The sequence below is a fragment of the Cylas formicarius genome, unplaced genomic scaffold (assembly GCF_029955315.1).
Source record: "Cylas formicarius isolate icCylForm1 unplaced genomic scaffold, icCylForm1.1 PGA_scaffold_7__23_contigs__length_41026272, whole genome shotgun sequence".
Lineage (NCBI taxonomy): Eukaryota > Metazoa > Arthropoda > Insecta > Coleoptera > Brentidae > Cylas > Cylas formicarius.
The window spans coordinates 15246487-15374180 of NW_026844352.1; the positions used below are offsets into that span (position 1 = coordinate 15246487).

General features: G+C 32.9%; 2 protein-coding genes across 2 annotated transcripts in view; both read right to left on the reverse strand.

The window, feature by feature from the left end:
* Positions 1-13430, reverse strand: part of LOC132704838 (kielin/chordin-like protein) — a 14387-nt gene extending 957 nt beyond the window's left edge. The window contains exons 1-4 of the mRNA XM_060675114.1: positions 13123-13430; positions 7776-7968; positions 80-267; positions 1-23 (exon numbers count right to left, since the gene is read on the reverse strand). The exon at positions 1-23 is cut by the window's left edge and continues 159 nt beyond it. Coding sequence (XP_060531097.1) covers positions 1-23; positions 80-267; positions 7776-7968; positions 13123-13267 — 549 coding nt within the window. The 5' untranslated portion in view covers positions 13268-13430. The remainder of the gene's footprint in view (positions 24-79; positions 268-7775; positions 7969-13122) is intronic.
* An 8630-nt stretch (positions 13431-22060) lies between these two features.
* On the reverse strand, positions 22061-116326 carry LOC132704523 (transient receptor potential-gamma protein). The gene is made up of 20 exons (XM_060674551.1): positions 116290-116326; positions 90804-90934; positions 70703-70940; positions 65454-65596; positions 59369-59530; positions 53557-53767; positions 43725-43959; positions 43551-43670; positions 43295-43464; positions 41793-41890; positions 41578-41711; positions 41385-41514; positions 35752-35947; positions 34671-34862; positions 27304-27345; positions 26135-26315; positions 24244-24526; positions 24002-24189; positions 22860-23062; positions 22061-22809 (listed from the first exon to the last, which is right to left on the reverse strand). The coding sequence occupies exons 2-20, from the start codon at positions 90914-90916 to the stop codon at positions 22459-22461; spliced, it is 3390 nt and encodes a 1129-aa protein (XP_060530534.1). The 5' UTR covers positions 90917-90934; positions 116290-116326; the 3' UTR covers positions 22061-22458.
* Positions 116327-127694: the final 11368 nt, after the last annotated feature.

Here is a 127694-nt window from a genome sequence, read left to right on the forward strand (position 1 = left end):
GGATACAGAGGTCCATATCCACGCTTAAACCCATTGCCTTTCCAAATAAACACCACCAATTTAAATGGTAATGCGTTACCTGCTAGAGGAGATTTTTTATGGTGCCTGGGCAGACTCCACTCGATTTGCCTCGGCTTGTTAGAATTTTCTAGTCTGTATTTGAGTAACAGTGTTCCTGTTCTGGAGTTGGAAACGAGCTGAAACCACGGCGTGAGTCTTCCAGGAGAGTTGACGGACAACAAAGTTCCGACATTGTTTCTTTGCTGCCTGGAATAAATAACAGTTATTTGTGCTGTAAGTAAATGTTGTTTCAGGCAATTTAATCATGTGGGGCGGAAGGTATAGAATCTCTCTACATATTAAAATTCAATTATGTATTTACAGGGCGAGTCAACGAGTAAGTTCATTATTTCAAAGTTCTAAAGATTGCTAGGATGTATAATTTACAATGATTTAAAAGTATACAGGTTGACTCAAAACCGGAAGAAAAATAAATCATTATTTTTTTAATGGAACGACCTATTTTTAAATCTTGTTTTGAATTTAAAATTATTTAATTCTTTTATTAATAATAATACATACCTAAACCTAATAGTTCTTCCAATATTTAAATTAAAAAAAAAACGAGTTTTCACACTCGAAAAAAAAATCCGATTGCGTCATTATTTTTGTTATTCAAGGATGACGTTCACAATAAACGAATCGATTTGGATCATTTTAAATTGAAAAATCTCGATTTTCTTAAGACCTTACACAAACCTATAACTTGTATTAGGTATTTCAATAGATTTTTTTTGTGGGGATATGTTAAAAGAAAATAGGATTCGGGACGCGTGTAGGAGAATAACATCGTAAATACTAAGGAACGTTCAAGAAAATACACAAAAAATACTGTTGTGTAATAAGTATTTAATATTATTTATTTATTTATTCGTAACGTTTATTAGAACCACCCTGTACACTGAATGTATCTGCTATCACGAGATTTGCATTTTGAGTTTGTGTCGATCAGTACCCGAAAATTACTAGCTTTGACAACAGCTTTTAATTTTTCGTGTTTTAAAACAACCTCCAAATATTTTGGCGTCTTCAAGGCTTAACTGGAACTGAATTTTCCAACTCTTTTGCAATTTTCCCAAAAATTAATAATAGGCTTGACTTGCTAGCATTTATTTTAAGTTGATCTCTGCAAATATAAAAATCTGGTAAGGATGGTGTGTACCAGGTTTCTCACAAAAAGTGATCCATTTTTATAGGAATTCCTAAATTTTAATTTTAACTGAGTCGTGGCATCTATCGATGGTGATGTTGGTTAAATTATGGACTACGCCCACTTACGGCGTAAAAGCAGAAAAGAAGAGAGTTGCTAAGTCCGTGGCGAAATTTGGTGAACTGGCTTTCCAGAGGTTAGTAAAAAGGCTTTTTTCATTATTTTGGAAACACGAACATGCAAATTCGTGATCATATACTTTTCTTAATACCTATGATAATAATAAAGTAATATTAATTTAATTTAAATAAATAGCAAATGTTTAAGGTTGTTATATATAAATGCTATTTGTTATAGAGTCGTCCATTGCATCCTAGTTTTCATAATCTCCTATTTTTCCAATCATCATCGTTCACGTTCCCTTGCGGAATTTCGTACGCCTCGTCTCCAGGTTTTTTGTAGTCTTCGTCGGCGTCTTTTTTTATTAGGGTTTCATTTTTGATAATTTCTTTTTCTTTTTATTTGTTCCTAAATTCATTCTTTTCCTTAAATGAACATTCCTCATCCCGTCCTGTAATGTAAGCCTACAACCTCCGTTGGCTGTCTATTACTTTCTATAGCCTCATATATTCTTATTTTAGTTTTTGGTCTAATTTGATTGCTCCCCAACATGGAATTTAATTGTTTCGCATACTTTACTTGTCTTATTCGGTTCTTATTCACTCTTTCCCGCTTTTGTTATTGTGACACCAAGATACTTAACATGGCCCGATTAAGCTGTAAGGCGCTGCAGGCGTACGTATCCCATGTTTCTGCATCTCCAGTAGTTTAAAGCTGCATTAAGATATGTTTATATATAATATAGGTAAGCCGTTTTGTGACCGCTATCCTATATCCTATTTTAATGCTACCTGTAAAAGCAGCATATATTTATTAAACGGCTTTAACATATATGAGACTGATCCCAGCCTGTAGTAACGCAGGCAAAACTGATCTATCCACTTCTACTACTATAATTTTTCATCCAATTTTTTGTAAAGATTAGAGGTATGTAAGCGGTAAGCCATTCTGCTGAAAGTTCTTTTCCTTTTAAGAAGCAATTATAAACATAAACGAGGAGTTCCAGAAGCAATAGAGATTGCAATTTCGTCTTCTTCACTTAAAAAAGCATCTAAGAGATTAATCTCATTGTCAGGGCGCTTTATTATCTATTTTTTGTAATTTTATGGTGTGTCATGTTTGTCTAGATTTACTTCTTCCAAAATTTTTTTCAACGTCTTTTAATCTTTTAAACATGCCAATAGTCCTGATTGTAATTAGTTAGCACCATGGGTTATGTGGTTTGCAAAATATATTTTAAACTCACTAGCAATATTTGCACAAAAGACTTAAGTTTAATAAAATTTCTTGATCTTTAAGTCTAGAATTGTACCGGGTGTCTTTTGTGCTTTATGAGTTTCCACATTTTTAAATACTCATTTAGAGCTCATTAAATGACACACCCTCTATACCTCCAGTCGAATGCGTATAAAACATCTTCTATATACACGGTGGCAACGAAACTATGGCATTTCAAAATGCCTTGAGATAAAAATATGCAATTTGGTAAGCTAACAGGCTTGAATTTTGTGTACACCGTGTGCCAAATAAAACGATCCACTATACGATCTGGAAACCCAAACTGAAGATTTAAAATATTATAATTTTGTTGATGCAGGGTGTCCCTAACTAAAAAGTTCGCCCTCCTCCCCCATCAACCGTTAACAACTTTGTTATTTCCAATGACACACCCTAATATTTCGACATGTTTGGAATCCTTGATTAAAATAACCTTAACAAATTCCTATTCAAATTTTGCATAGTTTAGACAGAAATTGAGGTAATGTGTTTTCTTTTCATATTCTGATTGCCGCTTTTAAAATTGTGCTGTGATGCTACTGATCCAGGTATTGTAACGAAAATTTAACCACAGGCTAAGGAGATGATGCACTACTCAATCAGTTTGACAGATGCGCCTCAGTTTATACACTATATTTTTATTCAGATACCATTTCTAGGACAAAAAATAAGGAAAGTTTGTAATTTATCTTATATTTAAATTTTACTTACATTTTGAGATATTCCAGGTTTAAGATAACACCCGTATAAATTCTTCTTGAATTTAAAACTGCCTACATTAGGTCACTTGTTGTCAATATTAGGTATTTTTAAATAGAAAAAACATATTACTTTTTTTAAAGATATAATACTCCCCATATACGAATGAAACCAATTGCTAACAATACAGGGTATCCATTAATACTTGGAAATTAACAAAAAATCGACTCTATACCACACACTTTAACATATTTCATAAAACTTCAGAATTCATATTTAAAGAGACATTTAAGAGTTAATTATCTAGCTTGATTGAAAATACCTAATAACAAAAATAAATAATTAAAGTTTTTAGGCCAACTAAATAATTATACCTAATAATAAATAATACAACTAAAATATTTAGTTAGTTATGATATCGCAATCTTTTTTTTTGGCGCATTAAGGTCTAAACAAACTTTAACATTTCTGTTTGTTTTTGTGGTTTTTCTTATTTCTATTTAAAAAGTTCATAGTTGTCAAGTCTTTTGGTAGTATATACGTTATTTATATTTTAAATAACTTATAGTATTTTGGTTACAATGCCGCAATATTCTGCTCAGGAACGGCAAAAATTGTATGAATGCTACCTGACCAATGGTGCAGCCTTAGCATTAAGGGAGTATCAAAGAAAGTTTCCGGGCGCTAGAATACCAACAAAAACAATATTTAATAGAATTAAAGAGCACCCTTGTATCAGTTGTAAATTGAATGTAATATTATACTTAACTAAATTACCCGAAAATTATTGACCTGACAATGTCAGCTGTAAGACGTATTTTAAAAGGCAAGTAAAACCTTATAAATTTCTTCCAATTCAATTTTTGTTTCACCATGATTTTGATATTTTTAACAAAACATTATGGACCGATGAGGCGATTTTTACGACGCATGGCATGCACAATAAAAAAAATCCACTATTATTCAACAAAGAATAAGTTTTTAATGAAAAAAGTTAATAAGCAGGGCCATCGAAGTGTTAAAGAGTGGTGCGGTATTATAAAGGATAGAATTGTTGACCCCATTTTTTTTAACGGAAAGAATTTTTTAATTTTTCTTCAAAATACAATAATACCAGAAGTAAAAACAATTGTGGTCATCAAATGATAATTTTTTTAAGAGTAAATTTCGAAAATATAATTGGTCAAAATGGTAACATTGCGTGGCTACCGCGAAGTCGCGATTTTACACCCATGGACTGTTTTTGCGGGGCACTATAAAGGATCCTGTGTATAAATTGCAAAATAACTATACAGTTCATGACCTTACGGAAAAAATTAGACAACAGGTTCTTGCATTAAATAATAGTGATAAGGTAAGAAATCCGGTCACCAGCATTATGACGCGCTATACAATGTGTATTGGAGAGGATGGACAATATATTGAAAAGTATTCACCATATTTAAGTTTTTTTTTTTAGTTATTTCGTTCTTTTTTTTGTTTTGTAGATTTATTTATTCACATTTGTTACCTTGTTTAGTTAGCCGTTAGCCTATAAACTTAAATTATTTATTTTTGTTATTAGGTATTTTCAATTAAGCAAGATAATTAATTATTAAATGTTTCTTTTAATATGAATTCTGAAGTTGTAAACCATTATAAATATATATATAAATATATATATATATATATATATATATATATATATATATATATATATATATATATATATATATATATATATATATATATATATATATATATATATATATATATATATATTTATAATGGTTTACAACTTCAGAATTCATATTTAAAGAAACATTTAATAATTAATTATCTTGCTTAATTGAAAATACCTAATAACAAAAATAAATAATTTAAGTTTATAGGCTAACGGCTAACTAAACAAGGTAACAAATGTGAATAAATAAATCTACAAAACAAAAAAAAGAACGAAATAACTAAAAAAAAAACTTAAATATGGTGAATACTTTTCAATATATTGTCCATCCTCTCCAATACACATTGTATAGCGCGTCATAATGCTGGTGACCGGATTTCTTACCTTATCACTATTATTTAATGCAAGAACCTGTTGTCTAATTTTTTCCGTAAGGTCATGAACTGTATAGTTATTTTGCAATTTATACACAGGATCCTTTATAGTGCCCCGCAAAAACAGTCCATGGGTGTAAAATCGCGACTTCGCGGTAGCCACGCAATGTTACCATTTTGACCAATTATATTTTCGAAATTTACTCTTAAAAAAATTATCATTTGATGACCACAATTGTTTTTACTTCTGGTATTATTGTATTTTGAAGAAAAATTAAAAAATTCTTTCCGTTAAAAAAAAATGGGGTCAACAATTCTATCCTTTATAATACCGCACCACTCTTTAACACTTCGATGGCTCTGCTATATATATATAATTTTTTTTTCACGTATTGATTCACGGATGGAAAAATGTGATGACACTATATTCCGGGATATCATCCGTTCGCTCGTTGAACTCCGACTGGAATCCCGGAATATAGTGTCATCATATATATATATATATATATATATATATATATATATATATATATATATATATATATATATATATATATATATATATATATATATATATATATATATATATATATATTTATATATATATATATATATATATATATATATATATATATATATATATATATATATATATATATATATATATATATATATATATATATATATATATATATATATATATTCTCACGTATTGATTCACGGATGGAAAAATGTGATGACACTATATTCCGGGATATCATCCGTTCGCTCGTTGAACTCCGACTGGAATCCTGCATCCGACTGGAATCCTGCAAATCTTGCATCCGACTGGAATCCTGCAGACGTTTCGCCAAAATCTCACTTGGCATCTTCAATGCTCGCGCTCCGAAAACACTTCGTTCGAACACTGTGGTGTTCGAAGTGTTTTCGGAGCGCGAGCATTGAAGATGCCAAGTGAGACTTTGGCGAAACGTCTGCAGGATTCCAGTCGGATGCAAGATTTGCAGGATTCCAGTCGGATGCAGGATTCCAGTCGGAGTTCAACGAGCGAACGGATGATATCCCGGAATATAGTGTCATCATATATATATATATATATATATATATATATATATATATATATATATATATATATATATATATATATATATATATATATATATATATATATATATATATATATATATATATATATATATATATATATATATATATATATATATATATATATATATATATATATATATACATAAACTTATGAAACCTAAGTCTTACGTATAGGATGTTTTCTAATTGAATGTCAATAACAAAGAGGGTGATTTTTCTATAAAAGAAAACTTCTTATGAACATAAACCTCATAACTTTTGAAATACAGGGTGGTAATATTTTCAAAAATAAAATATCTTTTTTTAATGTCTGTAATACCACTTTAAATATTTTAATGAAATTTGGCACACATGTACTATGTATCAAAAGGCATTATTTAGGCCACGGTTTTTTGACAATACACCAGTTGCGGGCGTCATTTTATTTTAGTCTGTCGAACGGTTTTCATTTTAAAATAAAAAAAAATCCCTGAAATAACGATATTGTTATTGCAATGCAGCGAAGAGGTTTTTATTTTTTTAAGCGAAAACCGTACATCGGATTGAAATAAATCTACAAATTAAATTTCTTTAGAAATGATCGTAAATTGTAAGAATAAATTTTATTTTATGAGAAATCAGTGGCGTACTATCAATGTTGGAAAAAATGGACAGGTGAAATTCCCTACGCCCGCGACTGGTGTATTTTAAAAAAATTGCCGTACACTAAATAAGATAAGATTTCAAAAATGCATTAAAATGTAAGGCGTTATCCCAAAAGTAGATAATCTAAAAATTCCTTTAAACTTATGTATTTATAATTTATATATGGGTCATTTTATGTGACACACGCTGCACACACAAAACTACAATTGTTGCACCTGAATATGCAGGATATCTTCTTTTAAAAATATTACCTCCAGAGTTGCGAGAGACTACAAATCCTTCCACTTTTAATGCGATTGCGATAACAAAGGCATTTTATGACCTAAATGAATTTGAGTACTTTTCAGCGACGTAAAGAGTGCAAGTGAGTACCTTTTAAATTATATATCTATGTTTATTTTATAATAATGGTTTGTCGAACAAATGTGTTTGTCGTTTATATGGATGAATCAGTATCATTATCATTATCATACGATAAAAGATTGATACTAATATTTAATCCTGAAGGACGACGCACACAACAAATGGAGAAATCAGATGCTTGTTCAAATGCTTTATTATAGGGTCACGCACATCTGCAAAACCTTCGACAGTACCATCGAAACTGTGTCATCTCATTTATGTTACTCAAGAGTATAAATAATGGTACGTTTTTGTATGTTGCAGATGGCAAACTTACCGATATAAAAATACGACCGTAAATCCGTTCGACACGTTGAAGTTTTTCGTGATGACCGAGGAATTCGGCAAAGGAATATTTTCGTAGGGGAGCCGGAATTTGTACGCTGGGAATTGACTGATTGGTCCGTCCACCAGCGACACGCCGGGGTCTTTATGCGAGACGTTTCTAAGTTTCAAAATGTTCAATTCATCTACAAAATTTCAACATCATTTAAAAATATCTTTTTTAAACATATAAGGAAAAAGTAAAGACAATAATAAATGTAAAGCACTTGTTTGCTGGCGAGGAAAATATTTGAGATGTATAAGACAGTACCCAAGACAGCAGAAAGTATTTTGTTTTGAAAAGACGTGGACTAATGAATGTTATATTTTATAAAAAATTGACGGTTCTTTGCTGCATTCAGGAAAAGGGGGGAGGCTAATAATTGTCAACATTAAATGGAAAAGGGATTTTTAATAAATGTTTTCAAACCTTAAACTCGTCTCATACGAGAGATTCCATCAGGACATGAATTCGGATATTTTTTAACACTTTTGGTAAAACAAAAGTACCTTCTTGATAATTCAGTAATAACCATGAAAAATTAACTCTTTTAAGAAAATTTAGGCCCAAGTGAAAGGGATTGGTAACAGACAGTACCTTCAAAGTGACGCTACTGTTTGAACAAGGCATTAGAGAAGTGACATCAGAGAACTGGCGAAAAGCAAAAGTGGAAATAACAGTTTAATAATAAATAATGGTAATAATAATTTAATAATTGGAAGAAAAAGCATATCCAATATTCGGTTTTTCATTTCAAATCTTTTACAAATGAGGTATTACTTTTCTTCCCAGAGATTAAAAATTTTATTTTCTATTGGATATGGAGACAAAAAGAGAATTCATGAAGTTTGAAATTTGTTTACTGTTTAGTGATGAAGTCAATTTTTTTTTGTTAAAATGGCACGATATGAGTGCAAATAATTCCTGACGGGTGAGAGAAAATCACACATAACATCCACAAAAAAATATTTAAAAACAAAAATGTATAAGTAAAAACCACAAAATTTAGATGATCTCAAATTTAGAATTAGATAATAAATAAGGAAAATTAATGAAAATATCCTGAATCATGTTTTGGAACTGTTAAACCGAGTAGCATATTAATAATAATAATAATAATAATAATAATAATAATAATAATAATAATAATAAAGTAAATGGTTTCTATAAATTTTCTCTCAAATTTATTCATTTCGGATATTGTAATAACGGGTTTTATTGGATATTTTGCTTTGAACAAATTACAAACTTCTTGAGTTCTCTCTTTGTCTCCATATCTAATAAAAATAAAATTTCAATTATCTGAGTTTACCTTACTTACCTGTTCATTTCAAAATTAAATTTCGGTTTTTATTTTGCTCACGAAAAGAGGTATAGGCGCGAAATTTGATGCAGATTTCTAAAATGGATTTAAAAAAATGTACAATTTAAAAAAAGAGAACTTGGTATCAAAACTTACTTTTTGAACAACCGTGTACATTTTTTATTTATTCCAAAAAAAAAATATTAAAGACACATGCCCGCGTCTTGAAATCTAAGACCTGATTTATAAATGAATTTGTTCCATATTTAAGTCGTTCACTGTGTACCCTTAAGAACGGTACGTACACCCTTGTAAAATCTTCGTTTATAGTTGGATAGATCTCTCAAAAACGCAGTAAAATCTTATGTTTCTTATTACATCATCCTGAAGTCATGACCAACTGTGACTAATTTTTATGTCAAATATCGAGAAGGGCTATGAGAGATAGAGAGTCAAAGAATTATTATTCAGGACTACGTAAAAAATAACTATACTTTTTACAAATAACGTGTCAATGAATTCTCATTCAGGACTGCATACGAAATAACTATACTAATTTCCATGAAGTTCGAATACAAGGAGTTCAAAACATCGCGGGCGCTTCGCTTAAGCATTGCTGCTGTAGAATTTTTCTTTATGCTTCAATTTTGATAATTCTTTTTTTGTTGGATGGATTTCACTTAAGGACACTAATGATTTTCTTAAAATTAGATATGATTAGAGAACATTAGATAGGATTTTCAATTCTCATCTAATAATGAAGATAACAGAAATGTAAAACCAAGTTTGCCATGGAGAGGCGAATATTCGACTGTCATATTTACTCGCTAATTTATATTTTCATTTTGTTGTGGTAATCGTACGTCTAGTTGGTGATAGTGCGCGATTTTCCGTGAAGCTGCTGCAGAGTTCAATAAAAGATATCCTGGCCGACATTTTCATCAAAATGGGACTGCCAATAAACTCGTCAACCAACATTGCAATAATGTTGTTCCTTTAAGTCAAATAAATCTTAATTATTTTAATGAATATCCCCGATCCGGTATTAGGAACGCAGATGTAAACTTAAATATTTCCAAAAACTGCATCTGGAGACAGTTTAAAAGAAGTTGAAAGAAGTCTTTAAACACTAATTCCAGCTTACTCTAGAATGTGGTGACAGCGAAAGAAGAATGGAGTTTTGTGTATGGTTGCAGGGTATGTACTTAGAATATCTCAGGGTCCAGAAAATATTTTGTACACTGATGAAGCAACATTTACTCAAACGCTACAGTTTCATCTCAGAATATTAGAATGTGGAGTGAAGAAAAATGGGTAGCAAGAGAAGATATTCCATTAAGGTGAACGTGTGGTGTGGAATTTTAAACGCAAAAAATAATTGGACCATACTTTTTTCATGAAAATTTAAAAGGGATCACTTTTCTCCGATCTTTCGAAAGTCGTAAAATTAATGAATTACCTCTAAAGGGTAGGTACAATTTGTATTTGCAGTTTGATGATTCTCCGCTGGTGTAAGGAATTGGTTGAACCAAAATACTTTAATCTGTTAGTCATCGCGATCTCCAGACATCACGTCGCTAAATTTTTTTCTAAGGGGTATATTAAAAAGTAAAATTTATTTATCACGGCCGCAATTGCAGTCGAATTAGAGAAGCTTCTCGTAGCATCACTAGACAAGAGTTAAGAAAAGTAGCTAGCAACAATCAAAGGTGCATTGAAAAGTGAATAGAGAATATGATGGCCTAATTGAAATAACTAATATTTAATTTCCATTTTGTTTTAAACAACTTAGTTTTTTCCAAAATTGCAATTGATATTGGTGAAACTACTTTTTCCTTAATTTGATTGGAGTTAAAACCAATGCTATAAAGTCCTGAGTGTCTAAAATCGACTTTTCGTCTTTTTAATAGACCCATTAACTTCACATTATTTCCATTTTTTTTAATGTAATCCTTATTTTTCAACTAAGGAATGTTATCAGTTTGAATGAATAAAAAATTCCCTCGACGGCAACTTTAGATTTTCGACTGTTTTTTGGACATCGTTATGAAACACGATAAATGTCCGAAATTTGAAGTTAAGAAACACGATAAATGTCCGAAATTTGAAGTTATCGACTTCAAATTTCGCAGGCAAATAACGTTAGGAGGCTGAGGGTTCGGGAATTATTTTTTTTAAATTAAAAATAGCGTTTACAAGAGTTCAAGGAAAAGGTCAATTATCGAAAATCGTTCATGCATTCGAAAAATTTCTTGAATAAGAATAGACAGCTAACACTTTTGTATTTGAGGTTTTCACCTGTTGGACAGAGTATTCAATTTATTCAGTGCTATATTAAAAAATGAAGCAAGTGTCTTAAATTGGATTCTATCGACTTCAAATTTAGCAGAGAGATAGAAGTTTGAAATTACATTTAAACTGTTAAAACTTGGCGCCATCCAATACTGCAAAATATATTTTTTAATTTTTTTATTGGCTTATTTTGTCTCCCCGAAAAAAATATTTTCTTGAAAACGATTAACCCGATCGGCAAAATCTTGAACCAGAAACTGTGGAAGATTTTTAGGTTTTTTTTTATTATATAAAGGATTTTTCAATTATGGACCAACATCTAAAAGACCCTGTTTTTTTCCAAAGTAAATTATTAGCCGTAAATCAAAATTCGTAAAAAGTATGGCTAATTGCTCTAAGAAGGACTATATTCCGCACCATTTGTTGTATTTACGGTTTTTGTCTATCATACGCTGCTTGAGATATTTGAGAAAATACATTTGAAAATAATTATTCCTGGGGCTCAGTCTAGACTATTACAGCGTATTGCATAGTTTCAGAAAAAAAAAATATTTTCTCCAAAACCATTTGCTCTATTGAAAAAATTCTTGGACCAGGAACCGTGGGAGATCCACCTTTATTTAAATTATTAGCCGTAAATGAAAAGCTATATGGGATAATTTGGTTTAAACAGTATCGTAAACTGTATCGAGGGAGCTTAAGGTTTCGTCTATAATGCATGCGAAACTCCTCCGCGTTACCCGCGTCGAACTTGCCCCGAGCACAAAACATTAAAAGCTCTGGTCATTGGTTTAGTTACCTTTAGGTAGTCCTGAATATCCGTTGTCATTTTCAATTTGAAAAAAATCTCTAAAAATTTAGTTCAGTTAGTCACTACTTCAGTCGATGCTATATGAGAAAAACCGTTTCAGTGCAGGAGTAAGCGAGGCGGCTGCGATATTTCGAGCACCCTGTATTCGAACTTCATAGAAATTAGTATAGTTATTTCTTATGCAGTCTTGAATAAGAATTCGTTGATACGTTATTCGTAAAGAAATCCCTAATAGCCCTTCTCGATGTTTGACAAAATTAGTCCCAGTTGGCTTCAGGTTTATGTAATAAGAAACATAGGTTTTAGTGCGTGTGTAGTGAGTGATCTATCCAACAAAAAAGAAAATTATTAAATAAAAATCAAACAAAGGTGTACAGCCTTAAGCGGGGCACAAATGATATTTCAAACATTTGAAATGAAACATTATAGAAATTGGTATAGTTGGGTTACAAGTACTCCTAAATAAGAATTCGTTGCCAAATGATTGTTTTTTAAATCCCAAAGTACTTCTCTCTTGTCTATCTTTTGTTAAATAGTTCCAGTTGGTCAGTACTTTAAGTTGAAGCAATAAGTAGAACAAGGTTTTAACACAGTTTTAAGAGATCTATCCAATAAATTTCTTTATCAAAATCGAATCACAAACAAAGATTTTACAAGGATGACGAGTTCTTAAGTGGGACGCACTGCATATTTTTTCCTACTTTGATCAATCGAGTATATTTAGCAAACAAATAAAATCATCTCTTATTTCCATAATCCCAAAGAGGACCCATAAAAATTGTTCAAAAGTTTGTTGGGAAAAAATTAAAATAATACAATTTTCTAATTAGATTTTCCTATTTTTATACATTCGGTATTGTCGTAGCATTAAATAAAACAGTGTAGGTACTTACGTGGTAATTCGCTTGCTGGAGACTTTAGGTTCGGATGGTTGTGGCCCTCGTGATGATCGATCTCATTTTCGGACAAATCAAACCCGAAAATTACCTCAAAATAAACGCCTAGGCATACCCATAAAGCAAAAATGACAGGTTTCATACTCCCGATTACGTATTGGACGCAACCGCAGCGAAAGAAGGAAACAGCTAGTAGAACGGAATGGAAAACCACCCCCGCGATTGAATAATCGCCTAATTTCGATCTAAGCAACAGGGATTAATCTTTAAACAAAACGTCACGTCACGTCACTTTGCCAAATGCAACAAATCGACCGCGAGTTTTCCAACATTGTCTCCGTTCATTGGCCGGAACGGTGCGCTGATTGCGCATTCTCAATTTCTATCGATCGTATCGTCGAATTAATACGAATTTTACGTATTATCGGTTATTCACGGTTAAGAAAATAAAGTAGGCTGAATGGCGAATCAAAGCGTATAATAGATTAAAGTTAATTTGTCATGCTAATGTTGCCCTCCGAAAATAGAAATAAATATTTAACATAATAATAAAAAGAAAATATAAGTGCAGTTGACGTTATGGCTTTAGAGTCGGCTTTTATATAGTAGAGGAAGTGGTCCGAATATGATCCCTGCATTTGTGCGAATTACATAATGAAACGCTAATATGAACTAAATAGACTAAATATAGACTAAAAAACATTTGCGTTTATGCGCGCAGTCTCAACCAAATTGATGAAGCAACTTCTGTGCCCACAATAACAATCATGCACTACTGTGTCATGGGTAACATCTCAAGCTGTGTCCACTTTTTCTGACCATGTACCTGCTAGTTATCTCAATGAAAACGATAACAGAATTAACACTTCATTTGAAGATATTATTTATTCTAATACCAACTAAATCAACTGTCTTTATTGGAAGAAAAATAGCGAAAAAGAGCCGCAAAAGAAGCACCTTTGCAAAAGCGTTGTCGAAAAAATTGTTAAACTACGAATAACAAAAAGGCAGCAAAAAAAGTTTTTGAAACATCCAGTGACGATGAAATTGATGAAAAATGATGACGAAGATGTAGATGTAGATCCCCGGAATATCTTTAATGAGATTGAAGGGGAACTTTGCTTAGTTTGTCGAGAATATCGCAAGAATGAAATTTGGTATTGGGGGGGTATCCTGTGGAGGCTGGGTCCATAAGTTGTGTAGTAGAAAAAGCAGCAAAAAAAATATTTGCGGGCACTTGGTAAAGAAATATCACTTAAAAAAAATTATACACTGTTTTCTTACGTTCGTTGAATATTTTTTTATGTTCGGAATTATCCAGTACCTTCGTGTACTGCCGATTTTACAGAGTTTTGTTTATGTTTTTCATTTTATAAATGTATTACTGGCAAATTCACTATTTTAATTTGTTTCCAAGGCTTGCCTCTTCAATTTACCGCAACTAATTTGTCGCAATTGCCCCTTTGTTACCCTAAATACTCAGTGGAAGAGAAATAAGATGCTTTTTTATAATCAGGTGAAATGTTGTTAATATGGGCCAATAGCGCGCACCTCGTATCCGAAGTTTATATCAAAGAGCTTAGGATAAACATGGACACGTGAAGATATGATTAAAGCTACGTTGTTAATAATAAACTAATGAGTTTTAAAATTGCCAGCAAACAGTTCAGCGTGCCACGAATTACACTTCAAAGATTGTTGGAAAGACAAATACGAATTAATTTAAATGTAATAGATGAAGAACTTATTCAATATATTTTTTCAATGGAAGCTATTTACTATGGTCTTACGAGAACGGATCTTCGGAAAACGGCATATATTTTAGCAGTTCATAATGGAATTACTCATTCATTTAAAAATAGTGTAGCGGGACGCAGTTGGTTAGACGCCCCCTTGATTCGATTTACGCAGCACATCCAAGTTGGTGGGTGCAACAGAATCTGTTTTCTCAAACCAACAAAAGCCACACGCGAAACTTGAAAATTATTCTTCTATTTCTACTTCTACTTCGTGAAAATCATATTTCAATTATTACTTTTAAAATCACAGTGTGATGAAATAGCTGCTACTGGTTTTAAGGAGGCGGGAATTTACCCCTTCAATTGTCACATTTTCTCAGATGCAGATTTTTATCTTAACAAATTCCGGTTGAAAAAACATATCTCCAGCATGGTATCCCAGAATCATCTGTTCCAAGTGACATTTCACTCTTACCTTCCATCGCAAAAAATACCACTCGGAGAAGAAAATCCAACAAATCCAAAATCCAAAACCCTTTCACTTTATAAAAATGATTTAGAGGTATCCACCATCAGCAGTCCTAAGATAGCATGTACCAAACGACAAGTCTTTTCAAATACAAGGACGACCAAAGGAATCAAGCAAAAGACAATGAGGCCAGAGATTCTGAGAATAGAAGAAGAATATGGACGACATTTTGTTAATGATGATAATGATGCAGCATGCCTATTTTGTGATGGTCAATTTCTGATCACCAGAAAGTAGAGTTATGGATTCAATGCTTTATGTGCAATCAATGAACTCACGGACAATATTTCGGCGCCGAAAAAAAAATTCATATATTTGTGACTTTTGCAAATAATGTTTAGTTCTTGGTTTGATATTTTCAGTTTTTTTGTTAACAAAATCATTATATAAAACTGTTAATTATCTTCACTTGTTTTACTAGGGGCCCGTATTCCATGAAGTCTGATGCAAAACTTAATTTGTCCATATTTTTTTTACATAAATCTCACCTGAATTTAACTTTTTTGATCGGTTTAACATACTATAGCTAAACTTTTCAGATTAGAGTGGGTTGTTTATTGGATATTTATTCGTAAGATATTCCAAATTATATTCAAAATTTCTCCCCACTTTCTCTACATATAAAAGTAAAAAATAAAAATTAAAGTAAAAAGAGAACAAACCTTTAAATTCAACGAAGTGCGCATGCATATTCTTGGGCGATGTAATAACCATCTAGATGTAGAATTCAAACGCATTGAAGCATGTCAAAACGTGATCTTTGAGAGGCCTTGAATGTTGGACCTTAACACAATGTTGTCGGCTCTAGTTGCCGGCAAGTATTTGGTTAGTTTTGGTTAGTTTCTGTTATGCTCTCGTGTCCTACCCACCCTCAACGACAGAATAACAGAAACTAACCAAAACTAACCAAAACTAACAAAATATTTGGCGGCAAATAGACCAAATAGATCAGACAACATTGGATTATGGTTATATTTAACGCCTTCTGCAATATGGTGCCCTTTGAAAGAATTGTAAATGAATATAGCAATAAAGACAATAATAAATAGCTTACAAAGTGAAAATGTTTCCCAAAATTCATATTTTATTAGTGTGCTTTTATTCATATTTTAGATTAGTATAAAAGTATTGAGATGCAGTTTTCACTGGGTTATTGGCTCCTTATTTGACTCTCTGATGGCTTAAGCAAACTCATGTCGTTGCATTTATTTAAATTCTAGAAAATTATTTTTTATACAATTACATCAGGCAGCAATCGCGTCATACACAGCACGATTAATAGTCTAGGTAAATCCTTTTTTAATATCTTCACGATTATTAAAATGCGTTAAGGCTTAGTGAAATGATTGAAATATGAAACAGCATTACTAACAAAAATATACGAATAATCTTATAAAATGCGATGCCTAGATGCCTGTAATTTATATCCGAAATAGTTTTTGATAAAACTTTGCATTTTAGAAAAAAAAAACGAAAATTTTCATTTTGTCATCCAAAATCCAGCGCTGTTGGATATTTTATTATTTGATTACTATTTCTATATCTAATTATACCGGATTATTAGTAGTAATTATTAGAAAGTAATTAGTTCATGTTCACGGTTGATTCTAATATAAAACTTTACTACATTGGTCGAAACTGATTTGTTAAATAACTATCGATACAAACTTAGTATGAAACATTTATAGAATTGCGATTGGAGGGTATATTTCGTATAAAATTTCAATGTTTTTACCTAAAAACAAACAAAAATTAAAGTAACGGCGCTTTTTCTTTAAAATGTATGATTTGAAACTGTTCTCCAATGGAATCGATATTAAATAAAGCACAATGAATTTTGGCGAAATAGTTTATTTGTCCACTGGTATATATGCACACGTAAACTGCCAATGAATGACATACAATAAATATGAGATGTTTTCAGTAATTCATATTACAGTTGAAGGCCTCATGTCAAACATTATGTACAAACCATTAAGGACTACGTAATATGATATAAGAACTACGGATATAAATAATTGATCTAATATATATTTATTTAGGCATTTTTTATATACAGGGTGTTACCGAAGTACGTCACCAAACTTGTTGGATATGATTCCAAGACACCACGTATAGGGTGCTTCAAAGCAAATGCAGAAATATTTTTTTTTAAATAAAGGGTGGCTTGTTATGTAAATGTTGAGTGAAAAGCCAACCATCGGGGAGATATCGCCCAACAAATATAGCGTAAAAATTATGTTATTATTTTTTATCTTAAAAATGGAAATAAATAGAACAATATAAAATAAAATAAAATTCTGTATATTTTATGTTTTAATTAGAAACTTTTTGTTTCCTGCAATTTTTGGAATATAAAATCCGAATTATTTAATAAAAACTGATAATAATGAAATAATGGTGAATTATATTAATACTGACATGGCAGATATTGTGGTTGAATAAAAATTTTAGAAAACAAAATCAAATTTAAGAAACTTAATCGCACTTAAATAGTCAAGGTAGCAAATTTAAATGTTGTTTTCCATTTCTGGTTAATTCGTCCTGCGTCCTGTTATTCAGCAAGGAGAGTGCAGATACATGACATAATTGTACACGAGACGTTTCTAACTAACCTTTTTCGCAGCTTAAGGTTTTATTTATAATGGATTTATATGCAACCTTAGCTTTTATAAAAAAAACATTGGTTTTACAAGTTTTGTAAGAATAATATTCCATGCAAAAAGCTTCCGTTACGTATAAAACCGTTGTCTATAAAACGTTTGATCCCTGTTACCTTAGCTTTGATAAAAAACTTTTATAGCATTCTTGACATTTCTAATAATGGTGTTATAAATTATAGATCCTAAAGCCTTATGCCTTTTTTTAAAGATGAAGCAGTTTTGGGTCTCAAAACAACTTGTTTTCGTTTTTTGGGGGGCCAAAAAAGCACCCCGTTGATTTGCTATGCACTTGTCAACCACAGTGAAGTTGTCCCAACTTCTTTTATTTCCACAATTTTTAAATGCTCATTTGCGGTTTAATTCTAAACTTTATCAAAAAACTAATCACCTTTTTTTTAGAACAAATAGATAAACAACAACCGAAGACAGGTTATAATTGCATACTTTTAGTTTTAAACCGTTTACAAAGGTTTTAGCAAATACCTTTTTTCACATGCTACTGTAGTACTGTTTATAAGTCTTCTGGATTCCTTCATTCCTTCTGCGTCGGTTGTAGATGAATACTTGCTATATCTGGTTATATATTGTTTGAGTGGGGAGGAGCTAAAGATGGACCATGTTTGATGACTCATTCCCATATCAACTAGCAGAAAATTGCCTTAACACTACGACAAATAAACTCGTCAGTCGTGGCCGAACGCACAGTAGAATGAGAGCCAGTTTCAATTAAGCTTTGAAAAAGCCAACAGGATGATTTTCGATACGTTAGAAAGTTTGATTTATAAACAACCGAAGCAGGAACAATCGAGAAGATTTGTAAAAAATAAAATGTTTTAAAAGAAGTTATTCATAGTTTATGCATGAATCAGGCATGAATCAGGCATGAATATATATATATATATATATATACACATATATATATATATATATATATATATATATATATATATATATATATATATATATATATATATATATATATATATATATATATATATATATATATATATATATATATATATATATATATATATATATATATATATATATATATATATATATATATATATATATATATATATATATATATATATATGATGATACTATACTCCGGGATATCATCCGTTCGCTCGTTGAACTCCGACTGGAATCCTGCAAATCCTGCATCCGACTGGAATCCTGCAGACGTTTCGCCAAAATCTCACTTGGCATCTTGAATGCTCGCGCTCCGAAAACACTTCGAACACTTTCGGAGCGCGAGCATTGAAGATGCCAAGTGAGATTTTGGCGAAACGTCTGCAGGATTCCAGTCGGATGCAGGATTTGCAGGATTCCAGTCGGATGCAGGATTCCAGTCGGAGTTCAACGAGCGAACGGATGATATCCCGGAGTATAGTGTCATCACATTTTTCCATCCGTGAATCAATACGTGAGAATATATATATATATATATATATATATATATATATATATATATATATATATATATATATATATATATATATATATATACTAGTTTCAGAAATATATATTAATACGTTATTTTTAAAATGTTTTTTTTCAACACACCTTACATTTGATATTTTAAATTTTTGATGACATTACTGCAGAAAACGAAAATTTTCTAAATAAAGCTTTTAAAAAATAGTTTTTCCTGTAGGGCGATATCTTGCTGAGCGTTGGCTTTTGATATAATAATCTTCCCTTGATTTGGAACAAGAAATCACCCCCAAAAATGTTTCGCTCTTGTTTGTTAAACACCCCGCATAATCATAGGTCCGGAATGTTGTTTATACTTAATACTGTCAAGTTTAAAAAAACTTTTTTTTTGTATATTTAACAATGCAACATGCAAGGAACGCGATGTTTGGCAACAGGCTTTGTTAAGACCCTGCAGTTTAAAACGACTTACGTTTCATGGTCCATTTGTGGAAAAATTTATATCTATTTAAAAACGATACAAAATGTTGCAATCTACCGCCTAAGATTAATTACGTAAAATTAGCGCTTTTAAAAAATTTAGGTCATGCATTCATTTTCTGGTACGAACATACATAAATATGATTTGTAAAATACAATAATGGACACACGCGGTTACAATGGAATTTCAAAGAGGAAAATTGCGGAACATGTACAAGCGGATTAAAATTTAATCTCGAGTTCTTACAAAAATAATTCATGCGCTGCCCTTTAGTATTTACCAGTCAAATGTTCCGTTTTTATTTTTTTTTTTAATTATAAACAATTAAGATTTAATAATAAAAGTAAAAAAAGTTGCTTTATCGTATATAGATGGTTTCGTAGAAATATTCGCAATTTGTGAAAAAACGGATAGAAATTTTAAAAAATGAAATAAAATCTAAAATACTTACTAGCGCTAAAATAGCAAGATACCTATAGATTCTTATAGATCGTGTTGCATGGTGGTATATATTTTTTAAATTTAAAATGTTTCGGAACTGAATTTCTATCCTGTCTGTCGATTTGTTTTAGTTTTTAACATTTAACATTAAACATTTCAGGGCATAAAAAACACTTTTTAAGAAATGTGGTAACAAGCTTCCCGATATAAAATATTAATTGTCTTCCCAACCCATAAAGCTAAACACGTGAATTTTTGGTTGTGGTTTTCTATTAAATTGCTTCATCATAATAAATGCAATTTAAAAGTACCAAATTATGGTATATATATTTTAAAATATTACAATTAAAACGAATTAAGGAAACACGTTTTATCTGGGTAGTAGGCTCTGGTCGGCCATTGGAGGTTTCCTGTGATAAAAAATAATTGATGCAATCGGATTTCTCATTTTATCGCATTTTAATACTTAAAAGTTGCATTTATTTGAGAAAGCAAGATGGCACATAATTATCCAAAAGCAGATATTTTCAATTTGTTTTACATTTATGGTGAGGGTCAAAGAATTGTTTCATAATAAATTCCCACGTAACATGGATTTTTATATCTTACCAACTGGGCCTTGTCTTATGAACGCCCTTCACGCGATAAGCTAATAACCATACTATATTATGATAAAGCAATTTAATAAAAAAAAATTGAAGTGTTGATCTGTACGGGTTGTGAATAAAATTATTATTTTATATCGGGTTGTTTGTTGCCAAATTTTTTAACAAGTATTTTTTATTTCCGAAAATGTTCAAGATAAGTGCATGAAGAAGTGTCAGAATGTTTCCCAGAATCGAAAAATGCAATAATATACAGGGTATGCCATTCAAAAAACGAAAGTTGATATACGTTACGTAGATAGCTCATATTCGCTTAACTAAGTAACCAACGTTTCAGGTTTTTACCGTAAGTCATCCTCCACTCACCGCAAATAATCCTGTATATATAATAATACATGTTAATAATAATGTGAAAAGTAAAAATCCATTGCTGTCAACTTTGAGGCAAAACCAAATAAAATGACAAGGACTCAAAATGAAATGTAGTGTAAATAAATGATATAGAGATATGTCAAGAGAGAAAGGGCTATTTTCATTTGTTTTTTATAAACACCATAGACCGTTTATAATATAAAGATTGTCCAGAATTAGCGTTCGAATAATTTAAGGTGTAGAAAAATATCCCACTTGGGACATATTAAGAGAGAAGAATGAATTCCAATATAAGATCGAAGGAGGAAAAAGGGGAATAGGAAGAAAGAAACTGTAGCGGTTACGGAATATTAGGCAATGGACAGGAATTCACAATTTTCAAAATTTCGACAATGCTGCAATTAAGGGAAACGTATACACTCTAAGAAGAAGAAGAATAGCCGATAGTTTGGTATTTTAGTAATTTAAGTTAGTTTGAAGTTTCCTTAATATATATATTTTCGTCCTTATTTGGCTCCGTAGTTATAAAAATTGGTGGTAAAAAAACATTAGTATCTAAATTTTTGATACATATGTAACATTTACATACAAAAATCAGGTTAGTTTTGACTTTTTTTTAATATAAATTTGGGTTGTATCTTGAAAACTATGGATTTGTGTTCATATAAAAAATATTCTAGTTTTTCATACAGAATCACCTCTAAAAATATTCTAACGTTATTTCCGAGGTGTTGTAAAACTTACTCTCAGTTAAAAATAAATATGGGGCCATTATCTTTATACGTGATATCAGTTTAAAACATATAAATGTTAGTTGGATCAAGTCCCAATTATCAAGCTGAATTTATAACAAACTTAAACTTTCTTCTTCACATTAGAATGTCTAGTTATCAAGCAAATCCATATAAACCCATTTAACCACCACTAAACACGCTCTAAACATTCCCTAGAAGAGCGGACAAGCTTAGCACATCTAAACCCCATCCGGAACTACACGATATGTAATCGATAGAATCCCAAACCGGGTCTGATAATATCGATTAAACGCGCGTTTAGGCCTGTTTTACAACCACCCACCGTTAGTGTTACCTCCAATGGGGATAATACCAGGCAGTTTAGGCAGAGACGGATAATTGTTCTTAAATTCGTCGTCGGGAGTTTGTGTGGACCCGGTAGCTTGGTTGCTCGACGACGAATTGTACAGCAAAAGGTCCCTGGATGAAGTGTTACCGGAATGGATATTCTGACTGGCGGCAGCGACGCTCTCCTCCGTCGTCGAAGGCGTCAGGCCATGGGCCGGAGGAGGCAGCTCGACGGAATCTTGTTGGGACTGAGTTTTGTTATGTCCGCCGGTCTGGGTAACTTCTGGTACACGCGTGGGAACGCTGGAAGCCCTCTTCAGCACTTGCGGTATCTAGCGAATGACTAATAGAGCTATGCGGACTCCATAATCGAGGGGATTACCTTGGTGGACGCAAATTTCTTCGTAAAAGTTTCGTTTATGTTACTAGAAGGGACTACTATAGGACTGGTGTTTCTGGAAGCCGAGAATTTTTTTCGCTTCTTCTTTAGCAACGCGAGTCCGTGAGCCAAGCCGTGGAGCTCCGGCTCCGGGTTATTGACATTCGCTTCGATACTGCGATTCGAGTCCGACGGACTTATGGAAGCTGGAATGTTATTGGCTATTTCAGAAAAATGTAGAATAATACTTTTACCTGATATATTGCCGCTAGTTATTCCATTATAACGGAGGGAAGGGAAATGAGTTAAACTTTAATTGAGAGGAGAAGAAAATCTTTTATCGTGATTTTGATGAGACGTGGACTAATAAAGAATCACTTTTTAGTAACCGGGGAAAATACCAAGTGATAATTATAAATCCTCAACCTCAAAAATTATATTTTTTATTATGCCTGTAGTTTTGTCATGTAACAACTTAAAAAAAAAATCTTTTGTTTGAATTATTTATAATGTGTTACTAAACAAATAAACAAAAGCTCGAAAAAAAAAGGGTTTTATTGCTAACGACAAAATTACTACTGCCTACAACAATAAATTTATGTGTTTTCATTTGTATTTAACTTCTTTAAAAACAGACCTTTTTCAGTAAGTTTTGAGGCATTATTTTAATGCTTGTAAAATTAAAAAAAAAAACATACAAACATCGCATTATTAGTTCATGTTATTGACGTTTTAATGTATTCTCTTATGGGTCATTCCGCTGCTAGAGGAACTTACCACAGCTTGAGAGAGACAATGAGAAATAATCGCGTTCGCGCAGGAAAAAATGACGTCAACGTAATCTTTACTAAATCATCGGACTCTACCGAAGTCGTGGTCGTAACTCAAAATTTATCAAAATTTAGTCTAAGTGTAGGTATGGCACCTTATCTTGGCACACTATTGTTGCTAATATCTTTCTTTTAATAATTTTTACTCGTTTTGTTTTATTTTATTTGCAACTCCGTCTATTATTATCATTATAAAATCTGATTGTAAAATGCGGTGGTTTAAGTTTTCTTTTCAAATTTTCTAACTTAATGAGATTTTATTATGCATACACCTTCCCGAAACAATCTTTACAAATTTGAACTTAAGATACTCACCATTCTCTTCGGATGCTGGACTGTTGCTATGGCTGTGGGAATGGTTATGTCCACTTTCGTGACAATTGTTGCACACCGAGTCTTCCGAACGGGACCTTCCTATGAGACGTGACATCTTCGCGGTTTTTGCTGCCTCTATCAAAGTGCCCCACCGTCTTTTGTGCATGTGGCCTCGTTTGAGGTGAAGCCTAAACAATATAACATCCATTTTCGTGCTTAATCTGTACGTAGGGACACCGAACCTTCCTAGACCTCGGTGATCTCTGTTATGACTCTCGTTAATACTGCCTTGCGATGACGATACCGTACTGCTGTGGTGGTGAAGCTTTCTGGGTACCGAGTTGAAGATACCGGAGAAGGTGGATCCGAAAAATTCGTGGTGGTTGGGATTGTGGTGTCCTTGGAGTGAGGCTATGAATTCGGCTACGGGAGGGAGGGATGTTGAGGTAGCCGAAGGTTGCGGCGCAATGTTGAAGCCCTTCATCAACCGCCGCTCTTTTTGCCGATTCTTCTTGCCTCCTGTGCCTTTAATTTGGATGACGATAAATTTTTGTAAGCACAAGTGAGCAATATATTCAAGCCCAGTCGCATATGAATTGGCCCAAGAGATGTTGAATTTCTGGATTGATTTTTAATTATTCAAAATAACTCAAACAAGAGCAATTAAATTAATTTAAGAATATGTGGTTCTAACAAATAATAAATATTGCAATTGTATTATAAATTATTTTAAGCAGACCGTGGAAAAAGAATCAATAATAATAATTTGTTTGTCTAACAAGAAAACTCTGGAAAGAACTCTTCGAATAATGTACAAAAAAAGGGCCCCTCGAGGACAGAACATTATCACACTGTTTAAACAAAACGGAAATATTCAGCTGCAAAATGGTCACGAATTTCACAAGAACGAAAATATTGGGATTAAGTTGTTTGTCGAGTTCATTACCGGAATATCCCAACTTCTTTCTGTAAAAATGGAGCAAATTATCCAAAAATTGGGATTTAGTTACTTGGAGTGGAGAATCCAAGTTTGAAGTTTGCGCGGGTGATTCACGAATCAGAATTATCCTAAGATCAGGAGACGGATATCACACAGGTTGTCCCAAAAAGAAAGTTAAGTTTTCTATATGTGTAATGGCATGAAGAAAGATGTCCTGACAAGGATTTGGACATCTTCTTCTTATTGATGGCAATGAAACTCGGCAATACTCTAATTTTACAAGAACAATTACTGTCGTATATTCGATTTACTCAACTACCAAAAGAAGTGACCACATGCGATTGATAGACGAGTTTCAAAAGCTACTTGTTTGAGAATATTGTAACAAAGGAGCAAAACGAAGTAGAATTTATTACAAGAATATCCAATTTTTATTTTAGGAGTCAGAAACGCTACTTTTCTTTGTAAACAGAAAACATAATCAACTTTTACGAATAAGTGAACAAAAAATTGGATACCAGTGCAATGAAATTCAGTTATTTGGAGTGGCGAATCTAGGTATTAAGTTTACGTGTGTCATTGAAGAAACAGGATTATGCGATTGCCAAGACAGTAATATCACACAGAGAGTTCAAAAAAAAAGTTTCCTGTATCTTACAAAAACAATTGCTGCCGCCCATTGAAATTATCTAACTACCAGAAAAAGGATTCATTTTTCAACAGGATGATTATTCCGTTTTTTAAATGACTTTCAAATAGCATTGGGGGGTTATGGTGAAAAAAGCATATCTCTCCAGATCGTCTCCGGTCCGCCCCATTCCAGAATGACATCTGAAACTTTGGAATTATTTTCGTTCAGAATATTAGTAAAGAGTTAGAGCACAGTATTTCAAATTGGATAGATGTCGTTTTAAAGTAAAAAGGCGGTTGCAGTTAATGGTAACAGTGAAAAATTTTTCAAAAAATATTGATGCAAAAGATACTACAGACCTTAAAAACATTTTTTAAAGTGTAATTGAAATAAACAACAAATGTTGACAAATAATATATAGCAGCAAACTTTTGTTAGTTGTTATATCAAATAAGTAAAAATTGGTTTGGAAATGCAACATTGTGTTTATGTCTCTTGTTGATATTCAATGAAATCGTCTAGTTAAATTCGCCGAAACGAAAAAAATGGAAATTTCTTTTACCCATGCCGCTGTGAGCTGTCGACGTATTCATTCCGGAATTCTTCAGTATTTCGATGAGTTCGAATCGAAATGCCGATATGTCTTGTTTAATTTCGTTCACATCGTCTTCTGTCACGCCCTGATTCTCCGCTTTTCTCTGTTCCACAGTGACGTATCTCCGCACCAGATTTCTCATTATGCTCTGTACACAAAATATAAGTATATCGACGGAGTTTTACGAAAAATACATATTGCTTTAGGGCCGAAATAATTTTACAATTTCCTTCCGAGACGCTTGTGAAAAGCGTGTTCGTTAAAACAATGGAGACATGGAAAAAAGTCGTGTCTTAATTTTAAGATAAAAATAATCATATAAATATAATATCTGCAACTTTCTTCTCTTCTAGTTCTTTTTTTAAGTATCAATCATTTCCGTTTGTAATTTCATATAATCGACGAGGCCCCAAATATTTTTTTTCTCACAAACTCATGCTGCAAAATACATAAAAAACTTAAAGAATACGTTTTTTCGGCCATTGGAGGACGTGAATTTTAATTCCATATTTGGATTAAGTGAGGATTATCGCAAAAAAAGCCGGACAAAATGACCTAAACGCTAAAACGTACAAAAAATGATTTAATAGAAAAATCAATTATAAATATAAATAAAACAATTTTTGATCCTCACCCTTTCACAATGTGTACGAGTATTTTTCTTTTTCACAGCTACTGTTTACAAATCTTCTCGATTCCTCTTGCGTCGGTTGTCGATGAATACTCGCTGACGTTTCGCCAATGACCCTGACATCTTCAGGACTTAACTGTATCTGCTTATATATTGTTTGAGGGGGGCGGAGCTTAAGATGACTGATTCCCATATTGGTGAAAGGTAAAGATTTGAGTCCATATGTCCATGAAATAATCTTAAGACTACGATAAATAAACTCATCAGTAGAATGCGAGCCACTTTCAATTTAGCTCTGAATAAGTCAACAGGGTCAATGGCGAAACGTCAGCAAGTTCGATTAGCCAACAACCGGAATAGGAGGAATCGAGAAGATTTCTGCATAATATTGTGCTCAAGTTATTAATAAGCGTTGTTTTGAGTTCTTTAACAAAAAAAGGGTGCATAAAGGAGAAGCTCGAAATACTACAGATTTATGATAATCTACGAAGTCTGACTAACTCACCTGATACCTAAAGTCGCGTTCACTTGCTTGCTTCACTTTGCGCTGTAAATAAAACAAAATGTTAATTTTTCGATTCTTCATTTTGATTTGCATATGGCGTGCCTAGCTAATCAATAACCCAGCAAATTTAATAATAACTTTTGAAAACAAAATGACGATATTTTATTCAATTGATTTGATTGTTATTTTAAAGTTAAAACCGATTCTTAAAGTTTGTATATGTCACCGCTAATTTGGTTATTTTACTTCATACAAAACAGCAAAGATACGCTAATGCTTTAGAAACTAGCTGGTTAGTATAAAAACTATCGATTTGCCTTGATTAAGATGAAGATTTTATTTAGGCATAATATAATAGCTGTTGGATTAGATTTTCACTAGTAAGTTCTCAAACTTTATTTCAGTTATGTTAATAAATGAGGGTTAATACGGTTACTCAATTAGTTGTCAATTTTCCCAGTATAAAGTATCAAAACAAACAAAAAAAAAACATTTTCTTTTGCAATTTTATCTTATCATGAAACCATTAAAGCAGACTATAAAAATGTTATGCTTTTAGCTTCCTTCTTTTTGAAGTTCAAACATAAAGAGCTAGAAAGCGCGAAATATATTCACCTGAACCGGGATTTATAAAAGTAGATTCAAAATTTCAAATTCAAATTTATCAGAAGTTGACATTTTTATGCTAGAGGACTATTTTAATCAAAAAATAAGTAAGCGCAAAAATACGATGAATGAAATTGCGGTAAGTAACAGATTATATTAGAAGTATATTATAAATACGGATTGTTACAAAAAAAATTAAATACAAAAGTTGTTTCTATTAAAATGACCTTTTTTATTTATTTTCCAAATCTGTTGGACACAGGGTGGTAAACCAAAGTTATATTTTTTTCACTAGAACATATGAGTGTACTGCGTTTCGAACTTATTAGCGATCATCTTCAGAATTCGGGTTAAGTTTAAAGCATCATTGTTCGGTTGCTTGTTAACTTTTTAAACTTTTTTCCGTCTATGGCGTGAACCCTTTGTCCTCCTCAGCGATCAAATGTATTAAGCGGTCCTGCGATTCTAGAAGTCGTTGTCTTAGGTTCATTTCTTGCGTTCGGCATAGATTGTAGATGTCCACTAGACCTCGGCCTCCGCTTTTTCCGGAAAGATAAAGCCTTTTTACCGATGAATTTGTGTGCAAGAATTGGAATTTTGTCATCAGACGGCGGGTTAGTCTATCTAACTCGTTAAGGTCAGATTCGGACCATTTCAATATCCCAAAAGTGTACGTGAGTACAGGAATAGCCCAGGAATTGATAGCTGTGACTTGATTCTTGGCTGACAGTTTGATGTTTAATACTTTGGTCATCCTGCTCTTGTATTTTTCGGTAAATACTTTTTTCAATTGGGAGTGGTCAATTCGCAGGTTTTGAGTTATCCCTAAATATTTATATGTTTCATGAGGTGGCAGGCCATAAATATCGCGATATGGCTCCTCCGCATCTGCAACACCCCCTCTGTTAATCTTGATAATGGTACATTTGTCCAGCCCTAAAGACATACAGATGTCTTGTGAGAAAGTCCTCACTGTTTCAATCAGCGCTTGGAGTCCCGTTTGGCACTGACTGTAGAGCTTCAGATCGTCCATATATAGCAAATAGAGCAAATAGCAACAATAGAGATAGCTTTTGTCTATCTCTATTGTTGATTTTATATCCAATGCCGGAGTCATTCAGAAGGGTTGACAGTGGGTTCATTGTCAAGCAGAACCACAACGGTGATAAAATGTCACCCTGAAATATACCTCTTGTTATGTTTACTTTTCCATCATGTATTTAAGCACAGTTCTCACTTTGGGGCATATGTTATATATTTCTAGCACTTTTATGAGCCAATCATGAGGGACTGAGTCGAATTCTTTGGTGTAGTCAATGTAACATACATTTAAGTTCCTTTTCCTAGTTTGAACCTGTTTTAGGACTACAGCGTCAATGGTTAATTGATGTTTACATCCAGTTGATCCTCGGATACAGCCTTTTTGCTCCTCCTCTAGGATTCCGTTTGTTGTGCAGCGTTCATATATCTTGTTGTTAGTTATGGAGGTAAACAATTTGTATATCACCGAGAGACAGGTTATCGGGCGGCAGTTATTTGGTTTGGTAGGGTCGCTCTCCTTAAATATCATATAGGTATTCCCCTCAGTGAGGAAAGTAGGAAACTTTAGTGGATCGTCCAGCACGTCCGTAAAACATTGAGCTAGGTGCGGAAAACAGGCTGGAAAATATTTTATCCAGAAGTTATGCAGCCTATCCGATCCCGGTGACTTCCAGTTACTGGTCCGTCGGATAGTCGAAGCAACATCATCGGCTGTTATATGATTTAAAGTCATTAATTGCCAGTGCGCGTTGTTCAATTTCAGCTATCCAATCAGCGTCCTCTCTGAACTGCTTTGGTCCTGACCAGATATCCCTCCAGTAAACGTCAAACGCGTTAAGGTCTGGTTTATGCTTTTGTGTTCCTTTGTTGTCTTCTTCTTTGCTCTCCAGTTTCCTAAAGAATTTTTTCCGATTCGATGTAAATTCGGAGTTCTGTTCTTTCCTTTTAGAGAGCTCATTATATCTTCGAAGTCTGGCACCCATGGCCTTTGCTTGTTGCCTGAACCCGTCTTTCAGTTCTAAGAGTTGATGTTGTGCTGACCGAAGGTTTATCCCAGCGGCATTGGAAATGACTGCAATTTTCTTAGTGACCTTTTTAGATTGATTATTTTGTAAGTATTCATCTGTTATATCAGCTTTTCCTCTGAGTCTGTCTACATCCAATTCTAGTCGCTTTCGCCAAGCTGGTGGTTTATTATTAATTTGGGCTCTAGTCGTTGGTACGTATGTCCCTTGACCGTTCAGCTCGATGACAGTGATAGCTGCACAACATGTAACCAGGTGGGTTTCCTCCAGAGTGCGAGGTGGTATATTTGCTCACTGCTGCGTTGGTTAGCGCTATGTTCTCCTTAGTCGCCTTGTCAATTTTCCTGAGTATAGGTATTACTGCATGAATTAGAGGGTCAGTAGCTTCATAGTAAGACAAAAGGCTATTAAATTTATCCGATATTTGTCGATATTTTAGGTTTGCTTGGGTTTGCTTGGTTTCATCCGACATGTCCATTAGTTCCGTCTGGTGTTCCTGAATGTTGTTCCTGAAGGACCTCTTCCTGATATATGATGTTGCCAATCCCGCGTCTAATAGTCTCTAACTCTACTTTTGTAAGATATGATTTTCTTATGATGACATTTTTCCTGTCGGCTAAGTTTTGTTCTGTTGGTTGTAGTTCCGGGTGTCGTTTAGAGAATTCGACATGGAGTGAGTGTCTCCATTCTGGAAGTGGGTTGTCATCATACCGGTTGACAAAGTAGAATGCGCGCATAACGTTGTAGTTCAGTTCGCTGCTCCATTGTATACATCCAGTGTGGCCTCTCCTACGGATAGTCCTGCTTACGGCGGACAAGCCAGCAAGTAGAGTGGCATTAATTTCTTCTGCCATATCGTCGTGTTCCACTTCTTGTTGTTATTATTATTATTATTATTATTGTTATTATTGTTATTATCATTATTATTTTTATAACATCGTTAAAGTCTATTGGTGAGAGCCGTCGAAAGCCAACACGATGAAGTTTGAAGCGGACTATAAATCCTGGATACGACTCCGTAAAAAACAACTTTGGAATCACCGTGTAAGCACAAAGGAATTCTCCGAATGTTAATCTCGAAGAAACTAATTCCTTAAACCTGGATTTAGCGATAAACAAATCTATTCCTCAAAATGATTTTCCGATTTTCCGTGCGATGTAAAAATTTATCCTCTGCTTGCTTGAACACCCACGCCGTCAATTCCTGATGACAAACGGCGTAAAGAGCTTTCTGTCGCCAACGGCAATAAACAAACCTGGATTCACACTTTAAAGTTAGAAAAACCGTTGAATTCGAAGCTTTTCGAAATTTTAAGCAATGCGTCAAGCACAATTAAATCGTAATCGTAGTTTGAGAATCGCTTTTTTTGATTTTAGGTTATGTTTGTTGTGTTTTTTGTCTTGCCAAGCATTCAACAAGTCTTCATTGATCCATCATCACCTTACCGTAATTTTTTTCTTTTAAAAAAAAATTCTCAAGTTACTTTAATATTGACACATCTTTTGGTTTCCTTCTGCGTCAGCTGTTAAAGAATCGAACTTTCTAACGTTTCACCGATCATCATGTTGGCCTCTTTAGAGCTTAATGGAAAGTGGCTCGCATTCTGTAACTGCATATACATTGTTTGAGGGGCGCGGAGCTAAAGAGAGGCACGAATGTTGTCTAGGATGACTGATTCCCATATTGGTTAAGATTGTTTGGTTACTTATATATTTCTATGGATTCTCGAATTTTTCTTTGATATTGATTTCATGCAAGAATTTGAGTCCAATCTAATAAGATTTGATGTCTGGTTTCATAATTGTGTTCGGCAACTGCTTGTGAGTTTATTATCTTTCGTGTTCTTAAAACTTGGTTGATATTTTTAGTTTTATCTCTCCAATGCCTCATATGGATGGAAACCTGTAAACTCCTGCTATCTCAAACGGAATTTTGTCTTTGATGGGTTGAAGATGTGGAGATATTTTTGGACAAGTGATTAATCTGGTTTTAAAGTTATATTTGTTAGGGACTTTTGATATGTGATTAAGTGATGTAATAGAAATAAGAACAACAGTGGCAAGTGTGGGGTTGCTTTCCGACTCATTGTCATTGGAAGGTTGTGGTGAAGTATTTTGTAGAAATTATTATAGAAAAGAGCAGCAGTCTTTTAATTTTGGTTTTAGTGACTCGGGTTGAGATAGTTTTACGGCTCTGTAAACAAGAAAGGTGATAACCGATGATTTTTTTGCCGGATCGGGTAGGTGTGCCTCTCTTGCTGCTAACAGAATAATTCAATATAAGGTCTCATCTTCAATTGATAAGATTATCTAAGCATCGGAGATTATTATAAGTTTCTAAATCAATGATAAATGTATGTTACCGACCTAATAACAAAAGGTAGCGTGCCCATATTTTGATTTTAGACACCTTCGAGAACTTTCTTCTCAAATGTATTCAAAATGACCGCTGATAATGGAGATCCCGTAGCTATCACCGACATTGTTGAAAACTGAAAATATTCTTACAGAGGGATCCTATCGTCAACTTAAAAACATCCTACGTCATCTTAGATCTGTCATTAAGTATTTTCTCTATCAGAATCCGTGAAAAAGTCTGCCACCTCTCATGACTTTAACATTCCTCGTCTCTATTGACTCCCTAAGAGTCACAATCTCGGATTACCCCTTCGAGCTTTTGTTAGCACCATTGGTTCTCCAAAATGTTCTCTAACAAAATATCTAGCTTCTATATTAAAACACTTTACAGGGAAAACTAATAGTTTCGTGCTTAGTTCCTTTCATTTCATTTAAAAATGAAAAACTATTAAATTAGATATAAACGATATTCTCTTTTTTTTTTTAAGAAACTTCCACAGACTACTGAGAGCTTGACTGAAAACTGTTTTCAGTCAAGCTCTGAAGAAGCCAACAGGATGATTGTCGAAACGTCAGCAATTTCGACTAAGCAAAAACCGACGCAGGAGGAATCCAGAAATTTTGTAAAAAGCAAACGATATTGTCGTTAGCGTCGATGTAGAATCCCTCATTTCTAAAGCTCCTATTCCTGAAACTCTCGACATTATGTAATATAAAACGAGAATCCGGAACTAAATCTTAATTGAAATATTTTTGTCTTGAACATATTTTTATTGTAATGTTGAAATTTATGAACAAACGTGAGGAACAGCTATTGGTTATTTAAACGCTATACACCTCAACACACGTTTTACCATTGAAATGCAAACTAATAATATTCTCCCATTCTTAGGTATTCTGATCAATAGAAGGTCAGACCTTTTGTTTGGTAATTAGGTTTACAAAAACCTACACACACCGACCGATAACTTAATGCATTTTTACATCAACATCCGGTCAAAAATCATCCGTTATCAGCTTTCTTGATTCCAGAGCCGTAAAACAATGTCAACTTGAGTCACTGAATCCAGAATTAAAACGCCTTACATTTGCTCCTCTCTATTAATTTTCACATTAGAGATATTAAGCGTTCCATCGCAAAATACACTTCAAAGTAACCTTCCAAAGGCAATGAATCAGAAAGCAACCCCACACATGCCACTGTTGTCGTTACTTACATTCAAAACCACATATCAAAAATTATTACGAGACATAACGTTAAAACCAGATTTACCAAAAATCTTTCAACATCTTTGAGCCTTGAAAGACAAAATTCCTAGGCAATAGCGGCAAAGAATATATTAGACAGGCTGGACGAAAAATATCAACTATGTTCAATAAATATGAAAAAACCTTAAGAATACGACAAATAAACTCATCAGCAGTTACCGAACTCAATCATAAAACCGGACATCAAATCTTGCATGTGATTAATTCGTCTATCAAAGAAAAATCCGAAAATTCATATAAATCTGCAAGCAACTAAACATAGAAATCAATCATCCGCCCCTCTCAAAGAATATATAAGCTGGTGCAGAGTAGAATACGAGTCAGTTTCAGTTAAACTCTGAAGAAGCCATACAGGATGGTTGGTGAAACGTCAGCAAGTATGATTTATAACAAACCGACGCAAGAAATAAAGCAATATCTTTTTAGAAGTGCCATACATGACCAAAAAGAATATTTGTTGTCAAAAATGTGTACTCCATTTCTTGTTTCTTAATTATTAATTATTAATATTATTAAACAAATGCTGAAAATTCAAGGGAGAGTGTATAAAAGTTGGGTCAAAAGTTAACAGTTGACAGTTAGTGAGCAATTGACTTATCATCCTTTCCTCATTAAATTTAAAAAAACAACTTGAGCAATGGCATGGGAAAAAATTAATTTACTTCTTTCGAGATGCAATATTTAAAAGCTTTATTTTGTTTAGTTTATGAAATAAATACTAGGTACGAAAAACTTTTCAAATAACCCTGACTATCAAAATTTAGTTTTGATATAATTGAGTAATTTGTGCTATAAATTTAGTCTTGGTTGGTGTGATACTAGTGTTCCAATTCAATACCCTCTACTCATTCGAAATAAGAGAAAAAATGTACATAAAGTGTTTTGCTTTTTATAATACTGATACTTTTCTATTTTAAGGTAAAAACCTTATCTTTCGGCCATATTTGTGAGTGTTATCTGTAACTGTTGTTATATGACTCAATGTTTATGTAGTAAACCTTTTTTTTATTAAGTTTGTGGCGTTTTATTTGAATGAACTTGTATAAATTACATTAAAAAACCACTTACTCTGATCGTTCTCATGTGCTCTTTCTTAGCCGACTTCGAGCCACAGAATTTTCTGCGCATCCACTGGATCACATACCAGGCACTTTTAGGGGTCGGGATAATGTTAAACGGAGGGGGAACGGTACCGCCCTCTTCAAAATAGCTTATCCACAATTTGCTTCTGGCGAACTTCCATTCTGTGTCAGCACGTTCCTATTAGCAACAACAATATATTAACCCAAATGCGTATCCCATGTGTGTCAGAATTATAGTCTATTTCAAGCAGGTGTAGAGTAACAAAACCCTATTAGGTATGCAAAAGGACTATAGAGTGACTCAACACGGAAAATGGTATGCCAAAGTTGCGTAAAAAGGAAAGAATTTTATTTTGGCAAAATTAAAAATAAATCATACAAAAAATACATAAGTTAATACACAAGTTAACTGATAAAAAATTATCCCAAAAGCCGAGCTTCGGCGCTTCTTTATTGACTGGCTGTACTATTTCTAGCCAGTTTTCTTATGTCATTTCCTCAGTAGAGCAGTAGAGCGAAATCCCTCTTGAGCCATTTATTCAACACGCTGTCGGCTATTCCAGCGGAAAGCTCCTGTGCGTGAGGTTTTCATGAGGATACAACTTTTTTTTCTTTTATTTTCGGTGTTCAAAAACCAGTTTTTCAGCTCAATATCCATTCACATCCAAAGCTTCTTGCGTGCCCAGCCATCGGTCGTCCAGGTTGCAGCCATCTGGCAGATTTGGGCAGAGCGGTACGCCTAAACAGCGGTTGGGCTGTTTAGCCAATTCGTTCATGCTTTCTTTTATGCGATTTCCATAAATCAGTCTAAGACATAAATTTTTTGATGCGATTAGAATAATAACTGAGGTATGGCCCATAAATAACATCACAATAATTTTTTTGCGTATTGCAATGTGAATAAAGAAATTTTTTAATTAAGTTCAGTCCACTTTTATTGGTGTGCCTGGACTTTTCTACTTTCAATTTTTTTTTTGCACAAAATATACCTACGCCTATGGTCTTTCTTACTCTACACCTTTCTGAAATAGCCTATAATAAGGAACCGTTTACATTTGCTTACTGACCGATATCAATTGGTAGGAGTGGTTCATCATCGCAATCAACAAATTTAATAGGACGACGATGTTTATCACAGAATAAGTGCCGAACATGAGCATGCCCCAGAATCGCGTGAAGATCTTAATTTCATTTAGTTCGAAGCTCTCCAAATCTATTAGGCCGAACACCGCCCAGAAGAGAGTCTGGACCGTCTCGAATAAGCTGGAAAAAGATTTGCGGATCAGCCGAAAGGGATTGCTGAAATAAATTGTTTAGGATTTTGTCGAGAAAGACGGCCGGCCCCACAAATTGGATATTGTCTCTACTTGATTCGTTTTATTTTATCGTTAGCGCCCATTTGAGGATCCATTGTTTCCGAAACTGCGATTCCGCTATTGATAAAACGAAACACACTAAACGATTGATAATATTTAGACACCGAAAGGTCCGACGCCAATGTGAAATGTCACAGGCTTTATTTCACGGCAAAAGTTTCTGCCATAGTATGTTTATTAATTATTGAAATTTAATTTAGAGACGCCTTTCAATTTTTGGAGTTAAGGTAAGTGCCTAGTGTACTCCTTTTTAAAATATTGTCAGTTTCAGTCATTATTTCAATTTCAATTTTGGGATTTTGTGTTAAATTTTAAACATATTTTATGTATAATGTGCTAATATAATTAGGATTTTTGAGAGTAGCATATTTGTTGGGCTAAACATTTTCCCTTCATGTACTTGACTACGGAAAAGCAATTATTGTATTGTGAAATAACAACTAATAATTAGTATAGTAATAATTGAATATAAATGAAACAAAAAAATTAATAAAAGTTTTTTATTCACAGATACACACATTAATTGCAGTGACAAGATATTACTTGCGAATTAAAAGAAAATTACAGTTGACCCGGCCAGTACGTTAAATTTTATATTATTATTATTAAATATGTTTTCAAAAATGATCTAAAATTGGGGTTTTTGCATGTTTTAATTGGTTCGCTGTTTTTTGGTTTTTCTGAAGGCAATGTCATATTGTTTACTAAAGTAAGCTTTCCCTTGTTGCAATTTTTGTCCTTTGTGCTGGTGCTTCACAAATTTTCTGCAAAACCCAAAAAAACAGTAATTAATTTGACTTAACTTTCGTTAAAAAAACTTTAAAAAATTACCTACCAATAATTTGCTTGAATACGTAATTCATAATAGCAATGTCATTATACTAAAAAACATAATATATTTCGCTTTTTACTATAAAATAATTGAGTTGAAAGATAATAAAAATACTTTAAAATTGCTAATATTAACTATCAATAATGTAGTTGAATCAGTAATTTACGAAAGCCAAAATTTCCTAATATACAAAAAAATACATAAATCAAATAAATAAGTAAAATAAATGCGAAAATTTGAATTATACTTACAATTTTCGAACACAGATACAATTCACTTTATAAAACAAGTCATACAAGAAAGTTTCAAGTAGACGGTATAAAAGTGTGCTGATGCTGTATTATGAATACCCAATAGTGGGTAATTTAATAAATCTATTCATAAATAAGAAAGCAGTAAAGTATGTGAATAGGCACCATTGTATTATAATAAAAATAACCAGGGACTGAATTAAATTCAATAAATTCTCTATTATTGGAGAAAAATTAATAAGCATCCAGCAATAATAAGGGAAATAAATAGTGAGGAGGATTTCAATATTTTATTACATTTTGAAGGTGAAAGGTAAAATCTGAGTTCTCTATTTATTCATAACCTCCATGATGTAAGATACACTTTTGACTAATTTTGAATTTTGTATGAATGGCTTGTTTGATATGGTCTATCTTATTTCTTCTTATAAAATGTCGATTGTTCTTGGTCTATTAGGAACAATTTTGTTCTTCAAAATGATCCAAAAATAGAAGCTATCTAGAAGCATAGCTATCGTTAAGGAAATTCTTGACTGCTGGTGGAAAGGGATCTCATTCGTTGATGTTTTACTTCCTGTTCAGCATGCGATTTTTCTAGTGATCAAAAATGTTTGTTTTTTTCTATTTTTGTTGTTGAATGAATTTTATTCTCATCGCTTAACTCTGGAATGAGGTTTTATTAAACATATCATAATTTGATAAAGAACATTTTACTTTTACTGCGAATACCCTAGAGTGGGAGTTAATCCTGGTTAATTCTGTGAATCTATTCATATGTAAGAAAGTAGTAAAATAGCTGAGTCGCTATAAATTGGTATAAAGCTATAAAAATATAAATATATAGATATAAATTCTCTATTATTGAGGAAAACGCATGTTTTGTACAACCCAAGCAATGCAAAAATAGTAATAATAATAGTAATAATTGTTTTTTTTTATACTTGAAGGGAAGATATTCAGTCTAACTAATAGGATACCATAAATGTAATTCCGAGTAGGTATAGGTAACCCTATCTAGGTAACCCATAGATAACATTTAAGGTTTGAGCGACTGTGAATATTAGCGGCCTAATTTTGGACGCGCTGTATGACAGTAGACAACAACAATAACATAATCGTGAACTTTAACATTTTGCTAAATTTTCAAAAACCAAAATTTTTCGCAATGTCAAATATTATATAAATAATAATAATAATATTATATCATCATATCAAAAACGGTTAAACATAGGTATAGGAGATTTGCTTGACGATGATAAACAATGATTCAGTAGAAATAATGGGAATAATGGGAATATGGGATTATCAGGGCCAGTGGTCGCCAACTTCTTAAATGTGTTGAGCCACTTTCTTAATTTTGTTATTGTTGTTGTTCATTATGTTTAATATTAGGACAATTTTTTTGTGGAATTTTGAAGCTTCTCTGGTTTTTGCAGTTTGTATTTTTAAAATTAAAATCATTGAGAGTTATCAGACTTGCCTCCACGAGCTACCGGTAGCTCGCGATCGGCAGGTTGGCGACCGCTGGTCAAGGACAGAGAGACACTTTTCAACTAAATTTAAAAGACAGTCGCAAAGCTTTAAGATGATCGAAAAAGAAATCTAGTTGACTATCGGTTCCATTCCAGATGATGATGCCAGACCAGAAATTTAACAATTGCCGCATCGACAGCGCGAGTTTCAAATCATTCCATGTATACGAGGTGTGTTCAAAAGTATTTATTTATTCACCAAAATTAATGTTGTTCCTTCAAAGTAATCCCCAGATATAATACCCTTGTGACAGCGTTATTTCCAATCCTCGAACCAGTTCTGGTAACTAGTTTCCGATATAGCCTTGAGTTCTTCTATCGATTTTTTCTTTATTTCCTCAATCGTTCCAAACCTCCTTCTTGAGTTTTGGGAACAGGAAAAGAGATAGACACAAGCAACCATGAGTGAGCAGGTGCATTATCGTGATGCGGAGCTTGACGTGCTATTTTCGCTGTTGGCGATTCTGGGTTCTTTCATCGGGATGACTGTGCTTTTTACGACGATCTTTTTGTTCAAAATTATGCATGGCACGAGCCAATAGGGATACCGATGTCTTCAGCCACTTCTCTAATTTTATGCAAATTTTTTGTTCCATTTTTTTTATAGCAGAAAACTGCCGAGCACATAAAACACGTCTAACGCGTCTGTCTCAAAAAAAAAAACGTGCAAATTGGTTGAAACTGTGAACATAAAAAAACATCGAAGATGTAGCCCGCCCAATTACAAAAGTCATCTTACTTTTTGAACACAGGTCATATATTCGTCACCACCCGAGAAAGAGGGCAGACCATTGGTAGGACATTATATGCGTAAAACTTATCTTTGACTTGAAAGTAAGAATTGAACAGACAGCACCTAAGCTGCCATCGCTCTCCGCGGTGGTAGCACACATTGCAAGGGCACGTTGGTGTACAGACTTTTCACTTCAAAACTAACAAGCTTGCCTGGAGGATATAATCTTACGTTTTTTAAAATATCTGTCAAGTGCCCAGAATTCTTTACAAATGAAGGAGTTTTTCCCGCAAGTGGCTAGACAATTTGAAGCGGAGATCTAGTTAAGCAACTTGCTGGGGAACCCCGCAAACTTAATCTGCGCTTGATAGATGTAGTGGTACATCTGCGCGAAACGTTGTGTAAGGAGTATTTATAGGTATAGGATACAAAATAAACAAATAATTTATCGGGTGTTCTACTTCAAATAAGCAAGTTTGCAGCAACTTTTGGTTGAACTGGAAGTGACAAGAAATATATAAAAAACTTATCTTAATCCCAAACATTGAAATGTGTTTCTAAGTAACATCTCAATAAACTTTCAATGAACTAGTTGGGTGGAAAACCCTGTATAAAATACGTTTACTAATAGGACAATTTAAACTAGGTTACATAAAAATATGTTAGTGCATACTTAAGCATCTTTGTCTACTGTAAGATCGCATTTTTTATGAATTAGAGTTTTTAACAACTTAAACAAGGACCACTTAAACATTCATCAAAACTAGCAAAATTAGTCACAATGGGCTTAAATTCAAAAAAGACTACACCAATTACAGGGGCTGCCAGTTACTAGCACTTTCAGTCAGTTGTATGTATGAGTTATAAGAAGCCTAATTGAAGAAGAGTACCGCGACAAAGAAGTAGAAGAACATAGTGGCCTTAGAAACGGAAGATCCTACACAAATAATGCCTTCTGGAAAGGAGGTACATCTGCCATTTTGTATTTGCCTAAGGCCTACGACACAGCGCCAGCCGTAAAATTATGGGAAGGCCTAAAACACACAAAAATTAACTATACAAAAAAACCAAAATACAACAAACAACAGTACAGCAAAAGTTAAACTAAACAAGCAAAACATTATCCAGATTGTTTAAAATATACACAGAGCATGCATGGATCAATAAATGTAGGCCACATCAACGCTTAGAACAATGTAAAGAAAACATGGAGTATATGGCCAGAAAGTTAATAGAAAAATACAATAAATAAAGCACTGAAATGAAAAAAGGACAGCACAGAAATTCAAACCAGAGTTGCTCAGATTTGAAAAATAATAGAAAAGGAAAAAGAAAGAATAGTCAAATTCGTAAAAATAAATAAGAACTAAAAGTTCAGATTTTCACACACGGTGTTGTCGAAACAATTGTCATGTCACAATATATGATTTCGTGAAAATCTGAACTTTTAGTTCTTATTTATTTTGATAAATAGATTTTCATCAAGTAAAAGCCACCTCAGTCGAATTTGTAAAATTCGTATATATAACTGCATCATAAAAAGTGTTGCCTTATGCCTCGGAAATATGAACAATGACCGAAAACGACAAAAGGAAAATCTTCCCAACAGAAATGAATGCTATAAGAAAATCTGCTAAGATTTCAAGAATAGAACATAAAACAAATGACCACGTAAATCAAACGACAATAATGGGATAACAGTCACAGGGGACATAGAGCAAAAAGAACTGAAATTTCTGTTACATGTTCAGAGAAGGCAGGATGGCAGACTGTCAAAACAGATATTACAATAGGCTCCACAGGAAAGAGAAAAGACAGGACGACCAAGAAAGAACTGGTGTGAAGGAATAAAAAAGACCATGAGTGAGTAGTCTAGTTAAAATTTGTTTAATAACGCATTCTTAGTTCAGTTATGGAAACATTTCCATCCAAGAAGCATCAATTAAGAGTAATTTTTTTACGAAATCGTTACATACTTTGAGAACCGCCTCCAAATGGTGCACGCATTGGAGTCGCTGCCCGGGCCGCTGGAATTTGAACTGTCCTCTGGATCTGGACATTTTTCTTTTTCCGCGCCCGCGTAATACCACAACAACTGATTTAGCCCTATCAAAAAAAAAAGAAAATAACTCGAGTAACATTTTGAGGAAAAACACAATTTCTACTTACCGCAGGAAAAAGCAAATAGAACTAGTACGTATAAAAAGAAAAATTTCATGATGTCCATGACCATGCGTGACAGAGACACCTGAAGAGGACCCAGGTGAGGGTTTACGGAAAATATGTAAACCAACTTGAGAGAACTGTAAGGAAAGTTCAGTTAATACTGTCGCAATGAACAAAAGCGTCTTTGTGATATTCATAGAGGAAAACGTAAAGTATACCTGAAAATATTTGCGGCTGAAAACAAGCCTTCGGAAATCAGCATTGGGTCCCAGGCGTCCCAGTCCTTCCTCAAAATAATTTCCGATTTTTGGTGGACCTAAAATATTTACATTGTTCAATTACCTATTCTACCGTGTGATTAGTGAAAAAACATTGTTGGGTTTTCGAAGAAAAATTTTTATGCTTCTAACAACAACATGTGGTGACATTGTTAACTTAAGCTGTGGAGAGCTTGGAGACAAATGATTATAATATATACACTACCATAGGCCTTCTTAAATTATCAACCTATAATATTCCATCTCGCAGTACCGATGTTCTTGTTTCCTACCTCATGCCAAGTGCTCGCTGGATCATCTATTCTCGCCCCCTAATTTTCTCATTTGGTTAGGTTTCAGTATTCGTGAGATGACACATTTTTCATTTTTTAGCCATAGAGCCCAATATTTATTAAAACTAGTCGCTCCATTACCGTCTCTCGACGGGGGCCAAAGTTTGAAAACTTTAAAATAAGAGCTAAAGTATCAATATAATTACACAAAAGGAGCTTTCAGAATTGAATCAAATAGTTTTATTATTTTTGAAGCAAAGAAAATGTCAAATGAAATCCTGGCAAAACAAGAATCCAATTGGAATTCAACAATGCAACAAACACATACCCTTGATGAATTTTTAAACACATTACAAAAACTTACAAGAAATTCTTTTCTTTATTCCTTATTTGTAAAAAATAATACAACAATAACTCACTATTTAAGCGTAATAGCTTTAGCATCTGTTAAACACTTGGAACAATAATTTAACAATTAATATCAACAACCTAACTATTTCATACAAATATTTCAAGACGAGATTTTCACAATTACTTCATCAACCTTACTACTAGATATACCGCTATTCTACATCATTTTAAAGACAATTTGATTAAAAAAATTTATTATTATTATTTTATTTATTAATTAAATTTGAAGAAATGTAGTTTTAACCATTTCTTCTGTCATTGGGGAACTCTGTAAACTATCGAGTACATTTATGTGGAACAACCTAATAGACATAGCGTTAGAGAATGGCAACGAAAGTGACAGTTTTCTGTGAGTTCAGTTCAATATTTTAATTTGCCGCTTCTTCGCAACTGTAGCATCAATATTGAAATTTGAAATAAAAGTCATGTAATCCATTTCATTTTCCGATCCGCTATTACTTTCTGATTTTTTTTTTTTGCGAAATACTTTTCCATAGTTATCTTTAGAGGTTTTATTTATTTTTCAATCAAAACATAGCGTCAATTAAGTTTTTATTACTACGACACTGGAGCTACTAGATATTTGAAATTTTAAACATAGCTTTGGGAGCTACTGTATATTATTTCTTAATTAGTTCCATAACATACAGGGTTGGTCAAAACTAATGATTTGCCTATAATCTCAAGATTTCCCCGGGAAACTGGTTACGTGGAACACGGATATTCTTTCTGCTTGCGTAACATAGTCATAAAAATTACACGAAATCTGTTTCTAGAACAATTTCTTACTTGATAATAAGACACCACCCTCAGCGCCACCGTTGCTACGTACAAGGAATTGGTAATGAAATCGATGACGTTCCACATATCACGCACGTATTCTTCGAGCCCGACGTCCCAGAGTTGTTTGATCTCGCTCCATATAAGACCTTCCATAAGCAAAAATTGATTCAAAGTTCCCCCAATTTTGCATGCATTTTTAAAATAAAACGGAAATGTCTAAGGAAACACTAACCGCTAACGTAGCCGAGGATTATCCACTCTATCAGAGTCGGTTTGGCACCTCTCTGGATAATGATTTCTTCGTTATCTCCGTTGAAAAATAATTGTCGCTGTGAGGCCAGTATTAACATAACTGTAACAGGATCAATTGTAATAAAACTTCTAATTATCTTACTGTCTTTCTTACATAGGAATGTGAAGTAAGATGCAGAATGGCAGATGAACTTTATAAAAGGCTTCCTCATGGTCTGTCCGATGATAGAGTGCGGCGCGACGATGTAGGCAATGGAGAAAAACGGGAAGAGCATTCCTATGCGTACGATCTCCAACGCTTGGAGGACCATGTTTTTTCGACGGAAACCCGGCAAACCTTCGTACCAAATGGAAGCCAGTAATTGTTGAACGTTAGAGTGAGCCACAAACTGGAAATAGCAGCAGCCTTCTTTATTTATATATTTATATATATTATTTATTTTTATATACTATTTATTTATATATATTTTTAATATATATATATATATATATATATATATATATATATATATATATATATATATATATATATATATATATATATATATATATATATATATATATATATATATATATATATATATATATATATATATATATATATATATATATATATATATTTATATATTTTAATCGAAACCCCGCCTTAATTAAAAAAAAACAAATTTTAAGTATGACGTTGTAAATTGTGAATGTTAATTTATTTTAATATTATCACAAACCACTAAAGTTGGTTTTGTTGTATAAGAAAATCAATCTCAAATGTATAACAACGGCATTTAGCTGGAACGTCACTTTTGACATTAGATATTCTTTTGGAATCCAAAGTGATTAATACATCAATTTTTATCCATCAAAATTGACATTTTTTCATGAAAAAAAAAAAAGATTATAACAATTGTTCGCCTTTGAAATTATCGAAAAATATTCTCCGAAAATATTTTTTTTTCACTTTTCTAAATATAGGACAATTTTCAAAGAAATCAATTATGATCAATATGAATTGAAGGTAGCTTAACGTCCGAAAGATATTAAAATTTAATTTCAAGTTTTTACATACAAATAAGCGGGACAACTATGTAAACGTTACCACAATTTTCGTGTCAATGACTTGAGGTTTAGTGGTAGGTTGCAAAAATTTATATGCTTAATCTATCTCTAGTATATAAAAACTTCCAATGCGTATTTTTCATTTACTTTAATTTTGTAAAATGGTTTAATTGTTGAAATAAAATAAATAAGTGAGTAAATAAATGAATCAGTTTCCTTCAATATGTTGGACAATTGCAACATTTCATTTCAAGTTTTGACATATAAATAAGCGAGACAACCGGTATGCCTTGTAAATGTTACCACATTTTTCATGTCAGTGGGTTTAGAGGTGCAAACTATGGCTTGCATAACCCACTTAAGCTGTGGTAGTTTCAAAAATTTCAGTTTTCATTTCTTTGAACGAATAAACAAATAATAACGGACAATAGCCCTTACAAATAAGTAAATTGATTAATTTAAAATTCCAATATTTGATTTCAAGTTTTGATATATAAATAAGCGGGACAACCGGTATATCATGTGACATTTTTCATGTCAGAGGATTTAAAGGTGCAAACTAACGCTTGCATAGCCCATTTGTGCTTAGGGGTTTGAGGTTTAGTGGTAGGTTTCAAAAATTTAAATGCCGTTTAAATTTATGCAATAGTAGCCATTTTACCTTATTCAATTTCTAGTACATAACAACTTTACTTTACTGTACCTTAGTTTTGTAAAATTATGTAACCGCTAAAAATAAATAACTAAATAAGTTTCGTTTAACATGGTGGACAATTTTGAATTTAAGTTTTACAGATAAATAAGCGGACAAACACATTTTACATTTCTTTGAGCGACAGGGCAGAGAACATTTTGGAAAATTTGTTGTCAGTAGCCCTTTGAAGTCAAGTGGTCTTTATTCTAATAGTCTAAGAGCCAGTGGGCGGCTACCTACATGTATTTGACCAGACCTGGGCTTTTGTACATTGAGGTTCTTATACCTACTATACATAATGTGGAGACCTACTAAGCCCAAAGCGGTGGACCCAGGTATTGCGCAGGTGAGACATGTAGTAATTTTTGGCGAATTTTAAATATATTTGACCACGGCAGTCGTTTTGAAATCTTAAAATATGATATTATTATTATCGAAAAATAATAATGGCAGACCATTAGCATGCGGTTAACATTATGGCAGACAGTTTTGAAAATGCTCAAAAAAATAAAATTTTCAAAGTATTTGACAAGATCTGCCATTGAGATATATAATTCGTTATAGTCTTAAAAACTTATATTAATAACGGCAAATGTTTCTGTTGAGTACACTCCTCAGTAGATAACAAAATCTTTACTACTACCCGGACAGACGTATACATACACTGCATATAGCTATCTCTTTTCTTTCTCCTATGTATTACTATTCTACTCATTCCAGCTTATAGTATTCTATTTTATAGCTACTACCACTTAAATAATTTAGGGTTTATACCTGTGATGGCTCTGTTATAGTCCCAACCTAACGGTTTTTGTCAGATGTTTTCAGTATGTTTGTGAATCTCTATACAGATGCCTCGTGTTTAGTGAATTTAATAAAATACACAGTGTTACTTGATGTTATTTTTCTTTTAATTAAACTATTATTCGAATTAATATTCGAATTAAATATCTCTGACATTATGTCGAGTGAAAAAGAACTAGTGATGCGTGTTTTTTGTGGCACAGCAAAGACTGAGAAATTATTGACATTTTTAAAAGAGAGAGAGATGGAAAAATGTCGACAAATTTTGAGGTTAAGGAAACATTATAAATTAAAATACAACGAAATAATTCTACAGGACGAAATTTTTGATTCTGTATATCACAGTAGTTGTTACAAAGCGTTAACGGCTTAAAAAAAATGCAACCGATCTCAACAAAGAAGCGGTATTACAACCCACTACGTCATTGTCTGCAACTGAGCAACCATCAACATTAGCTGATAGGTCAATAACTGTACTTGATAATCTTGTAAAAAGCCTAAACGTTTCTGAGACAGATGAAGTCGTAGAAAAAGATATTGGCGCTGAATTAGAGCAGTTGTTGGAGTAAAGACCCTCTGTAGTACCGGGAGTAGTTACAAAGCTTCGGATGTGAATGAAAATTTTAGTAAAAAAATACAAAATTTTGACGCAACCTCAATACCACCATGTAAGAGTGAACTCTACCAGCAACTTTTGAGAGCCCATTACATTTCAACTATTTGGAAAAACGCTTACACAAAGTAACCTTCAACTTTGGACCCCTTAGAGTATGTTTGGCTTGAGCAGCACAACACATTTTTCTTTAAATGGTTCGATGGATATATCAACTTCCATCTTTTGTTAGCGACTTAATTACTAATGTCCCTGGTAAGTTGATAAAAATTAATTCTTTATCAAATAAATTCGAATCAATTTACTAATTATTTATATTTTACAATTTACGGTTTATTTTTACAGAGTCCGATTCAATGGATGATGAAGAAAAGTTAACCTACGACAAACATGATTCCGACACCTTTCAAATTTTGGTTTTTTGTAACTTGCATTATACCCCAAGATTTCAGATTATTGCGTAATATATATGCTTCATGTATCATCAGTCTTATAAAGTTTAGCATATAAAGTACAAAAAAAGTATTAATTTCTATACATATAGTGATCGTAATACATATACATCTGACTGGGTAATAGTAAAGATTTTGTTATCTACTGAGGAGTGTAGTCAATAAAAACGTCTACCGTTATTAATATAAGCTTTTTAAGACTATAACGAATAATATATCTCAATGGCAGATCTGGTCAAATACTTTCAAAATTTTATTTTTTTGAGCATTTCCAAAACTGTCATAATGTTAACCGCATGCTAATGGTCTGCCATTATTATTTTTTGATAATAATAATAATGTATTTTAAGATTTCAAAACGCCGTGGTCAAATATATTTAAAATTCGCCAAGAATCAATACCTGTCTCACCTGCGCAGTACCTGGGTCCACCGCTTTGGGCTTAGTGGGTCCTCACGTCATCTATAGTAGGTATAGTGGCCTCAATGTACAGAAAAACCCAGGTCACCGCACATTTTCACCTCAGTTTAAGTGCGGACACGTACGACTTCGTTGTTTGACCCTGGAGTAGGATCATTCGCCTGACGTTTCGCCAAAATATCACTTGGCATCTTCAGAGGCTGTGCGTCCATGTCACTCGTACATGTCCGCACTTAAACTGAGGTGAAAATGTGCGGTGCGGCGCTTTTTATAATCGCGGTTCCCTCCACCGTAAATTGTACTGCGGCGGAGTGGGGGACACGGTTGCCGCGACTAGCGGTGCTAACTCGCTATTGGTTCGACTTGATTGCGCCGCGGTGGTTGGCGCTTCCTCGCTATTGGTGGAAACAATAGGCTGTGCAATCACGCTGTTAGTGTGCTTTAGTACCACTTTCCAAACTGCAGGGAGGGTTGAGGCAACACCTCTGTTGTTTATGTTATCATATTTTTGAATTTCAATCGCTTCCCTTATTGTTCTCTGTTTGAATTTTGTGATGTTTGCGATCTCCTTGCTTTCTCCAAAATTAATTCTGTGACCCGTCTGCAGGTGGTGCCGGTAGATTGCCGATGTCATTTGTTTGTTGCTTACAGCCAGTTTGTGTTCTTCGATTCTGGCTGATATTTTTCTGTTAGTTTGTCCTATGTAATATTTTGGACAGTCTCTACACGGGATTAGATAGACTCCTTGATTTTCTAGGTGAGAAGGGTCCTTTGGATTTCCTATTAGTTGACCCACTGTTTTGTGTGGTTTGTATGTTGTTCTGATTTGATGTCGTTTCAGAATCCTTCCTATTTGATCAGTTACTCCTTTTACATATGGCAAGGTAGTTGAAGGTATGTCTTCCCTTTCCTGTTCTTTAGTTGAGTCTCGCCGTGTCCTTGTGTTCGTCCTCTTGGCTTTTGTATAGTAGACTCCCTATAGTTATTGTCTCGGAGTGTTCGTGTGATTTTTTCCATTTCTCGCTTGTTATGGATTTCGTCTGTAAGTCTCACCGATCTGCAGATCAGAGTATTGGCAACGGCCTGGATTTGACTAGGGTGATGGCGCGATTGTGCATTCAGGTACCTATCGGTGTGAGTAGGTTTGCGATATTCTTGATGTTGCAGTTTTCTCTCGTCTGATCGTGTCAAAAGGACGTCCAGAAATGGTAGTTGTTTGTCCTTCTCCTTTTCTATGGTGAACTCGATTCTATCGTGTAAAGAATTCAAGTAAGTTAGAAAATGATCTAGTTTAGCCTCTCCGTGGGACCATATGATAAAGATGTCGTCGACGTATCGGATCCAGAGACTCGGCTTGAGTTGACTTTCTCGGATCGCTTGAGCTTCGAAATAGGCCATGAACAGGTTTCCTATTGCTGGCGAAAGTGATGACCCCATTGGGACGCCATCTGTCTGTCTATAGAGCTGACCATCGTATCTAAAATACGTGTTCTTCCAAAGCCTCGTCAATAGGTGTACTCTAGTACAGAGATTTTACATCGAAGCTAGCCAAGACATCTTGTGGATCGATGTTGATTTCCTTTATCAGTTGTAAAAAATGTTCGGAGTTCTTTACATAAGATGCCTTGGCTTCCACAATATCTAGCTAACATACTGCAACCTATCGTGGAAGCCAAGGCATCTTATGTAAAGAACTCCGAACACTTTTTACAACTGATAAAGGAAATCAACATCAACAGTTCCATCCGTCAAGGACTAAAACAAAACATTATATATATATATATATATATATATATATATATATATATATATATATATATATATATATATATATATATTTTGCTTTAGTCCTTCACGGATGGAACTATGTGTATTGGTGGTAAGCCGGGTGTTTATCCGTTCGTCGTTTGACCCTGGAGTAGGATAATTCGCCAAAATATCATATATCATTATATATATATATATATATATATATATATATATATATATATATATATATATATATATATATATATATATATATATATATATATATATATATATATATATATATATATATATATATATATATATATATATATATATATATATATATATATATATATATATATATATATATATATATATATATATATATATATATATATATATATATATATATATATATATATATATATATAATACTAATTCAGGTTCACAAACGAGAGGAACAGAGATAAAGAACTGAAGAAAATTAGTACCTGTCTTCGACAAAACGGATACCAAAGGCGCACCATCAGCAAGGCAATCAGTAAACAACAACAGCCGCAGCAGAGAGTGCAGGACGAGACCCAACGAAGATCGATCGCTGTCCTGCCATACATCAAGGGGGTTACTGACAAAATCGGCCGAATATTACGGAAACACGACATATCAACGGCATACAAACCTGACCATACCATCGGAGCTATACTAAGGAACCCAAAACAAAAAATTACTCTGGAAAACCAAGGGGTATACAGTGTAGCGTGTATATATATATATATATATATATATATATATATATATATATATATATATATATATATATATATATATATATATATATATATATATATATATATATATATATATATATATATATATATATATATATATATATATATATATATATATATAAACTGCACTGCCGCTTGAATAATCGAACTGTCGCTTTTCTTATTGTCAGATTCGAAATTAGTCAGGTGTAGGAGTTTGACACCCATAAAATGGCGCCCTAATCACTGCACAGGGGTGATCGGTGTAGAAAAGGGTCAGTGCCCATAAAGTGGGTCAACGGGCCACTGAACTACAAGTATTTGACTGACAGGGTTGTATGCCTATGCTCCCGCGCCAAACAAAATGCACCCTCGGTTTATTGCCAAAGTGCACGGCAAAACAATACCCTGCCTATTTACGACCCTTAAATCTATTAACTGCAGCGAACGGCCGATAAATGTTGTCTGCACTAAAATCTGAATATTCGCTTTCATATTTTCGAAGGGGTCATAAAACTGGAACGTAAATTCGCCGATAAAAATTTATTTTCTGTTGCCCGAATGTAAAATAGTCCTCATTAAAGGGTTATTGAGTTTGGTGGTCCATTCGAAATGAATATTACCCGCTGGAAGATGATTCGCTAATCTAAATGGTCAAGGTCAATATTTTCGAGCTATTGCGTTTGTCATTTCTTCATAATTTAAAATCTAGAGTGTAAGACAGCTGGTTTGGGTAGAAGCAAATGACTACTAAACTGAAAAAATTGTATTGCAAAAAAATTAGAGCGAATGTAGCTTCTAATCCAAACATAGAAGAAATTTTCAGAAGATTTTGAATAAGTTTGGGATATTGAACTAGATGTTCAAATAGGTGATCGAGAGTTTTTTTTTTAAAGCGTTGTCAGAAACCCAAAGTAACAAGTTCAAGGAGAAGTTACAAAATTTCGTTTTAGGTTCTTAGACTAGATATGTCAGGTGCTTGTTCACTAAAATGGCGGTAGATGACATAGAGCTGCCATTGCGAATTGGAGTTGAATAGACAATGATTTTTTGAGAATTAGATTATATAGCACATTTACCGAAAATATATGGTTCTTCGTCTTCATTGAAGCATAAAACTATTAGGAGGTTTTAACTAAGTTGTGGAATAAATTATATTGGAAAGATGTCTGGTTGAATAGCAAAACCCTTAGATTACCAAATTTTTGAAGAGCTTCCGTTTTCCTTCTTCCAGATTCGAAATTATCTTGTTTGGGAATGAATGTTGCTTCCTTCTTACTGCCTGTACCATTACAAAATTGTGCGAACCTGTCATACTTTAAATAGTGACAGTTGTGTCAGAAGTGATGATAACTTGTTGCGATCTGTCGCGTTCCTTTACCTTCAGCAACTGCAAAATTGAATTTTTCATCATACCAGTGGTGGCTGAAAGATACATCGAATATTATAAAATTGAAAGATTCTAAAATTTCAGCATCAAGTGCTATCACGTCTATGACTTTTACATTAAAAACCTTTCCAATATAAATAGTTACGTCAGGAGTTCAAGATCCAATTTCTAAATAAGTATAAACTTTTCGTAGTTTTAATAGTTATTGCTTAATGCAGGCTTGAATGTCAAATTAAGGTAAACTTTCCCCATGCAAAATAATTTGTCAGATTAAGATTTAATTTTAAGGTAAGGGGTTTATAATAAGTATTAGTTTTTATAGTTTTATAAGAAAGCCATTGGTGTTACAAATTTTGTAAGATGTCGTTGAAAACATTATTTTGTAGTTTTATAGGTTACTTCGTTTTTACGAAGTAAGCTTATAACTCTTTAAAACACCTAATAAATACTCTCTAGCTACCAGGACACCTAAGAACTTCGCACAATTCTTTCCATAAAAAATACAACAACTGAATATTTGCGCACGGTTCTAAAATAACCTTAGTTTTTACTGGAAGAGTAATATTCCCATAAGTCACCTAAACCAGTGTTGTAAAAGTTTTCAATATTACTGGAACGAACGGAATATGCTTTTAGAAAACTAACCTAATCAATAGGTCAATAAGTGAATTATAGATAAAACCTTCCCCTCGCTGGATATGATCCTTATATCCAGAGAAAAAAACAATTTTCAGTGCGGAACTTTAGACATCTCAGACATATCCGATCATTCTTTAACTTATTGCGTAATAAGGGATATAACTAAATCATGTAAGATAGTAAAGGTAAGAAATTTTAAGAATTTTGACAGGGACTTGTTGGATAATTCCTTATCGGTATCACCTTTTGAGGATATAATTTCAGTAAGGGATGTCAACTAAAAAGTTTTAATTCTAAATGACTTTTTCTTAAAAGGATGTAAAAACCAAAAATAAATCACCCCATTGGTTCAGTTTTTCGGTAGAAAAAACCATTTCATTAAGAAATAATTATAAAACATGTTTTGAAATGCCATTTGAATTTTACACTAGAACTCTCCCCTTTCCGACGAGCATTATCAAAAGTCATTGAAAAAATAATGAATTATCAGATTAGAGGGTATCTTCAAAAATACAGAATACTTCTTTTAAATCCATCGGGTTTTAGGCAAGGGTTTGGTTGTGCGACCACATTACTAAAAGAGATGACATAATTCGCTGATAAAGATCAGGCGACGGTCCTAACATTCCTTGATTATTCTAAAGCCTGCGCCTTGTTACTTGCAATTATACATCATATTGGTTTTTCAGAGGGAGCTATATGTCTCTTATGCAATTATCTCAATGACAGACTTAAATATGTCGAATTTAACGATACTGTGTTGTCTACGGAGCCAGTTACGTGTGGTGTTCCACAAGGTTCGCTCCTTGGGCCTCTTCTATTTACCATCTGTATTTGTCACATAAGATCTTGTTTGCGATTTTGTAACCTACACCAGTACACAGAAAATGCACAACTGTACCTTTCATTTTTTCGGTCAACTTCTAATAAAACACAAATATTAATAAATCGATCGAAATACCGAAAAGATCGATAGTACCTTATCGAGAATGATTGTGTTTACCAGGCGACTCTGCGCAGAGTGAGATTTGTTGTTTGTTGTGTTATTTATTAATTATTTTTTCCTTGAATACCATTTTTATTTTGAACTCTAGATTAATTTTTCATTTATCAGGATCGCACATAATATGCAACCATCTATTTGAATTTTACTTTCAGCGTCAAAGCGTTACAGCGTTACTTTTATAAGATTCTTCAATTAAGTGCAATAAAGGTTATATAAGAATACCGAAAATGTCTCCCGAAAAATTAATAGGTTCTGAGGTTTTATAACATAAGTAATCGAAATGTAACGGGTACCGTGGTAAAACAAAAAATGTTAGTTCGTAATTCGTAAGATAAATATTTTTCTATACGGATAAAAAAGCCAAGAAAACAGTATAGCAAAAGTGTGCCGATCATTCTGTTACCTTTTTCTGTCGAAGCTTGATGGCAAGTTTCAGTCTATTGAGGTGCATCCGATCGCCGTGCTCGAAGGCCGGACCAGTAGGATCGTGATTGAGGAGCACCTCCAGCTCGTAAGAGCTCCTCGTGTGGTCCAGTAAAGCGGTTGCAAAGTCCTGACATTGTTTCCTAAGCTCTTGGTATTCGCCCCGGAACTCGTGCTCCATGAAACTTAGCCTGTAATTCATAATTACCGCTTTATTATCATCATCTCTCCCTTTCTCTCCATCTCCCTCGGCCAGATTGGAACTGGTAGTTTAAGGCGCGGTAATCAATGACGTAATTAGTGCCATGAGAAGATTGAGATACTTAATTTAGATATAAGCAGGGGACTTTGTGAAAACATTCGACGCTAAGGAAACTTTTAACTTCCTAAGAATATATTGACGTACCATTTTTTTGGGGATGGAATTTTAAATTTTCATTTTTTTCATTCTTAAAAATCTTGTAATGATGAAAATTTTTGTATTTGGATGAAGACAGATTTTAATATTGCTATCGAAGTGTATGGGAAATATTAAAAGTAAATAGGAACTTAGCAGTTATTTAGTTATGTAACGTAACCGTTGGCTATCAAGATATCTTGAGTATGGTATTCTAAATAAAACCTCCCCCCTATATTATTAGGAAAATGTACGAATCCTTATTTCCTGAGGTGAAAAGCGTGGTTTTTACACGCTTAGAACGGCAGTTACAAATCTTTTCTGTTTTTTTCAATATGTTCAAAATAGCCTAAATAACAAACTATAAGTCGATGGATCTCGATGAATCTACATAGATTTCTCCAAAAGCCTTTGACCGAATGGGTCACGGGATTTTGTTGACTAAGATGTCTTCAATTGGTCTTGAGGATAATCTGAGTGTGTTTTTCAGGACATGCTTATCAGACCATTCACTATTCGTCTAGCATAATGGTTTCAAGTCTTTTAAATTTACCGCAACCAGTGTAGTTATCTAGTGCCGCTTCTCTTTTCTCTCTTTATTAATTGACTCTAATATTTCAAGTCACATTCCCTGGAGAATGGCCTTCTGCTTGATATTCAAAAATGTCATAATTTTCTGCCCGTATTATATTGATGGTACTTCTCTGGTGGACAGTAGGATGGTCAATGACCTTGGGGTGGATGTTGATAAGGATTTTAATTTTGACATGCACACTGAGAGCATAGCCGAGTAAGCAAACAGGAACCTCCGTTTCATTTTCCGCACTACAAAAGATTGTCTAAAGAGGTTATATGATTGCCTAGTTAAGTCTAAATTTGGTTAGGCTTCTATAATTTGGTCTCTCATTTATGAAGTGCACATTAATAAATTGGAAAGGATTAGAAAATTCCTAAAGTTGGATGGTTGGATTCCACACCTGGATTGCGACCATACAGAACTGCTCAAGCGATTTAACTTTTTGTCCTTGGAGTATGGGAGGGTGGGCGTTCTGGGTAGTATTTATATATAAACTATGCAATGGCCTCATCGATTGTGCAGAGGTACTACAGCAACTCAATTTTCGTGTGCTGTCTTATGCACGACATAATATTCGCTTTCGTCAACCAACTACGTCTGCCAATGCTGGAACGAGGGGCCCACTTTCTCAGGCAAATTTCAATGATCTTGAGAGTGAAACTGACGCATATCCATTCAACGCCAGTCTGGACTTATTTAAGAAGATTGTTAATGAAGAAGCATTTTTAATTTAGTTTTATGCAAATCTGGCAGAGAATCTGTTAGAAAATAAAGAGTTATTATTATTATTATTATTATTATTATTATTATTATTATTTTTATTATTATTATTATTATTACTATTATTATCATTATTATTATTATTATTATTATTATTATTATTACTATTATTAAACAATTCAATAGTTTTAATAAAAACAACAGAATTAAAAATCACGACACTGTTGAGCCCGCTTCAACGGTCAACATGATTGCGAGATATATGGATCTGAACAAAGCAAAGTTCTAACTGCACAGGTTCGTTTTTCTTTGGTAACGGTCTCATACGCGGATAAGTGTCTAGAAGCATTATTTTTCTCGCAACCGATCTCACCGCACCTTTGAGACGTACATAAATTGCGCTTACATATCGGAAAATGTGCAGTTTCTCTAAAGCAATAACGTTTTTGCTGGCCGAATTTACAAAAAAATGAAAACTAGCTAATATTAAAAATATTCACAGAAAATTCATAGTAATAAAATGAACAGATTAATCTGATAATCTAATGATAATGGTAAATGTTTCACAAATGGTAAGGGTAATTTGGTGCCCTTCAAAGGTATTTTAAAAAAAATATTATTATGGAAACATTTTGTTTTGATTCCAAATATCAGATCATCTTAAATAATTAATTAGCGTTTATTCATATTTATTTATAATAAACTGTAAATTGCAATTGTTTCTAAAATTTGACATTTTTTCAGGGTTAAATTATTTTATACTAATTTTGAGGTATGATAAAATTAAATGAATAAAAATTAAATTTTTACTTAAAAAATGATTGCTTAAAAGTGCAATGTGTCCATTTTTCGGCATTATGGAGGGGAATCTCACTTATTATTTGAAATAGAGGGATGCGGTTTTTGGAATACTGTGGTCGATTTCAGTAAAACAGAGACCCATTTTCGAAACAGAAACGTAATCGTAATGAGATGGTAAAAACGGAGTCCCATACATCTTCTTGCGTAGAATACAGTGGCGTACTAAGATGTATTGCAAATGATATAATTTGTAAGATTCGAGCTAAAGCTGAAAATGCATATCTGTCCAGATAAACTTTTGTAAAACGAGATATATCTTTCTAATTTTCTATTCTATTCTAAATTTATTTACCGTTACAAATTTTTACTGTTATAATTATGTAAGGGTAAATTTAAAACAAACTGTCGAACCTGATTTCCATTAGCTTTCATTTTTATTTTCGACTAATACGGGACTTCTTCTATTCAATATAAAATAGAATTTTAAGGAAGCGAATCAACAAATGTAAATATTTATACTTAATTTTAAATATATTCCGTAATTTTTGTACATTTGGAAAGTATAAAAGCTGAATTGAATTTATAAAAAAGTTACATGGTTTTCATATATTTTTAGCTGGTCACTGAATTCTAGTAAATGCTTAAAGAAAACTCCGTAATTTATGGAAACAATGTCAGCTGGTGGAAATCAGTTTCAAGTAATAATGATTGAACTATGTTAAAGGGGATAAAATTAAGATGGAAAGAAGATATATTTTTTAAAATGTCAAAATATGTGTCTATCTGAGATAACATATCTAGTCAATTACATGTTTTTAAAAAGCGCTGGGGAAAAAAACGAATAAAAAAAGTTTCCACGTTTTACTGTATAAGTATTTTGTGAAGCCAAAAAATGGGCAATTACTAGTTCAAAAATTTGTAGCGCGCCTGTAGTGACGGAATATGAAAAGCGTAATTTAAATTTGCCACGAAGTTAATCCCTTTTCAAATTAATTATTTTTCTGTTAACTGTAACCATCCAGTGCGAAATTTTGCACGCACAAAATTTTGGTCGCGTAGTATTGTCATTTGAAACACTGTGCGTCGGTGCAATTTCCTATTAAATCGAGTTCTCTGGTCTAAGCCGATAACAGCCAGAACAGCCACCCTTCTCTGACAATTCGAGGTTATAAATGGTAAACGCGAAGCAGTCAGCATTCGGGTGTAATATATCGGATTTTTCAAGGTCGACCATCCCCATAAGGTGAGAGATACAGGGTGCCTTAAATTGGATCAAAGTTGTACATCGATGAGTTCAATAATGTTTCGATTTGATATAGAGGTTATTTTTGTTACTTACGGAAATATGGCAGAAAACGTGGAACTTCCAGTTTTGGTTTTTATTTTATTTTTTATTTTAAAACATAACAAAAATCTGTAAATACATTTATTTTCATTCGAACTTTTTACGCATCATCTTATGGAAAGGTCAAAAATCCCTTACGACGTTTCGGTTTTCTCAAATAGCCCGAATTATAGAACTATAGAAATGATGTCAAGGCATCGGAAATGTATTTGAACATGTATCCTGTTTATATTTTAAATTATTGCATAGAAATCTGACTGAGTTTGCTTCGTTTGATAAACAAACACAAAAATATGAATGTATAGTTAATGAGAAACTTCAGGATAATTTCAAAAAGCTCAGTATAATAATGGTTATGCTCAAAATACTGTCCGAGATTCTGAAAACACAGTGTTACTCTTCTCTGTAGGCACTGCGCGATGTATTGTATAATTTCTCCGATTATGTTAATTTGGAGCACTTTTATATTTTAGTATTCACCCCGTCCGTAAATTCTTGTTTTAAGTGTACCGTGGTGCATTATTCCCAATCCATCTGCCCCCAAACCTTGTCGAAAGATGATCAGATATCTGATCGCCGATCCCGGCGCCATCCACATGCTGTTGTAGAGGATCAAAGGTAAATCATCCAAATAGTCTTTAGGCGTTGATATCAAAAACTGATAATATGGTTCTCCATTCAGAGTGCTGTTAAGGAAATGATTATCCAAAATTTTGTCTTTATAAATACTTGCCCACACATGAAGACTAAATCGAACTTATTAGTGCTCTAGATATGTTTATTGTTTAGATTAAATATTCCACAATTTGTAAATGTGCTTTCATCTGTCCAAAACACATTTTCTAGAAAAGCTGGAAAATCAGGTCTCCTTTGTAGCCAATTACATAATTGTAATTGTGTCTCTACGCACTCGTATGAGAAGAAGCCCCTACATCAGAATAAACTCGGCGTGTGGATGTTATCGGGCTCAATGCCAATTTTTATTGAAAAGAATGAAATAATTTCTCCTTAATCTTACCTCATTAAGCAAATTTTCTTTAGTTTCTTCGTTAACTCTGTCTCCATACTTTTGTCTTAGTTTATGAAACTAAGCAAATTCATTGAGATTTCTGTCCAATAATTTAAACAAAGTTCGATGAGGTTGTCGTACTTCAGGATACATGTTCAAATACATTTCCGATGTCTTGACACCGTTTCTATTGTTCTTATAATAAAGTTTTACCACATCTCGTATTTCTTCATTGGTAAAGTTCATTTTTAATGACACAGTAACGCACTAGATATCAAAATATCATAGACAGATTTGAAAATTGATAACTAACAATACATACTTACTACAAGTATTTATACAAGTTTTTGTTCAATATTTGGAATTTGACGCAATACAAATACAATTTGTAATACATCCATAAAAAAGTAATAATACGGGCTATTTCTGCACTGCAAAAATCCATTATGGCTACAATAAGAAAAAATAAAGTTGATGGTTAGAGAAAAACGAAACGTCTTAAGGGATTTTTGAGCTCCAATGACAATGTATTTACAGATTTTTGATAAGTTTGAAAATAAAGACAAAAAAAATAAAAACGAAAACAGAAAGGTTCAGTTTTTCCGCAATATTTCCGGAAGTAACAAAAATAATTTAATAATAATAATAATTTAAGTCACGCTGTATCTTTTACCGTCACCGAGATCCTAATGGTGGGAGTCGAATATAATCCACTAGTAATGAAATGAAGGTAAACAAATAAATTAAACAATAATAATCTGTTAACGCAATAGGGCTATTTACACATATTTCATCAAAATCCATTCCTTAAGTAGGTACTACATTTTCTCTCAGCGTGAAGATAATAAAAATTTGAAGAACCAATTATATCCAGTAAACGGCTTCGCATCGGCGCCTAAACTGGAAATATAAAATACGCTCGTTTTCAGAGTGTGGATCGCACCTGCGTAATTCCCATGAAAGTTCGAACGCGGTGAGGATGGGGTCTTTGGAGGAGAGCGCTATTAAGGACGGCGACGCCAGCGCTCGGTATGCATTTATGCGACTCCTCGAGTGTCGAAGAGAATCCTCCATCCGAGACGTGACACATTCGTCGCAACCGCATCTGCAAAACAAATGCGAAAGGAACACATTTATACGGTACGTACGAAACATCACCGCGTAAATCGGATGGTTATTTTGTTAGGAACTGCGACATTTGGAGTAGTCAGGAAACAAGATACACCTAATAAATATTCTACAGCTGCTATGAGACCTAAAGATTATTACTATTAAACCTATAGCCCGTAAGAAACTTTCCTTGTGTAAAAGGACTCCACACAATTCATTCAAGAACAAACTGAAAAGCATTTTCAAATGGTTCTTCGCCTACTTTTAGTTTTAAAATATCTCACGGGACCTATTAAATGCTAAGGATTTATGGGATGGAACAGGACTCGCAATTTTAGTTAGTGATATGTCTCATGATCGTATAATCTCTCATTGGATACTATAGAGATGAAAGTGAGATTTTGTTGAAGACTGTAAAAAAGCATATACCGTAGCAGAGAATTCCACAATTAAGATGTTTGCGACATGCAATATACTCTTAGTAAACCGAATAAGTATGGAATAAAAATATTTTCCCTGGTAGGCCTTGCTATTTTCTATGTAGCTAATCTACAAGTTTATGTCAGCAAACAGCCATCAGGTACTTATGATCTACCCAACGATCCACCTAGTGTATTTATACTGCTGAAATCTAACGTGCGACGAAGTGTGGGTTTAGTGAACAAATGGTCTGGGAGCATACAATTGCGTACGTTGGCTATATAAAGAAAAATAAAAGTGAGCATTTTCCAAGACATGACCTCGCTCTGTGTTCATTCTTTATTATGCGGATTTCAAAAGAATACTATCATTATTTCGTATGGGTCTAAGGTGTATTGGAATGTTATTCATATATCTTGATTGCACTATGATGATCAAACTGATGAATCAACTAATGAAAAAACGCAAACCAAAGTAGACCTCTGAGATAAATTATATGTCACTTATGATGTAGCTAGAAATACAAGAAGAAGGCCGATGGTGGTATTCAAAGCTATGATGAATATGGCTTGTGTAAGACAGGAGGTTGATGGAACATTAAACAGAGATAAACCCCAACAGGGACTAGCAATCATTGTTTTTATCTTTTAATTTTTTTTATTTTAACATGTTCAGAGGAAAAAGAAATTATTGATTTTAGTTTTTTTTTGCAATGGAGTTTTGAAAATCTTTATTTTTGTGCATTGCGCTTTAAAATAGTATGAATTAGAATTACGCTTCATATTTCTTAAGTTAGTTTTACGTGTTGAAAATACTAGTTCTATCGCATCCATTCTTCATATATTCATAAACAATTAATTCATAGTTCCAAAAAGTTTTAAGATATGAACGAAACAAATTAACACTACAAAAATGTTGGATTTTGGGAAATTGGTCAAGCCTACGGGTTGTTATTAATGTCTAATTATCTCGACTTTACTTAATAAAACGCAAAGTTATTGTGACTTTACAATTTAGTATTTTAATATATTCTTTAATTAATTTTTTGTTTTAGTTAACTTAACAAAACTAAGCAACTGTTAACAGCTAACCAATTTTATTAATTATTGAATTATTTAAGTATGTATTGAAATTATTAGTATTTTCATTCGTTATCGTTTATCGTTAACGTATCGTTTAATTTCTAATTAATATTTAACTAATGTAAACTAATGAAAACGGCAGGCAAGCAAGAGAATTTGGTAAGTACCAACTAATGACACGAAAGATGGTCAGATAAAAAAACAGAATGAATTTTCATGTTTTATTTATTTTTTCAACTCTCCTCATTTTACCATTCAAACAAACGTCCATAGTTAATAAAATTTGTTTGTCTCCAACAATTGGTTAGTGATCGAGTTAGTATTCGTCACTTTGGAGATAATTAGATATTAATAATAACTTCCAGCAAAGTCAATTTTTTTCTCAAAATCCTACTTTTTCTGGAGCGTTGTTTTATTCATATTTGAGGGTAAGATAAAGATATTGAGATGGGATTTTGACTGGGTTGTTGGATCAGAAAACACCACCTAGCAGCAATCGCGTCAGTCATAGTCTAGCCTAGGAAAAGTCATTTTTAGCGACTCCGAGAATATCCAAAAGGTTTTAATTGGTCTGAGCTTTGAAACAGTACACATTTTAACTACGGTTAACGTTAGAAATTTTTGCAAAAACCGAGTTTTCAAGTTTTAGATAGCAATTGCAGTTCCTGGTGGCCATTTTGAAACTCAAAATTAATTTACAGTATTTACGTTATTACGTTATTAAAGTAAGTAAAGTAAAGTATAGGATTACCAAAAATTAAAGTTTAAGAATGATTCTAAAATAAACTGCTTCAAATATTTATTAGATTATTTTAGATGTAATTTACACCTACTATTTATAATGCAATAGAATAACTGCTTAATTCTCAAGAAAAAATTAAAAAACCTTCTTCCTCGGAGAAGTTATTAAAATTATATATAAATATCGATCACTAGTGCTCCCTTTATGAGCAGAGAATTGAAATTAATTTAAAATTTTACTTAGAAAATACCGTGCCCCAATAAATCACTATCGACTCGCCATATATATGAAATTTCCTAACACGTTTTGAAAGAAGAAATTAAGCTGCCCGTTGGGAGCCGTGCGTGTTATAATTTTAACGAGTTTTTGAGCTGATTTGGAAGAGCATTTGATTTATGTATACCCTTAACTAAATAATAAATAATAATCAATTTGTATTGCAATAGACGTGTAAACAGTTGCATGTGAAAAGTATCATATAATTTTAAGAACAAAAAGAAAGTAAACTGTAGCTACTGCTTTGCTGTCCGTGTTTTCCAAACAGCTTATTCGTATTCATAAAAATCTTGCGTATATTTCTAAAAATTTCGATAATCAAAATTATCAGGGCAGATTTGGCATTAATATTCTAAAATGTTGTCTTAAATTGAAAATATCTGTTGGCATTAGTCGCCATTTTCATTTATATAATGTGATTCATAGTGGGCCAAACTGTAACAGCAAAACATATTTCTATATATGTCGAAAACGCCCCCTACTGGAGACACATGAAAAATCTGATCAAATTTTCATCAGGGGCGCAACATTTTAGCGGTACAGGCAACAAAAACTGCAATAACGGGAAGAAAGTACCCTTTAAATTATTTAATATTTAAATTATTAAATTTTGAAGCAACCAAACTAGGAATCATCCAAACACTCTTTGAATGAGTAATCACAATATGCAGAGACGAATCACTCGATATAAAATTAAGCACTATCAATAATGGATACACTCAAAAATGTATTGACAAAAAAATATCAAATTGTAAACGGGAAGCAACAGCAGAACGATGTTAGGTGGATCTCCCCCTCTCTCTCACTCTCTCTCTCTCTCTCTCTCTCTCTCTCTCTCTCTCTCTCTCTCTCTCTCTCTCTCTCTCTCTCTCTCTCTCTCTCTCTCTCTCTCTCTCTCTCTGTGTGTCTGAGTGTGACTATGAGGAGTCATATATCGGAGAAATCGGACAAACAAAAAGATGTATAAGACATTAGAATTGAAGAATATAGGAAACACACAATAAACCTAACAACACATATGGTCCTAAGCTCGGGTTGTCCACAAGAAACCTCATTGAGAAGTGCAGAAGTTTAAGGAAGCTATATATGTTGGCGTTCTAGCGGAACACCCTCACGCCTGGCTGTACCCGACGCTATCACGAGCGACGGTTGTAATTGAGTAGATTTAGGTTTAGGGTTAGGTTTAGCTTTGTTTATTTAACCACAGAATATAAACTGTATGTGTAGCAAGTCAAAACAAAATCAACAAATACATATTTGTATAAAACACTCAAAGTCACGAAACACATTTGTAAAAGTAGACAGGTTACACAGGTTTAAAATTTAAACAGATATAGGAGGGGCATGAACGTTGTCTCGGATGACTGGTTAAGATTGTTTCGTTGCTTATTGATTTCTATAGATTCTCGAAGGTGTCGTTAGTAGAAGAATTGATTACATGCAAGAATTTTAGTTTTATCGAATAAAATTTAATGTTCGGTTTTGTTTGTCGTAGTCTTAAGGCTATTTTAATTTTCTTGAAGTCTACTTGATATTTTTGGTTCGGTCTTTTCAATGTATTCTTTGCCGCAGATGCATGAAATGCTGTAAACTCCTGCTATCTCAAAATGAATTTTCTCTTTAACGCATCGAAGATGTTGAGAGATTTTTGGACAAGTGGTAAATTTGGTTTTAAAATTATATTTCTTTATAACTTTTGATAAGTGGTCAGTGATGTGTTGAATGTAAAAGGCAAGACAACGGTGACAAATGTGGGGTTGCTTTCGGAATCTTTGTCTTTGGAAGGTTGTGCTGAAGTGTATTTTTTGATGGAACGATTAACATCTCTAATTTCGAAATTAGAGAGTAGAGCAGATATAAAGTGTGTTACTTTTGGTGTGGTGACTCGGGCTGAGATAGTTTTACGGCTTTGTTAACAAGAGAGTTGTTAACCGACTGGGCCGGTTAGTGATATGACAATGCATTAAGGTATTGGTCTGTGTGCATAAGTTTTCTGTAAACCGAATGACACAATGTTAGTTTGATTTTCTATTGATAAAAATATCTAAGAATGGGAGATTATTATTAGTTTTCAATTCAATAGTAAAACGTACGTTAGGGTGTATAGAATTTCAATAGCTAAGAAAATCTTCTATGGTTTCTGGACTATGAGGCCAAATAACAAACGTATCATTTCAAAGGCTTCCATAAATATATTCGCGAGGACTGGTGATAATGAACAACCGCTAGCTGTTCCTGACGTTTGTTCACTTGAGTTCATGATTACCGGAGCATTTAATTTATCTGCTTTTAAAATCACGATGCCAGAATTAGATTTTTAAATGATTTTTGCGGTTTCAAATCAAATTTCATTAGCTTTTCGAGGTGGCAGTTTATTTAGGATATACTAGACATTTGAAATGATTTCGTCTTTTGGGATAATACGTGGGGAAAGGACGAGGTTGGAACCTTTCGCAAGAACTAATTTTTCTCTCTCAGAAAGTTGGTAAGATAATACAATTGTGTTTGTTATTTGAGAGGAGGTTGATTGTTTCCCTAGTAATGGACTTAGTTTTTTAAATTTTTGGATGTGATTCTGCACAAGCTTAATGTTCATGCCACTTTTTTAATTTCAGTTTAGTTCTGAAGCAGCCAACAGAATAATTCACGTAACTTCAGCAAATTTAGTTCATCAACAACCGACGCAGGAGATATCCAGAAGATTTGGAAATAGTATTAGAGTCCCCTGTGGAATTCATTTGAAAAAGAACACAATTTATCCGATTTTATCAGAAAAAAAAAACTAAAAGCCAATCCACCAATAAGTTCTTGTAGTTTTTGTTACCTATACCTTTTAAAAGTTACGCCCTTGATCAAAATTTGACACCCTGCATAATATTCTTCTGATTTAAATGTAGATGGCACGAATGTTAAGGAGAACCTACTAGTTTACTGCTTCTACTCTATCGTTGAATTAAAAGACACATTTATGTACACATTTCTTTTATGCTGACTGTGAATTCTTCACTTGCTATAATTAGTTATATCATATCATGTCATATTTTGCATATGATATGATTTGATATGAACCGTAGTACTTGTATGTGCGGGTAATTGACGAAGTATTTCAATTGCAGAAGCGACTCCTTAGAACAATGCTTTTTAAACCTCGTTTATTTGTGTGATTGTCAATTGTCACGCATCTAAAGGGAAATAAATTGTTTTGAATTTAAAAAACTCTAAAACAGTAAGCTGAAGTTACGAAGACAAACAAAATGTTACCACCTAATTAAGTAATGTAAAATAAATCCGTAATTAACAACTAGCAGGATTGTAAACTGGAGTAAAATTTTCTTATGATGTTTTCCAACTTGCTTCAACCATGCAAACGCTAGACGCTCTGCAACTCTAAAACTCACCTGACATCGTGCGGCATCGGAAGGGTGGCTCCCCTATCTAACAATATCTTAATAATCTCGTAGTTATCTCTATGGGCGGACAAAATCAGAGGAGTAATATCTGGCGTGAATGTGGCAGTGTCTGGAGGCAGCGCTTCCCAGCTCTACCAACAAGAAATATTACTCGCATTATTGTCTAGAAAAATTTCTGCAATCTTTCGATACCTCGAAATTATCCAAAAGCATGCTTAATTTAAGAATTCGAAGGTGCGCGTTGGTGAATGAGGCTCGACAACGATCGTTCACCGAAACAACTTTCGAAGAGGATATTAAAACTTATTTTGCAGGTTGTCAGTATTGATAATGATGTTTACTGTAGCGAACGTTCAAGTTGCTGGTGACGTAAATAAAGACGTCTGCTACGGTTGTCGTTTCGAATGATACGCAAACAAGTCGCCGCGGAAAAGTAAAATCTTTATGGGTTGTGAGGAGAATTGTTCGATATAATTTTCTTACCCACTAGGGAAGACTAGAATACGTTTTAACAAAAAACTTGACAGCTGAACGAAGTGACTGACAAAAGTAAATTTGAGCGACTATTAACATAAAATTCCACATTTCGTACATTGCGTAATAATTGAGCCAGAGTAACCGTAGACTCTAGACGTCAATATACCCTGTGTCCCATTAAGGAAAACGAGATACAGAATTCGGGAAAAGGATGTTCCTTAAAAATTAAAAAGAAAAATATTTTTGAGTTTCGGAAATGACCTGCAATTAATACCCTGCTACCAACCAGATGGCATTTTCTAAAAAAGCAGTAAAAAACATTATTTTATAAAAAAAGATAAACGATATGAATTTTTTTACGTTATCAGATAGTCAAATAAGAGCCAACAACACAGTGAAAACCGCATTCCAATATCTTTATCCTAATCGAACGCAACGCTTATAAATTAACAAATTAGAACTTTATGTAAACTAAACATTGATAATGATAAAACACAACAAAATCGATTGAAAGAAAAATCAAAGGTTTTTATAAAAGTGCATTCCGCCCTTTAATAGGTCCGTACTAATTTCAGCATTTCGGATACAATCAACCATATTTTCAGGGGTGATAGGGCCAGTTTGATAAATAAAACCTTTGATTCTACCCTAAAGGTAAAACTCCTGGACAGTGAGGTCTGGAAATCTAGCAGGACACGGAAACAAAGTGGTCTTCTACTTACTACTTAAAACGTGAGAAATGAGTTACTAAAGCTAAGTTTTTATAAAAAAAAGTGATTATACCCAATATTTGAAAACAGATAAGGATATCACAACTTCCGTTGAGTTCTAAATTCTTTTGTTCATATTTTAGGTTAGGATAAAGATACTGAGATGCGGTTTTCACTGAGTTGTTGGGTTCTTGTTTGACTATTTGATGACTTAAAAAAATCATATCATTGCTTTTATTTTCTTTTAGAAAATAATTGTTTTTTCCTTTATGTCAAAATACGCCATTTTGTGGCATCTCTCTCATACCAAGTTTGATTGCATCTTTTTAACCATTCCAACTTTACTAAAGTCCATTAAGTCATTTTGGAGTTATTGATATTTATTTCCCGAAATGTTGTAGCACCCCCCCCCCCATTTTCCTGTTTGAAAGAGTAAAAGTCATCTAACAAAATAGATTTGGCCATTTCAGAAACTTAAAAATAATTTCCAGCATTTTCTCTTGGCTGATTTCTTTATTGATTTTATTTTTTAAATTTTTTTCTTTTCTCCATTAAACCAAAAACTTATTAAGACAATAAACACCAAATTTGCCAAAAAGAAGTTTTTGTGGTGTAAATAGGGGAGCTAGTTACACGTCTTTCCATGAAACTTTTTGGGAACTTTGGTTAGAAATCTGATAAATTGATTATTTTTAAGAAAACAAGGTATTCTTGTTTAACATCAATAATCCGCTAAAATATGCTATAAAATTAAATTGCACTAGGACTTCAACAGCCATTAACAGCATGCTTTGACTAAAAAAAAACTGCGCAATTTAGATATGTGAAACCTACTCCTTCCAATAACAACAAATGTTAAATTAAAGTAAATTTTTTTCTGTTGTTTTTATATTAAGAAATTTGAGAAAAGTCGGAGGCATAATGATTCACAAATTTTACAAAGTAATTAAAACGGACGTTCCATATATAGAAAATATTACGAATTATAATCGAACCGCAGGCTGCCGAGCATTATATCTTTACATCAATTAAGTTGAAACGGGAGAATTTCTCAGTATAGGATCAGTCATCCTATGGTGGTAGCTGTCAAAAACTAAAAAATAAATATTAAATTGAAAATCTAACTTTAACAAGTCATTTGTTATCTTTTAAACGAGCAACATTTTGTTAAAGCAATTTTGGCTACAATTTGATGGCTAGAATCTACGGTTACTGTCTGACGCGTATATTACAGACCAACCTGTATAATACGTAGAGGCTTTTCCTATTTTAAAGCCTTTGAGAGACGAAAAAAATGACAAATACCAAAGTTTCGTAGTTTTTATTGAACCTAAGAATTTGTCAAATTTTGACAGTTTTTTTCAGTGGAACCCCCCGCCCCCTATATTCTAATAGGTCTCTTTTTCTGATTTTAAATGCACATATACTCATTTTATCTATAATTATTGGAAATATAACTGTTCAAAATTTAAAATACCCATGATGAAAGCAATCGTAACAAATAAGCAAGCAATGGCAACTCGAATCCAATACAATTATTATTTACGAGACTGTGCGAGATAGGTTATTCCAACGATTTTATTTAAACTGCGAAGTACATCTAGAGCTGGCAACGATTATCATGGATAGGAGATTATCTTATTCGCCAGACAAAAATAAATATCTTTGAATAAAAGGAGGACACTTAAGCGGAATTCGGAACAACGGAAAGAAGCTTTATAAATATTCGCCTTTTTATTTCCTGATGCAAAAACTATTTTCAGCAAATCGTTGCCCAAAATTCAAAAAAAGCTTTCAAAAATTAAGTGATTGTACTTTTGTCAGGAAATCCAAAGAAGTTTAATTGCAGGAATAGGAATCTTCAACAGAAAAGCATTAATGAAGAGAACACAAAAGATTTTAGAACTAACCAAAACTATTTGTCTATTCAAATGTAAATCTAAAATGAAAAAAGGACTGAGAACCTCCTCACAATGTCCTGCCAGTCAACAAATTCTTTTACGACAACCAAAAAGCACAATATATCTCCACTTTTTATTGCGCAATGTACAGACCAACATTTAGTATAATAGACGAAGCACCATCTAAATTTTAGAAGAAAGAATAAGACAGGCAATTGCGGATTTAAATAGACAGGCATTCCAATCTCAATTATTCAAAAGTATAAATCCAGGAGGATATGTAGGAAATGAAAACTTAAGATTTCACGTTTACTTAAGCACCTTGAAAAGGTAATAAAAAATATTATTCATAAATGATATAAAGCAAAGCTTTTCGATATTCAAATATCTTGCTGTATGGGGACATGAACATATACAGAGAACTAGAGACTGAAAATGGTTGTAAATAGATAATTCTTTAACTTTGCCAGCTATTTTGCAAAAAGTTGCACAATCGAAGAGCTATACCACTGTATCTTTTTAACTTCATAAATAGTCTAGACTGTGACAATGATAATTTTAGAGTCATGACAATATACCAAAGGAAAATTGATATAATTAGTGATACAAAAGCGTGGTTTGTAAAACTGTTACAATCCAGTATGTTACCTGCATTTCTTGCTGATGGAATAAACTTTTTAGGCGTATTTCAAGCAGTATAGGTTAATTTCTTAAGGCAATTGCAACTTGTTACTTAGTAATTGGTCTGTAAGTCGATCTAATAAATAAATAAAAAAGGTAATTAAAAAATTTAAATGTTCCTCGGTGTCATTAACTTTTTCGTTGTGATTGATTGCGTTTTTATTACATACATTAAAGAAATTTTAACCCTTATGTTAGTGTTTTAATTTAAAAAATTAAATATATTTTTTTAAATGATTAACTTTTCCGCATTTGTTTTGAAACATCGTGAAAATATAGGGTGATTCGCGTTGAATATCAAAAGTTCTGGAGAACTAAAAAAGTGACCTTGTTCAAGATTAGTGCACGGCCATAAGAAGTGATAAACTATATTTTTAAAACATTTATGACAATGCGCAGTTGCCATATCTACTGGAAACTAATGGCAATATTGGAATTTTAAACGGGACACCCATCATAGTACATATTTAGATATTCTTCAACCTGGTAAATCGTTTGTGGTACTTCCTATACCTACTTCCAACTGTTTTCTAGATATTGGCAGTAGGTAAGTGGGCGTTTTTCATTTTTGACAAGCTATAACATGCAAACCGCTGAAAGTAGAGCAAAACGGTTTGATGATGGAATATTCATATTTCACAGCTCCTGTCAAAATTGACAACTCCTGTCAAATTTTTAATTGGCGTCATTAGCTTATAAAAAAACTAAGATAGGGAATGTGCTAACCGATTTGCTCTACTCAGAGCCGTCTAGACTTTGTAGCCTGTGAAATTTGGAAAACGGACACTTTTTAACCATCAATGACTCGAAAATAGTTCAAATTAGGTATAGGAAGTAATATATAAAAATATAAATTTTATGAATAATCCACAAATGTATAAAAATAATAATATGTATGGTGTTCTCGATGAGATTCCAATGTTGCCATTCGTTTTCGGTCGGTTTGGCAACTCCGGACATGCAAAATAATTTTAAAATATGTTAGTTCTCTAGAACTTCAAACAGGCTACTCAACGTGAATCATCCTGTACCCAGGGCGCTTGGTAAAAAAACATCAAAATTTGACATTTTCCAAGTTTTTTGACGCGTTCGATCAAAAATGCTTAATGGTCAACACAAAATCACGAAACTTTTGCATCGGAAATCATGGGTGAGATTGTGAAGGCCATGTGCAAAATCAGAAATTGTTTAATATCGAATAACGCTATGTAACAAGTATTATTTTAGCTATTAATTTTGTATTCTACGTCGGCTCGCTGAAGACCGTCTCAAGGACAAATAAACCGGAGAAATTCAATTTTGTCGAACGGCTTTATTCGAGACAAGATAAATCTTATTTTACTGAAACGCCAACTTTAATTTAAAACGCGCAAATTCAATTATTTAATTGGTCGGTGTTTTTAAAAAAGGCTTTTGAAAATAATATCAAGGATTCGACTTGACAGACTTCCAAGAAACATGATCTTACGTGCGGTTCTCCCTTTTTATGGATCGTCTCCTCGTGGTCCAACAAAACTTCTACGGCTTCCACAAACTCTTCCGAGATGGCGTGCAGCAGTGCGTCCTTAGTCTCTACTTTGTATTCTATCAGCAGTTCTACCATTTCTAAGTTTTCGTTGTCGATGGCCATCAGCAAGGCACTTCTGCCAAGGGGATCGACGCAGTTGATGTTGATGTAGCTCGTATCTTCCGCTCTCTGCAGCATGCTGCGGTTAAATTTTGATTTTAAAATATCTTTCTTTTAGAAAGAAATATTTGCAGTGATGCAATTTTATAAGTGTTGTGGAACATTGTTTTCTATAAGTCTAATTTCAATGCCGTCAGAAACGCAAAGGACCTCACCCGAACATCGAAAAATTAGAGGCGATTGTGGTCAAGGTGTAAGTTTACCAGAAATTTCCTAGGAAGTGCACCGCGATCAATTCAGTAAAATAACAAAACAGCAAAATATAAATAAATAATAGTATTAGCAGCTCATATCAAGACTCTGTCTGTCTCGCATTTTTCTCATATTTTCATAATTTCGTTCAAACCATCAGATTCTGGGCTTGAAAATGTCAAAAAATAACAGCTAAAACTTTGTAAGATGTTATAGGCAATTATTTATATAAAAAAAAAACATGTATACTTTCATTGCGTTACCAGGAGTGTAAGTGAGTTTATAAAATGGCCGCCTAACTTTGTTTATTTTTTATTTTATTTAGTTTCCACAGCCTCTAAAACCTAAATGCTTCACCATTCCGCCATTTTATTTTGATGGTGCTAAGAGTTTCAGAATTTTCTTTTTGTATTTTAGTCTTTCTTAAAGTGTCTATTTGATTCCGTATAAATTTACCCCGGTTGCAAAATTAAATATAATTTGGATCTCCTAGTTGTTCTTTACCGGCAGTATATATATATATATATATATATATATATATATATATATATATATATATATATATATATATATATATATATATATATATATATATATTTGCCTTTCCCAGACATTTAGATTTACCGTAGATCTAGAATGTCCACGAGTACTGGTCTAAACTAACCAGAACTAACTGTACTTTTAGAAGTTTACGGAACACTGTAAATAATATCTTGTAATAATGTAGGAGAACATTAGAGCGGCTATATCCTCAGCAGTTGCGACAAGTGGCCTGCTTCGGACAATTTCATATTCAAAAAAAGCTAGTTAAAGCATGCCCTGGTATGGTTGTGAGGGTTATACACTCAAGAATGAGCTAAATGCGGACTTAAAAGCTTTATAGCTATAAAGACTGCCTTATTTTCAGATCGACTAAGGCAAACTTATTTTGTATGTGGGTATGTGTAAAAAACTTATCAGCGAAAATCGTAAATTTGATGCATTTTTGTCTATTATTAATTAAAAAACTCTTTTCGTGCTTTATTCAAAGTCATATCAAAATTTGCTCTTCGGTAACTTTTCTGAAACTCTTTGGGAATCATTTTTGATAGGAAACAATCCCCCTCGAATTAGCTGCGAGCCATTTTTGGGCAACGTGACCGCATCCTTGAGGCAGATATATCGCTATACGAAATTGAATCAGAAGATCAAAAAGTAATAAGTCCTTGGACTGATTTTCTTAACAACTTGTTGCCACAAAACGGGCTCCTACAACTTAGCTCCCTGTGTTCTAATATATTATTTTACCTAACCTCGAGCTGATGCGACATTGTTTTTTCGATGGTTCATAAAACTGGAGACAGAAATCACCCTAACAATTACCGACCAAATGTTTTATTGAATACGGTAATGAAGGTATTTACGAACAAACTCCTGGCGAGTCTTCTGACATGGGAGTCTGCTGTCAGCATTATACCAATTATACCAATTGTATTATACAATTGCACCTGTGCCTAAAAGGCAGAAAGGTTTATGCCATCTTTGTTAATTTTCGTAGAGCTTTCGACTGTGTCTGGTGTCAATTCTAACTGTATCAATGTTTCAAGGGGAGTCTCTGAGTCTATATCTTTTTTTTATATTCCTGGCAGAAATTCTTGATTTCTTTAAGCAACACAGTGCGCGTGGTCTGTCCATCAACGCCAACAACGAACTTCTTATTCCGCTCTATGCTGCTAATGATCTCGTTGTACTTGGCGATTCTAACTAATAAAAAATACATTCTCAAAAAACAAAATCCTTTTTACTATTCAAGTATTGAGGGCCTTTCAAAAACGTGTGACGAATTGGCAATGAAATTTGAATTAAGTAATACAGGGTGTTCAAAATAAGGGATATTCGGATCCTTTCTCCTTTTTTAAATGGCATATCATATATACTAATATTTTTTCTCGAAGATCTTACAGTCCTACATCTTCTATTAAGTATTTTTAATATTTTGCTGAAACCACATTTGTTCTGTCTCAATGTTATCAACTTCTCGAAGAAGTTGAGGTAAATCATTCTGAAAAAAGTTTAAATATCTAGCCCCTTTTTGTGGTTTGCGAAAAAAATAACTTTAAAGAGTTTTTTAAACACCACACATTCGCATGCTAAAAACAAATTTTGGAAATTTATTTGCTCATTTGTCAGATAGAAATTTGGCAATGTCATTTTGTCATGGCCAGACAGAAAGAAGGGTAAATTTTGGGAAAGTTAAAATGAATCGGAAAGTATTAAAAACAGATCTATGATATACTTATTAGAAGTTTTTGTAAGATCTGTAAGATAGTATTACAAATAAAATTACAGTATTACATACATTACATTACATACATAACAAAAGTTGTATTTTTTTAGATCTTTTGACGAAAAATAATAATATAACATATGGTGTGTCCTTTAAGAAAATGGAGATTTTTCATTCGCTATCGTAATTTTTTGCAAGTGCGCAAACCAGTATTTTTTTTATAAAAAATAAAATATTTCAAAAACCATTAAGTTTAAATATGTATTATTATTACAAAAAAAATATCATAACTTTTAAAACCAATGAGGTAATGAACTTAACCCTATCGTTGATTTATACAGTACTGTTTGAATGTCTTCTTCACAATGAGATTAGAAATATCCTGTTTAAAGACGTGGATTTTGTTGTGGAACAACTAGAACCGTTATCGGCTTTCAGGAAAGCTATTTACCTTTTTTCTATTATTATTAACATCCTGTTTGATTTTATTTTTTTCAGTAAGAATTTTCCTTCAGATTTTCACATTATCAATTTGCACTAGGGAATTTGCATTCCAAAGTGCCCTTTATACAGGTCGCATATCGGAGCCGTAATGGTGGATGCAATTATGACCGAAATTCGCCGAAAGCGACGCGATCCTTATACTCGGCCCCATTTGCTTGTGAATTATCGTTCGACTGATCCAAATAGATTTCTCGAATCGACGGTCGCTGACGTCCCACTTATATAATAAAAGCGTTGAGATAAACCACAGAAGGGTCGGCGAGCAAATTAATAATCCTTCATTCACAACTAATTAAACGGGTATTTCGTACGAAACGGTAGTTTTCCAGATACGTAACCGTAAATCGTTTAAACGAAATCAGTTAAAAGAGAGCAAACTTCTTGCACTCAATGTTACAAAGACAGTCGTCAACGCGGCACAAAGCAGAGGAGCAGTAAAGGGCTTTCCTGTTTTATTTAACGTTTTATTGTCCCAATGGAAAGTGAACTCAACTGAATCGTCCGAAGCGCAATCTCTTTGTTTTCGGCATAACCGTAAATCTTTGTTATCTTTGCGAAAAAGAATACAAAATACTTTTCGATAATTAATCGGACTCCTAAGATCCTTTGCCAAAAATGATCAGTGAGGTGTTGCTTTATGTTTTATTCTTTTTTATTCTGTTTTTTTTTATCGATAAGTAGGGAGTTCTTTGTCTTTTTTTCTCATTTGTGTCGAGGTTTGTGTGTTAGCTATTTTATTGCTGCATAGAAGGCACACTTGTACCAGTTTTGGTGAAAGTAAAATGACTCCGAAATTGAGGAATATTTATGTGATCTAAATTTCTTTGAAATATATGTGGTGTGTAAGTTAAGTAATGAGACTGATTTTTTTGTTGTTTTGTTCATGATATCTAGCCTCACAGGAACCTCCTTGTTAAATTATTGATTGACTGTTTCGCCTTGAGGTAGAAACTCTTTGTTGATATCGAAAAAAATAAATCATTGCTTTTTCAGTAATTTCCAATCAAATCTAAAAAGTCAAGGCACTTTTCCCTTCCGCTGTCCTTTTGATCTTACGGAAAGTTTTTCTGGAGCCCCAGATGTTTCTTATCTCTCATTCATTGGTGAAAACGCAATGAACGATGAAGCAAGTCTAATCCCATTCTTGCCAGGTAATTCTGACCGACAACTGATGAGCTGAATGCACGAGAGATCCTGGATTTTCTGGAGCTGAATGCACGAGAGTTCCTTATTTTTCTGGACATTTTCATCGGCTTTTGAACACGAAAGCATTTTGCTCTCTTCTTTCCAATTCTGAAGCAAAATCAGATAGTACAATGTTGCTCGAAATTGATATCACTCGTCTTTAAAACACATAATTAAACTTGGGCGAGTTCAAACGTTTATTAAAGGAGGATCGCATGTCCCTCCTTCGCCCTTCCAATCCCAACGCCACCAGTATTGCCGGATAGAACACTACGTTGCCAGTTTCATAACTTGATTTACGGTATGCTTCCAATCCAATTATGCTGTTCATATACAACCACCATGATGTAAAATAGATTTGTAAGTAGTATAAGACTTTTATTTTATTTCATCTATTCTTCTGCTAACAGCATTCTTACTGAGTGGCATCGCGTTTACTAATGAAAAAAATGAACTTTAAATTGCAAATGAATTTCAGCGGGATCCTTGCGCTTTGTGCATACTCCACAGAGATTTTACATTAGCTTCCAATGTAGTTAGATCTTTCTTTGAAATCAGCCGATGGAATATTCAGATGATTGACAATAAGCAAATCCGGTATCAGTTGCTTCACATTTGTGGGGTCAATAAAACTGTTGAAAGCTTTTTTAATTCTGGGTTCAGTGACTTAGTTCAGTGATAGTTGAGATAGTTTTAAGGCTCTGTAAAAAAGCGAGTTGATAAACGACAATTTTTGGGTCGGATGGTGATGTGACAATGTATTCAGGCAAGTTTGAATTATAAACAACCGGCGCAGAAGGAATCCTGAAGATTTGTAAATAGTATAAAACTTTTATTTTATATCATCTATTCTTCTGCTAACAGCATTCTTACTGAGTGGCATAGCGTTTACATCTTTGTAATTTTTTTGAAGAACCGTTATAAAAAATGCTCATATTGACAGTTTTATTACATTATTTCCTATAGCATGATTATTACTTGACGCATGAGCAGTAAATAGAGACTTTAATATTGTTCTTTTCTCATTTTTTTTCTCAAAGTTAAAGAATAATGCATGTACCATTAATCTTACTGTGGACTATAAGAAATAAACATATCAATAAGTACTAGAATTAAACTATGTTACCATTTTAATATATTAAAAAATGATTATTTATTTAAATGTATATGACACACTTTTGCCGCCCTGGCACCTAGAAAATTAATGCTTCTAAAATATACAGGCGTGAACCAGTATATTATATTTTCAATTTTAATAATTTTAAAGACTAAGGGTCTTTCGATTAAAAGTTGTTTGTGGATCAATAGCTACAAAATCTCATACATCACGTGTGATTTTCTTTATGAATATATAACATGCAAAATCCGTTTTATAAAGTGAAATAAATAATAATAAATAAAATAAAATTTTATGCCCGGTTGCATGAGTGTGTTCGGCAACAGCTGATGAGTTTATTTGTCTTAGTCATAATGCTCTTTCGTGTTCTTTGAGCCTAGTAGATATTTTTCGTACGGTCTCTCCAATGTATTCTTTGCCGCATATGCATAGAATGCTGTAAACTCCTGGCGTCGCAAATGGAATTTTGTCTTTGACGGACCGCAGATGTTGAGAGATTTTTGGACAAGTGGTAAATCTGATAAAACTAAAATTCTTGCATGTAATCCGTTCTTCTACCAACGAAAAATCCGAGAGTCTGTAGAAATCTATAAACAACCTAAAAATCTTAATCGCGCCTCAGGTCTCTACCTGTCACCAATTTGGGAATCAGTCAGTCAGGTGCAGAGTAAAATACGAGCCAGTTTCAGTCAAGCTCTGAAGAAGACAACAGGATGATTGGCGAAACGTCAGCAATTTCGACTAAGCAAAAACCGACGCAGGAGGAATCCAGAAGTTTTGTAAAAAGCCTGTGGAAGTTTCTTTGAAAAATTAACAGGCCTTTATGGAGAGGACATCAAACACAAATGCAGTAAGTTAGAAGATCACCGACTAAAAGTGGTAAGATTACTTTGTACACTGACATTTTTGTTAAGTTGTAGAGACCATAACGTTATCCCCAATTTTCTTAAAATATCCCATCACATCACAACCTGATCCGCTTATAAAATTCTTCGAAAATCTAGTTTCGCTTTACTTCGAGAAAGAATTCACCATACCCGTAAGGAAATAGACCAAATCAATAAGGCTCTTTTGTCTCTACACCTTGAAATTTCTCCTATTTTGTCCCCATTCGAGTTCGATACCCTTTCAAAGCTTTAAATCTTCATTTATCTACTATCCAAAATCACATTCAGAAATTTGAAAAACTAAAGTCAACACTAGGAAAACCCACAAACTCTTCTAAACTACCAAACACTGTAATAAATTTATCATCGCACCAACTTTCGGAAACTGAAAAATTAGTTCTTTCAAAAGGTTCCAACTTCGTCCTTGCGCCACGTATTATCCCAAAAGAGGAAATCATTTCAAATGTCGAGTCTATCCTAAACAAACTGCCATCTCAAACAGCTAATGAAATTCGATTTGAAACCGCAAAAATCCTTAAAAAATCAAAACCACTTAAATCCAATATTGGAAAGTCTGAACGCATCGCCTTAAAATCTCTAAAATCTAATCCAGACATCGTGATCCTAAAAGCAGATAAAGGAAATGCTACGGTATGGTATGGTATGGACACAAATGAATATCAGGAAAAGATTCAAGATATTCTTACAGACGGATCATATCGTCAACTTAAAAAAGATCCTACGCCATCTATGGATCGCAACTTTAAATCTATTATTAAGGCTTCTTCTCTATCAGACTCCGTGAAAAAATCTGTTACCCTTCACGACCCTAAAATTCCTCGTCTCTACGGACTTCCAAAGATTCGCAAACCAGGATTACCCCTTCGACCTATTGCCAGCACCATTGGGTTCTCCAACATATTCTCTAGCAAAATATCTAGATTCCTTATTAAAACCCCTTGTAGGGAAAACTTAATCGTAACTCAAGTCTCTACCTGTCACCAATTTGGGAATCAGTCATCCCAGACTGTGTTTATACCACTCATTAGTGACCTCCCCACCCCCGCCGCTTAAGCAATATAAGCAGGTACAGAGTAAAATACGAGCCAGTTTCAGCCAAGCTCTGAAGAAGTCAACAGGATGATTGGCGAAACGTCAGCAATTTCGACTAAGCAAAAACCGACGCAGGAGGAATCCAGAAATTTTGTAAAAAGCAAACGCTATTGTCGTTAGTGTCGACGTAGAATCCCTCATTTCTAAAGCTCCTATTCCTGAAACTCTCGACATTATGTAATATAAAACGATAATCTGGAACTAAATCTTAATTGAAATATTCTTGTCTTGAACATATTTTTATTGTAATGTTGAAATTTATGAACAAACGTGAGGAACAGCTATTGGTTATTTAAACGCTATACACCTCAACACACGTTTTACCATTGAAATGCAAACTAATAATATTCTCCCATTCTTAGGTATTCTGATCAATAGAAGGTCAGCCCTTTTGTTTGGTAATTAGGTAGCGAAACTCAAGTGGTAAAACGACACTTTCCGCACCCTAAATCATTGTTAGTATTTTACAGAAGGGAATAGAAAAAATAGAAATGCAACATCTGAGCTTTATTTCAATCGGTAATAATATGTCTTTTATTAATTTATAGTTTCTTGAAGCCACCATATCATAGATCAGGGGTGGTTGGTGCACATGGGCCACAGCGCTGCAGAGCTCCAAAAAAAAAAAAGAACTTACAGGAAAAAAAATCATAGTCTAAGATATTTTCTTCTATCAATATTTTTTTATTAACTCTTTTATTTTCCATTTTTTTCTTATTTTTATTATTTTACAGATTCCTGGTTGCTGTTTCTGGGTTTTGGTGAGAAGCTAGTATTGCTGTATGATCAGCGAAAGCGGAGACTGTGGTTTGATTTGTGATTGGTAAGCGGAGGTGACTACACTTCCTTGAGGTACTCCGGTGTTAATTTAGTGAATATCAGTATACTCAGCCAAACTGATGATGCGGTATAATATTTTTGAAAGCTAGTATGGCTTCAATTTGCTTTAATATAAATTTTTCGAATAGTTTTGATTATATTGAAATACGGCTTATTGAACCCAGATTTGGTGGATTTTTACCCTTTAGAGCAAATATCTGAATCGTACCAAATGGCATTACATATTTGTTTAATTGCTTTTATTCCTTTTTCAGTTAGCTTTTGGCGAATCCTGCCTGTGATGAGTTTATATTCCGGTATCTTTGGTATCTTTTTAGGATTAATTTCTTTCAGAATTGTTTCCTTGATTTCTTGGCAACTGAAATTATTTTTGCCATAGATATTCTAGAAAAAGTCTGGCAGATAAGCTGACACACGGCAAATTTAATAAATTTTGGTCTTTTCAAAATGCTAAACCCTCAGTGAAAGTTTACATTTGTGGTGTCCCAGTACGACTGCCCTCGTGGAGACAGGACATCATTGGTTCACTGAAAGCTCCAGAACGCATGAATGCATGAGGGTCGGCATTTATAGAGAGTAAGGAATGACGAAATTATCGATCGGTCTTTCTACATACGCCAGCATATCTCAAGCGGATGTGGGGGCGATTGAGATATGGGGAAGGCCACTGGAAAATATCCAAGTTGTGCAGAAAATAATGCGCTACAAAAACCTCATAGCGCATTCAAGACTGTAAAAGAACTCCCAGCAAGGATGAGAGCGGAGACACGGAGATTTGATGGGCCAATCAAATCCTGAATAGAAATAGAAAAGGAAACCTAATCCTACTGGAGTCGATTACCCCACGAAGAAACGCACAACTGACACCCTACTAATAGTAAGTATATTAAATCTAAAAATTCTCTTATTGATATAGATATACAATCTCAAACACGAAGCACAGAGTGCAATTGCCTGGCAGTGATAAGAATCAGATTCTTAAAACTAGGAGCCGAAAACTTGAGATTTAAGGATTTGAACAAAATTCTCCCTCACAGACCTTCTACAAGGGCTGAATCTCACAGCAGACATCGAGCTCACACAATCACCCAGATCCTAAGGGCAACGAGGTACGCCATTAGGCAAACGGACGCTCTTAGAAATTAAAAAAAGAAACTAATGTTAACCATAGCTAAAGTCTCTAATATTTTAAAGCTGAGGTAAATTGAAATGTTTTTTGTTTAATGCTATTTGCTCTATTTCTGCAAGGAAAGTAGTGCAGAGTTCAAAAAATTTCTTATCTAAATGACACAAAAATTTGATGATAATGTGACTATTTTCATGTCATAGTAAAATAAATGTTCTACAACTCAATGAAAACCGCTTCTCAATATCTTTATCCCAAATATAGTACAGCAATTTGCAAGTTGTTATTAATATCTGCTATCTCCAAGCTACCAAATAAAACACTACAATATTATTTAAGATGCCAAATGATATTTAAAATAAATATAACATGTTATTTTCATGTTTATTACTTTTTTTTCAATACCACCGATGCTTAGCTGTTTTCAGATATTTAGTATTATCATATCACTTTTTGCTCCAACGAACTGGTTTCATTAACTATTTAAGTAGTAAAATATGGAAAACCATTTAGAAAAGAATTAAACATCTATCTCCAGAGAAATAATTCGTTTTTTATATAGCCAAATTTTCCTTGTCATTGTCTAATGCTTGTCAAAGTTCCTTTCTTCAATGCTTACAGTTTCAATTTGCTTAAATTTATTATTAATTAAAAAAATATATTAAAAAATTTAAAAAAAAAAACTCTTCGTATTTCATTATAGAAGTTCAGTCGTTAGAGACTAAGAAAAATACTGATTATTTCAATACGCATTTTTTCAATTAAATAATACAATGATTAATAAAATTGACTAGCTTTGGTTAATTATTGATAGAAGAGAAGTGATAATATTAAATAATTGAAAACGGCTAAGTTTGTGAAAATGTGGAACTGTCGAAGAAATCATCGGTTTTCAATTCTCTTGTTGACAGAGCTATAAAGGTATCTCAGCCTAAGTCACTGAACCCAGAATTAATCTGATCTTCTCCCTAATAATTTCCGTATTAAAGATATTGGGCATTCCATTCCATTCTAAAGTCAATGAGTTCGAAAGTTATCTGACACTTGCTACTGCATTCAAAACATCACTTCATATCGAAGGTTCTTAAGAAATATAACGTCAAATCCAGATTTACTATTTTTTCAAAGAATACATTGGAGAGAGAACGAAAAATATCAATTAGGCTTAAAGAATATTAAGGAGCCTTAAGACTAAGAGAAATAAACTTATCAGCACTTGCACAATCACGAAACCGGACATAAAATTTTATTCTATAAAACTAATATTCTTTCATGGAATGAATTCTTCGAAATCAATCAATTCCAAAATCTACAGAAATCTATCAGTAACCAAACAATTTTAACCGCGACACAGGTCTTTATCTTACACCAATATGGCAATTAGTCATCCATTATAATGTTTAACACCACCCTTTAACTCCCCCTCAAACAATATATGAGCAGATACAGAGTAGAATACGAGCCATTTCCAGTTAAGCTTCGAAGACGATAAAAGGGTGATTGGCGAAACGTCAGCAAGTTTTCTATTTAGAAACCGAGTTTTAAACGTCAAGATGGGCAACATTCTGGAAAATGATATTAAAAAGCAACTAACTGATCATTTTCATAGAAATAGTATAATTCCTGCAAGTTAGTCAAGCTTCATGAAACGTCATGGTTGTACAACTGCTGTTATAAACATCACTGATAGTTTATTTCGCACAATACTCAAGGCATTTTATACCTTGGGGGAACTACTTAAAAGGTCGTACACCAGAAGTAGTTTTAAATGGAAAAGAATGAGGCGATATAATATCTGGGGTGCCTCAAGGCTGCATTCTGAGACTAATTTAATAATGTATATATTCTTCCTCGTTTCAAAATTTGATACAGATACAGATGATACACAAGTTTTCTACTCATTTCGGGTAGATAAAAGTCTGTTAAATTATAAATAATGATCCCGAAATCATTAATAGAGTGTCCCTAGAACATTCTTCCATCTAAAGCAAAAAAAAAAACCCATAGCAATATTGGTTGGTAGGTCCGTGAATGTTGTCTCAACTAGTTGAAATGAGAGTATCTAATGCATGCATTTCTCTGAACGCGGCGGCAAAAAAACCTTGGGTTTTGTCTTATGCTCGACAATAAACTAAAATTTATTGGTCACGTCACACAATATATTAAAAAAAGCCTCTGCGATTCGACGGGTTTATCTTCTTTTAACTACTGTCACATCATCTATGGTCTCTGTCTCACAGAGCCTGCTTCAGAATGAATACAAGAAAATGGAGAAATACTATTGAAGATTCATTTTCGGGATTTTCCGCGGCAGACCTGTTAGTCATAAACTAGGGGCTTAATTTAAATTCAAGAGTAGAAGTCTGCTTATGCCTCCACGTTAAAACTCTGGAATTCCTGAAAGATACTTACTATGTGACATGGCTAAAACATACAGTGCCCGCGTAAATGAAGGGACCCCTTTTAATTTTTGTACCCTTGTATGATGTGAAATTTGGAATTCTGACATAAAAAAAAATATCTCAAACTGTCAATGTGACAGCAAGAATTCTTTTTATATAATAATAATTATTATTATTATTGTAAGGTTGCCTGCGAATACAACATTAGCGAGTGCCAGGTAATGTTATATTACTTTCACTAGTCAATGTCAAAAAATTTAATCATTTTGTCAGTGCGTCAAGTCCATTTAAACTGTTTTTTCAAATATTTATTCCAAAGTAATTCGAGTTTTATTAGTTTTTCATATTCGTTTCTATTTAGTATTTAATCGATCTTCTACCGCTAGTTTTAAGTTCGTTATTTTGTAAGTGAGTATCAATTGCATCTTGTGTTTTTTTTTGTTTTGCGTAATGTTAGAAACGAGTTTTTCATTGTCAATATGCACAATAGTTGATAAAATGATGAAACTACTTATTTTTTTAATTTAACCTACGGTTAAGTAATAGAAAAGTAATGAAAAATTTGCAAACATTCATTTGACTGCTTTGCAAAAGCTGAAGAATCAAAAATTTTCAAAATTGGAATGCAAATAGAACCTGAAAAGATCTTTAAAAAGAAGTATTACATGACCCCATTTTACTATTTAAAAAAAATACTTAGAATTGCGCCCTCTGTAATTTTGACATTTTAAGATATTATTTTTATGTTAACAATTAGACATTTTAATTATATACGTACGTGCCAAATTTTACCCTGCCATGTAAAAGGGTACCAAAAATAAAAGGGGGGGTTCCATCATTCACGTGGGCACTGTATAATTCATTGGATCAGTCTCTTAAGTTACTAAACAATACCTATTCTACACACCGGCGTGAAGTGTTATTATTATCAAATATTTAAATAATTTACACTGTAAATTATTCATACTATGTACGTCTTTCTATTTGCTCAATTATTACTATTAGTTTATTTATTTTATGTGTATCTTTCCTGCGAAACGCCGATACCTATTTTTTAGGATGTCTAAAAAGTTCAATTAATATTTTTTTTCTTCACTTCTAGGAACCACTGTTTTCTCAACATTGTACCTCGTTATCCTTCCTGGAACTCGTGGTCTGTTTTCGAAAAGCGGAAAGTTAGCTGAATAAGTATGAGTATTAATATTCAGGTTCATTAGCAATTCCGTGTTTTTTAGTAAACCTTTTTGCTTCTTGCATTCGTTGTGGAAATGCTTATATTGCTTCAATATGAAGCCTGTTTGGGAGACTCAGCAGTTTAATTAAAATTAAATTTGATAACACGATTTCCCACAAAGCACACTGCAATTTGCGTATAAACGCAATGACACGGGTTTCGGGTTAAATTCCGCTGAGGCTATCCGCTGAAAAAATCCAAATGCGGTTTATTCAAATGAGAAAAGATAGTTTAATGGGAAAAAGTGGTAAATTTGTCATCAGGAATATCCACTAATACCGTTACTCTAATTTCTAGTAACAGATTTTAAGAAAACATTTAATTTATATGGTATTATAAACTGCTTTCAATGCATCAATTATCTACACCAAAAGTAGGTTCAAAGCCGTCGCTTGACTGAATTATAGAAGTTGGTTAGAACAAAATTAAGTTAGGCTAATTTGGGTGCCAGATATTTCCAACTGACATAAGAAATTCAAAAAAGTGCCTCAAAATAATTGGTTTACAGTTCACAACAAAAAATCAAATGTCGTCAGTGTAGGAAGGCCTGGCTACTTTAAAAATTATTGATTTTTTTTACAAGGGATGACTAGAATATAAAGTAGCAAATATACAAACAAATTAACCAAACGAAAACCAAAGTTGTGCATTGATGCTAGAACGTCAGCAATGATCTGAATAAAATAAGAGAATTAAATTCATTTTGGATTTTGATAACTCGGATCGCACCATTAATTGATCAGATTTAAGTGCTTATTATAAGTGTGTATTACATGCCTGTTATGCGGCCGGCTTATGTAAGGATTGAGCACTCAAGACCGCGAAGCTGAACGGATTATTTATAACCGTTTATTTGGAAGGTTATGTTTTATATAACACCAAACTCTTAATTTTGCATTTTCCCTTTTTTTTGGAGATTTTGTTTAATAACAATAGAGGCTTGTTGTTAACTTACGGCCTAGACTTTTTTTTGTAGCTAATACTCCGCCTTTTCCGTTTTGTGATAATTATTTTTTCACTATTCGAGGAGCTGCATCCGGTGAAAAACGGGTGGCGACAAAATCTCTTTAACTTTACTTATGTTTTTTTTTTGTTAGCCCGTCGAAATGCTATTATATACTGTTAGGAGTGAAATTAATTCTCGTTTACTATATAAGACCTGAGCCTTAGAAGAAAAGACTAAACATTAAAATATAGGTACTATTTACAACATTTTTGTTAAATACAACTTGCTTCAGAGCTAAACTTCGTAATATACTGCGATGATGCACCCGACACAAGCTTTGTGAAAAACGTTCAAGATTTGAGTGTGAATAGGGTTAGTCTAAAATATTTAGCAAACAATTAGTTTAAAAATTACGCCTTAAACCTGAACCTTGACGATTTCAACTAATAAACCTATTATGAATGGTAGTTTAGCTAAACTAATTGGTGTTCTTTTGGATGACAGACGAAATTAGTCGGCAAATGTTGGTGAATTGAAAGCAAAGCTATTGTCTGAGATGACTAAGAGAATTGATTGATGATAAGTACCTTATTATAGTATATCATGCTCTATTGCATTAACGCTTTTGTGTGTTATTTTTAAATTGCAAAAACAAGTATTAAACACTAGAATTGGCTATCGTGATCATTGTCAGCCATGGTTTACACATTATGCAACATTATGCATATGTTTGGTTGTATCAACAGCTGCTTCATATTCATGAAAATCATGCATGAATACCAAAAAATTCCGTTAATCATAATTGTTATAACCTTGTCATAGATTCAGGGTGTATATCAACAATAGTCTTCATTTTGACATATATAATCTTCTGCGTGTCAACATAAGATCATTAGATTACACATCTTTAAAAAAAAGAGTTAAAGATTACCTAGTACTTCACTGCTTCTATTCTATCCTTGAATATAAATATAAAGGAAAAACTAACACAGATCTCCTCATAGTTTAATAATTAGTTTGATTTAATACTTTAATGTCGACCGCCAGATTTGTTTTTATTGTGATTGTTTATTTTTTGTGATATTTTTCTTGTGAAAACTAAAACTAACCAAATCAAGTTTTGTCTTTAAGTTGTTTTTACAATTTTTACAGGTTCTGTAATAAAGGATCCGCTCAGTATACTACTTCAGGTAAATATTGTCTCTCATGTGCGTATTTTTTAATATAAGTAGGTAGTATATGAGTTTAACTTTTCGCATGAGATTATTACAATTTTTTTTATTCATAGATGCCCTTTAAGAATTCTTGAATCTTAAACGTCGACCTAAACAGGCGCGTTTCGCAGGGCATCGCTGGAATGCATTGTTTCAGTTGCCAAAACGGAATTACAACAGTGCCAAATAATGTGGCAATACTCCAGTAATTCTAACGGAAGATACAGGCGAAATAGAATCGCTGTTTCTTTAAACATAACGACACATAAATCGATTTGTCGATAACGGCTAACTTGGCTACAAGATAAGAGCAACGAAGAGTCAGACGAAATTTTTGTGCGGATAGCCGAAGCAAACTTTTGCGTTTAAAAACTCGAACCTTCCTGCTATGCTCCACATGGAAAAGCTATTAAACATAAACCTTGTTAGTTGTCAGTTTGGCGTTTCTCGATATGCCCCTTCATTGAAAATTTCAAATGTTTTAAGTTTATGTGAAGAAAAATTTGCATTCACTTTGTCGGTGTTGTGTTGAGAGTTATAAATCTTTACTGAACTGTAAGAGCAATTTTGTAGTTACTTCATAGCATGACATCTTTATCTAGTTCATTACTGGATGTAATAAATTGAGACAGGAATGACTGACGAATTGACAAGTATATCTTTCTGTGGGAAAATGTATTTATTTGTTCATTTTTTTTATTATTTAACGACCAACAAATAGCCAAAACAGACATAAATTACATTGTTTGGTGGCGTTATAAAGGTTGGTGTCAGTCATTCTTATGGTATTATCCCTAACAAATCGACAATGACGTGAATACTCTCTTCCTCTATAAGTTTAAGAATTTCGGTTGGTAGATCATCTGGGCCCGACACTTTTTTGATCTTCAGGGTATTCAGTCCATGTAAGTCTTCCTTTGTTATTTCAGGACGCTCATCGATACGTTCAAGGTCAGCTTTTTGTCTATGATCCTTGAAGGGTTCCTCCTCATTATTTTTCCACGCTGTTAGTTTTTCTTCTGTATATATCATTATTTTGTCGTATGTGATGATGTATTGGCTCGATTTAGTTTTTGTAGTGTGTGTAATTTTTCCATTTCTTTACACTTTGTTTTATAAAAAATTTCTTTTGCAACTCTGATTTTATGTCGTATTTGGATTGCCTTGTAACGCTCGCTTTTATTTTTGAAAGTTTTTCTGTTTTTATAAAGTGAAGGATTTTATCGGTTAGCCACTTTTATTTTGCCTTCTGTGTTCTGTGTTCTTGTTTTACATATTGACTTCGTTCTGCTTTTAGTTCAAGTTACCGTAAGTTAGGGTATCTTCGGGTTAGATGGCGCGGCGTTTGAGATGACGCAGTTTGCTATTTTTCTCAGACAGTTTATAACACTTTTTTTATTATCCTTTCTTTTACTTTATTTTAATATCAGTTTCAAACGTTACAAGTACTAAGTAATTAAAAATGGTAAGACATTACGAAAAAGTTCCGCGAACGCGGAGTTACCGCAACTATTCGAGTGAAGATCTGAGAAAAGTACTTGCCGTGGTAAAAAAAATCTTGGATAAACAGCGTGAATTCAAAAATAATTATCCTTTACCCGATTTTGTCAAAAAATTTATTAAGAAACAAAATCTTTCCACGTGCATTGAAACAAATATTAAAAAAGAAACTAAGAAATAAAGAAAACATTAAGTGATGTTGATAATAAAAGCTTATACAATTACGACGAAACTAATATTGTTGATGATCATGGTGTTGATGATCAAGTTATTGTTCCCAGGAACTTCCGTAGGGTAGAATCAGTACAAAAGTATTCTCGGTCCTGTGTCAGCATAATGGTCTGTGGCAATGAACCTGAAGCTCCCCTGTCTCCTATTGTAGTATTTAGAGGCTCCAATTTTTCTGGCAACTGGTGTATTCTGATACCGCTTAGCACTGTTTATAATAGCTACCATGGAACCAGAAACACGAAAAGTTACAGTTGGGGATAACTTGGCTAGCCATTTTTCACCACAAGTCATGAAAGCAGCGCTAGAAAATAATATTTATGTGTGCCTTTTTCCAGTCAACGCCACACTTTTGATGCAGCCCCTAGATGTGGCTGAATTTGAACCCTTTAAGCGGGAGTGGCGCGAAATATTGGAAAAATGGCAAAAGGAGAGCAGATATCCTGGAACTTTACACAAAGAACACTTCCCAACCTTACTTTCACTTCTCTGGAACAAAGTTTCAGAGACTGTAGAGGCAAATTTAAAACCAGGATTTAGAACCACCGAACTTTACGTAATAAATATTGATGAAGTCTTAAGGAAGGAAGATTCATGGAGGATTCAATGAAAACTTGGAAGAAACTGAACGAGTTCTTGATTCATCATTGGTCGAGTTTTTTAAAGTAATGAGGAGAACAAGCCACCAAAAAAAGAAAAAATGGAAAGAAGTTGAAAGTTAGATGACTATGGAAGACCAAGTGATTTTCAGTGAGCAAATCCAAAATGAAGCATGTCTTGCTTTTCTGACAGCCGGCCAGAGTCACTAGAAATACCACCAGAAAAGGTCACAGGCAAAATTAATCAACCTAAGGGTGCGTCCTCCTATTAGTATAACAAACGCAAGTTTGAAAAGTATGAGCGATTTAAATTCAAAATATGGGGTGCGACTAGATTCAATTTGTTCGATGCAAGAAGTGGATCTGCGGACTTCGTAATTCAGAAAGCACTGATCCATTTTATGTGTGGGCAGACTCAGAGCTGGAGAAACTATTCTGACAATTGCGATGAGGATAGAACCTTTAACCCTGAAACCGAAACTTAGTTTGGGGTATGTTTAACCTTTAGTTCCTATACATACCATGGTATTTTTCTGTTACTGTTTTTGACTGTAAAACGTAGATTAGGATGTTTTCTTGTTTTTTAATTTTAAAACTGTAATATAATTAATGTCATTCAGCTTTCTTGATGTTGCGATGCTTTAAAATTCGTTTATTAGAACCGAACTCCGGGTAACTTGTACATACCAATTTCTAAATTTAATTTTTTTTTCTATTATTTTTAGTGCAATTTGGCGTGCAGCATTCAAATCAGCAGACCAGATTGGTTAAGATCTAATTTATTTCATATCGTTAGGTTGATAAATAACGACGTTATATTGAAAAATGTTCTGAAAAGGTGTGAAAGTAGCCCCGTTTGACGGTAGTGTTTCTCGACGATCGTAATCGGAGGAAAAACTCTCATCTGTCATTGAAGTCGTGCGAAGCAGGATAGTCGGTGTTAATTTGCTTTTTTGGACACTTTTGGCACGCGAGAGGAAACCGAAAATTGAGAAATAGCAAAAAAATGGAAGCTGGTCTATATTCGTTGTATTGTTTTCTTTAAGGGCATAACGATGTGGCCGAAGAATTTTCTCTTGCTGGAGCTAGGAGCACATGTTTTTGAATATTTTAATGATGTTGAATAAACGCTTAAAGAAAAGGGTTTAATTAACAAGCTTAGCAATGGATGAAACCGGCCTCCAATTAAAGGGTCCAAAAATGGGACGACGTTGACATCAGGAGAAAAGGAGAAACAATTTCTTTAATGGTATGTTTTAATGCTGACCGGACTGGCATCTCTTCACTATATTTCTTCAAAAGCAAAAACAAAAAAAGTGAATATGAAGGTTCTACAGTTACTATGTCGGAAAAATCAGCATACGTAAACACCTCAATTTTTCATTTATAGCTAGAAACATAATTCATTTGTCGAAAGCTTGAGGGACTGGTTTTTACACCCTTTTTTAAAGCACTGAAGTCATATCACTACTCAGCATGCAACACATTTATTCAAGCCAAACACAACCAGATCTATCAACATGCTACAATTTGGAAAGTTTTTGGGAGAAGCACGGTCAAAGACTACTAATGGACTACTAATGGAATCTATCCTCTAGACCCCAACGTAGTCCCGAAGCATGCATATATTCCTTATGTAAACTAGAGAAGCTACGAACAATTCACCAGGCGATGTCGATTTGCCAACAACTTTAGACATTAAAAAAAAATACTTGAAACTATCTAATCAGCCGTCGCAACTTCAGAAGAGAATATTAAACGCGAAAGAGATCTGGCAGAAAAAGAAAGCAGCAAAGGAACGTAGTAAGAAAGAGAAGAAAGATGCAAAAATGCCAAAGCCATCTATTAAGCACAATCAAATAGTTGATTCTTCATCTTCAGAAGCTGAAACGGAAATTTTACTTGAGTCGGCGATGATGGTGATTATGAAAATTAATGTGTGGGGTACGGAGATAATTATAAACCCACGAAAATCAAGACGATTGGATCAAATGCATCGGACGTATAAGGTAGTTGTACGAGGGCTGCACTTGTGTGCTTGCGATGCGTAAAAAAGGAGCTTAGATCGTTTTTTTTTTATTTTTTTATTATGCCAACGTGAGTTATTATTTTCATGTACTTTTTACATTATTGGAAAGTAGAAACGATTCATATATGATTAGAGGCTATAAATCTAATTTTGTGAAAAAAATATGGCTTTTATGTTTATGAAGTTACCCTATTGTTTCTTTTTCTACACGAATAATTAAGGAGCCAAATTTGGATTATATTGAATATACAAGTGCAGAACATGCATCGATTTTATTCCGAATGAGTATTAACAAGTAATAAGCAGCTTCATAAACTGAAAAAGGATAAGGGGCAACGAAAATTTGTCGCGAAGCATTTGTTTTCTGTTTACGAACACCTCTCGACGGCCTAATTGACGGAGAAACAAACAAGAGACGATCGTCGCCGCGTGAAACACATAAGTCGATTTAGTTTCCGATATGTGACGATACGGCGTACGAACATAAAACAATTGCTTACCGCCTGGTGGAAGCGACGTCTCCCCTTTCGACTGCCAGCAGGAACTTTTTCTCGTCGAGGGAGAGTTGCGCGATCTCCTGGTGGGGCCTGATGACGTTCTCCTCTTCCATCATGCCGTGGATACTGTGTCTCTGTGGAAGAAATCGTGACGATATTATTTTAAGCATTGTCTTGGAGGGAATCCAGGGGTTTCAGTGCCCTGGAATTGGTTTTGAAATTCTCTCTCTATGAATAAGTTCGTTTATCATAAAATTTGCAAAATTACTTAGGGTCAATTAATTTGATTCGCGATGGTAAAAGATCGATGAATTTATGTTTTGAAAAATTCATTATTTAACCTTCACCTAACTGAAATAATAATAAAATTTTCATAAAAAACATGAATTTAAGGAAAAAAAAGAGAAAAAGAAAATTACAATAACATATAAATTAGGCAGTTATATGAATGTTAAGACTTCTGTAATGTTTGCTAGCTATTAATATTAATCTAGGCAAGCGATCATTAAAAATATGTACTGTACTAAATAAGTGAATTGTAATCCGAGCATAATTAATTGATCTACGCAATAAACTGACCCCGAATGTTAGAGTATTTGCTCGCGGAACCCGAAAATTAATCTAGTCAAGTAAGTTCATTGAGTCAATACGCTCATGCATTAAAAATATTAAACCAGCCGTAAACCGCCTATGATCCAAGGCTTGAATAAAAAACCTGTTTCGCACGATTTCAGCAACACCCCTCTCTGGGTAGACTCCATGCACCCTAAAAGCAAGAAACTTTACCAAACGTCTTTCAACATACTCAAGAGATCGAATAGGAGTTAAATAAATTGGTACCCAGATTAATGGAGCATTTTCAAGCTTAGATAAGCGAATAATAATGCTGAGCAGTTACGAGAAATAAATCCAAGTAATTTAAGAAAATAATCCACTATAATATCTATGTGTTGAACAAATGAAGGCTGTGAATCGCAAAAATAAGAAAGTTAGAAGATTTCGGATGCATGGCCAGATTATGCACTTTAAGATGTTATGGAAAAGATTATTTGGCTCACACCACTTGCAAACATGAGGGACCTAGTGTTGAACCTTTAAATTTTATAGTCATCACCAAATAGTAGAAAGTCACATTTAATTTTATCAGTCCTGCTATGAAGCCGTGTTGATTAGGCGAAATATGAAATTTAATATGACGAACCAGACGAGCACAGTTTTTCAAAGGCTTTAGCAAAGGTTGATAGAATCTTCATTGGCCGATAATTTTCAATAAAAACATTAGTGGAGTCGCTCTTTCGAACAGGACACACCCTAGCCAACTTCAGCATTCTGGACACACCAGCTGTAAGTTTAACTCTACCCTCGTAAAGCTATCAATATGAATAGACGGGTTGAACATACAGGTTCGTGGTAAGGTGATATCACTTTTAGAACTATAAACACTGCTAGAATATTTTTTAAAGAAACTTCCACAGACTACTGCAATGCTTTTTACAAAACTTCTGGATTCCTCCTGCGTCGGTGTTTGGTTAGTTGAAATTCCTGACGTTTCGCCAATCATCCTGTTGGCTTCTTCAGAGCTTGACTGAAAACAGTTTTCAAAAATGCCTTGAATTATATATAACTATAATTATTTTAATATTTATGAACCCATCCTCATCTTTTGGGCACTAGTTGCAGGTTGTTCTACTTACTGAGCTGAGCGCAAACAAATTTATTACATTTGTCGAATCCGTGAAAAAATTATCTATTGTTAGTTTGCATCATGTTTATTTATTTAATTTCTTTTACTCTTTGATTAGTAAATTTTACGATAGTATCTTGTACTTCAAAACAATCACTATATGTTCCCTCAATTTTTATTTAATTATATTCTATTTATAAAATTTTTAATTTAATTAATAAGCAGAGGAACAAAATTGAGAATGAGTCTAATATTGTGGCATCTGTATTCAAAAAATTATTTTATAGATGCTCCCAAAAATATGGCTAGTTGAATAACAAAAAGATTTTTCTTAGTGTTATTAGGGATATAAATGATCAGATTTTTTACATGGCGCCTTTTATGGAGGAGGAGCTCTTCAATAAAAATAAATTAAAAAACAAAAAGTCTTTTGCGCTAACATTCTTGGTGAATCAATCTTTTCTAGGTGGTTATGCCAGTTTTCCAAAAGGGCAGTCGCCAGAACTATCGTCCGGTAACAATTTCAAATAGTTTAGACAGATGTCATACTTTTTTAGATAACCAAAAAAAATAAATAATAGCACTTCAACAAAAAGTTTTAAATATTTTTTTTCTACTTTAAAACGTTTTTTTTTCACCCTATACGGGAGTGCAAGAGAATATTTTTACTCGAGAGATCTATTTAATTTAAATCAGTTACTTTTTAAACTGGTTTAGAAATCTCCGCCGCCACTGGTTGTTCGGCTCTTTCTTTTTTTCTTTTAGTTGCTAACTTCACACCGGTACTCCTGTGTCTGTCATATGAAAAGAGAACTTAACACATTTTGGTTTGCATGATTTGCATAATTTTAGAATTAGTTTCACCACAATTTTCCCATATAGCGGCATTGGTAAAAAAATAAATTGTAGTCACTCATTCTAGAGCGTTAGGTACATTAGGTCGACATCTGAACAATACGCTGACAGCATATTTTAATTCCAATTCAAATTCTCATCTTATTGACTCGTTCAAGTTCTGCGTTATTGATTTTTATTAGTTTTGGTACAATTCACTTCTTTTCTTTTTGTTTGAAAAGTATACATTTGATTTTTTCTGTGGTAATCTTTTATTTGTTACACGGAGTACAGCCTCAATGCTAAATGCTGAGTTGTGTAGTACCCCAAACCTATAGCTTTCTAATTCATTTGGTATAACTTTAAATTATTTTCGAAAAATCACCACACACAATACTAATTGGTCCATGATTACCTACTCAATTTTCTAAACCGGACTTATAAATTGGACTTGGACTAGTTTAAAGTTCATTTGATCATGTGCTGATTTTCTTTTCTCAAATTAAAAGTAATATCTCTAACCCCTAGCTCAATTGTTAACTCAATATGTAAACTATTTTCACAAAGAATTTTATCAAATTTAAATTTTTCTTGCTGAATAAGGTGTCAATCTTTCGACTTCAGTATTCACGTATACGGTATTTTTCTACCCACCTCCAAAAAATACCTATTCCGAATGTTAACAATATTGGCTCACTTACTTAACCAATATTGACACATTGACATTAATTTCATTTATGCCTGAAATATAGATTTGTCGAAGTCTTTATTCTATTTGTTACTTTATTTTTAGTATTTCCGAAAACATTTTCTTCTTGTACAACTTATTTCGTTCGGTCATTATATTGAAAAGTTCTTTAATAACATATAAATTTTTTCCATGGCTATATTTCTATTTGTTATCTTTATGTTAAACAAGTTTTTGGTTTATAGATTTTGGAGATTACGTTCAATAACACCTCGAACTGCTCATTATTTGATATAGTTTTGTTACTGACGGTTAGTGTACATTTGCTACTGGACTATCCACTAGCACATGACTGATTAATGTTTTAGGGTTTAGGGTAAAAATTTTAATCTATTATTAGGTTCAAAATGAAATAGTAGTTCAAGGTAACTAAGTAATTGTACCGCCTTGCTGCGAATGAACAGAACAAAACACTGTAACTTCATCTAATTTATCCTGAAGTTTTCGAATATTCATATATTTAGTGTTTTACGTCTTCTTCCTTATACTTTTAGGGTCTACAACGTAGTCCTATTTATACTAACTTTTGCCAATCCTTCAAAAATTATGTCAATTTGAAGTTATAATCATAGTAAACGAATGATGATAAATTTTCATTTTTCATCATGTTTTGAGCTGGAACATGTGCCTATATTCTCCGTAAAACTGGCGAAACCGCTGTAAAGATATGCAAATATTTCGGTTCCGCTATTTGCTAACGGACTATGAAATACAAAGGGCGCAAATTCTCGACAAGCTAACGTATGCACAACGAAAACCATATTATGCATGATAAAAGGAAATTATGCGTTATTCAAAATTTCTGCTGGAGATGAGGACGATGGTACACCAAATTAAACGGCAGTAAGTTTTAGCGAAAAAGTCACCCTGAAAATTCACACCGACTCCAAGCAAGTGACGTTTCAATCAATGAATATGAAATATTTCAGCAAAATAAAAATCAACTTTACCACCTACTTTTGGTGACTTTATTGATTTGCAAGACTTTTAATTATATTTTGCACTTTACTGTCACTGGAAGTCTATCGTTTACATTCAATATTTGCGAAAACCTCACTTAATGATTAGATTTCTTGGAAATGTTTCTGATTTCTTTATTAAAACAAGGTTTCAATAACTGCCTGTAGGTTAAAAAATATTTCGTATTTACACCACTCAAACGATTTGAATTTTTAGTTATACAGCACTAAATACTATATTTTCTTCTTAATTTTTGCTATCGCAGGGATCGCCATATATCGGTAAACTAATTATTGATGGCAAAATTGAGAACATTGATAACATTTTTCTATGCACGTAATTTCTTACTTTTCAAATTTTTCACTACAATAAGCGGAACTTAGTGACTTAGTTGTAACAATGGCAACATCTATCTAACCTAATTGTTAATATTTTTTTTATTATTTATTTTCCCCATTTTTTATAATTTTTATTACTACTTAATATATAATTATTCTGACCCATTTATCTATTTTTATTATTATATTTATTCCCCGTTTTTCATCTCTAAATTACTTTTTAATCTAAGAAAATAAAGCTCATATTTCTCCTCGGTACATTATTGATTTGCCCATTTGAAATTAAAATCTGTTCATAGATATAAGAAAGTGACTAACTGATATGAATTAAGAAGACCCGAGCAAGCTGTAAGAATGAAGTATGGCCGAACAGGTCCGTACTTTGTTTAGAATTTAATTATTTGGGGTTTTGTTAGGAAAGATACTAAACAATATTTATTTATTTATGTATGTGTTTATGTTTAAATCTAAAATAAAATTACAAATTATTTTATTACCTACTTAAATTACTTAAAATTATTTACATAATATATCAGTATCACTATCGCTATCATCGCCTGTTCTAATTATTATTTATTCTATATTATTTGCAATATGGATATACGATTGTTCTGCTTTTTCTATATGTTTAACAGAATTTGCCCAACTTTGTGGAGGGATGTTAAAAACTTCGGTTTCTATAAGTTTGAGGACATTGGAGATAACACGGGGAAAAACATTGTTACGGCGAATGGCAGATTTCACTTGGTGCCAAACATGTTTAATGGGATTTAATATACAGTGGTAAGGAAACTATGTGCCCTAGATATTTTGCATAATTATCACAGACGTATTGCTTTTATAGGTTCAGCTTTGTAGAACCTCAATCAATTGCTTTTTGGTATAATCTTAGTGAAAATAAATGTCGTTATTATACATGTAGTTTTGGATTGTTGCTTTTGTGTCACATGTCTACTGTGATAACTTGCATTGTCCATTATAATTACGCTATTAGGAGGAATGTTTGGAACTAATTTGTTTTTAAACTAACTTTCAAATAAATCAGCGGTGGTATCTTCATGGTAATCCAGAGAAGAATCTTTAATATTTCTCGCAGACAGAGAAAGTTCATTTGGAATCCAACCATTTTTAGAGCCAGCATGCAAAATAGTTATTCTTTTACCTCTTTTTGATGGCGCATTTGTTTTTCACTTATCAGTTGAGTCAACCCAGCCCTTTTCCGGGGTATCATAAGTGTCGAACCAGTGTCATAAGTGTCGAAAAGATTCCATTAAAACTTGCCTTTTGTCAATTTTTTTAAATCTAAAACCCATGTGTTGTTATTCACAATTTTCCATACAGTTGATGTTGGAATTTTCGTCAATGTGCCGTTTCTTCTAAAGATGCTTGCTTGCTGGCACCACATTCAACGAGAGTCAAATAAACATTGTTTATAACTTCCTTAGTTTCAATAGAATAGCGTTTTCTACATTTGGGCGGGAGCATCTCCTGAGATACACTAGACTCGCACATATTTTGCATAATTCGCACACGATTCAACACACGCTGTATTACACACGAAATAAGAATGATTACTAATAAACTTAAATTAAGTAGTATACCAAACCAAAGAATATTAAACACGGGTAGTTATACAATTATTTTCTGTTAAGGACCACAATTTTACCTGAATTTAAATTCCGGAACTTTAGGTAATAATATTGTTGCATTAAATGTTAATGACCACCCTTGGATAATTCCATTCAAAAGCAATTGGTCACTTTCTTATATCTATGAACAGGTAATTTTGAAGTAATTATTTGAGGTGTTGAAGAAGAGTAAAACTAACTATTATTAAGAAACATTATTTGTCACATCCGTTTTAAAAATTGTAATTATCTGAATTTTCTTATAACCAACTTTGAGTTATCCAAATGCAAATTTGCCGTACAATAGCTCAGCTATGCTATTGCAAATGCTAAAGTTTAGTTTTGACTAAAGCCTATTTCAGAGGGATTTAAAGTAATAAAACTTCATTGGGCATTCAAAGAGTCTGCAGAGTGATCAACCAATGCTTGAGCCATTTTTATTATTTTCTATCGGGTCGGTTAGTTTATGGGGTTAGCCTATTATCTATTCACCAATACTGAAAATAACGTTCGGTAGGATGCTCGTTAAAAGGAAAGAATTTTATTTTAATCATGGAAAAACCAGCCACAGGGTGGCCGGTGAGTGTTATAAAAAAAGTTTAAAGACAAAAATGGTTCCTAGTAAAAGAGTATTTAATTTTTTTGTATTATTTCAATTGTCATTCACTTACATACAGGGCCCCGCTGAGGACGAAACACTCCTAGAAATACATGGGGCATCGAATATGGACGGAGTACCCTTTACAAGCATCTTGGGCCCGGAGATCGATTGTAAGGTTTGAAGTTATGCTCGTCGGAGCTCTCTTGGTTTATCTACTCTACTAGACCAAAACAGGTTTAAATTTTGGTTAACTAAACAGATGTTAATCAAGTTGGCCAGGTGTTCCGCAAATTGAAACCTTCTGTTTAGTAAATGGGTTACTCAGAGTAAGAAAAGCTTAAAGTAATTATTTTTTTTTATTTTAATCAGTGTTAATTAACCAATAATAATAAAAGTTCTAAAGAACATAATATCAACAACAAAAAAATAAAACAACGATAATCAAACGGACAATAATGGAAATGTAAATTGAATTAATGGCTCTCTTTTTATGATGAATCGCAACCAAATTAAAGTCTGGATAATCTCTATTGAGCATGAATATTTCTTGTTCAATTCTTTGGCTCAACAGTCGTAGCCGGAAGTTATTAAGACTCTGCCATTTTTTATGGACATTTTCTTTGTGGCTGAAGCAATTCGAAGCGAAAAATATTATTACGAACTTCATTACGAACAAAACCGGCAATTATTGCCCTCGGATTTCCTTGCTGGAATAGCAGAATGGAATAATTAAGTGATGGTTTTGGCAAGTTTTTCATCTGCCGCCTCAGGAAATCCATGACCTATAGTTGTTTTTTAGAAGTATTCCAAATTTCGTTCATCCATTCAGAAGAAGTCTGCCGAACAATATCCGGTAAGGTCATGACAATGAGTCGCCTATTCAACCCCAGGGGCTGCATAACTTTCGCAGATATATTGGTCGGCGAAATTAGACACGCAACTATATCCATCATATCCAATAAGCTTTTAAATTGATTAGGCTTAAAATAAAACGCAGTTGTCTATAAATAAAAAAAAGTTTTTAGCACTGCGAGGCTCGCTGAAGGATTGTTGCATGGTGTTAAGTCGGTAACCCACTTGACGCAAATCCATTACATCGATCGATGGCCTAGGAAAAAAATTGTTTGTTCATCAGCTCGGGTAACACAGCGCTCCGTAATACTTTGCATCCAATAAAACTAATTGGGTGTGCTTGGGAGAATGAAACGTGATCTCTTTGCGTAGGGAATTCCTGCAATTTATCACTGTCGGTGTGGTTGTATATGGGGTTATATCGGTCATATAATAATGGGGCAACTAAGCGCTCCGATGTGACAGATATGATTTTTACCGACTGTGCTTGTGATGGCCGAGAGGCCCAAACTGTTTTTCACCCCGGTGGTTTACTTAATATGATTAATGCTTAATAATTTTAATTAATACTTAATAAATAATTGCTACGGTGCGAAATTTTTTGCTTTTCCAATTTTCTCAGCCAAGTTTCTGATTTTCAGTTTTTTTAAAAACATTTTGACGTTTCCGTTTGTGGTTGTGTGTTGTTTACTTTTTGGAATAAACAAATAGATAAATCTATATAGTCTGAATCATATTGTATCATCAAAATAGTGCGAAGTTAAGGACTTTTGGCTTTGCAAATTTGAGCCTTTGTTTGTGTTGATGTTGATAGTCGACTTTTAAGCAATGTCACTTCAATTGCAGTTTGTTTTTCTTTTGTCTCATTTAATTGTACCCTCCAAAAGATATTAATAAGATACATAAGACATATACTATCTTGACATGAAAAGAAGGATAATTTTAATTTAGTTTTATTTTGCACTGATATTTGGACCCTCACTATAGTACTATAGTTTTTACTATTTTAACCACGTGTCTAATTTTGAGTATGTGTTTCAACATTTTGACATGATGTTGATGTTGTTTGAGTGGATGTATTGTTTACTTTGTTGAACAAACAAGATATAAAATTATAGTTTAAAATATTTTTTTCTACTCCCGTATGTAAAATACCTAATTGCCCACCGATCTAGTGTGCGGGAAGCGGCACTTTACCACGTCAGTTTCGTTTCCCACGAGTCCGAGCCAATTCGGATATTTCCGCGATTTTACCGCACGGATTTGGGACCAATCGGATGTTTTTCAGACATATTTCCCACGCTTTGAATTTTGACGTTTGTCAGTTAATGTATTCTGGTTGTTTTGCGAAAATGTACCTTAAAACTAAGGGTCGCAGAAAAAGTATAGTATGCAACACGTTCGGTAATAGTATATTATGCAACAAGTGCGATAAACGCCATTTGACTCACGAGTTTTTAATAAACGAGTGAGTTAAAAAGTGAGTTAAATTTTACTGTATCCACTTTTAATTAAAGAAAATTTAATGTAAACATCTGATATTTGGAACTTTCATTATGTCATACATTTACTTACGGGCTATTGAATATTATATAAAACACGATACCCAACCCCAAAGCGTCCTTGTTGGGCCCTTTCTAAAATTATTTCTGGATTTCTGTCTCGTGAAATTGCGATTAAAAATTACCGAACTTAAAAAGTAACAACATATTACAAGCCTCCCACAAGAATCGTTGATTCGCATTTGTTGCAAATACCAGTGGCAAAACTGCATACTACGCTTGGCATCGCCAGGACGCAAATAATTAATATTGCTAAAGTTATATGGGCGGTATTTATGCTTTTTCAAAATTCTTGGGGTAATTGATTCGGGTACCCCTACTACTTGTTGTATGTGTTTGAAAGATGATAGCGACGTTGATTCTATGTAACCTAATACATTTGTTTCCCTTTGCTCCCTATTTTCCTTCGAATAAGTTTTAGGACGTGACTGAATAAAGGATCAGTGTCTAACTAGACTTATTCTTAGAGGAGCAAATATGTCTGTAAACGGTTGTTGTCTCTCTGGGTATCTAATATAAAGAAAACATATTTATATGATATAATAATTATGCTGACTATCCCTTTAAAAGCGTTACCTGTGGTAATGTCATTCCAAATCTTTTTGGGCATTTTCGTTGCATTGTAAACAACATATTTTTCAGAAATTTCATACGCTGCCATTATTATAGAAAATTAATTAAAATTAAACAAACACAGAAAGAACAAATGGATAGGTAATAAAAATTTAATTAAAAACTGACAGTGTCGTAAGTTTTTGACACATTTGTTTTTTTGTTTTTCATAGACGAGTCATAGCCAACGATTTACTAATATTATAATAACATAATATTTACCATATTAATAAGATATTGTTATTTTAAAAAACATAAAAAAGTGATAAGTGCTTAAATGTATCTTATTTTTAGTTGATTTAGTTAATTTACTATGGCCTACTGCTACAAATAAATAAAGTAAAAATTAAAAAAAAAATAATTTTGAGCTTAATTTTCAAAACAACTTCATATTTCATAAAAGCCCTAATGATTTCTAATTTTATTTATTTAATTTCCAATTAAAGTAAAAAATATAATATTGGGTGTTTAAAAAAATGTACGTTTGCTTCAAAACTAAAAAACGGTTAGAGCAAGTAAAAAACAAACTACACCACTAGATTCTATGGAAAAAATCGTATTTGAAAGTTTTTTAAACTCTTCAACTCTCCGACAACGGAAACACGGGGGTGTTCCCAAAATCGATAGTTTCGGATTTCACCCTGTATCTCAAAAATTAACCAATAATTCTGTTGGCGGCATCTTTAATTTCACAAAAAAATAGCACAGTGTCGCGTAAACCTCAACTTTCTATACAAAAAATTAACCGAGGTACCCCATAAAAGTGACGATACCCAGTACATATAACTTTCAGAATTTTGTGGTAGATTTTAGATGTGTTATTCTTTTTTGGAATGTAAATAATTACATCCGCTTTTTATACGAAAGGTGGATGTCTTTTATGGATAAGATAAATCACTCTTTCGTACACAAACGACGGGCTCAAAGTGAAAACTTCGAATATGATCGATGGTGTGGTGTTAGTATCGAAAAATTTTAAATTCTAGTCCATTTTCTTTCGCGATAGAATGTTCAGCAAAATGAAGCAATTAACATATTTTCGAAGTATTATCTTTTGGTAAAATTCTATAAAGGGTGGCTTGTTTGTTAGATTAATAGCAAAAGTAGTTTAGATTCATTTGTACTTTTAAAATTAGATGGTATTATAGACAGTAGATATGTTCAAATTCTGAGAAAAATTATTCTTTTTATAAATTTATAATTACTTTAGAATTAAGGTTTGCCTTTTTTTTTGACCTGGTCCAGTTTGTCTAACCATACTTACTAACTTCTGAACTAAACTTCTGCATAGTGAAATATTTGGGTACTCCCTTGACACTTTTCACAAACTTAGCCATAACAATTGCTGCCCTCTCGTTATTTTACATTACTGTTCTCTATTCTATAGTAAACATTTTTATTATTTTGACAAATACGTCACAATTACTAAAGGTGTGATCAAATAAAATAGGTGATAATTAGGCATAGAAATATTTTAGTTTTAGTTAGTTTCGAAAATATCTATATTGTGGTGTATTTTGATATTTAAAATATTTTATGATTAACCTGTAAAAAAGAGCATATTCCTCTTTTGCACAAACGCTCTTATTTTAAATAACGCACCCTGTACATTAAAACATTGTTTAATTGCTCGCAACTTTCCAGACATCTTCATACCGTTTCTGACATATTTTGAATTTTATATATATTAAACATTCATCGATTTTTCCAACTGAAGGTCTTTGTTATCTATTTGGGGTCGATTTCTTTATGGAACGTGATTTTTCCCAAATGAGAAATGTTTTAATTTTTGAAGAAATTATAGATTTCGAAATTGTAATAAAATATTTTAAAAAATTCCGATGGACAAAAACGGACGAAGAAACGAATACTAGAAAATTAAAACACAAATTATATGTTATGTAATATGTAATGTCAAGCAACTGCTAGGAATCTGATTTAATTATATGTACCATTAGTGTTTGTTCCTATATATTTCTTTTTATTAACGTGTATTAAAATTTTTGAATTAGAATAACAATGACAATAATAAAATAAATTCTTATAATAATAAACATTTGAAAGAAATTCTTTTAACAACGTTTACGTTAAATTTTTTTATGTTTGGTTTCCTCATGTTTGCTCTATAAGGAAATGAGTCGCAAATATATAATAGGCTTTCATTGGTAAAAATCAATAGATACGTTCGACATATCATTCAAAACATATCAGAAAGAATTCTTTTAAGAAAATGCCAGGAAATTTGTTTAGAAATGATCTGGAATGTATTACACATATTTGTCAATATGTTCAATTTGTGCAATGAACTAGACATTAGTCGACTGAGTGAAAATGAAGTTTCTGTTTATTTATAGAATTAAAATTTCATTAGTTGCACAAATTATTATTTGTATGTAAGTTTTTATTTGTAAAATAATAAATGTATACCATAAAGCACCTAACTAATTTTTTAAATGAAAATGGATGTGATTCCATATTTGAACGTAGTTTTTAGTTCTGATAAACTTTGTTTAATAACTTTTTTCGATAGTGTTAAATTTAAAGGTACTTCGCTCTTGAGTAAAAGTAAAACATATAATTAGCAATGGAAAAAATTAAAAATAAATCAAATCTAACATTGCAATCATTAAAATATTTGACAAATGAATGAAATGAATGAAAAAATAATATCTGGAAACAAAAATTGAGCTTTTCAAAATGATTAAATTACACACAAACATTTTTAAATAAATATCTAATACTAAGATTTGTGACCTTTAGATTTACTAACTTCATTGCATTTGAGAAAATTGTACTGGTATTCGTTCCCATTATGCTTCAGTTATTTCCCAAAGTTTTTGCTTGTTTTTTGTTTCATGCTTGCAATTTCATTTTTAAGGTGACTCCAAAGATTGCCAATCACATTGAGATCTGGAGATTGGGAAGACGACGAAACTAAATCAACAGCATTCTTATAAAAAAAAAACTGTTTCCCTTCGCGAGAAGCATGTTTTCGATCATTATCCTGTTGATACTTCCATATTAAGGGCACGTGATCCTCTGCAAATGGTAACATGACATCTCGAAGAAAAATTTTTCTGCTGACGTTTCGCCAATCATTAGCTTAACTGAAACTGTTCAATTCAGTTCAGTTCAAAATGTCAGCATGTGTGATTCAACAACAACCGGCGCAGGTGGAATCCATAAATAGTAATAAAGTAGCCTGTGGAAGTTCTTTAAAAAAAATATTAGGATCTTCCTTTAGCCAGTAAATTGGCCCTGCAAACTACCAAGAAAAGGCAGCCTACAACTTCAGACTACCCTCTCCATATTAAAAAGTTTTGATGGAATGTTTTGCTAATAGTTCCTGGAAGACCTATGAAATTATTTTTGTTCCATGACTCTATAGTATATTATGTCATTTCCTAATTTCCGTTTCACCATTGCAATTTAAATTATTCAAGTTAGATTGACAAATTCTCAATAAAATACAAAGGAAAATTATTAAATGATTTTAGCATACACTTAAATGTTCTTGTTTCCAAAGTCAACTCATCATTCATTAGCAATTACTCCGCTGTTCTATTTCATTGACGAAACAAATACTACCTTATTTCTGCTGAATGACTGATCCTTTTTGACATATTTATTTAAATATTTTTTTACTGAAAATTGGTATAATAAATCCAGAAACTCACCAAAATGTTTTCAGAAAAATATAAAGCAAACTTTCAACTTTTAAGTTTAAACTAAATTTAATATAAGAAAGTTGTTACATGTTCTCGAACATTTTGTATATATCACTAAGTGATATTTAGTGTAAATTAACCCAGAAACCTTTAATTCCATAACAAACTCGATACAAGCAATACAATTCACATTCAATTAAATGAAATGTTTTTATTTATTCCGGAAAGCAAATAATTTTTCAACTCAAAGCCGATTGCTCTGATATTATATTTAGTACAGTGATGGCCTTCTGCAAAAAAACATGGCCGAAATCTTGCTTAATTTAAATGGCGCTCGAATGTCATTCAACTTTTGTATTCCAGGTAAAAAACTTGAATAAAAATTTAAAATCTTAATTTGTAAAATAATAGAGGAATAAGAAAAGAAATTTTAAATTCTCAAAGTTGATAATCAAATTTAGCAGATTTCTTACAATCGTACTTCGTGTTCTTTTGTAATTTAAAATATAAGAACGCTGCAGGCCTCAAAATATATCAGAACGCTCTGGACTTTTAATCTTCTACTTTATTAATTTGTTTTTGGTAAAAAAAGCTGCGTTGGAGGTTGACGGTCGACGGAGACGAACCAGTTATGATATGATTGCGTCACGTGGATAAAACCCCATATACGTGCGAGAAATAACGCGGCATTACGTAACGTTAGAACCCCGCGAGGACGGAGCTCTTTGAGGTCACTTTAATTTATTATATTGCGAGGGATCTCCGGCAGCTTTATTAGATTTTTTATTACTTAACGTTTCAGCGAAATTGTCGTCGGTCACGACGGACAAATGAATATTTTTATTACGTTTCATCAAGAAGTTGCGTCGTCGATTAATTAGCTACTGCCCACGCCCGTCGCTTTTTCAATCGTTCGCAATAAGGATCCGCCCGTATTGGTTAATTTATGTTATGTGTGAAATTCGTTTACATCTTATCACATATTCCTTCAAATTCTCTTTGGTCATAAAAACATGCAAAGTATGCAAAATTTGTAGGTTTCAATGCAAAAAATCTCACAGCTTGGCGATACTTCGCGCATTACCAGTTTTCTCGTAAAATGAAACTTAAAAATTGTAAAAATGTCTATTATAGATTATCTAACAATATCTTACAACGCTTAGCTACAAACGCTATATAAAAGAAATTTGCTAACCTAAACAAATTAACAAAAATTATTTAAGAAGAGGTGCTTTAAGTCTAAGTCTGAGGCTCTCAGTTTCATTTAGATAAGACACTCGTAGATAGTGTATAACTTCACGTACTTCGTCTCTAATTTCGTGGGCAGGGTCTGTTTTATTTTTATACACTAGATTCTTAAGAGTACTCCATAAAAAATGTCCAGTGAAGTTAGCTTTGGGCTCCTTAGGCGAATCACTCTGTTGATCCATTTCCTATATTGTGCATTTTGATAGCTTTCTATGGCAGGACTATATCGGACTTGCTGTCAACTTCAATTTGTCTGTTTTTCCGCTGCTATTGAATCACAAACTAAATGTTGAGTATTGCACAGCAATTACAGATATCGCTGAAAATTTAAATTCCCTTTAAAAAAAAACTGGATGTTTTTTGGAAAATTTCTGTTCATAAAAATATTGCATTGACACTTAGAACCTGTAGGGTTACCATTTGTTATTATTATTATTATTATTATTATTATTATTATTATTATTATTATCATTATTATTATTATCATTATTATTATTATCATTATTATTATTATCATTATTATTATTATTTATTATTATTAGAACTAAATATAACATAGTACACGAGGTTTTGCACTTGAAAAAAATGAGAAAACTGATCGTGCGCGAAGTATACAACACTGCAATATTGTTTTCATTGAAAAATGTAAGTTTTGTAAACGAGTCACCCTGTATACATGAAATATAATCAATGAAAAGTCCAAATTAACCCAAGCAACTGTTATATTTAACTCCTTGTATATTCCTTCTGCCAATTCTATTGTGTATTCCCTACTCTCTTTCATTAAAGTTCCTGAACCAGATGTCCGACAAGAATTGTCGTTCAAAAAGTGGTCTTTCGTCCCTGGCGGTGGTTCATATACTTCGAGAAATAATCCAGACAAGACAGAACAGGTAATCGCTTACAACTATGTATGACTGAATTTCATTCGCTTTCGAGATATTGACAAAAATAAATGATTTTTTAACATGATAAGACAAGATAAGAACTTAAGCTTTAATTTGTTGTGATAGCTATTGTAATTCTTTGCCGAAATTCCACGAAATTATTACAATGAGTTTTGAGCACCTGATTTTCTATGTGCCCCAAGAAAAAAAACATTAGTGTCAACTGATACTTGCTCCATGCTAGCCCAATGGATATTTCATATTTTGAAAGAATGTGTTTGACCCACACGACATCTTGGTGCCATATTAATATGTGCTGCGGAACCAAAGTTTGTGTGTATGACATCACACCAAACATTCACCGGCTGATTCATTTGGGGGTTTTATTTGAGCTATTTGTCTAGGAATATTTGTAGATCAGTATCACGTATTTTGTTTATTACAGCCCTTTTTCTTGTGAACAAACTTCCATCGGATCCTACGCCTTCTCGCAATTGCGAATTTTAAATACGGATTTGAAGCTCATCGTATCTTACTTAAAATTTCGAAAACAGTGTGTCTCTTATCAGAGTGTGGTTTCAACCCTCAACAACGTAGAATTTGGGATCCCTCAGGGTTCAGTTGTTACTTGTCCTCCACATTAATGATATTAATTTATTCATCTCCCCATTCAAGTGTGTACGAGCAACTCGAAAAATCGGCAAATAGCCTAAAACTGAACCTTGACAGAACCCAGCACCTAACCAACTTAAGCAACTGATCAGTAAGTGATGATAGGCTTACTTGTTATTATAATCACAGACTAAGTTGAACAAAACACATCAACAAATTAAAATGCAAACTTGGTGCAGATCTTTTTGTCTTGCGACGGCTCATTTCAGCTACGGTGCAATTTGCTGGCACGTTTTTCCCGCAATTTTTACATTACCGGCTACCCAGATCATTGTTAACCATGATTTAAAAAGTTCCGTATCATGCTATTACCCTGTGTGTGGGTGTATCAACAGCTTGTCGATATTCACAACAATCTTAACTAACTGAGACCACAACTAAAATTAAAAATATCGAGAGACAATAAGTCTTCATTACGACTTATATTGCTTTTATACTTTTTTTTACTTCGTTTGTATTTTTATTTGGTTTTTTGTTTTTTATACTTTATCACGGTATTTAAATTTACGGATCTGCTAATCTAATTTATATTGTAGTTTCAGTCATGCTCATCGATTGCTCTGTCTCTCACAATATTTTGAATTTCATCTTCATGAAGCTTTTCATCCTTCGTTCTCAGTAGAAGCCCATGCCATAAGAGATGTCTTTTCAAAGAAAGTAAATTTCTGCTGTATCTATGCTGCTTTTCATGTCGTTCTGCGCCGTATGTCAAGATAGGTTCAACTACAGTTCTATATATTTTTATCTGTGTGTCAACTTGTTAGACCACTTTCGGTGGATAATCGACAATTGAAGATTTGGTTTGCTTCCTTTCCTGGCTGTATTCAATTTTTAATATGCTCTTTTGTTGTGCGTTCTTCAATTAAAGTATTTTATATGTTCCTTTTCGTCTTTTTCTCCCACTTTCAGATCTTCATATTGGGTCTTTAGCTTTTTAACCTTGGTAGTTAGCAAAATACAGCTAGCGAGACATTACTCATCTATTCTTATCTTTTTTTCAGCTCCAGTTCTGCAACGTTTCGTGAATGAATATTTTAAAAAGTGTAGGACATAAGCTACAGCCTTGCTTCAGACCTTTGTTAATCCAGAAACGATTTGATCTCTTCTTGCCAACTTTTACTGCACTCTGGGCATTTTTATATAGGTTCAAGATAGCTTTTACTTCCTCTGTAGCTTTGGCATTTCTATTTATCGATTTTTTTAAATACACAGCTGATTGAATGATTATTGAATTACTGAGTAACTCACATGTTTAATTAGTCTTTCTGCATTTTTTTTTACTTCTTTGATTTAATTTCTCACTTTAACTTCATATATGTCTATGTTTCAATCTTTTTTTGATATTAGTCTTAGTATGCCACGTTCAGCCGTGTACCATTCCGTACTTATACTTTTAAATCATTGTTCAATAGAACCTCTTTTGTAGCTGCGTGAATATACATGTTTAACTCGTTGTATAGATCTTTTACGTTTTATTCTTCACTTGTCAATAGTTTATATAAGTACCAAACAGATTCGCTGTAGAAACCTTCCAAGTTAAATTTGCGTTCTCGAAATATTCCAAAAATGTTGCTTGACGTATTGGTATTGCCATCTCTTAATGGTGATCTGAGTCGCATTCTGGCCAACGATAAACTTCCACTTCTAGAGCATCTATTTTGGAAAACTGTCGCTGTATAACATAATTTACTAGTGAAGCAATTTGTCTGGTTGATTCTTTCCACGTAAATTTGTGTATGTAACCAGAAACGGTTGATTATCTTTAATGACATTCCATATCCCCTTATTCTACAAATTTGAGTACAACACTGATGTTTTCCCCGATAGTGTGGAAATATATATAGAGAAAGGTATTGGTTTGAGTAATAAGGAAAGCAGTGATATAGTAAAAAGGGAAATTAACAACTCCTATTTAGAACCATGTGTAACATTTTTGCGGTGATATTGTAGGGTATTGGCTAAATAGTAACATACCAAAACCTACAATATGTGTCGTTTTCTCACTTTCTCTCTTTTAGTATTTTGTTTAATAAGTTCGTGAGTTTTAATGTAACTAGATGCGTGATACTTCTCAAAACATTGCAATTTTTATTATCTCTTATCACTCAGTTGATCCTGTAGACACAAAACCTGCAAAGGCCCAAGTTTATTGACTTTTTACGTAAAATCCAGTGACGTACTAAAAAGTAATTTGCATGTATTAATTTTCGAGATGTAATCAAAACCAATATTTACTACAATGTGTTAGATGAGTTCCCATAAGAAAATAATTTGTTTGGCAGTCTTGTCCTGAATTTTTTGCGCCACTGACATCGGCAAAAAAATTATAACTACTTTTTGGTCTGTGACAAATTTAAAATTATTAACGAAACTATTGGAAAAAACACTAGAATGCTTAGTAACATTTTGTATATTATTTTTAAGTTTTTTTATGTGTAGTGAATATATTTCTTACTTCTTAATCTTGAAATTTAGCTCGCGCTGTAGATCGGATATATTATTTATATTATCAATTAGTATGCTCGCCACACTACGCTTATGGAGGAAAAGAAGGTTTATTTCGATGTGAAAAATATATCCCTAAAATTTTGAAACATCTTATATATAATCTAAGACCAAACATATTTCGCGTCGTAATTAAGTGTTAAAGTTTCGCTAATATTTTAAGGGCGCTTAAAACGGTGACAAGTTCGTCGGAGCTGGTAGAAAGCTGAAAGCTTTGTTTTAATCAACGCGAAGGTCCGCGGAAACTGTAAAGTGCACAAATGGGCATTGGCCAAAAACTGTTCCTTTGTTAAATGAAACTTCCGGGTTACACTTCGATAGCTCGAGAACTGTGATAAGGGCCGTTAAGTTACAGCTACAAGAGAATGACGACTGCGTGTATCCAACTAGTCATCATTACGCCGAAGCATTTCCTTACCCTATTTGTGAGGGGTAATTTATTGCTTTGAGATCGAGACTCTTCCGCAAGAAGTTCTTTAATCAGATAATAAGCGCAATATTGTTTAATTTCAACATTTTATAAACTTTAAATTGAATAGCAAACCTTATCCTGAATCGCACAGAATTTCGCAAGAGAATAAATATGTTTGCAAAGTTGATAATAACTATTTAATTAAATATTAATGATAATTAATAATAATATATTCCTAGTATTCTATATAGGATGTCCAAATATTTGTCCTAGCGCAAGATGTTAAATACAAAAGCTATAGATGAGACTAAAAGAAACAGTTGAAAATAAATAGGTTTGCTCATAAATATGTGGTAAATGGAACACCATGTATAATATGCCATTATTAGATACTTCCTTTTACACTTAATTGCCCATTGTAGGTTTGTTATGGTCTATACTGAGTGTTTTTGTTATGTTTGTTTGTTTTGTTATTTTATTAAACATAGTATTTTTTGAGGTATACACATTTTGACGAGCGAAATACTGAAAATTTTTGAACCCTACGAAAATATCACAAAAGTTTGAGAACAGAATAAATATAACATAATATAATAAGAAATATAATTCTTCCATATAATAGCAAATGTTTATACACAATGTAATGAGTAAATAATTTATTAAATCAGAGATTTAATCAAAAATTATGAACTGTGCAAATTTGAAGAAACAATTTAAACAGTATTTTACGCTTGGGATAATATTGAAAATACAATATTAACATTACTAATAGTTCCAGAAAAAAAAAAGAACTACGAAAAAACTGTAAATTAAAAAAAAAAGTTTAAATAAGTCACACTTTACTTATTAGTCGAAACGATTGGGCAGTATTTGCTAGCATTTCATGACTAACATTTTGCTTCTTATCCTCTGTTTTATGCCCTCTTTTGTGGTGGTGGAAATTTTATACATCTGGCCTTTAATATAATAAAAAGCATAAATGCCTGTACTACATTACAAAATTGTTCGCATAATAAAATTACAGCTCTCCGAAATGGCGTTAAAAACACAGGGTCAAAATTCCGAAAACACTAGGTCTAGACCATGACTGCTGCAATTATATACGTGATGTTCCATTAAAAAAAAAGCTTTTTCTCCCAAATATTTATGAATCTTCTTGTATATTTGAAAATAATTTTAAATAGTTTCTTTTGGTCTAATCTATAACTTTTGTATTTAATATTTTTTCCAAAACAAATAATAAATTAGAATGGAATGAAATACTATTTGGACATCCTGTATAATATATAAACGTGGAGAAACGCCTCTAAAGGAGCCACATACCCTAAAAGAAGAAAGAATAGTTTTTATTATGTCTGAAACAGGTTAAGAGAAAGTTTTATCATCTGAGCCTTTCAGTAATTTTGGCAGGCTGAATCTGTCAAATATAATTAATTAATTAATTTTTGAAGGATCCTTGTAACAAAACTACAACAACTGCAACAACTTTTTTGTGGGATAACTTTTGGATTGACATTTACCTTATTTTCTTGTTGCTGTCTGCTATTTTTTTAAAATTTGGTTTTTTAAGCATTTTCAAAACAGAGAAAATTTCATTTACTGTTATTGGGTACCGCTGTAGAATCGTTTAGTGGACCTCAGGCGCAAGGGAAATTTTGATTACAAGAGAACACTAAAGAGAACTGACAAAAATCTTCATATAGCAAATTTCAACAATGTTCCTAAAATAATTTTACATTACTGAATGATGTTTCAATTTCTTCATATCAACATTTAAATTAAAGTTTTGCCCATTTTGTGACATAGGTAAATTAATTTTCAATTTGGTAGACTGGCCCAAATTACAAGGAGGACCGTGTTACCACCATCTAAAAGTACAGAATTTAAGACCCAATGAATTTTCAAATCTTTTAGAATTTTGCCAATGGATACACAATCATCATGAAATTTTGGACAAAATTTTATGGTCTTACAAGGCAACATTTTCACACTTTTAAGAGTTACAGCGCACACTACTGGAATAATGACAATATGCGGGTTGTTCGAAGAACAAACTTCCAAAATAATTTAATTAATACAAATAAATTAATTTCTTTAAATAATCGGGCCGAATTTTTAGAGAATATTCCCCTACTCATTTGGCCATGTTCTTTCAGCAGGTCATTTTGAATAGAAACTGGTTAGATGAAAATTTTGAAAACAAGCGGATAAGTCGAGATGGTCCAGTAAATTGGCCAGTTCGGTCACTTGACCTAAACCCACTAGATCTGTGGGGTAATGTGTGTAACTCTATATTTGACAGAGAAGATTTACTAAAGTGAATTAATGATGCTAGAAATCAAATTATTAACAATCGTTTTGACATGCTTCGTGCATCTCAAAATACTGAAATAAAATAGCGACTACGTATTCGAAATAATGGAAATGTGTTTGAGAACTTAATGTAAATTAGTGTTGTTTTCATTGGTAGCCGTTCAATACGGAATTGAATCAATTAGATTTACTTGTGATTGATATTTTATTTTTTCAAATGAAAATCAACAAACCTATTAATCAGGTTTTAAGGCTTGCTTTTCAATTTTTGATTAATTAAAAAGCGTATTTTTGAAATTTATTTTGCTTGCAAACATGGCAATATCGATCTGGTGTAGCCTTTTCTTGAAATGGAAAATAACTTTTCCGATCTTATAAGAAAAAATGTAAAAGTCAACCCACAAAAAGTTATTACGGAAATTTTAGAATCAGGTTGAGGCGGAAATATTAATAAGAAATAATTTAGTAGGTTTCTCGACATTTATTTGCATAGAAAACTAGGAATAATTCTGGACGTAGAATATACTGTTGGACCATTAATTTGCGGACACCCTGCATATTTTTGATTTAAAACAGTTTGGACCAGTATTTTTCAAAATTAACTAAAAAAAATTATGGAAAAATAGAAACGCATCATAATGGGGAAGGCCACGAATGTCAAAAGTTAGTCCCAATACCCACTCCAGATAAGATTTTAATAGAGCTCGACACTCGTTCTGTTGAAAACTAGAAAACTTTTATGGAGTACTTTAAAGAAATATGGATTTTGTCAGGAAAAAGCATAACAGTAAAGGACTTTTACGGGAAAGCTATGAAAGCTAAGACAGCACCGGAGAGACCAGAAAGGAATATTTTATCTTTATGAAACGTGGTTTAACGAAGGTTATATAGTATCAAAAATATAACCAGTGCACATTAACAGAATAGATTGTCATTACCTGAAAAAATTGCTTCCTTTAATTTTGCATATGAGAGAGCGGGAAATTTTCCACATAGGCATTTAAAACATGCTCCATCTTTATTTAAAGCTTTAACGTACTGCTTCATCAGTCCTAATTAAATATGCAACGGTGGTACGAGAATTTTTTGTGGATCAATAAAACTATCGTGAGAATATTTTTTGATCCTGGAGTTACCTTTTTGGTAAGTTCCTTTTCACCTAAGGTTGGTCTCTGTTTCTACTGTCCAACTCACCCAAGGAACAGGGCAGGGGTACTCCATATAACCCAGTAGAAATCCCAAAATTTTACAGTCAATACAAATCATCGAACTATAATTCTGGTATATGATTTTCTCAAGCAGATTGCTCCCAAACCCGTGCGGAAGGAAAGAAGGAAGTATTCTCGGTCCCATCGTTTATAGTATATTTCATAATGCATCCAATTCTATAGCCCTGTCATTCTGTAATGATGACATTTGAGAAGATTTAACGGAACGTATGAAACCCAGAATGCAAATTCATGCAAAAACTTAGGTCTTCTGAATTTAATATTTATGCTAGAAACTAATTTAACATATGCAACGAAAAGTTTATTTGTGCCGAAGAAATTTAAGTGTCAAAGAATGTGCATGAATATCATCCAAGCCAAATTTCTAGTCGATGGGATTGTTAAAGTGGCCATAAAGTTTCGTAATAAAAAAATGCTATTGAACTAGAAATGTCACCCAGGTGGAAAGTGCTCTAATAAATACAAACTCTAAGATTTGAGTTTTTTTAAATCTGATAGGAGAAGCACTTTTTCAAAAATTCTTTTTTATGAACAGGTATTTTTAACAAACATTGTATACGAATATTTATGTTATGAACATCAAGCCATATATTATTATATATTATTAGGAGCTCTTTTCTGCATTATTTATACAGAAGATATGGCGGGTTGCTTTGGTAATTGATAATGAAGTCAGATTTCGTACAGAGGTTTCCAAAATTCTCCAAAAGACTTATAATAATAATAATAATAATAATCTCCGCAACATCTATAAATATATCTAAATTACTGTATTTTTTTCTATGGAACCCGATAGGATTTTCCGACAAAATATAAATTACAAAAAGTACACAATTACTGTATTCGATTTATTTATAACCTTAAACGAAGAGATCATATAAGTCCTAAACTTCACGAATTAAAATGATTAAATATATCGAGCCGAATAGAATTAAATTTTACATGTTTTTTTCACGGACTACTTAGAACTGAATGCCCCTCATATTTGTTGGAAAAACTGTCTTGTGGAAATCGCATCCATTTCCGTAGAACCTGCTTCAATTTTCAGTATGAAATACGTAAAATAAGGAGTCCATGACTGAAAGCTACTTCTCATTACATCTGTTAGACTACTTAATAAATATCCTCAGATCAGCCAATCACACATTGCGCTTTTAAATTTCATTTAAAGAAATACCTCTTACTAGAAACTTAATCAGTTCTCTTTATTTTAATATTGTGTTTTTATCGTTTTTTTTTTTCGATTTATTGCTGGATTCATATCTTGTATGTAAAATTGGTATACTAAATGAAGTTTGCATTGTCTTGTTACATACTCGGTTAAGTTAACAGCTCAGCTGACCTTCGCCAGGCTTAAAATAAGGTTTTATTTATTTATTCATTTATATTAGTTGTTCATAAAGATAGGGAGGACATTTTGGCCTAATTATTTTGGAATACAGATATACCGCATGCAAAGCACCGCACAATGGTAAGCAATCCCAACCCGTCAAGCTCGTAGGAAACTCTTTGCCTTCGCCGAATTCCGAATGTTAGCCTTATACAAGAATTGTGGACTTTTTTTTGTAATAACTTTAACTCTAAAAATACTCTCTGTATACATAAAGTTAAACAATCCCATCGACTAGAAATTTGGCTTGGATGATATTCATGCACATTCTTTGACACTTAAATTTCTTCGGCACAAATAAACTTTTCGTTGCATATGTTAAATTAGTTTCTAGCATAAAGTTGATTTAGTATTCTATGTGTGGTAGGTAATTTATCTGTGTCACCCTTTCAAGCGTATCAATGTATTTTAAATTTAATGTTGAACTATTTTTTCAAAGTGTTTGATTGCTTGCTAAAATCATCCTATATTTTAATATGTTGGAACCTTCATAATCCACAGAGTTTTGAATTTTGTTACTATCTAAATCATGTGCTGGTTAGCTTCTTAATAGTAGCTCTCCCATTATGACCTTGCAGAATACTGGGCGCTCCAAAAAGGCACTTCTCCTGCTCTTCTGCTTTTAACTATGAACTTATACGCTTCATCACCATATCAATTAAATCATTTCAATCGTCATATTTTTATCTTTGGAATTAAACTCATTTCCTATACGGTGTCTGCTTTTACCTTCCTCTACGGGAACTATTAAATTTTGCTTCTCTCCAATAGACATTACGTCCAACCTACGTAAACGTTGATAATCCACGGGTTTTCTATTAACCACTATACTTTTGGAATTTTGAACTTTTTCTACTAACTCCGAGTATCGTGGCTATTCCATCCAAGCGTTGGGTGAAACGATGCTTGATATCACTTACGTCAACTGTTAACAACTGTTCCTGCAGTTCTTTTTTTATGGAAAAATCACCAACACTTAACAAACAAAAGTCCAAACTCAACGTAAGGTACACAACAATAAATACAAAAAAACATTGAAAACGTTCTGGAAATTTGGCAAGCCCAAGCTACCAAAAATGTTGTAATAGCACTATCTATATTGATCGGTCAATGTGAGCAATTACCATAAAGAATCGCAAATTTGTTAAATTATTGATACTGCCCTGGATAATCAAATTATCCGCAACATATTAAAATATTAAAAAAGAAATAAAAAATATTTACTGCAAAGCAAATTTTGATAGTTTGTTAAGTTCTATGGTTAGATCGGGTTTGACATTTCTATACACACAATACCTTTACTATAAACCGAACGGTCTGGTGCCGAGTTGAAATTGTTAACTCACCTTTACTTTTTTATCAATGGGAGGCTTTTCTAAAAAGTTTGTAGATGAAACGCCTTCGGTCCGTGGCATTTCTATGTACGTATCTGCATCCTTCAGCCTGTTCAGAGGCATCTCCCCTTCCGTCTTTTCCTCTTCTTCATTTTCTAACCCGCTCTCTGAAACAACAAAAAATATATTTAATTTAATTTAATTTGTTGAATGATAAAGTACCTGATTGCCCAAGAAATGAAATTTTCTTATTTCTTGTTGGCAAAGATTTAAATAAAAAAACAAATAGAGAGGAATGTAAATGAACTATCACATATTAAACATATAAAAAAGTATACAACTCGGAGTCACAAAAGATTTCCCGTGGTTTTCTCAAAAATGGGTCAACTGTTTCTAACTTGTATGACATATATATTGCAAAAATCTTAGATAACAAAGCACGTTGATATAATACACCGACTTTGCTAAGGCTTTTGATAAAGTTCATTGGAAAATTTATTTAATGAATTCGGATTTCACCTTAGATTGGTTAAGTTTTTTCAATCATATCTGCCTAACATCAAAACAACATTGGTTTTGCGGAGTTATACTTCCCAATCATTTATAGGTATATATATATATATATATATATATATATATATATATATATATATATATATATATATATATATATATATATATATATATATATATATATATATATATATATATATGGTTTTCCTCAGGGCTCTAATCAGGGGCTACTACTGTTTATCGTATCGTCTAGTCAGGAACGAGAATGGCTGTATAATGCTTCAAGAACATTTGAATGGAATTCCGAAATAAATTGAAATTTAATATTTTAAGTGCTGGGTTTTAAGCTTCAGTGAGGAAAAGAATTTAACAATCGTTAATAGTTTATCGATTAAAACACATGTAAATTGTATAACAAAAAAATGGACAGGTTCGTTGTAAGACACTGTAGCGGCTTTACAAATTTAGACTGTATTAAGCAGCTATATATAGCATATATCAGAAGCATTTTGCAATACGCCAGCGTAATATGTAGTCCATGTTAAAAAGTACATAAGTATGCTGTTGAAAAAGTACAGAATAAATTTCGGAGATAGTTTGACAAAACAAAAGAAATATTTTATAAATAATTTATCTATACAAAATAGTTCATAGAAAAATAGTAATAGTAATATTCCAGTTTACAGAACTAGAAAGCCCCAAACTAACAATTATAGTACCGCACCAATCAATGTAATGTGTATACTAGTTAGTAATAATCAGAATGCGTTTTCTATTTTAATGTAGCTATATCTCAACTGTGCAAAACACTGCTGTTGATATGTTATTAGCAAGTAACCTAGTTTTATTTTTTAAACTATGTTATATATACTCCCGTGTGTATGGGTCAGAGGTGTGCTGTCGAAGGTCGCGCTATACTTAGATTGTATTAGACCTGTCGCGTTTGTAAGCCAATAAATACATATTATTTAAATAAAAAATATGTAAAATTAGAATAAAATTTGCTTACAGCTATACAGTATATTTATTCATATAATTGGTCTACTTTTCTAGCAGCAAATGTTATAGTTTTTTGGACAAAGAACAAAGCATATCAGATGAGCTTTCGACATATTCAAGTACAGCTGATTACTATTCATTTAACTAATGTAATATTTATTTTTTGATATTTTCAGTTATTGTTGTAGAAACACAGTTGTGGCAAAAGCAAATAAAGTATATTGGCGAATTTCAAGATAAGTGAGTCCCAAATCGAATCCATGGGAGAAGAATGCCGTTTGCAATACAATAGAATTCAAGACAATACATTGTACAGAAAAAGTCATTCATAATACTAACCTAAAACAAAAAAATATTAGCGGGCCGTAACATACAATTTGTAATTAATGTTCTACATTATGATTAAAAAAGCGTTGACTTCTTTATATTATTTGGCAAATTATTCCAAAGTAATGGGAGGTTGTTTTTAAATTTAATTTTTAATATATTTATATTCTTTTGTGATGAAATATCACAAGCGTAGTTTTAGATGGATTTAGGTAAAGAGAGTGATCAAATAACAAACTACTAGTTTTTTATTCAAGTTATATTGCCAAATGGGTGCACTGCGGACGTGTTCTTTGATACTCCGAAATAAATCGTATTTATAGTATTTTACAAAATAAAAACAATACAAAAAGTGTGATGGGTGAACATAGTGGTGAATACCATTGATTGAGCAAGAAAAAATACGTTGTTTTTCTCTCGACGATTTTAATATTACAAGTGAAATAAATAAAAGTTTATGCGAGCAACAAAAACAATCTGGGATAAAATCATCAGATAAAAGCCATGGTTCAGATAAAATGAATAAAAAGGCCGGACAATCGAACGACGAAGACATTATGGATTATGATGAAATATTCACGCTAAAAAATAAAATAATGCGGACGCCACCTTTGGACAAAGGCCCTAACATTGTCAAAAATCAAAGCGAAAATTCAGAAAATATAGAAAATAATAAAAATAAAAGGCCACGATCGGATGGAAGTCCAGAAGTAGAAATTGAGTTTAAAAAACAATGAAATCAATTTACCCAAAACATACAGAAATAATATACAAATAATAGCACTTATATTGGGAGTTTACGAACATATAGAGAATCTAAGGTCGGCAACTAGTAAAGAGACAGAAAATGGAGATCCCATATTTTCTAAGGACGACCGAGAATTAGTCAGAAAAGCACAGATTAATATACAAATAATTATTAGCCTTATGGCGTACAGACTTGGTAATAAAGAAAAAGGAGAAATTGTAACAGACCAAAAAAATGTGACAATATTCCCAGTAGGACATATGCTACAGTCTTGCAACCCGAACAAGAAAAGCAAATGCCAGGTCTATTAACAAACAAGGAAACAACAAAAAAGTTAGAGACAGTAATTAGAGTGCATAACGTATCAGATCCAAAAGAAACAGCCAAAATACTAAAAAAGGAACTCACTTTCAAAGAAACGGAGGGGCTTGTAAGAACGTAAGATATTTGAAAAGTGGAGCAATATTGGTTTTAAATTGTAATGAGTCTCAACGCGAAAAATTAAAACTAGCATTGGAAAATAAAACCAATATGAACGTGAAAGAAATTGCTTGCCATAATCCAATGTTTGTTATTACAGGGATTCAAAAAGGATTCTCGGACAGAGAATTCCTCTAGGAACTAATTACACTTAACCAAGACATTGAAACTGAACTATCGTGCATAAATATTATTAATAATATAAAAATAATTGCTAAAAAGGATTGTCGGAATCCAGTCAAAGAGAACTGGATTTTGCAAGCACAACCTGATATTGCAAAACGGTTTTTAAAAAAAAGGGTAGTCAATTTTGATCTCGTCAAAGTGTACATTCAAGAACATGTAAATTTAGCCTTGCGTTTTAACTGCTCTGGATTCGAATACGTAGCAAGATACTGCAAGCCAAAACCATGCTGTCACCAATGTGGTGGTGAACACGCTGGAAAGGATTGCGTCTGGCCCGAACTGATATGTCCAAACTGTTTAAAAATGAAATTCAAAAGGGAAGACAGTCACCATTCGGCAAGAGACCTTAATTGCCCTGTATATCAGAGAAAATTAGCTTTCTACAAAAATAAAATTAACTACTCTAATAATTTTTTATAAAACTGAAAGCTAACCACACACCTACTGGTGTAACTGATAGAAACAAAAAGATAAAAAGTTTAACATTGTGCAGTATAACTCACCAAAATGTTCAGAAACTAGGGAATGCAACTAACAGAATGAACATTATGCTAGAAGAACATCCCGAATGTAGAGCTTTATGTAATACTGGACACTGGAAAGCAGAACATGAAATAAAGCAATTGGGAGTTAAAAACTTTAAGCTGGCGTCTATATTTTGTCGACAGGAAACATGGCGGTGTAGCGATATATGTGCATGTGCAGTGTACAGACCACCCTCCGGAGATATAAAAACATTTTTTGGTAAAATAGACCAGGTAATATCTCCAATATTTAACGAAAATAAACGTATTTTTGTGACTGGTGATTTTAACATTGAAACTCTGCAAAATAATAAAGTTTGGACTGAGTTCGTAACATTGATGAATTATTTCGATTTATCTCGGACTGTGTTTCAAAATACTCGAATAACTTCTACTTCAGGAAGTTTTATTGACAATATCTTTACTAAGTCAGATTCGGTTAAAACAATTGTATTAGAATATTACATTCCTGATCACGCGGCACAAAAAAATATTTTTGAAACACAGTCAAAAACTCCTGAGCTCCCGGTGTATACACGTGTTTTCTCACAGGGAGGGAGGGATGATTTTCTGTGTGAACTAAAAAGCCAAGACTGGACTGTGTTATGCGAATGTAACAAAAAAGATGTAAATAAGCAGTGGTCAATATTTATAAGTATGTATAAAATTATTTTTAATATGAAATTCCCTTTTAGACTAATATCACATAGCTTCAAAAAAGCTAAAACAAATCCGGAATTACAGGAAATTAAAAAAAGGCTAGACATTCTCTTAACCGTAAGTAACAATAATAATAAATATAAAGATGCTTACAAGCATACAAAAAAAGAATACGACAGTAAGCTAAAATATATTCAAACAAATAGCTATCAAGACCAAGTTATGAAATCTGATAATAAAATGAAATGTATGTATGTATAGCTAACAAATATAATAAAAATCTAACATCAATAGTCCCAAATATTCTTAAAAACATAAAACAAAATCCGTACCAATTCAGTGTAATACCTAATAACCAGTCAATGTACCTAAAACCTGTCACTCCTAAAGATATTCGTCAGCTAGGTTCTGAAATAAAAAATAAACATAGCAGTGGCATATACGAAATACCAACTAATATTATTAAAAATTTTGTAAATGAGTTAAAAGATATAGACGGGTTGAAAAAATCACTAGTGAAACCATTATTTAAGAAGGGTTTATTGCCTGGATTCTCCAAACTCTTTGAGCTGGCTACGTATAAACCCCTAATTAACTTCCTAACAAATTGTAGGTTACTACACAATAATCAACATGGGGTTTTAAAAGGAAAATCGACTCAAACAGCAATCTTCCAATTTATTAAAATAGTGTTGCAATTTTTTGAAAAAAGAGAAGTACCAACGGGGATATTTTGGATCTAACCAAGGCCTATGACTGTCTGGACAGAGATTTATTGTTAAAGAAATTGGAAAGATATGGGGTTAGGGGTAATGCACTGAAGTGGTTACAATCCTACCGGAATGGGCTAATGCAGGTAGTGACAGTTACTAAAAATGATGAACCCAGTAAATCCGACATTCTAACTAACTCATATGAAATCGTCCAGGGTAGTATTTTAGGGCCACTTTTGTTTGTCATTTTCATAAATGATCTGTATATTGAAGCAGAACACCCCTGTCACACAATAGTTAATTATGCGGCCGACACAAATTTGATAACTGGCACCAAAAGCATGGCAGAATTGTTAAGCGATTGCGGTAGTTTTTTCGTACAGGTAAAACAATGGTTTAATCAAAATAAACTAATTCTTAATACAAATAAAACGAACATGATAATCTTCAAAACAAAAAAATCAAAATTAGAAAATATAACAAAACTAGAAATCGCGGAGAATTCATTCGACGTTTCGGAAAGTGTCAAGTTTTTGGGCGTTTTCGTTGATGGCAATTTTTTAACTGGACATTTCATATAAATCACTTACTAAACAAATTAAACTCAATATGTTATGGAATTAGAGTTCTTGGCAAGTATTTAGATAATAAAACCTTAAAAATAGTTTATTTTGCAAACTTCGAATCTGTACTTAAATATGGAATAATATTCTGGGGGCGTCACAATAAAACACAAGATATATTCGTATCACAGAAAAGAACAATTAGAGTTTTAATGAAAATGGAAGAATTCAATCGTGTCGAAATTTCGTTAGAGCGATGGGAATTCTGACGGTGCACGCCTTGTACATCTTTGAAGGTATAATGTTTTACGTAGAAATTTAAACCTTCTTCACCATTTAAGAAATAGTTATAGAGAAACCAGGGCGGACAGTTTTAACTACCCGATACACCGCCTTCAAATTGCTGAAACAGGCCCGGACTATGTGTGTTAAGCTTTACAATAAGTTACCACTGCATATTAAACGGATTGAGAGTCAACGTTTGTTGAAGACGAAAATTAAACAGTTGTTAATCCAGTTAGAACCTTATTGTAAAGGGTGTTTTTTTCGATGTATAAAACTTTAAGTTGCAATAAAACAACGATGGATTATTCGATTGACATGAATTTTATTTATCCGAAAGATAATCTTGTGGAATTACATTTTAAATATGATTTCTGGCATATGACCGCCACGGCTGGCGCGGATGTATTCCAATCTGGACGTCCAATTTTCGATGACTTTTTCCAACATTTGTGGCCGTATATCGGCAATAACACGGTGAATGTTGTCTTCCAAATGGTCAAGCGTTTGTGACTTATCCGCATAGACCAATGACTTTACATAGCCCCACAGAAAGTAGTCTAGCGGTGTTAAATCACAAGATCTTGGAGGCCAATTCACAGGTCCAAAACGTGAAATTAGGCGGTCACTAAACGTGCCTTTCAATAAATCGATTGTGACACGAGCTGTGTGACATGTTGCGCCGTCTTGTTGAAGACACATCTCCTGGACATCATGGTTATTCAATTCAGGAATGAAAGAGTTAGTAATTATAGCTCTATACCGATCACCATTGATTGCAACGTTCTGGCCATCATCGTTTTTGAAGAAGTACAGACCAATGATTCCACCAGCCCATAAATCGCACCAAACAGTCAGTTTTTCTGGATGTAACGGAGTTTCGACATACACTTGAGGATTAGCTTCGCCCCAAATGCGGCAGTTTTGTTTATTCATTCAACCAGAAGTGCGCTTCATTGCTAAACAAAATTCGCTTATGAAAATCGGGAACAACGGCAATCTCGTTTTGGGCCCATTCGACGAATCTACGCCGTACTTGATGATCGTTTGGCTTCAATTCTTGCACGAGTTGGATTTTGTAAGCACGTAAACTAAAATCCTTCCGCAAAATCTTTCATATAGTGGATGGACACAGATCCAATTCCTGTGCTCGATGGCGGATGAACTCATTCGGGTCTTCCTCAATGCTACGCTCTACAACAGCATGAGCTGTGTAAGGGCAAAATTTAAAACGACCTTGGATGGCAATATTCAAATCTTGCAAACTATTACAGCGACCGATTTTCTGAAGAGTCTCCAATTAATTTGATAGCATTAAACCGTATTTTCTTGGTGACCTTCTTTGTATGTTATTTGATGAACTACAAGTTTTTGTTGTGTTTCCTGATGATGGAATTTTATTCTTATAGTATCTCTGTTTTTTCTTTTACTAACTTCTTAATGTCGTTTTTTTTACCTCTTAATAACATGGTTTTAAGTTTCAAATTTTTTGTGAGAGGCAGTTCAGGTCCTTTAATTTGTGACTATAATATTTGACGCGTATTAGATGTAAAAAGTATAATTTTGGTTTGACTTGTGCAACAAAAAATGTATATTAAAATAATACGTAGAATATTGAAGACACTCTCGACTGTAAACAATTTCCATACGAAGTGATCGTTTAAAGATGAAATTGTCTTCTTCACTATTTTTTTTTTCATGAACAAACTTTAGTTAGTTTTTTTGAGCAAATACTAACTGCATTGTTGGATGATTTCTTGAGCACCACCTATAAGCGCAACAGCTCCACAAACGACGGAGGAATTCTAGGTCTGTGCAGGGCGGGGGCGAAGCTCCCCCTAGAAGTACGGGGCCCCTTTCTCGCGGTTTTTAAGTTTGAGTCTATCTCTGATTTATGGACTGGAACCGACTTTACACAAATGCTAATTTCAACACTTCGTCAGTGCGAGTTTACGAAAGACAGAGTTTATCCTGTTTTTTACTTATGCAATCAATTTCATTGAGAACGTCGTACCTGGCCGAACGCAATTTAAAACGTGTTAATTTCGGGCCAACGGGCGAAAATAAAAAATGTTAAAAGCAGCTCCCGTTAACTGAAAATCAATTTGGTTCGTCCGGGAAAGTATCGAGTGGCTGGCCGAATTTTCCCCCCTACTTTAACGTTTTTAATTAATTTTGTTTTGGAACACCTTAACGATTTTGACCTGGTGAGATGTATTTTATTTATTTATTTTTAACAAAATTTTGTATAAAATAATCTAAAAATTACTATGGTGCACTGCAGAATTACAGCGAAAACGTCTGTATCCTTGATTATGGACTATAGAGTGTGTCCTACCGAGGACTTCGTTGATCTTATATAGAAAAATTAAATAAATATCACAAATTTCTAAATTTGAAATTAAACTAATTTTGGCAAATGCAAAGTCGGTATCAACTTTCTTATTTTATAGGGAATACCTATACAGGGTGTCAAAGTAATATATCTCATTTATAATTTGTTTTAGAAAAAAATGCTAAATACAAAAGTTATTGATAAGACTAAAAGTTGCAATATAAAATTATTTTATATTTACCTTTAAAACCCATTCACTCAAGATTATGGTCTATACCGAGTGTTTTCGGTTTATGTCGTTTTTTCATCAAAAATTCTTTGTGCTTAACACTCTATATTATTAACGCCATTTGCAACAGCTGTAATTTTGTAAATTAGTCCAATCATTTGTCTTATACTTGTCTTGAAGTTAGTGCGAATCGTTTATACTAGGTGAGTCAAAATGAAAAATATTAATTTTCGTGGAAAAATCCAATGGAACACCTTTTATATTATACTTCCATTAATTACTCCTTTCAATTTCATTGAGCATTCCTATACTTAAACTTAGTATTGTATACACTTATATATACTAACCAAAACTCCGAAAATTTGTCAAATTGTGAAGAAATATCGCAATAAACCAAGAAAAATAAAAATATAGGTCATTTCTTAATTTTGTGAAAAAAAAAGTGTCCTGCTATTATCTGAAATAATCATACTTAACTCGTCTATGTAGAACTTTCACGTTCAGGTAATTTTATTTTTGTTCTCAATCTTTTGTGATATTTTCGCATTGTTTGAAAATTTTCAGTATTTTGTTCTTAAAAATACTGAGTTAATAAAATTGAAAGATAATTATTAGCACAAATTAATGGAACAATTAATGGAAGTATAAGATACAAAATGTTCCATTGGATTTTTTCACGAAAACGAATAGTTTTCATTTTGCCTCACCCTGTATAATCGATTCGAACTAAGTACGATAACGGATAGGATAAATGACTGTACCACATTATAAAATTATTGGTATAATAAAATTACAGCTGTCGGAAACGGCGTAAAAAATATAGGGTATTAAACACACGGCATTTTTGAGACCATAAATCCGAAAACGCTAGACATAGATTGTAATAACCCCACGTTGGGCGACTGAGTATAAAAAGTAATATCTGCTAATGCCACAATATATAAGGCGTTCCGTTTAAAAATAAATCAATTTGATTTCCCACATATTTATGAATCACCGTCTGTACATTTGAAAATAGCAACATTTTTCTCTAAAAGAAATAATAAACGAGATCGTTTGATACTTTTGACGCAATATTTAGACCCCCTGTATATTCTTGCTATTTTGGATTACATGAAAAATTCTAAACAAAAAAAGTATTTAAGATAGGTTGTGCTGATGTGGAAAATGCTTATGGATGAAATTTATGTTTACGCAATATATGTAACAACATAACCCGTAATGGCTATTTCAATATTTTCATTGTTATCAATAAATTTGTTTCGGTACAAACTATACAAAATTTTCAACATTTTCTATAATCTTAACTCTAGGTGGTGATGGTTTCTGTTTTTTGGGCATAACGAATCGCAAACGTGTCGCATATTTCGATTACAACTTTATGACATTCTCCATAAATAAAAATAAAATTCAAATAATCTTATCCATTTAAACAATATATATTTTTGACGGTTTTATAAATTTTATTATAATTGTTATTTTTTTACCGTCCCGTATTATTAACGATCCAAATTAATAACTAAATTTGTTTAACCGACCGGATTAAGGGGCAATTTAAGAGTAAATTAAATTAAAATAATAAATAATTAAAATTTAAGCAAGCTTGAGTTAATTATATTTTAAATTTATTGCGCGTCGTCAATTATAAAATATTAGGCAGTTATTTCCAAAAACCTTTGTTATAATAATAATAACAATAATAATGAATGAAAAAGACAAGGTGATTTCCAAATGAATATAAATTTCTAAGTCGACTTTTGGGGGTCTTTGAATTTATTTAATTGCCAACAAACGACTTTATAATATCTAATATTTGGCAATATTCTACGCGAGTTAAATTACTATACACTCTAAGTACGTGTGCAAAAGTTGCAACATATATATATATATATATATATATATATATATATATATATATATATATATATATATATATATATATATATATATATATATATATATATATATATATATATATATATATATATATATATATATATATATATATATATATATATATATATATATATATATATATATATATATATATATGACACTATATTCCGGGATATCATCCGTTCGCTCGTTGAACTCCGACTGGAATCCTGCATCCGACTGGAATCCTGCAAATCTTGCATCCGACTGGAATCCTGCAGACGTTTCGCCAAAATCTCACTTGGCATCTTCAATGCTCGCGCTCCGAAAACACTTCGAACACTGTGTTCGAAGTGAGATTTTGGCGAAACGTCTGCAGGATTCCAGTCGGATGCAAGATTTGCAGGATTCCAGTCGGATGCAGGATTCCAGTCGGAGTTCAACGAGCGAACGGATGATATCCCGGAATATAGTGTCATCACATTTTTCCATCCGTGAATCAATACGTGAGAATATATATATATATATATATATATATATATATATATATATATATATATATATATATATATATATATATATATATATATATATATATATATATATATATATATATATATATATATATATATATATATATATATATATATATATATATATATATATATATATATATATATATATATATATATATATATATATATATATATATATATATATATAACTTAATTGGCGAAGTCGTTACGGATTTTCGGCAATCAATATGTATCTTTATGTATTAGCATGTATTTGATTTGTTTCGTGTCAATAGAATTAACTCGAAAGAAAAGAACTGTTGGATCGATAGTGGACCTTTTTTGAGCAGTGTGCAGTTTTTCCGAAAATCGAAAATCTTCCAATCTATCAAAGATCTGTGGATTACAATCAACTAGCCAATCAACGGAGGATAGGATCAGCATCGCCGATCTTCGCAAAGATCAGAC

Bases quoted from the DNA above. Each gene is read 5' to 3' on its own strand.
- LOC132704523 (XM_060674551.1), bottom strand. From the start codon at position 90,916: ATGATGGAAGAGGAGAACGTCATCAGGCCCCACCAGGAGATCGCGCAA. The intron at 65,597-70,702 runs GTAAGATCATGT...TCTTGTTGGTAG, and splicing joins ATAAAAAGGGAGAACCGCAC to AGCTGGGAAGCGCTGCCTCC. The intron at 27,346-34,670 runs GTAAGTGGTTTT...TTTTATTTACAG, and splicing joins AGCACATGAGAACGATCAGA to CGCAAAGTGAAGCAAGCAAG.